The 143,823-nt window shown below is 44.9% G+C and overlaps 3 protein-coding genes and 1 pseudogene across 5 annotated transcripts; 2 read left to right on the top strand and 2 right to left on the bottom strand.

Moving 5' to 3' along the window:
- Positions 1 to 46,185: 46,185 nt before the first annotated feature.
- On the bottom strand, positions 46,186 to 103,161 carry CDS2 (CDP-diacylglycerol synthase 2). The gene is made up of 13 exons (XM_042931567.1): positions 102,914 to 103,161; positions 62,690 to 62,826; positions 60,717 to 60,813; positions 59,658 to 59,755; positions 58,507 to 58,646; positions 56,679 to 56,737; positions 55,943 to 56,025; positions 53,384 to 53,471; positions 52,795 to 52,863; positions 51,716 to 51,868; positions 49,844 to 49,963; positions 49,018 to 49,121; positions 46,186 to 48,758 (listed from the first exon to the last, which is right to left on the bottom strand). The coding sequence occupies exons 1-13, from the start codon at positions 102,968 to 102,970 to the stop codon at positions 48,626 to 48,628; spliced, it is 1,338 nt and encodes a 445-aa protein (XP_042787501.1). The 5' UTR covers positions 102,971 to 103,161; the 3' UTR covers positions 46,186 to 48,625.
- Positions 86,462 to 91,762, bottom strand: LOC122215786 (annotated as a pseudogene).
- Positions 103,162 to 112,989: 9,828 nt separating the features above from the next.
- On the top strand, positions 112,990 to 119,715 carry PCNA (proliferating cell nuclear antigen). The gene is made up of 6 exons (XM_042931563.1): positions 112,990 to 113,419; positions 114,255 to 114,352; positions 114,504 to 114,571; positions 115,637 to 115,831; positions 118,216 to 118,339; positions 118,439 to 119,715. The coding sequence occupies exons 1-6, from the start codon at positions 113,199 to 113,201 to the stop codon at positions 118,516 to 118,518; spliced, it is 786 nt and encodes a 261-aa protein (XP_042787497.1). The 5' UTR covers positions 112,990 to 113,198; the 3' UTR covers positions 118,519 to 119,715.
- A 511-nt stretch (positions 119,716 to 120,226) lies between these two features.
- Positions 120,227 to 131,305, top strand: TMEM230 (transmembrane protein 230). Of its 3 annotated transcripts, none has more exons than XM_042931564.1 (4): positions 120,227 to 120,375; positions 122,572 to 122,698; positions 124,270 to 124,392; positions 130,206 to 131,305. In XM_042931564.1, exons 2-4 carry the CDS (start codon positions 122,600 to 122,602, stop codon positions 130,344 to 130,346), a joined length of 363 nt encoding a protein of 120 aa, XP_042787498.1. In that variant the 5' UTR covers positions 120,227 to 120,375; positions 122,572 to 122,599; the 3' UTR covers positions 130,347 to 131,305. The 3 variants fall into 3 exon arrangements, with proteins under 3 accessions (XP_042787498.1, XP_042787499.1, XP_042787500.1); XM_042931565.1 differs by lacking the exon at positions 120,227 to 120,375 and adding an exon at positions 120,663 to 120,919; XM_042931566.1 differs by lacking the exon at positions 120,227 to 120,375 and adding an exon at positions 123,071 to 123,149 and having other exon boundaries at positions 122,606 to 122,698.
- The last annotated feature ends 12,518 nt before the right edge of the window (positions 131,306 to 143,823 follow it).

Raw genomic sequence — 143,823 nt, 5'->3', positions numbered from 1 at the left:
TGACCATGAGAGTTTCAGCTCTATCATGTGGGCTCTTCTGGTCTCTAGAGAGGGGAGTTTCTCCGACACCTTCATGAGGTGTCCACCTGGTATTTGCCAAGGCGTTACGGCTCCCACGATGCTACTGCAACTACTCAGCTATGAGTGAGGCCATCTCTTTGACTTCCCAGGAGTGGCACCACGGATCTCTGGTACTTCTCCGATGCCAGGAGCTACTGCAAATTTACAGACAGATGACAGGGAGGGCATGGCTTCCACTAGAGAGCTCCCAGGGGAAAAGCAGGCAGGTGGGACAGAAGCAAAAGCAAGGAAGAACACAGGACTTCAAAGCTCAAGCCAGGATCCTTTGGTCTGATCCCTTGGGTCATTTGAGGGTGACAGTCCCTTCTCTCCTGCCAGGGGCTGCCCAAAAAGCAACGGAGTAGCACAGGCAGCCTGACAGGAAGGGCTATGGACCATGTAGCAATGCCTTTTCCAAGTTCACACCCTCTGCTCTGTCCAGACCAGGCACAGATTCCCAGCCCCCGCTCATACACAGTTGTCCTTTTCTGACTTAATGTGCATTTTCCTGCATCTCGTATTCCCAGCTCCTTCCTCTCCTTTCTTTCTAGGTTTATTTATGTCATCCCATCACTTTGTGTTGTCACCTAGTCCCAGTTCCATGTTCTTTGCCAGCTTTTAGTGACTTTAAAAAAAATCTGGTTGCCATAACAACACTTGCAAATTCACGGGCTGGCTGCATTATTTAGCAGTTGGTATGTCCCACCTCGGACGACATCCTGGTAAAACAGAGGGTGTGGGCTTCTGTTTTATGTTAACATTGAGACTCAGGGAGGAGAACCAACACTCTCGCCACTGGCTGGCAGGCACATACACTAGCTCATTTGACTCTTCAACTACCCTGTTAGGTACAAACCAATATTAGTCCCATTTTATAGATAAGGAAACTAAGGGTCAGAGAGGTTGAGCAACTTGTCCCAGGTCATGCTGCTAGTGAGGGTCAGAAGTAGGACAGGAGCCCCAATCTGTTCAGCTCTAAGACACATGTTCTTAACCAGTAAATTAAGTCTTCTCTATAAATCACTTCAAAGACCTTGAAGTGATGACACAAACATGAGAGGTTGTGATACAGACCCCCCCAGGAGCCCCTGTTCCTAGCAGGTTCCTCCTGCCCTAAATGAGAATTCTGCTTCTGGTCCATGGCTGGTTAAGGCTGATGCTCCCCTGGTTCCCCTTCTTCCTGAGAACCTGGAGAGTTAACTAGAATGTCCTCCTGGGGTTCAAACACTGGTTGTCCAGCCCCCTGTAATCAGATCAGAATCTGACCCTGAGACTGGAGTTCAGGTGTAAGTGGTCCATTACAAAATAAGTTCCCTAATGAATCAGATGATTAATTAATTAAGGAGAACCCAGTAAGAAAATGAGGGAAGCAGTATATGAAAGGAGAAGAAACCAAGGAGGGGAGCGTTTCTGGTGGGGCCCCAGGCTCAGCCAGATCCCAAAGGGAGATCTGGAGCATACAGTACACCTTGGGCTTTGTCTACCTTGAGGAGCTGAGCTCTGTACTTCCACACTTGTCCTTGGTTATGAAGGGAGGAGTTGGGGGGAGGGACATGGAACTCCCAGGCCCCTCTAGCTCTTGTCCCCGCCCAAGATGATTTTCCGAATGGCACAGGTACCAGCATTCACAGCCATGGAAACTGGAACTACACAGGGAGAGCTGGGCAGAAGGACCTCAGGGGACCTGGGTGGTACAACGACAGGGTCGATGACACACACCAGCTCCCCTCCTAAAACCAAGAGCCAGTACTGTTCTACTCCAGAGCGACAGCCAGCTCCGCCCTCCTGATGCCATAGCCCCGTCTTCCAGGTGGTTCTGAGAATGTGCTGGTTGGATTTCCAGCCCTAGCATGAGCTTTGTCCAACCCCACTCAGTTAATTCTCTATCTTGCTGAATGTCCACGGTGCAAAAGTGAGGGAAAAGAGCAGCCTTTTGAAGGGAGGCACTTTTCTCTCCATTTACTGCTTTCGTTTCTCTGGCTTACCCACAGATTCTGTATACATCTGCCCCTCGTCTTTACCTTATGTTTCAGAACCAGACTGAATGGATGAATAGCCAGGGCTGTCAAAAGCGGCCTCCCAAATGGGACTACACGAGCCGTAGGTAGCTCTGGTGGGAACTGGACTCCTGTCGTTGGACCTTTTCAAGCTCAACTCAACAGTCTGCCATTGTGTCTTTGTTCCCTTTTATTCCCGGAACAGAGAAAGGAACTTTCATTTTCTCCAGGGAGTGAGGAGAGATGAAGGTGAGGTCATTCAGACAGAGTAAATGGAGACAGAAATGGGGCAGGACCTCTCACTGCTCCTCACCCCCCCACCGTATCTGCCAGTATTGGAGTTGCTTCCACACTACAAAATTGAAAAAGCATGGCTGTTAGCACTTAACAAGCCATTTCCTGCATTACCTAGGGCAGTCTGGGATCTCTCATTCATCCCTCAGCACACACGCACATGCACACACACACACACAGCTCTGGCTGGGTGCAGAGTGGACAAATGACCAAATGCTCCTGTCCTGATTGTACTCGGAAGCTAAATCCATGTGTGATGCATGAGTGGTCCATAGAACCCTCAGCCCTCTTGTTTTCTAAATAGGGAAATCGGGTCCAGAAAGGCACCCTGTCCTATGAAAAGTCACAGAACCTGTTGGGGACAGACCATGATCTAGAACCCAGGTCTCCTGGTCCCCAGTGCAAGATGTTCACACTGGGCCAACCCTACTCCTTTCCCTCCATGGGGGCTAGCTGTGGAGAGTCAAGAGCAGAGTCCAGCTGGGCCCAGCCTGCCATGGCTTACTTCAAGGTGAGAATATTTGTAGGGGAAGAGGCTCTTGAAAAGTGAGAAATGAGTCCTTTGGTCTTTCTTGTGGCAGAGAGAGCCCTTCCCAGGTAGGACTGCCAGATTCACAAATTAAAATACAAGGCATCCAGGTAAATTTGAATTTGAGATAAGAATGAATCGTGTTTTGGAAAAAGTATGTTCAAATATTGCAACTCTGTCTACTCCCAAGGTTCAGATGGGGTGGGGGGCAGGAACACCATAACTGCCACCGAGCCTTCCTTGTTTCCTGGGGTTGGGGGGTGGAGGGTGGGCAGCTCAGGCCCTCAGGGCTCTGACTACAGCAAATTCAATCGGTCCTGTTTTCTAGGTTCAGTTCTGGTCGGAAGTCAACAGAGACTAGGAGGCAACTAGAAAAGTTAGAAAATACAGATTCCGGGGGCGCCTGGGTGGCTCAGTTGGTTAAGCATCTGACTTCAGCTCAGGTCATGATCTCACAGTTTGCCAAGTTCAAGCCCTGCATCAGGCTCTCTGTTGTCAGAGTGGAGCCTGCTTCGGATCATCTGTCCCCCTCTCTCTGCTCCTGCCCCAAAAATAAATTTCTTAAAAAAAGAAAATACAGATTCCAAAACACTTACCCCAAACTACCTGTTTGATTTTCTGAATTCTTCTGAGAGTGAGAAATAGACGTATCATGCCACTCTAAGGGATGTCACTCTAAGAAAGATGCTGAACAGATGACCCTGAAATTAAGCAGAGGCTCTTCACATACTTCTTTTCCTTTAAACATATTTTTAAATGTTTATTTATTTTTAAGAGAGAGAGCACGAGCAGGGGAGGGGCAGAGAGAGAGGGAGACACAGAATCTGAAGCAGGCTCCAGGCTCTGATCTGTCAGCACAGAGCCTGACGTGGGACTCGAACTCGTGAACTGCAAGATTATGACCTGAGCCACAGTCAGATGCTTAACGGACTGAGTCATCCAGGCACCCCAACCTCACATATTTCTTGAATGAGTGAGTGAATAAATAAATGAATGAGCAAACAAGGGCCAGAGAAGGGTGTCAGGAAGGCCGACATCTGAGAGACAACACTCTAATCTTGAATTGACACCCCTTCTTCTCTCCCAACTCAGGCTTGAGCTATCTATCTTTCAGGGCTCAGTGGGCTCCCCTACTCCTCTAAGAGCAAGAAGCTCCTGGATATCAGGGGTCTGGCTCACTCATCCAAGACCCGCATGGCCTATCTCAATGGTAGGCACAAAGTATGAAGCCAATTAAAAGTTGAATGAATGAATGAATGAATGGCAGATCTGACCACAAGGACCTCACGAGTCCAAGACACTAGCAGGATTTGGAGTGCACAATGATAGGAATCCATTATCACCAATTCTGAATCCATTCATCTATTCAATATTAAATATCCTGAGCTTGTTGAGGTGTAAGCAGGAAATAGCTTCATTTATCCATTTTCCTTCAAAATTGCTCAGTCCCTACCCTTAGAAAACGTCCCAGGCTACTTGACCACTTTCAGCAATAAAACAGCCTCATTTTGATACTGACTCATTGCATAGCTATTGAAAGCCAAGTCCAGTCCATTCCAAGTCAAAACTCCAGTCTTGTGTACAATTCCAAGCACCAATTCTCCTTCTGGCTCATTTATAAACTGTGGCTCAAGACCCTGTAATGAGGAAGGGCGCTGTCAGCTGTCCTTCCCTTCCTCCACTTCCTTCCTCCAATGAAACAAAGCAGAAGAAGGGGGGATTAGAGAAAATGGACTTTGCTAGTGCTGTTTGTGGTTGTGCCTTGACTGTAAGGGTCTTCTGTATGTGGAAGGCTCTCAGCCTTGCTCCTGGTGGGGTACCCTGGGGAATCCTTTGCAAATATCTTTACACAAGCCTCCATGCCGTATCATTCGCTGATGTGGGCAATGACAATGTACTCTCTGAATAACCTGCATGCCTCCTCCTTTCTGATTCTTGCCCAACCAGTTCATCCCCAAATTTCTTCCTGCTGGAATCCCTTCACCTCTTGGGCAAGATCCCATCAAGTTTGCTTACACCTGGTGACAGTCTATCACCCATCCTTGCTTCTCTAAATGAAGTGTGCTATCTGCCTACTGATTCCTTCACTCCTAGCTCTGTCATCCATCAATGCCAATGAACATTTCACCTTTAGCATGACCTGGTAAGTCACGGACACCAAAATGTTTCACATAAATCCCCTAGTTCCAGGTTTGCCCACGAACTCTCACCTCTTTCCTTTCCCATAGCTACACCAAGGTGGATACAGGATTCTGTATCCCAGCAGACCACCAGCAAGGAAGAGGCCAGGTGGGAGAGGGTGAAACAACCATGGAAAGTAGAGAGAAGACACCACAGCAGCTCCCACTAGACTGGGCTCTCCTTTCCCCGTGACTCCCCCATAATAATTTCAAATAGAAAGTTTTCATAAACACTAGAGGTAGGAAGGGGTTGATGGCCACTGAATTTATTCTAATATTTTCTAGTAAGTCTAGCATAGGTATGTCTAGTGTCTTTGTAATGTAGGTAAATACATCTTGCATCGTTCATTCTAGTACCTCTCTTTGGGAAGTGAGGGTGACTTTCATCTACTATCCTCACCTTCAGGGATTCACCAAAATTCCATGACTTCAGGAAAAGTCCTTTTATTCATTCATTCATTCATTCATTCACTCATCCACCTGTTTATTAATTCAACACATTGTTAGAGTCCAGTATTGAGTGTGGCAGAGGGAGACTTGACATAGGAACCTAGATGGAAGATCTCAATGGGAGAGGGCATCTGGTTCCAAGACCACACCAGACCATCAGTAATCGTGGGCTTCAAAAGCAAAAATGAAACAACACAGTATAATCAGTGGCCACATTAATATACATGAAGTCTGATTCGGGGGACATACCAACCAGCCTTCCCTCTGAACTCACACACTGAGTATTGGGTTCCATTTGGAACACCACGTTTCCATGAAGGATGTTGACACACTAGACTTGGCTGCCAGAAGTAGCTGCACGGGATGGTGAAGGTCTGACGGCTGTACTCTAGGAAGAGGGGGTAGGTGAGCTCGCCCCCAAAAAAGGGAAGCCAAAGGGAGAAGTGAAAACAGTAGCTGCCTTCAATATTTGAGTAGTAACCAGGCATGAGGGGAGTAAGCTCAAAGAGTAGAACTACAAACAATGACAGAAGTTCTCCTGGAATACAGATTTGAGTTGCGTATATTAAACCACTTGCCAATATTCAGAATCACCTAATTATTTGCCCAGTCTGCCAGTGAAGGTATAAACCAAGATCTGATGGACCATCTGTCAGGGAGTTTCTCTCCTGCAATGGTCTTCAGACAGCATTTGTAGAACATGTTAAGATACGATTCCTGGACCCAGCTCCAAGCTTGAAACCAAAACCTCTAGAGGTGTCTGTTTCGACCAGCTCCACAGGAGATTCTGAAGGGCCAGCTGAGGACTGAGAACGAGTGCTCTGCGGGGTGGGGAGCCACATTATGGCCACCGCCAATGCCCAGCTTGGACAGTTTTAGGAAATACTCGATAAGTAAGTCAGAGTGTTCTAACTTAAAATGAGGGACTGGTGTGCCTGGCTGGTTCAGTTGATAGAGCTTGCACCTCTTGATTTCGTGGTTGTGAGTTCAAGCCTTGTGTTTGGCATGAAGCTTGCTTTAAGAAGAAATTTGTGGTGCCTGCGTGGCTCAGTTGGTTAAGCACACAACTTTTGATTTCAGCTCAGGTCATTATCTCACGGTTTGTGGGATCAAACCCCATGTCGGGCTCTGTGCTGACAGCACGGAACCTGCTTGGGATTCTCTCTCTCCCTCTCTCTCTGCCTCTACGCACCCCCCCCCCCAATAAATAAATAAACTTTTTTAAAACTGTTAGATTTCTTTTAAAAAATTAAATTAAAATAATAAAGGACTGAATACACCAATTATCTCCTAACCTTCCCCAAATCCTACCTGAAAAGTAACAAAAATGCTTCTTAAAAGGCATAAACCACACAAATAAAGACAGCGGGAAAGGAAATGACATACCACGTTTGGAAGCTGGGCAGCAGTAGGATGTGTGGTAACTGAATTAGTAGACTTGAGAAAGTAGAATCCACAGTCAATAGTGGGAAAATCCAAGATGTAATCCACTTTGCTCAGCAGAACCCGCAAAAGCTTCAGGCATTATCAGGGGCAGGGTTAAGGGCAATGCTGAACACAGAATGAGGTTGAGCATCTAGTCACAAAGCAAATAGACACCCAGATTCTCCTTGGTACCACCCAAAGACTAAAGGATTTTTTTCCCCAGGGAGAACAAAATGGAAACACCAGGCACGACAGAGGGCAGCAAGTACCATACTGAAAACAAAAACACTGGCAAACATATGTGTACATTCTAACTTTACACCCTTACCCTCTTTCTCCACTTATCCCCTGAATTCTGACAACCAGGGTCACATTCCGAGAACTGGGCAGAGAAGTTTTCTTCTCTGGAAATCGGCCTAGCCCAAAGAGGAAAGACCTAAAGATACTGACATGACGTTTCCCTAACAAAATGGCCCAGTCAGATCACGCTACGGTGAGACCCAAAGATCGACAAGCATCACCCACGAGCACAGACTTCTCATCATTCTCAACGACATGCACTTCAAGGTGAGAAGACAGCCAAACATCTGAGGAAAGCCATGGAGAGGGACAAAACCAACAATTAGAATATATATATTATATTATATGTTATGTATTATATTATACATAATATATTAAAATATATTCTTTTATGTATGCAATAGAAGTTAAATATATAATATTCTCTATATACATCTATAGCAACATAATATATAATGTCTATGGCAATTCCATTCCTCCTACACGTGTGCACTGGGAGGCATAAATAGAATATTCAAAGCAAAATTGTTTCTGATTTAAAAAGGGGAGGAGGCCAGATACAACCTAAACGTCCATTGGCAGGAGAATGGATCAATAAATTGTGGTTATAGTCATAAAGTGGAATACAATATGGCAAAGGTTTTCATTTTGTTGTTATATTTATATTTTGGAATCTACAGCAGGAAAATGATTGGAGCTCGGCTATACATGTCACTGGGCAGATCTCAAAATCAATAGTGACCGAAACAAGTAAGTCACAGAGGGACACATGTTTCACCATCTGCAAGACTCCCAATGAATTCCTCTGCCTGGAAGAAATGTAACTTTTCTTTTCTTCTTAATTTTTTTTTAATGTTTCATCTATTTTTGAGGGAGAGAGACAGAAAGAGCGAGCAAGCAAGCAGGAGAGGGGCAGAGAGAGAGGGAGACACGGCATCTGAAGCAGGCTCCAGGCTCTGAGCTGTCAACACAGAGCCCGACACGGGGCTTGAACCCGCAAACCGGCGAGATCATGACCTGAGCCGAAGTCGGACGCTCAACCGATGGAGCCACCCCGGTGCCCCAGAAGTGTAACTTTTCAAGTCTGACTCTGCACTTCATGTTGCCATCTGAGGTGGCTTTGGGAAATCTCTCACCACCGACTTCCAGGGCTTCAGCCCATTCGGCCACTAAAGGGAAGAGGTTAGAGAGGGAAGCTCTTAGGCTTAGCTTCTTAAATGAGTACCTGGAGACTGTACACGACAGGGTTCAGCTCTGTTCCCAAACACAAATCGGAGGTCTAATCCAGAATTCCACTCTTAGGGTGTTTATTTGTACCGAGTCTTTAATGACGTTAACAGGGCCCCACCCTGGCATGGCCTTTAGATACTGAAAAGCAGGGGACAATAATTCCCCCCACCTGTCCATCCATTGTACCTGTGGCCTGTGCCTGGCCCAGACGGCTGTACCTCCCACCCTCACTGCCCCGGACGGGGCTGTGATGCCACATAAGCACTGCCTCATCCCCACCCCTGCCAGCCCCCCAGGAACCCAGATGCACACATTGGGAGAAACATGGGGTGGGTGGTAGGGGTGAGGAGAGCGCATCCTGAATTGATGGAGGTGAAACCTGAAATGACCAAAAATCTTCAAATAACTACATTTGCCTGAAAGTGACTGGATGAAGTTTTATGTATTCAGATGGACAGTGCCGCAGTCTTGCTTTGGCCTTCTCCAGACACAGACCTGGGGGCCAAGATCTAAGTGTCAGTGGCTTAGGGAGGGGTGGTCTCAGAAAAATACTGGTAGGGGAGAGGGGAAGTGAGACAGCGAAGGGAAGGAGGCCCACAAAGAATGTGTGGCTGAGCAGATTACCGCTGTGGGCAACTGGGGCTCAGCCAGAGAGACATCCGGGGGCCCGCGTACAGCTTCTCTTGGAGTTCCTGCCCGCCGGCGATGGGAACGAGGAAGCTGGTGAAGTCCGCACTCAGGCCAGCCCCTTTGTTCTTCCAGCCCGCGCTGTGCAGCAGGACTGCCAGAGAACACCCCCAGGGGAAAGGTGCAGCAGGAAGCCGTGGGGTTAGCCTGCACGGGAACAGGGAATCCTGAGGCGGACGTGGGGGCCATCGACAGAGTCTGCTACAGAGGCTCGAGACGACGGAGTTCATTTTTAGAAAACAAAGGAAATGTCAATGTTGCCCTGTGGAGTTCCGTGGCCTTGAAATACGGTTTCGGGGCCCCATGAAAAATCAACAGACAATGCAGAGTCCCATAGATCTCCAGAGTGGTACATTTGTTACAGTTGATGAACCCGTCTGGACACGTCAGTGCCGCCCAAAGTGCATGGTCTGCATGAGGGTTGGCTCCTGCTGTTGTATATACTCTGTCTTTAGATAAACGTGTAATGATGTGTATCCACCACGACAGCATGGTTTCACTGCCCTGAAAATCCTCTGTGTTCTTTTTATTCGTCCCCCCCTTCCCTCCAACCCCTGGCAACTACGATCCTCTTGCCATCTCCATAATTTCACCTTTTCCAGGACGTCACGTAGTTGCAATCCTACAAAAGGTAGTCTTTTCACATTGGCTCCTTTCCCTCGGTAATACGCATTTAGTGTTCCCCTACGTCTTTTCGTGGCTTGATAACCCGTTTCAATAATATTCCGTTGTGTGCGTGGACCACAGCTGAGCCACTTACCTGCTACAGGACCCCTTGGTTGCTTCCACGTTTGGGCAATGAATCAATGAATAGAGCTGCTGTGAACGTCCACGTGCCGATTTTTGTATGGACTTAAGTTTTCAACTCCTTAATGCCAAGGAAGGAGCACGGTGGCTGGACTGTGTGGTTAGAGTGTGCTCAGTTTCGGAGGAGACAACCACGCTGTCTTCCAAAGCGGCCACACACACCATTTTACAAGCCCGCCAGCAAAGAAATGAGAGTTCCTGTCACTGCACACCTTTGCCAGCACGTCCTGTTGTCGGTGTTTTGGACTTGGGCCATTCTAATAGTTGTGAAGTTGTATCTCAATTAATTTCATGATAATTTTAAATGTAATCATTAATGTCATTTAAGATTTAAAAAGGTTTTTTTTTTTTTTTTTTTGAGAGAGAGAGAAAGAGAGACAGTGGGGAAAGGCAGAGAGAGGGGAGACAGATCTGAAGCGGGCTCTGTGCTGACGGCAGAAAGCTTGACGTGGGCTCGAACTCACGAACAGAGACATCACGACTGAGCTGAAGTCAGAAGCTTCAGTGACTTAGCCACCCAGGCGCCCCTGTAATTTAAGATTTTTAAAAATGTTTCCTGACATTAAATGTCTCCTCCATAAAGGGAGGAGAGAGTTGGCCTCTGTTCTTGAGCCTCTGCATCAGAATGAAATGTAAGAAAGGCACATTAAGCCTGAGGGAGGATGGGAAGGGGCAGGAAGGGTAGCCTCCTTGAAGAACAGCTGGTTCCACCTTCTGGCCTCATTCCTCCTCTTCCTCTCTTCTGTCTTCCCTCCTCCGACTGCCACTCAGAGGCTAACATTTATAGAACAGTTGCCATACATCAGACTCAACAGATGTGAAGTATCCCGATTATATTCTTATCCCGGAACATTCCAAAACAGTTGATAACAGCTTTAAATAGAAATTTAGTGTATTTTAAGTGGCTCCATAAGGAGACAGTGAAACCGATGCCATGGGGAGAAAGTGCCGGGTAGACAATTTATTTATTTTTTTTTTAAAAAAACTGTTTATTTATTTTTGAGAGAGAGAGACAGAGTGCAAGCGGGAGAGGGGCAGAGAGAGAGGGAGACACAGAACCCGAAGCAGGCTCCAGGCTCCGAGCTGTCAGCACAGAGCCCGATGCAGGGCTTGAACCCACGGACCACGAGATCGTGACCTGAGCCGAAGTCGGATGCTTAACTGACTGAGCCACCCAGCACCCCATTGGGTAGACAATTTAGCAACATGATTCCATTCCAGAGTCCTCTGCTTGTGGGTGACATAGAGTCATCAAAATTGTATAGGAAGTGTGCAGTGGTAACACAGACATTCGTGTGCTGCCGAGGACGTTTTCCTGATTTGTGATCCTAAAAGCCCAGAGAGTTCACTGACAGGCTGGTGGGGCTAATCCACCAGCTCCCCCAACTGCAGTTGGGTGTGAATATGTACAGTATCAGAAATGGGAGCAAGTTTGGATAAGTTTTCACCTTGGTAACCCTCTCAATTTTAAAAATAATGAGTGTGGGAAAGGACATATACATATGTCCTTATATATGGACATATATATGTGTATATATATATATATATATATATATACACACACACATACACATATATATGTATATGTATATGTCAGGAATATGTATATGTCAGGAACATATACAAGGGAGCGCTGGGTGGCTCAGTCGGTTAAGTGTCCGACTTCAGCTCAGGTCATGATCTCACAGTTCGTGGTTTCGAGCCCCGCGTCGGGCTCTGTGCTGATAGCTCGGAGCCTGGAGCCTGCTTTGGATTCTGTGTTTCCCTCTCTCTCTGTTCCCCCCCTGCTGGCACTCTGTCTGTCTCTCTCTCTCAAAAATAAATAAACATGAAAAAAAAGAACATATACAAGGATGTGCATATGTGAGTACACAAACAGACACATATACATACATACGGGGCTCCTTGACAATGACTTCATTAAAATGGGATCACCTTATGCATACTTTTCTCCATCTAGGTTTTTTCATTCAACAGTACCTTGGGAAGATACCTCCAGGCCATGCGTGTAACTCTGATCAGCTCCTTTTTTTTTTTTTTAATTTAATTTTTTATTTTTTAAATGTTATATCCAAATTAGTTAGCATATAGTGAAACAATGATTTCAGGAGTAGATGCCTTAATGCCCCTTACCCATTTAGCCTATCCCCCCTCCCACAACCCCTCCAGTAACCCTCAGTTTGTTCTCCATATTTATGAGTCTCTTCTGTTTTGTCCCCCTCCCTGTTTTTATATTATTTTTGTTTCCCTTCCCTTATGTTCATCTGTTTTGTCGCTTAAAGTCCTCATATGAGTGAAGTCATTTGATTTTTGTCTTTCTCTGACTAATTTTACTTAGCCTAATACCCTCCAGTTCCATCCACGTCGTTGCAAATGGCAAGATTTCCTTCTTTGTGATTGCCGAGTAACACTCCATTGTATATATACACCACATCTTCTTTATCCATTCATCCATCGATGGACATTTGGGCTCTTTCCACACTTTGGCTATTGTTGATAGTGCTGCTATAAACTTGGGGGTGCATGTGTCCCTTCGAAACAGCACACCTGTATCCTGTGGATAAATGCCTACTAGTGCAATCGCTGGGTCGTAGGGTAGTTCTATTTTGAGTTTTTCGAGGAACCTCCATGCTGTTTTCCAAAGTGGCTGCACCAGCTTGCATTCCCATGATCGGCTCCTTTTAATGACAGCACAATATTCATCAGTGAGACTCTGCCATATTCAAGCATGCCTCCATTTGTGAGCATTTTCTGTATCCCCAGTTTCTTCTGGCAATAACCAACAATGTTGTGATAAACACCTCTGTTTTGTATGGACTGGTGGTTTTAGTTCATGGAACAGACTTCTAGGAGAGTGTTACTGGGTGAAAGCAGATGTATTTCAGTGAAGTGCATAACTCTTCAGGGCATGACTCAATGAATTTTTAAAGGATAAATACTTTTTAATTGTAATAGATGTTGCCAGATGGCTGTTTATAATGCACATGTCCACAGCAATGAGTGAAAGTGCCTTTTGCCCTCACATCCCTGCCAGTAATGGGTTTTTTTCCTAGTCCGATGGATACAAAGTGATACTTTTTACCTTAATTTGTATTTCCCTGGCTGCTGGTGAGTTTGAGCATCTTGTCACACGCAAATTGACCATCTAAATTTGCTGCTCTGTGAATCATCTCTTTAAATCATTGTCCAAAGCATAAGAGACTGTTAAAAACTGAGAACAAACTGAGGGTTGATGGGGGGTGGGAGGGAGGGCAGGGTGGGTGATGGGTATTGAGGAGGGCACCTTTTGGGATGAGCACTGGGTGTTGTATGGAAACCAATTTGACAGTAAATTTCATATATTAAAAAATTAAAAAATAAAAAAAATAAAAAAATAAAAAATAAAAAAAAATAAATCATTGTCCATTCTTTTCTGGTGAGTGCTTGATCTTTTCCTCGTGAATTGTAAGACCTCTTTGAATTTTAATGAATATTAATATTAAATATCATTATTGACATTTTTCCCAATCTATCATTTATCCACTAACATTTTCTGTGGTTCCTCCTTTCCATATTAGTCTGTTAACAGCAATTAAGGCGGGGGAGAAGAGGGATGTGGATAAAGATCTGAGAAAGAAGAAGGGAAAGGGCAAGTAAAAAGAAGGAAAAAAGACTGCGTTTGAAATAAACTCTGTACATTTATATAAAATTATGTATATGTTTAAAGAAATTAAATACAGGGGCGCCTGGGTGGCTCAGTCGGTTGAGTGTCCGACTTCAGCTCAGGTCATGATTTCATGGTCTGTGAGTTCGAGCCCCCGTCGGGCTCTGTGCTGACAGCTCAGAGCCTGGAGCCTGCTTCCGATTCTGTGTCTCCCTCTCTCTGACCCTCCCCTGCTCATGCTCTGTCTCTCTCTGTCTCAAAAATAAATAAAAACATTTTTTTAAAAATTAAAAAAAAGAAATTAAATACAAAGGTAAAAAGACATGAGACTTTTTTTTTTTTTCATTTTAGAGAGAGAAAGAGAGAGAGCAAATGAGCATGAGTGGGGGAGAGGCAGGTGTGACCCAGGGATCCCTGACCCAGGGATCATGACCTGAGCCAAAATCAAGAGTTGGAAGCTCAATCAACTGAACCACCCACATGCCCCAGAGAGACTGCTTTACTTTTTAATTAAAATTTTTTATTTGAGATCATTGTGGATTCACATGCAGTTACAAAAAGTTCAATGTACCCTTTTATCCTGTTTACCCCAATGATAACATTTGGCAAAACTATAGTAAAATGTCACAAGCAGGGGAGCCTGGGTGGGTCAGTCGCCTAAGTGTCTGACTTCGGCTCAGGTCATGATCTCACGGTTTGTGGGTTTGAGCCCTGCATCAGGCTCTGTGCTGACAGCTCAGAGCCTGGAGCCTGCTTCAGATTCTGTGTCTCCCTCTCTCCCTACCCCTCCCCGACTCACACTCCGTTTCTCTCTCTCAACAATAAATATTTTTTTTAAATGTATCACAACCAAGACATTGACATTGATACAGTCAAGATACAGAACGTTCCCATCACCATAGGATGTTACCCTTTTATTTTATTTTAAAAAGAATTTTTTTTTTAATTTATTTTTGAGACAGAGAGAGACAGAGCATGAGCGGGGGAGGGGCAGAGAGAGAGGGAGACACAGAATCTGAAACAGGCTCCAGGCTCTGAGCTGTCAGCACGGAGCCCGACGCGGGGCTCGAACCCACAGACTGTGAGGTCATGACCTGAGCCGAAGTCGGACGCTCAACCGACGGAGCCACCCAGGCGCCCCGGATGTTACCCTTTTAGAGTCACACCTGCTCCCCTCCCATCCTTATCCCTTCCTCGGCCCCTGGCAACCTCTCCATTTCCATAATTTTGTCCTTCCAAGAATGCTACGTAAATGGAATTATACCGTATAGGAAGCGGGGTTTACTTTAGGATTGCGGCATTGTCTGGAGATTCCTCCAGATTGTTGCCTCTGCTGCCTGTCGACCCTTCTTAGAGCTCAGTAGCATTCCCCAACACGGATGCACCGTGGTTTAGTCAACCAGGGAAGGGCATCTGGGCTATTCCATTTTCAGAGTATTACAAGAACAGCTGCCAGGAACATTCATGAGCAGCTTCCTGTGTGAACACGTTTTCATTTCTCTGAGATAAATGTCCAGGAGTGCGATAGCTGGATGCTACAGTAATCGCATAGTTCTCGTAGTTTAAGAAACTACCACACTGTTTTCCAGGACGGCCATACCATTTTACATTCCCGGCAGCAGTGGAGGAACGATCTAATTTTCCTGAATTCTCAGCAGTATTTTGTGCCATCACAAATTATTTTAAGTATTCTGATAGGTGTATAGTGAAATCTCATTGTGGTTTAGGCATAATTTGGGAATAGGGATCCCAGGCTGTCGTTGACTCACGAATCTCCATCAACCCAGCCAGCCTCCCCGTTCTGCCCCGCATTCACAGGGTCCCCCACTCAGGCCAGAGACACACGGAGCTCTGTACATCATGGTGGCCAGGAATTGCAGGTGCCTGTCCTGACTCTCCCGGGGACTGGGGATGGGGAGGGGAGTGCTGTCACCTTTCAACACCTTCTTTCTCCTGCACACGTGGTGATGAGGTGGGTCACACTAGACTTAATTCCAGCCAATAAGAGCTCCTTCAAGATTAAATAAAATGGAAATCCCAAAGACACGTTACACACTTCCCTGCTTCTTAACATTTTATGGAAGACTCAGGATCGCTTTGTGTGCTCATCCATGCCACAAATATTTCTTTTATACAAAACTAAGGTCCTAGTGTGGAGCATAGTATAATGTAATGGTTAAGATTACACTGGAATGCCAAAAGGAAGCCAGTCTGCTTAGGTTGAAAGCCTCAATTCCAACCTTCCAGTATATTGCCTTGGACAAAGTACCTAACTTCTCAGTGTCTCCATTTCCCTGTGACTCACAGGATTGCCGCTGGCAGTAAGTTGGGACAATTCTTATGAATTTAGTGCAGTGCATGGCACGTAGTAAGACTCAATAAATGTTCACTGTTATGATGACCATTTAAGGCCACTTCCTCTATGCAAAGCATGGCTCTTGTAGATTTATTTAAATCATCTCTCAATTCTCAGAGTGACCTCATGGAGTAAAGGGCAAATTTTCATAGAAGATGGAACTCAATCTTGGGGAGACCCTTCTATGTGCTGGACATTGTGTTAGGTGACGCAAAGAGGGAAAATTAGACACTCTCTCAGCATTGACAAGTTTGTGGAAGAGACAGTAAGAGAACAAAGCAGCGATCATCCGAGTGATGGACGAGTGTGTTTCCAGAGAACCGGTTCCAAACTAAGATTAGCCTGCTTGCAGATTGAAAATCAACACTTGCGAGACAAGCGATGGTGGAAAGAGCAGGGTTGCTTTATTCAGGAGGCCGGAAACCTGGGGAGATGCTGGACTGATGTCTCAAAGACCACCTTCCTCATCCAAGGGAAGCTGGAAGGTTTCAAAGGGGAAGGCGCAGGGAAAGGGCAGGGAGCTATGTGCAGAAGAAGCAAGTGCCCGGGTCGTTAGTCATATGCGGACATGACCCTGAACAGACTTGCTGGCATCCGTGGCAGCTGTTTTCGCATGCAGTCAGGCCTTATCTTCTGGGAACATTTGGTCCTTCGCTCCTCAAGGTCAGTGGGCTGCAAATCGCAGTAAGTTAGTTCTGCTACAGATCAAGGGACTTAGGTTAGCAATCGAGGAGAGCATAAACGTGACGCCAGTTAACCCTCGAGACTGGGTGCACTGCTGTTGCAGGTGTGGCAGTGAAAGCATAGAGCACCAAGTCTTTCGTGGGGTCATGGAGCCATGTGTCAACCGATCTATCCCTTCCTCCTCCTGCGATGGCCCCTCGTGGCACGTCTCCGGTTTCCACAGACTTGTGTTCCTGTTTCCGGCCCTTCCGTCGCGTCTCATGTCTAGTCGTCTCTCCTGTGACAATATCACAGTGCCTTAATGACTCCGACTCTTTAATAAGTCTTGACAGGCAGTAGAGCAGGACCTCCCCACCACCTTGCCCTTCCTCTGTCGAGAGTGTCTTGACTATGCTTGGCTCTTGACTCTTCCACGCAAATTTTCAAATCAGCTTTTTGGGTTCCAGGATGACTTTATTGGAATTTTGCATGGAATTACGTGGTATCCATAGCTCCGCTCTGGGGAAATGGACACATGTGTGGCATTGCATCTTCCTAGTCATAAATATATGCAATTATTTAGATATTCCTGAACATCTTTCAGTAAAATGTCATCATTTTTCCCATAATAAATCTTGCCTTGACAAATGAAAAATCTGAGTCTACACGGAAATCCTCCTTATCTTAATTTCCAAAATGCTCGCATAGTTAGCACTGATTTTCATTAGTAAATTGGGTGCTGCTAAAAACTCTCTAGAAGAGCTCTTCAGTCTAAGTTCTCATTAGTGAGGAGCAAAGATGGGGAGGTAACATCGTGCCCAGGAAGTTTTTAATCAGTTAATTTTCTCATCCGCTTTGTTCAAGGGGAAAAGAAAATGCTCACTGCTTAGGCAGTGCTCCAGGACTTAAATAGGTTTTCAAAAGTTATATCCTTTCACTTTTCCAACAGACTCTTATACTCCATGTACTTGGCACCATGCTGGAAACTACCGGGACGCAGGCGGGAAATATATCGTACTTGGTCCCTGTCCCCCAAGAATTTACAATGTCCCGAGAGACAACTCACCCCTGAGTTGTTCTAAACTCACAGCCCAGAGCTGCTTCCAGTTTGTTCTTCCCATTTAGCCCAAGGCAAAGTGATGATGATGCCTGAAAATATGATTCTTCTTTATCCCCACCATATACATTGAAAAAACACTATTGCCATTTGCACCCCTTTTTCTTATTTTAGAGAGAAAGAGAAGGGGAGAGGGGCAAAGGGGGAGAGAAAGAGAGAGAATCTCAAACAGGCTCCAGGCTCAGTGCAGAGCCTGACAAGGGGCTCAATCTCACAACCCTGGGATCATGACCTGAGCCAAAATCAAGAGCCAGGGGCGCCTGGGTGGCTCAGTCGGTTAAGCGTCCGACTTCAGCTCAGGTCATGATCTCACGGTCCGTGGGTTCGAGCCCTGCGTCAGGCTCTGTGCTGACAGCTCAGAGCCTGGAGCCTGTTTCAGATTCTGTGTCTCCTTCTCTCTGTGACCCTCCCCCGTTCATGCTCTGTCTCTCTCTGTCTCAAAAATAAATAAAACGTTAAAAAAAAATTTTTAAAGAAAAAATCAAGAGCCAGACGCTCCACTGACTAAGCCACCCAGGCGTCCCTGCACCCTTTTTTAAACGGAGCTAATGGTTTCCCTTTTCAGTCCACCCCTCCTTCGTAGGGAAGTTGCTGAGGGCCTCCTCAATTCACTGATTGAATTTTTTTCTTAGCATGTGTGTTTCTTGTATGATGGCAGGTACTATTTCTATCATACACCTTTATCTCTAATTGGGGAACAAAAGATTTTGCTTGTTGTTAAAGGAACTTTATATTAGCATCTAAGGAGATATCTTTCAGAGGAGGAAGTTTAACAAAGGGGCAGAGAGAACTTGAAATCTAGTGGCCATCTACAGCCCTGAAGAGAGGAAGACTGAAGTTCTTCCATTTGCACTGATGAAATTATGAGCCCAGAGTATGGGGTAAAGGAGAAGAGGCACATGTCCCCCCACCTGCAACTTTGCAAAGGAAAAATAATTTGAGGGGCGCCTGGGTGGCTCACTGGTTAAGCATTCGACTTCAGCTCGGGTCATGATCTCGAAGTTCACAAATTCAAGCCCCGCATCGGGCTCTGTGCTGACAGCTCCGAGCTTGGATCAGATTCTATACCTCCTTCTGTCTCTGCCCCTTCCCTGCTCTCTCTCTCTCTCAAAAATAAATAAAACATTAAAAAAATAATTTGAAACTATGAGATATGATTAAAGCGACAAAAAGTGTATCACACACACATTTCGTAGGCAGGTAAGTTGTGACACATAAGTTATATTTCCATTCTGCAACAATACAGAAATTGTAAATCTTTCCTCAAGGTAAAAAAGAAAATGGAAGAGCCCTTTGGTATGACTCAGCCACCTACATCATTCAGATTATGCCATCTCTACATCCCGGCACCAGCTTACGTCTTCACGTTGACATGTGTGCAGCTCTCCATTGCCAGGCTCCCACATTTCGTATTTCCCTTCAGTCACTAAATATTTAAGGCATGTTTGGTCGTGGGTTCTTTCTAGCACTGCAATGTCCAATACAGTAGCCATTAGCCATATGTGACCATTTAAATTTTAATTAAACAGAATGTTTAAATGTTTATTTTTTCTTTATTTTGAGAGAGAGAGAGAGAGAGAGAGAGAGAGAGAGAGAGAGGATGAATGGGGGAAAGGCAGAGAGAATCCCAAGCAGGTTCCGTGCCATCAGCGTGGAGCCCAACGTGGGGCTCCATCTCACAAACCATGACATCATGACCTGAACCGAAATCAAGGGTCAGATACTTAATGAACTGAGTCACCCAGGCACCCCTCAATTAAACAAAATTTTAAATCCAGTTCCTCGGGGGGCGCCTGGATAGCTCAGTTTGTTAAGCATCTAACTCGTGCTGTGAGATAGGGCCCTGCATTAGGCTCTGAGCTGAGGGTAGAGCCTGTTTGGGATTCTCCCTCCTCTCTCTCTCTCTTTCTCTCTCTCTCTCTCTCTCTCTCTCTCTCTCTGCCCCTCCCCACTTGCACATGCATGCACACACTTTCTCTCTCTTTCTCAAAATAAATTAATTAATTTAAACAATTCCATTCCTCAGTCACCATAACTACATTTCAAGTGCTCAGTAGCTACATATGGCTAGTGGCTACTGTATCAGACAGCATAGACCTAGAACATTCCTTCATTATGGAAAGCTCTATAGTGTTGTTCTTAATAATTGGAAGAGTTTGAAAATCAGATTAAAACCAAACTCATTCTCTTTCCTCCCAGACTCCTCTCTTCTTTTCTCTCTCCCTCCTCTTCTACCACAGCCTATTCTTACATCTGGTTCAGAATTCCTGGAAGAGACTGGGCAGAAATCTCCAGGATTTGTGAATATTAATAAATTCCTGAACTTTCCAGCAATGACCCCAAAGTTGTTATACATCAGTAAAAATACAGGAACTGTAACAAAAAAAAATTTTTTTAAGAATGAACTAAACAGGAAATAAATACTTAATAAATATTTTAGAAATTTAGTAATAGGTCAGGAGCCTGGGTGGTTCAGTTGGTTGAGCGTCAGACTTCAGCTCAGGTCATGATCTCATGGTTCGTGGGTTCAAGCCCAGCATCGGGCTCTCTGCTGTCAGCACAGAGCCTGCTTCAAATCCTGTCTCCCTCTCTCTCGGCCCCTCCCCTGCAGGTGGTCCCTCTCAAAAATAAATAAAAAACATGAAAAAAAAGAAGTGTATTCATAGGCCAATTGTTTATTATAATGAATAGTTCTGATTAAAATATTTGTATTAGTAGTACTTTGAATTATACATAACTCAATTCACTTTAATTTTTTTAAATGTTGACTCAACATTTTGTGTAACGTAATTTGAAGGTAAGTCTGTTTCTTTTATTTTGTAATTTTTTTTTAAGTTTACTTATTTATTTTGAGAGAGTGAGCGAGAGCTGGGTAGGGGCAGAGAGAGAGACGGGAAGAGAGAGAATCCCAAGCAGGTTCCAGGCTCTGAGCTGTCAGTACACCGTCTGATGCAGGGCCCGAACCCATGAACCTTTAGATCATGACCTGAGCCGAAGTCAGACACTTAACTGACTGAGCCATCCAGACACCCCATAGGTCTGTTTCTTTTAACACTTGCTTTTGATATCTCTTGTAATTGAAAAATATTCCTCATAAGAAGTAAATGTAGTAAGGACATCATTGGGTATGCTCTCCTAAATTGTGATACTTCTTTTTCTCTCTTCCACCAACAATTATGCAAAGACTCTTGTTGACATGTAGACAGTAAATCACTATGTTCCCTGATGTTTTTGCAGACTAATCAGAGGGTGCCATATTCTTATATAATAACAAAGTATTTCATTTCAAAACCTACTGAAATACTTCATTTGGAAGATCTTAAACAGCCCAACCATTCTGTTCCCAAGTTTTTCCCCCAATTTTTTATTGTGGTAAAAAACACATAACATGAAATTTACCATGTTAACCGTTCTTAAGTATATTATTCAGGAGTATTAAGTTTATTCACATTGTTGTGAATGGATCTCCAGAATTTTTTATCTTGTAGATATGAAACTCTATACTCATTAACTCTTCTTTTCCCCTCTCCCCTACTCCTGGGAATGACCTTTCTACTTTCTGTCTCTGAATTTGACTACTCTAGATACCCCATGTAAGTAAAATCATGCAGTATTTGTCTTTTATGACTTGCATAAAGTCCTCAAGGTATATCCTTGTTGTAGCATGTGATAGGATTTATTTCCTTTAAAAAAAAAATTTTGTTACTGTTTATTTTTGAGAGAGAGACAGAGAGACAGAATGTGAGCGGGGAGGGACAGAGTGAGAGGGAGACACAGGATCCAAAGCAGGCTCCAGGCTCTGAGCTGTCAGAACAGAGCCCGATGTGAGTCTCGAACTCACAAACCATGAGATCATGACCTAAGCCAAAGTCAGACGCTTAACCAGCTGAATCATCCAGGTGTCCCAGGATTTCTTTCCTTCCTAAGACTGAATAATGTGTGTGTGTGTGTGTGTGTGTGTGTGTGTGTGTGTGTATCTCACATTTTGTTTATCCATTCAATTGTCATTGGATGTTTGGGTTGCTTCTGTCTCTTACTATTGTGAACAGTGCTGCTGTGAACATGAGTGTGCAAATATCTCTTCAAGATTCTGATTTCAATTATTCTAGATATATACACTCAGAAATGGGGTTGCTACCTCATATGATAGTTCTGTGTTTAATTTTCTGAGGTATCTCCAGACTGTTCTCCATAGCAGTGGGACTAGCTTACAATAGCATCCACTGTGCACTAGGGTTCTAATTTTTCCACATCCTCACCAACACTTACTACTTTCTAGTGTTGTTTTTCATAGTGGACATCTGAATGGGGGTGAGGTGATACTTCATTGTGGTTTTGATTCATGTTTCTCTGATGATTTGTGATATTGGCATCTTTTAATATGCCTGTTGACCATCTCTATATTATCTTTAGAGAAATATTTATTCTCAGTTGGCTGATTTGAATTTTTGTTGTTGAGTTGGAAGCGTTCTTTATATATTCTGAATATTAGCCCCTTATCAAGTATATGTTTTGCATATATTTCCTCTCATTCCATAGGCTGCCTTTTCAGTCTGTTGACTGTGTCCTTTGATGCACAAAAGTTTTTAAGGTTGATGTAGTCACATTTGTCTATTTTTGCTTCTGTTGTCTGTGTTTTTGGTGTCATAACCAAGAAATAATTGCCAATCTCATGAGCTTTTCATCTATGTTTTCTTCCAGGAGTTTTACAGTTTTCGGTCTTAAATTTAGATATTTAATCAATTTTGAGTTAATTTTTGTCTATGGTGTAAGCCAAAGTCCAACTTTATACTTTTACATGTGGATATCCAGTTTTCCCGACACCATTTGTTGCAAAGACTGTCTTTCCCCCATTGAGTGGTCCTGGCATCTTCGTTGAACATCATTTGACCATATACACAAAGGCTTATTTCTTGGCTTTCTATTCTATTCCATTCTTCTATTTGTGTTAATGCCGATACTACACTGTTTTGATTATTGTAGCTTTGTAATGTGTTTTGAAATCAAGAAGTGTGAGTCCTCCAACTTTGTTCCTTTTCAAAATTGTTTCGGCTATGCTGAGTTTCTTGAGATTCTATATGAATTTAGAATGTATTTTTCTATTTCTATGAGAAATGTCATTGGGATTTTGATAGGGAGTGCACTGAATTTGTAGGTTGCTTTGGGTAGAATTGATATCTTAACAATGTCAAGTCTTCTATACATGAATACAAGATCTTTTTCCACTTATTCATCTTCTTTAATTTTTTTCAATAAGTTTTATGGGGCACCTGGGTGGCTCAGTTAAGTGTCCAACTCTTGGTTTCAGCTCAGGTCATGATCTCATGGTTTGTGAGCTCGAGCCCCGTGTTGGACTCTGTACTCCAGTGCAGAGTCTGCCTGGGATTCTCTCTCTCCCTTTGTCTCTACCCCTCCCCTGCTCTCTCTCTGTCTAAAAAATAAATAAATTGTAAAAAATAAAAAATAATAATGTGTTGTAGTCTTCAGGATAGGAGGCTTTCACCTCCTTGGTTAAGTTTATTCCTAAGTATTTTCTTCTTTTTATTGCTATTGTAAATGAAATTATTTTCTCAATTTCCTTTTTGGGTTGGTCAATTGTTTTTCCCCCAATTTTAAAAAGTAAGGCAGGAAGTAGACGACCCACTTGTTTTTCTTTGATCAGTAAAATATAAACTTTCAAAATGTTCTCTCCATATATTTTATTCCAAAAAAATATTTGCTTTCTTTCTCAGTGCTGAACCATCATTTTCACCTTGGTGGTAGATGTTTTGTTTTGTTTTGTTTTGTTTTGTTTTTTTACTAACTTTGTTTATTATACAATTTTTATTACGAACATTTTCAAACATACGGAAAAATAGAAAAAAATAGTGTAATGACCTCCCATATGTGCATTACCTAAACTTAACCATTCTTAACATTTTGCCAGATTTGCTTCCTATTTTTTGCCAAAGCATTTATAATAAATTACAGACATGACATTTTACTTCATAACACTTTCATATTTCTATTTTCTAAAAATAAGGACTTTTCTTCCATAACCCTATACCACTCTACCTAACAAAATGAACAATAATTCTTTCATGTCACCTGGTACCCGATCCGTATTCAGATCTCTCCAATTGTTGCCATAACGTCTTTTGCAGCTGGTCCATCTGAGCCAAGATCCACACAAGGACCACACATTGCATTTGGTTAGTAGGTCTCTCAAGTCCCTCTTAATCCAAAGACAGCTGGACAGCACTAGGTTCAAGAATGTGTCTGGACAAGGCTGTTAGTCTGGAGAAGCAAAGGGGACACAGAAGGCTGTGTTCATGGCGGAGGGTATTGGGACCTATAATAATATTTCATATCATAAACTCCAAGAGTGATGAAGTGCCTCTGGCTCCAGTGCAAAATTATGGAAGTCTGGAGCCAAAGAGGCTTCCAGAAGGTCTGTTGGAATCCTTACTTGATCAGATTCTGTCATCTGACAATGTGTATCTCTGGGAGAAGATTTCGTGCACAATTTTACTTCTCTGTACGGCTCAGTTAATGTTTCTAATCTCTTTGCAGTGAATTCTGACGACACCAACTTCTTTCCCCATCCACGAGATAAGCGAGTCTTGCTGATTTACTCTTGTCCTTCTGCCAGTCTGACCCTCCACCATCACTTGTCAATGCTATTGATAGTTACTTGTCTTCCCAGAATAGGCTCCCAAATTTGAAACACTCGCCTTGTTTTAGAGGAAAACTGTGTAACTTTTAAATTAGATGCCCTTTAACAAACGTTTCCACCAGATAACCCATGAATCCTCGTGTGGTCAAATGATTTTTATGCCCATCCTCTTAGAAACTTCCTTATTCAGCAAGCTATGTCAGTGGAGCACTTCTGATTTCCACCTCTTTGCTGCAATACCTGGACTCTGAAACAATGGTGGATGTGTTTTTTATGGGATGTTCAAGACCCTCACACCAAAATCCTTTCTGATCCCTTCTTAAAACAAAGCAGACGATCCTTGCTGGCTACAGGTTTTTTGGGCTTTCCTTTTCATCAAACACTGGTTTTATTCAAAAACTCATTGCTGCTGAGGCTCTCTGTCTAGTCCATCTTTTCTTTCATGGCTCATTAAAAACATCTCTTGCATTTTATTACTGCCAGAACCTAACAAGCACTATATACCCTGGGACACGTTAGGAAGAGCTCTCTGTACTTGTACCAAACTGCACTGCCAACTTCCCACCTGAGCCCTTTGTTTTCACATTCTCCAAATCTCCAGACGCATTTTCTAGGTGTCCTCCATTGATTTTCTGACCAAGGACCGCACCGTAATTTTGCTACCATCTTGTTTTTGTTTATTCTTTCAATCGTTTTTATTCCAGGAGGATGAGACGTTTTACACAAGGGCATGGAGCCTGCCATCTTTACGCTCCTAGATGGGAAATATTAAAAGTGATAGAAAATATTAAAAGTGGCTTTCCATTTGTCAGGAAGTTTCACAATATTTTGTCGAGTTCTGAATCCCATTGCCCATGATTTCAAAAACAAAGCAATGAAAAAGTGGAGAGCTTTGGATTAGGACCCACCCTACTCCAGTGTTACTTCATCCTAATTACAACGACCCTATTTCCATGTAAGGCCATCTTCTGAGGTCTCAGGGGTTATGACTTCAACATATTTCGGGCGGGGGGGGCACAATCCAACCCACCACAGAGCTCTAAATAGATGTTAGAGGAATGACTACAGACCCTCCCAGCACTAACAGCCTATGTATCTAAAAATGAGATGAACAGGGGGCACCTGGGCGGCTCAGTCAGTTAAGCATCCAACTTCAGCTCTGGTCACGATCTCATGGTTCATGAGTTTGAGCCCCACATCGGGCTCCATGATGACAGTATGGAGCCTGCTTGGGATTCTCTCTCTCTCTCCCCTTCTTTCTCTCTGCCCCTCCCCCCCTCACGTGCACACATGCTCTCTCCCTCTCTCTCGAAATAAATAAACCAAAAAAAAATGAGATGAACAATGGGAAGTGCTGTCCAAGCAAGAAGCGCCAGTTGGGAGAGTGATGACCACGCTTTGTGATGGTTGGTGTGGACGATGCCAACCAGAGACATCATTCTGATCTCTGCCTCTGCCATCAGATCTGGCTTTATTTGGATCTAGCCAGATTGGGTTCTGGCTGCTGTTAAATCAAAATGTGTAATTGCACGTGCTAGCCATAAGGGTGCTCTATTCAGGGATATTTCCTCCCACCTGTAGAAATAATCGATGTTCCTAATAAGAGTCAAGTGACCCTGCATGGTCAGGGAGTATCTTCTGAATCATCAAAGAACAACTAAATTGTCTTCTGAAGAATGTTCCTGTTAAATGCATTTGAGTGCTTTCTTTGAAATTCAGTCTCAAGATAAGTCCCTTAAAAGCAGAGGTTGAGGGGCGCCTGGATGGCTCAGTTGGCTAAGAGTCTGCCTCTTGGTTTTGGTTCAAGTGTGATCTCACCCTCAGATCGAGCCCTGTGTGAAGTCTGCTTAGGATTCTCTCTCTCTCTCTCTCTCTCTCCTCTCCCTGGCCCCTCCCCTGCTCTCACGCATGCAGGCATTCTCTCTTTCAAAAAATAAAATAAAATAAAATAAAATAATAAAATAAAATAAAATAAAATAAAATAAAATAAAATAAAATAAAATAACAGAGGCTAAGACAGGATTCAGGTGCACGTGATTTATTGAGGGTGAATGGAGAAGAGGAGTAAGAGAAGAAGGAGGGGGCAGGGGAAGGAGCTGAGCAGGGATGTGGTCTCAGCTGGAGTCTAGCGTCAGCCTGGTCCACAGAGAGCTCTAGAGTGTGAATGCACCATGTGATCAGTCCCACCTTAAGGCAAGGGGACTGGCCTTTTGTACCCCTTATCAGTCGTCATTTGCTGTGGGCTGCCGGAGGGGGGGGGGGGGGTGCGTAACTTCTCCCAAGGGAATTCCCAGACAAGGAAAATTCTGTGCAGGAGGGGGCGACTGTGAGCCACTATCTGCCAACAGTCGCAGCAAACGAGAGATGGGTACACCGGCTGGTAAAGGCTGTCTGGCATTTCTGTACACTCGGTGATGTGTATATGGGCTACAGTCACTATTGTGGGGTGAACTGTGTTACCACCACCACCACCAAATTCATATGTTGAGGTCCTAGGTTCCAGTACCTCAGAATGGAATTGTATTTGGAGATAGGGTATTTGAAAAAAGTCAGCTTAAATGAGGTCTTTAGGTGGGCCTTAATCCAATACGACTGGTGTCGTTGTAAGAGGAGATTAGGACTAGACACTCACGGATGGAAGGCAATGTGAAGACACAGGGAGAGTCTGCAAGCCAAGGACAGAGGCCTCAGGATAATTATACTCTGGTGACACTTTGACCTTGGACTTCTGGCCTCCAGAACTGTGAAAACACAAATTTCTGTCAGTTAAGCCACCCAGTCTGTGGTACTTTGCGATGGCAAACGAATAGTCTTATATGGCAAAAACAGTCACTCATTTATCTTCGCCAGCTCCAAAGGCCAGGATGTTGGATTCGCTTGGAAATCTCCTCTCCCAATCCTGCTAGAAACCCCTACCATAGTGTTTCATTATCCCCAGTGCCCCGAGGCCACCAATAAAGACAACTTCATCTAACGGCTCTACCTCTGTGGAAACATACTTACATTCAGGCATCTCCTCCGTGTATTTTCCCACACCCGTAAAAGTGGGTTCTACAGCCAGCAAGCAGGCTTTGTTTTGCTAAAAAATTATAAACGTGAGAGTTCCCGCATTAGGGTGGTTTGAATAACAGTGGGAGAGAAAAGCTATTAGACCAGGCACGCTCTCTGTCTTCTGTTCTGTAATGGTGTCAGGGGATATTAAAACGTCCTTGATAGACAAAGGCTTTATAACAACACCATCTTACCCAAAGGCTTATGGGTGGCTGAATTATGATGGAGAAGTTACTCAAATAGCCATCAATCTCTGCTGTGTTGTCTGGGAGAAAACATTTAGTGCTCTGATTTTACCATCTTCTCCTAAAACTTTTTGGTAAGGATTGCTGCCGGCCTGGGTATATGTCACTATTTGGAAATAAAGCTACTTCCTAATTACCTTTTCCATAAGAGGACAATGGCTAAGGAAACTGAAATTCCCACAAAAGCAATTTTGGTTCCTTCCCTCTCCCTTCCCCACACCCTTAAAGCAAATAACAATGTTGGCTCCCCTGAGTTTCTTCAGTCTTTCTTTCCTCTGTCCGTTGACTGGTGGAAATACCGATGAAGAGGTGAAGTGGCAGGCTCGAGGAGGCAGGAAAGAGAGATGCATATCACGGACGAGATCCTTCAATTCTCACCCTACCCTAGAGCTGAGCTTCAGAGCTCTGTTAGGGCCAGTGGCTCAATGACTCTGGCATTCGGCCCCAGAAGCACCAGCCAGCCTTCCTGACCTCTTGGTGCTGTTCATGGGTCCTTGGACGAAGCTGTCTGAGGCAGCTGCCCCCTACTACCCAGATGTAACCTCCAGAGCCACTTAGAATCTTCTCCTGTAACTCGGTGGGGATGGGGGGTGGTGATTTTGCTCCCCAGGGGACATGTGACAATGTGTGTAGGCATTACTGGTTGTCACACTGTGGGGATCGGGGGGTTGCTATTAGTATCTAGTGTATAGAGGGCAGGGGTGCTGTTAAATATCCTATAATGCACAGGACATCCCCCCCTCCCCCACCATCCAACACGCACCTAAAAAACAATTATCTGGACCAAAATGTCAATAACGCTAAGTTTGAGAAACCCTGTTCTAACTATTTTTCATCAGAACCCCCACCCCCGCTCCAGCCTTTCATCCTGCCTTGACCTATGTCACCCATCTATGCATCTATCATTCAGCCTATAAACATTCACCATGAGCCTTGTCTCAGCCTGGAACTGTACCATTTGCTTTCAAACACACATGGAACAGGAATGATAAAGATTTAAACTGTAGATTGGCAGCTAATAAGGGCAATCATTCAGATGGTGATTTTACTTGAAGATATGGAGAAATGTGGCCTGTGATAGATGGGCTGGGCCAGTGGGATGGCTGCTCAGCGTGGTGTTGGCAGGGCTCCCTCGTGCACTAGAGTCAACTCATGGCCGATGACCTCACTCGCACATCTGCCGGGTGTCTGCCTGTTGGCAGGGACAATAACAGTCTGTTTATCATCCTGCAGTGGGCTCATTCACAGAGCAGTAGTAGGGTTCCCAAGAGCACCATGAAAGGGCAAGCTCCACTGTGCTAGCACATTCCAAGCCTCTGTTTGCAACACAGAGCAAGTCACATGGCCCTGCACCAATTTCCAGGAGTGAAAAATAAACTCCACCTCTTGATGGAAGAAACCAACAAGTCACATCTCCTAGGGGTGTGGATACAAGGAGAGGAAGACCTGGAGCTATTTTGCAATCAGTTTTGCAATGAGAGTGAATCCTTAATCTTTCTTTCTGGTTCCTCTCCATGGCCAGATACTGAATTCTTCCCCTTGGCTTTGGCTAATGACCATTTCTCATTTTCACTTTACTGAATCCTCACCCCAACCCCATGCGGGTTGGCCAGGCTGGTTCAGTTTTCTTTGTCGCTGTTTTTACTTTATACGTGCAAACCTTGAGTCCTTGCAAGACAGAGTTCTAGCCTAGGTCAAAAGCTAGTAAGTGACAGAAGTAGACCATAATAATGACCATCATGTGTTGACTGACCACCAGATGTCAGGCGATGGACTTTCTTAATCCTCACAATAACCCTTTCACGGATCCTATTTTACAGATGGGCAAAGTGAAGGTCAGAGAAGTTAAGTAATTTGCCCAAAGTCACACAGCACATAGGGTTGAAACTCTAACCTAGGACTTAAATCCAGATTTTTCTGCTGCCAAGTTGTATCTCCATGTAACAGGGTCGTTATAAAAACAGCCTGAGCCCTTGCTGAAGCAGCAGGTAACCTCACCTCTGTAGTAAAACAGGGCAATACTATAGTTAGCTGGGGTCATCTCTGTGCTAAAATCAATTTCCCCACCATCTAAGCTGATACACAGGACAATGAAGAGCTTATAACCACGGTCAACGATGTGGTCTGATGAGACTTCTACAGGATGTCGCTGTTTCTTCATGGTGACAGAGGCTCCATGGGTGAGGAGCCTGTGCTCACTCAGGTCTATTGACCTTTTTGTTTTTCTTTTAAGTTTATTTATTTATTTTGAGAGAGAGAGAGCGTGCACACGCATGGGGGAGAGGTAGAAAGAAAGAGGGAGAGAGAGAATCCCAAGCAGGCTCTGCAGTGTCAGCACAGAGCCTGATGCGGGCGGGGTTCAAATCCATGAACCACTGAAGTCAAGAGTTAGACGCTTAACGGACTGAGCCACCCAGACGCCCCTCAGGTCTACTGACGTTTAACCAGCACATCAGCCCAGGTAAACCGTTAGTATGAATGACAGCGCCACACCTGAGGTTGGAAGGCAACCGCGAGGTGTAGTTCTGCTCAAACTATCTGCATTAACAGGATCAAAGACAATATTCTTTTTCTTGATATATTTTTCTCCTTGCAAAAAGAATATGGTCAACATAAAACACTGTGAAAACACGCCAATAGTATCTTTCCCCAAATTCCAAACCACCCCTCCTTCCAATGTACCCATTATGAATACAGTCTTGTCTACTCTCCCTGTGGGTCTGTATATGTGATTTATGTGTGTAAGTAACTTACATGTACAATATAAGCATGTGTCTTGTGTATGGGGGTAATTTACAAATGTACCTATAATTTTTATTTGCCTGTGCAATTTATCAAAATGAGGAGTTCCTGTACATTCTGCCTTGTAGTTTGTAATCTGTTGTGGGCACTTACCCTTGTATGTCAATATTCTTTAGAACATGACTATAAGGGCTATGACATGTCATCACACGTTGATCATCTATCTAGCTGGATCCCGGGTTGAATGTCTAGAGGGACAGACTTATACCCAGTTGAGTTTTGGGATTTTGGGCCCCTTATCATTGAGGCAAAGAGGTCTGGGGTGACCAAATGGAGACGAGGATGAGAAAATAGGCAAAAGCCTCTCTCCATGCCTCCTTCTCCCAGAACCCCACACAGGGGCCCACAGTCCTTGAGCTCATTAGAAATGCCTGGGGGAAGCACAAGTGATAGAAGCACATTACATCTCTCAGGACTCTGTGAAGCATGATGTTGCGTGGGATTGTGGAAGGCATTATTTATTTTCAAATGCACCTTGCCTCCAGGAGGCAGCCCATTCAGTATTTCCAGTGTGTCCACGGTGCTAGTCTAGTTAAGGACTTGGAGGTTAACGTTTGTATGCTAGATATTCAAGAGAAATTATCGGCTCAAGCGTATGCTTGAGGCTGGTTGGCAATTTGAGGCTGTATGCCAATTTTAAAAATAATAATACCCAGAGTCCTCATCGTTCCTCTTTAGAGAGATTCCAGGAAGAAGGAACATTATTTTCTTGTACAATTTGTCTGTATCTCTGCTGGTTATTCATGTGACCAACAGAGACTATGTCTTAACCCTGAACGCTCTGTGAACAAACAGGACTTTCCATCTGTGGCTTTAAGCCTCCTTGGTGTACCTGGACCTCACTTTTTCTCATAGTGCCAGATGTAACGAGGAAAATATATTGTTTTAAACTGCTTGCAGTGTGAGCAACAGCCAACACTCAGAAGTAAGCAAAATGTGCAGGGCGAGACCTCCTCCTTTGTTTAGCCAAGACTCTCGATAGGTAGGGTTACTAGAGGAAGTAAAGATCCCTTGGGCATAGTTTGGGTGAGAGAGAGAAGGATAAAGAACAGTTAAATCGCTCTGCATAATAATTTGGGATGTGTCTGCTGGGGCCTGGAGAAAAGGGGTGAGATCGTAGAAGGGAAAGTGAGACCAAAGGGGTCCTAGCAATATGGTGGGAGGGAGGGACCCTAGTGGGAGGATGAGGCCAGTACTGCCATCAATCCCAGAGAAAGGGGGACCCATGGAGGCAGCAGGTGCATTGGGTCACTGAACAGAAGTCAGGGAGCAGCATCTTAGGTGGTTCCCCAGAAGCTGACCTGAGACAGGATTTGAGTGCAACCAGACAATTAGGGAGGTGATCCCTGAAATGCTGGTAAGGGGAGTAGGGTGAGAGATAAAGGGATGGCAGGAAGTGGCAACAAGCAGGACATCACTCTGGGCAGGTGGGGCTCAGTCTTGCCGGGCAGCTCTGGCAGACAGCACAGAACACACCTGAGTTAGCCCACCGCTGGGGCAAAGGGGCTGGATTGTTTATCTACCAACCCCTCCACATCACCCGCTGATAGGCCCCTCCCCGGGATGCTTACTCCCCAGAATTCCAGCCTCCTCAGTGCGGAGAGGGAAGCCTCGGGCAGGAAGGTACAGGGGCTCGCAGTGGAATGAGGTCTACATGTCCTCGAATGGTGAGTGCCAAGAGCTGGCCGGTCACTGGTGAGGTCTGCTGTCGGCAGCCAAGACTGGGACTCACCGGAAGGACTCATGAATTACCCTGCTACTACAGTTTGGTTGAAGGCTGGCCACATGAAGGTAGAAATGGCATAAATAAATAAAATTAAAAATCTAATATTCGGGAGCCCCAGGGTCATCCAGTTCAAACCCATTATTTTACAGGCAGCCATAGCCCAGAGGATTTCAGGGCATCTTTGTCTATACAGCCAGATAGAAGCAGGGGATTAGGAGGGGAAGGCCAAAACATTTAACCTTTCACACCCCTGGGAATCCAGGAAGGAAGTGATCCAAGTGGCCAGGTGAGATGGTTGCTGATAAATTCATAGAACAAACACTGCTAGGTTCCCAATGTTCACATCTAATCTGTATTGCAGGGAACTTACCATGGCCCAGCACTGTTCTAGAAGATTAGGACACAACAGGGAACAAAGGGGCAAAATTTTGGCCCTCGGGAATCTCACCCTTGAGACGGAGAGATAGACAATAAACAAATAAGTAAAATACGTAGTATGTTGGTGACAAGCATATGGGGAAAAAAAGTCATGAATGGGGAAGGAGGTTATCTGGGGTGTAGGTGTGTGTGCTGTTAGATGAGTGGCCTGATGAAAACCCACTAAGGAGGAGACATTCGTGTAAAGATCTGAAGGAGCTATGTGGACATCTGGGGTAAGGGCAATCCAAAACAGAGGGAACAGTAGGGGCGCCTGGGTGGCTCAGTCAGTTAAGTGACTGACTTCGGCTCAGGTCATGATCTCACGGTTCGTGAATTCGAGCCCCACATCAGGCTCTGTGCTGATAGCTAGGCCTGGAGCCTGCTTTGGATTCTATGTCTCCTTCTCTCTCTGTTCCTTCGCCACTCACTGTCTCTCAAAAATAAATAAACATTAAAAAAATTTTAAAAACAAAACAAAACAGAGGGAACAGCAAGTGCAAAGGCCCTGAGGTGGGCTGTGCTTTCCCAAGGGGCCAGTGTGGTTGGTACAGATCATAAGGGCTCTGGCTTTTACTGAGTGAGAAGAAAGTTCCTGTAGACTTCTGGGCAGAGGAGGGAGAGGATCTGAGTGGGCTGGATCACTCTGGAAGCTGTGTTGATACTAGAGTGAAGGAAGGGACAGAGAAAGAGAGACCAGTACCAGTTAGGAGGGTGGCTAATCTAGGTATGACATGACAGTGACCCACTCCAAGGTGATAGGAAGGGGCAAGAAGTGATTGGATGCAAAGTGCATCATTTTTAAGGGAAAGTATAAGTAAAATACACATTTGTGCCAGAAGTGACGTCCCAGATATCCATGCCATACAAACCTAAGAGGCCAAGAAGAAGGCCAGACATGGACACTGCCTGTGTGCGGTATGGGCTTAGAGAGGCGAAGGGTGGCATCCAGTGACTTGGCCAGCACCCCCCTCCTTCCTCCTTGTTCCTTTCCTTATGGCAAAGACCCTCTTTGAACTTTCCCTACTTTCCCCATGGAAGGTCTGTCCCATAAGGGGCCCAAAGCAGGAGTTCGGGCTGCAACTTTCCTATTTCATTATTTAAGGCAACTAACTCACTCTTGTCACCAGATATTGAATTGCAGGGGACTCTGAAGTCAGCATGGTCTTGTTACTGCCACACACCTCCTGAAACTGGTTAATATTGTGGACTTTGTGAGGCCCAAACTGGTAGGCTCCTGTGTTTCTTTCTGCCCTTTTTTGGAAAGTGGGGGTGAGTGGTTATTTGGTATGTGTTAACATTTGTTTGTTTAGAGAGCGAGCATGAAGCCGGGGAGGGGTGGGGAGAGAGAGAATCCCAACCAGGCTGCACACCCATGCAGGGCTCGATCTCACTACCATGAGCCAAAATCAAGAGTTGGACGCTTAACCAACTGAGCTACCCAGCCTTCCCTTGCTACTGTTTGGAAGTAAAAGCTGTTCTTAAAGACAGCTGATGTGACTTTCCACTTAACCCTTTTCAAGTTAAATGTCTTCAGAAGGGTCGGTGTGCGTTTGGACTGACGTAGGAAGAAACGTGGCAGCTCTCCGAACTAATTATGACTCGTCTTCACGTCCACACGGAACATCAATACTGTGCCTTCATCATGCCCAACAGTTGACTTAATGACACATCCTGGATATAAATCATTGTTTTCTAAACTCACTTTTCCCAGATAGTACTTCCATTAACGTTGACTCATATGGCAAATTTGTACAAATTAGAACAAATACATCCTCCAGGCAGGTTGCAGATTCCTTGTGTCCAGATGTATCCGTACTGGATACAACTCCTTACTGGATATTGGAGACTAGGTGAGTGTAGCTGTTGTGCATTTTGGCCCCCCCTCACCCAGCACCCTTGTGCAGCAGGGGTCTGCCCTACAGTATCCAGACTGAGCCCACGTGAGCGAGGCCTCCAAACGTCAAAGCCAGCTAATTACCTAGGTATTATATGCATGAATTCCTGGAAAAGATCTGCCATGACCAGCCCATACTTAATGCCAATTGCATGGGCTCCATGCAAGCTGGCTATTTTAAAGAACAAAATCGTTGGAGGAAGTATCAAACATGGGTGGAATATTTTGGGATGGAACTATCATGGAAATTATTTTGCTGTTGCTTATAATTTGTTGTGAGGTTCTCCAACTATGGAAGTGCCACAGGCGCCCATGGCATCCTTTGTGTTATGCTTGGGAAGACTGTCTGCCTGCCCTCCCGGCCAGGGCTTGAGGTCCAACAGCCAGCTTTTCCCTGAAAGCTGCAGCAGCCGAGGACATCAGTGCCCACCCATGTCCCGTTGGCCCTCACCGTCCCCAAGCGTGCAATGGCTCCCGATAGCAAGTGCTGGGGACTCATCGCCTGAGAGGTCCCTCTGGCTGCAGAAATGTTCTTGGTCCACTGCACCACGGGTACAGTCTGCTGGAGGATTTGATGTCCCCCGAAGCTCTCCTCGACTGGTGACAAAGCAGGTTGGAGGCCCTTCCTCACCTCTTGGGGGTGACAACTCTGAAGAATGTGCTTTTCATAGTGTCACAAGTTCCTGCAGGGGGACTGAGCCCCAGATGCCCCTGGCAGGAGCTTCTCATTAATACACATCTCTCGGTCTGTTCTCCACACCACCCTGCAGGCTCGTCCTGAACGTACTTCCAAACAACCTCCTTGTCTCGGGGTCTGCTCCTGGAGAAGCCCAGTTGCAAGCAGCTGTTTAAAGGACTAAGTATATTGATTCTTCCTTCAGCTCTTCTAATTCTTTCAGACTCCAGTGTAGACGGGGAGTAATTTTCACAGAGGAATTGAACGTACACAATGACAGTCAAATCAATCCCGCTCAGTGGGCAGAATAAGAACCGCTGTTATTTCTGCAAAGCTAAATATGCTGACGCCCGCAAAATGCCAGAAAGAGAGAGGCTGTCAAAACAAAGATAACAGATACGAACGCACCAAAGCAGTCAGCCCTGGCTAGCGCCATCGACAACCAGGTGAACGTGACTTCACCATGAGAAGTCCCAATTTGGAAAGTGTTTCAGGTGTTTCTCCTCGGAAACATCCTTCACAACCTTTACCCAGTTATGTTCCCACTCCCTCGGATCTCTCCCCATCTCCGTAACCACCTCTGTCCTATACTAAGTAGTGAGACTCTTACCAGGAAACAGTGGGACCCCGTCCACAATTACGGACAAGCCCATCCTTTCCCTGCTGCACTAACCTTGGTCGTAAACCAAGTGGTCATATATGTGCAGGTCTGTTTCCCTGCTCTTAATTCTTTCCCTTTATTCACCAGTTTCTACCTAGGCTGCTAGTTGGTTCGTCTTCATGCGTCGTCAGGTATTTATTCAGATATAAAAAATTTGCTACAGTTTATTTAGAAAAGGCAGGATGAATGCTTGATTTTGCCCCTTTGTTTATAAGTTTCATTTATTTTTAATTTTTTAAAAAATGTGTTTATTTATGGGGCACCTGGGTGGCTCAGTCAGTTAAGTGGCCAACTTGGCCTCAGATCATGATCTCAAAGGTTCATGAGTTCAAGCCCCGCATCGGGCTCTGTGCTGACAGCTCAGAGCCTGGAGCCTGCTTCAGATTCTGTGTCTCCCTCTCTCTCTGCCCCTCTCCCACTCACACTCTCTCTCAAACATAAATAAACATTTAAAAAATGTTTTTAAATGTTTTTATTTATTTTTCAGAGAGAGGCAGACAGAGAGGGAGATGCAGAACCCAAAGCAGGCTGCAGGCTCTGAGCAGTCAGCACAGAGCCCGAGGTGAGGCTCGAACTCATGAATCGTGAGATCATAATCTGTGCCGAACTCAGACGCTTAACCGACTGAGCCACCCAGGCACCACTGTTTATAAGTTTTAGAAATAGTTTTAATTTACCAGCATCCTTCAGTGGTGATCCATTGACTTTAAGTATCATCCAGAATTCATGTATTTAAACCTAATTGATACATTTCAGTCAATTGCAGTTATTAATCTCAACCGATGTTCAGAATGTCCTATCTTTGGGAGCCTCTTCTTGTTGAGTCATTTGGACGTGGCCCTATTGTTTTTTATAGCTTCCTTGCTCTCTAATACGTTTGCAGCAATAGGTAATGGGCAGGTAGGGAGCCCTTGGGCAGCTTAAAATCTCACAAGCCTGACTGGGGGCTATGGGGAGTTCAGTGTGAGCAGCCATTTACATACAACAGGTATGTTCGAGAGAGGGCGGCCCAGACCCAACACTAACTCCTCCACTCCCATAGGGTCGTCTCCAGGGTGATATGAAAAGGCCAAGCATACAGATCAGGAAGCAAGGGGGGGTGGGGAGGGAAACACTAAAATAACAATAAATAATATTTATGAAAACTTACTGTGTGCCAGAAGCTGGTCTAAGGTCTCTCCAAGTCCTAACTCATTTAACCCTCATAACGACACCGCGGGGTGGGCACTGTCGTTACCCCCATTTCACAGATAAGGAAACGGAAGCACAGAAAGGTTAAATAACTAGGTGGAAGCTACCAGGTCATATCAGGTCATGCCAGAAAATGATGGAGCCAGGAGACAAAGTCAGGGGCACTCTCCCAACCAAAATGGAAGAGAAGACCAGCACTCCTCCTTTGTGGATCGTTAAGGATTCTGTGGAGGGAGGGTGGGGGGTTGCAGCACACATGGGAATCTGCGCAGTCAGCATCCAATGAGAGTTTTCGACCTAACTGATCTTGGGATGGCCAAGGTAAGTGATCCAGCCGCTAACCTCAGTTCCCCCTGCCTCCCTCCCCAGCAGTGTCCCTCCTAGTCTGTGCACCAGCCTCAGTGTCCGGCCCTGCTCCCACCTTCCCTGGAGCATGGTGCTAGCTCCTTCCTTCCCCAGCATCCCCCAGAAATTCACTTCTCAGACCAAGGTGGGAATAGCACAAATAAGTTTCTGATGGGGGATTAGGAGGTGCTTTGCACATTTCCTCGAGAATCGCTATTTTGTAGAGGAGGAAGCTGAGTGGTTGAGTGTTTTGTTCAAGCCATGAAGCTAGCGACCTCTGGACCAGATTTCTGCTCAGTTCTATCTCTCACACCACAGCCCTGTGCCTCACTTGTGCCCCACGGCTGCCCTCTGCTGGGCTCATGAGAGCACCTCCCTGATGTGCTGTAACCACGTGTTACCTATGCTTCCAGAACACGGTGTCCAGAGTGATCCCACCTGAGGAGGACCTGGGGGGGGGGGGGGGGGGGGCGGGGAACAGGGATGATATTTCTCATTCTCAAAGCCACTGGCAACGCTCCTCAAATCGCATCAGTAGAAACTATATTATTTTGCTATGAAGAACGGTATTAGGATAATTGGTGACGTTTGAATAAGGTTACATACGAGTAAAGGGACATCACGTCTATAACTTTCAAGCAATTTGGAAAAGTGTGTGTGCGGAGAGAGAGAGAGAATACTTGGGAAAATGTTAGCATTTGGGGGATTTGGGGGAAGTATGTAGGGAATTCTTTACTATTCTTACTCTTCTGTTCGTCTGAAATTATTTCAAATAAACTGTACTTTCAGGAAGCCACCCACCACAGCTCCCCTGAGAGTAGTCTCTAGCTACTGATGGAGTCTGTAGGAGACTACAAATTTCTGAGCCACGGGGCTCCCTCCTCGGCCCTTCTTCATGACAATAAGCACAACCACCACGGTAGGTCCGGAGTACAGGGACCCTTGAGAGGAGGAAGAAGCTACCTCTTGGGCAGTAGCTACTAGGGGTCTTCACTTCCCACAGGACCCCATGTGCAGCCCTACTAAGGCACACGCGAATTTGTCACTGTAGGCAACGAGGGGAGACCCTCAAAAAGGATAAGCCTGTGTGTGTCCGGATACCGGTCAGCATAGTGAAGGGGCCAGAAGGCATTTCTCGTGAGGTAGAATGAAGGGCATAAGATGGGGTGCTTGGGAAGAGTAGAGCTGGATGACAAGGAAAGGAGCTACCTGGGGGCACATAGGGAACACTATGGATCTCTGTCCAGCAAAATAGAAGCAGACTCAGTCTGTGAGATGTGAGAAGACACTATGAGCTCTGAGTGGAGGTGCTGGGAGGCACAGGTCACTCTACACCGGGGCCATGGTGCAGAATGCCATCCAATGATTAATCCAGAAAGCTCACTTCAGGGCACCCTGGGGTGCCCACTGGGGACGCTCCCCCAAGAGGGTGCTGACCATCTACAGGGGGAGGGGGTGTCTGAGAGGGGATGTACTCACTGCAGAGAGTTCCAACCACTGCTTCTCAACCTTGGCCGTACATTGGAATCACCCGGGAATTTCTTTAAACCACCCATGCCTGAGTCCCACCCCCAGAAATTCTGATGTAATTGGTCCAAGGTGCTGCCTGGGCATTGAGTTTTTGTTTTTTGTTTTTTAAGTTCCGCAGGTGATTCTAATGTGCAGGCAAGCTTGAGAGTCACTGGCTTAGAAGGCACTACCTTCCAAGGCTCTTTGAATCTCAGAGAAATCAGGACCACATGAACAAGATCAGAGAGCCCATCTTTGCTGTAGGAATAACAGCTTCAATCACCTCAAAGAGAAATCAGAATGAACCCTGAACCTAGTCTCTGATGGATGTGCATCTGAGCCTGAAAATGCGCTTAGGTGTCTTGTTAAAGTTGAGAAGAGACATTAAGGGAAGGGCGGCATGGTTTTATTGCATTTGAGAGCAACCTGGGTTTGGGTTGATTTTGGAACTGGTACTGTCTTCTGGCAAATATGGGGAAGTAATGGCTTGTGGTTATGTCACCGTGAGGCCATCAGTCCATTCTCTGGGGCTTTCTACTCCAACTGCCAGTCCTCTGAACATCCAAATACGGAAGTCACTCTGGCTTTGTTTCCCTCTGCCACCTTCCCCCCGGAGACCAAAAAGGTAATGGCACCCTTCCTTCTCAAGGAAGGGGCACCCAAGCCTACAAAATTCTGGCCCCCTTCTCCAGAAGGAAGTTAGCAGCCACGGCTGCTGTGGCTGTCGGGTGGGAGTGGGACCACCTGAAGACAAACTCCATCCAGGCCTTTGTCCCATCCGAATAGCTGGATGGTCTGAGGCTCCCTGAGAAAGGAGACACTGTCTCATTGAAGGGATGAGGGGAGAGGCCCTAGGTGAAAAGCAGATCCCCAAGTCCAGAACAACGAACAGAGGGCTTAGCTTTGGACTTCAACTCTTCCCCATCAATGGTCTCATCCTGGCTCCTGGCACAGAATATTATCTACATCTTGGCCACCCCCCTGGACTGGACAACCCCACATGGGTGTTTCACAGGCACATCAGTCCTATTGTGTCCAAAACCAAACGCCTGATCTTCCCTCTCTGCTCCACCCCCCAACCCAAATCTGTTCTCCCTCAGCTTTCTTCAGCCCCCCAAAATGGCAACACCATCCTTCTGGTTGCCCAGGCCAACAGCGTCATAGCCACCCTTCACTCCTCTCTTCTCTCCCATGCCACATAGAATCCTTCAGTCCCACGACACCACCCACACTGAGCCACCATCTCCTGCCTGGACTGCCACTGGGTCCCCCTCTCTGGTCGACCTCCTTCCAACCCCTCTGAAATCTGTTCTCAGCACAGCAGCTGAATGACTTTGAAAACATCCGATCAAGTTACTCCTTGGCTCCAAGCCCTCCAACAACTTCTCATCTCTCACAGAGTAAAAGCCCATGGCCTTGGCCTCCATAATTACCCCCTATCTCTGGGACCTCATTTCCCACCACCGCCCCCTCCCCATTCACCCTGCTCCACCCCCACTGCAGTTCCTCGAGGACGTGTTGCTGTGCACCTGCCCAAACACATCCCCCACACCCTTCAGTGCATCCTGTTGCCCAAACATCCCTTTGGTAGCAAGGTCTTCCCGAGGGCCCTATTTAAAGCTGTAATCTCTCCCCACCAGCCCTCCCCTCTCCTGGCTATGTTTTCTCCAACTAACATACTACCTTTTCCAGGTGTCTGCCACCCACTCCTAAAATGAACTCCACAAGGACAGGGACTTTGTTGGCTCTGTGGCTGCATCCCCAGTGTCCGGACAGGCCAACCACAGAGCAGATATCCCATGAGTGTGTGCTGAATGCGTGGAGATCATCAAGACCAGGGCACAGGGGCTCTGAGGTCGAAGGACACCAGGTACAGACAACTGCAGGGGGTGTCGTGGGGGATGGGCCCTGATACCACTGACTGGGGACCTCCTCAGAGCAAGCAGAAGGACCTCATGGGCCTGGACAAGAGCCTTCAGCACATGGATTGGGGACCGGGGGCCCCACCATTTCTCCAGCACCACATGAGCCTTGGCTCCCAGTACAACAGGGGGGCAGGCAGCCAGGGAAAACAACCAACGCTGGGCTTCTCAATAACCTTGGAAACCCACAGCTTGCAGTGAGATTTTGTTGGATTAAGAAAAGTAAGTAAATACGGGCTATTTTGCACCTTGACTATTGGGCAGCAGTTCCTACCAGAAGATCCCCACTGAGGGTCCCTGTGGGCAAGAAAGGCAGAGGCCCCTTGCAAAATGCAAACACTGATGGTCCCTCCTGCGGGGCCAAGGTGCTAGCCTGGGGGTGGGGGGCGCTGGCCCACATGCTCCCAGGGCTGCAGACTCGGGGTGTCCTCCACCCTCCCACCAGGCCCACAGTCTTGCTGAGACAGCAGAATCTTAGGGTGGGACGGTAAGTAGGGGTTAGGCAGGCAGGGGGAGCCGGGGGGAGGAGGAAGAGAAATCTGGCAGAGGATACAGCATGGAGGCAAGGAAGTGAGTGCCTGGGACAAAGCGGGGACGTGCATGGAGCACGGTTATGAGAGAGCAGGGCCCAGGTGTGGGGTCAGAGGGCATGGCCTTAGGAACACACCAACAAGCCTCAACTTGGACCTAAGGCCACAGGAAAGCACCCACCTGAGAAAGCTTGTCCCTGCCGGAGTGGGCTGGTAGAGCCTGACTGGTGGAGGTGGCCAGACCGCAGGAAGCTGGCTGGCAGGCAGGGTGGAGGTAGGATGGGCAGCTGTGGTTACTGAAAACAGAACACTAGTTACCGGCTGGGGAACAGAACACTGGACTGGGGCAGGTGTGGGAAAGGGGCCAGGGTCTGGGTTTGGTCGTGCGAAGTCCACATGAAGGGGCCTCACAGCCCATGTGGGCTAGCGATGTGGACTTGGGAATCGTGGAGATGAGTGTGGTAATGGGAGCCGTGGGAGTGGGGGAGAATACCCAGGACGGAGTTCAGTTGGAGGGGAAGAGGGCCTGGGACAGAATGCCACCATCTGAGGGACGGGCAGAAGAAGGTACTCAGAAAAGTGGCTGAGGAGGGGCGCCTGGGTGGCTCGGTTGGTTAGGCGACTGACTCTTGGTTTCGGCTCAGTCATAACCCCCACAGTTCATGGGATCATGCCCCGCGTTGGGCTCTGCGCCGACAAGCCCGTTTGGGATTCTCTCTCACCTTCTCTTTTTGCCTCTCCCCTGTTCACTGTTTCTCTCTCGAAATAAACAAACATTAAAAAAAAAAAAAAAAAAAAAAAGGTGGCGTGGAGGAGAAGCTGAGGAAGCCCGAGGAAAGCCAGGAGAGCAGGTTGTGAAGGCCAAGGGCAGAGTGTCTCTAGAAGCAGGCAGTTGTTGGCAGCATCCTGGGAAGGGACGCTGGTTCCACACAACCAGCTCCCCCCCCAGCTCGAGCCAAGTGCGTCCGCCCCTGCTGCACCCCTAGTCTTCAACAGGCACTCCTCCCCCAACAGAAACCACAAGTGACACAGAATTTAATAGATGTTTATTTGTGTAACAGGAACACTCAGGTATATAAATAAGGTAAATACTTCCCAATGGACAATATATCATGTTGTGGAACCGTGCTGGAAAAGAATCTACGTGTATTGTTCAACAGGGATCAGACAGCACGCGGAGAAAGGTCAGCGGTGGCTAACACACATGGACTGTGAACCACTAAGTTGGGTAAAGGGCACGGCGACAGCACATGGGCTCACACCTATTGGAGGAGGCCCTAGGACTGTCAGGTGGGCTCCACACACGCCCAAGAGCTGCTCCAAGGTCACCCGTGTTTGAGGTCAAGAAAACCGAATGTCAATACCCTGTATATCCATGCAAGAATACCAAATCTCACCCACACAAGAGGAGAGGCAGAGAAAGTGACCCTGAGGGGGCAGGGTATATATGGGCTAACCTCTGCGTGGCTCAGACACAGGCAGTGATAGGCAACATGTGACTGCCTGGCACTCCCCAAGGGAGGCCACTTCTGTTTGGGGGAAATTTACCCTGAAACAGATCCTCAGAATAGACAGAATTGAGGAGGAGGCCCATAGCTGTGCCCAACTCACCCAACGGCACAGGGCTCCCAGGGCTTCAACAGAGGGGACTCTTTCCTCTACCACTTTGATCTCCCCCTCCTCTCCTGGAAAGTATAAACATCAATAAAAATTAAAATTTGGTATCAGCATCAGCTCCAGAAGGTAGTCCACAATCCATGAGCTTTGCCTCTCCCCGGATGGGCTTCTGAGCCCTGTTCCTGACCCCTGCACCCACAAAACACACAGCCGGCCTCTGTCAGTCTGCCCTCAGCTGCAGGACTCCTGGCCTCTCCTTGGCTCCTGTGGTCTCTCGGCTGTCCTCTGGCTGGACAACAGCAGCTGTGTCCTGTCCCTCACCTGTTCTCTTGGCTCCAAGTCCTCTAGTTTTATTGGCCCTGATGTCTGCTCAGCTCTTCCCCTTTCTAACCAGTCCCCAGGCACCCAGCTAGTGTGACTTAAGGCAGGAACACGGTGCTCTGTGTATGGAGGATTTAAACGAAACAGCACACGAAGGGCGTCTTTTAAGAACAGGTATGCACGTTCTGCCCGCTAGGACTCCCTTCCTATTCTGGCGTTTCTAGGCACAAAGGCGGCAAGCCCAGTACATGAACCTAATGGAGATGTGAAATAGACGTGTTCCAGGAGCCAAGGACAAAGACAGTGATGCGGACGATATCAGATACAATTTCTCCCGGAACAGAATCACCAGGGGACTAAGCCCAGCTAATCCGTCTGAGCGCTACATATAGGTAAAGCCCCCAGGAGGCTGTAAGGAGCTAGGCCCTGCCTAATGCCTGGAGACCGACACAGAGGCATCTTCAGCCTAATGTCCAGAGGGCCCTTCTCCCCAGTTTAGACCCCACTTCTCTACAGAAAAAAGCAGCCTGGGTCCATCCAATGCAACAATGAGGGAGGAAGTGCCAGGTCTGGCAAACACAGGTCCGGGAGGGCGTGAGAGCAAGCCAGGATCAGCAGCTGTCACAGCAGCTGCTTACTAAACACTTCCACAACCTTGTTCTCCTGATTCCTGTCATAATCACTCCTTCTTTGGGTAACTGAAGGGGAGAGGCCATTATTTAAATACAACGGGCCTTTGAGTCTGGTCTCCATTCCCCACCAACACCCAGGAAACAGACAAAGGTCAATTGGTAGTCCTGTTACCGTCATTCCCTTGGCTCGAGAATTTCACAGATCCTTGATCCTTCAGGCCTTCACAGATCCTTCACAGATCCTTCAGGGCCCAGAAGAGACCTTTCACTCACCACCACTTGGTCCAAACTGCAGCACCCTCTGTAGATTAGGCCATCAGGCCCTCCCTCAACAAGGGAAACCTAGTCAGGCAGTGGGAGTGGCAAATCTCTTCAAAAACTGGAAACTGGTCAACTGGAGATCGATCGAGGGAAAGGGAAGTTTGTTTTCACCAAGACAAGGACAGAATAATGAGACTGCCCAAGAATTAGCCCCTCTCTGCAGGGAGTGGGAGGTCTGTTCTGGCTGCTGTCATAGCCCCTGCTGCAGACAAGCACAGTGAGTGGGTCCACGCTTATTTTCTTGTGATGTGTCTAGACAGCCACCTGGACATCCTCCTCTAGCCTTTCCTCCCCACCCTGACTTTGGAGGAACAGGAACCCTGGGACCAGGTGAAACCAAACCCCTCCCCACTCCACCCTCACTCAGCACATCATCACAATGCGCAAGCAAGGCGGGCACAGACTGCTACTCCGAAACACTGACAGTGCCTAAGATATGATGAGCACAGGAAGAGGTTCCAGCAAGGACGGATCACATCTGGCAGAGAAACAAAATTCTACTTGCCTAGAAACTGACCTAAGGCAGGCTCCTTATGGAGCAAGGCCATTGTTAATTTTCCAAGCAGTGCTGCTCTTTGCCCTGAGCCATTCACATCCTCCCCTGCCCACCGCCATCAACATCCAGGGTGCTTCTGAGCCTGCTGGGACCTCATGGACACACTGAAGATCTGAATTCAAGGATCCATTCGGATCAGCCTCTGGCCAACTCAGCAACTCGCTTAGACTCAAATCACAGGGTCTGTTTAATCGCCTTTAAAATATATCATACAGGAAGATTCCAAAAATATGAATCAAGTTACAGGAGAAGAAGCCCAGTGGGGAAAAATAAATACCATAAGAGTGACTTCAAAGTCCACCTGGGCAAAGTTAAATGTTACATTTCACCCCTTCTACAAGTAAAAGAGACACTAATTTCAAACATACACTGTAGAATTAGAAACCCAGAAAACACTATGGAAAACACTAAGAGTAATATGTTTTAAATATGATTACACAATAGCTACTAATATGCTCAGAACATGAAACAGGCAAATAATAATAAACATAAACAGGACCCAGGCTGCCGTGGACTTTCCCCGTGCTGAGGGCAGTTAGGGGTGGCAGTTAGGTGCGCCCGCTCGTAAAGGGGAAAGACCCAGGTGTCCCATGAGCGGTCACAAGTAGGGCTCACAGGGAGGCGGCTCAGGCCCGGCCCTCTGCAGATGCGCCCTGCTCTCCTTGACAGCGTGTCCGCCAGCTCCCCAGGGAAGCTCCAACTTGGTGCACAGGCTGACCTCCTCGGCTTGAGGAACGAATATTCCAGAATTCTTGGAATTTCAGGCACACCTACACCACTTTCACAAAAGCAAGTGGAACTAGGGCTGATTCCTGTCCTGGCAAGCTGGAGTGAGGTCTGCCTCTGCCCCACGACCCTGGGGAAGCGCTCCACGTGCTCTTGCCCTCAGCGTCCTCACAGGCAAGGCGCTCAGGACTCTTGCCCGAGGTCCCTCAGGAGGCTGCTGTGAGAACCTATAAGATTCAGAGCAGAAAACAAAAACCTTGGGGCACCTGGGCGGTTCAGTCGGTTGAGCATCTGACTTTGGCTCAGGTTGTGATCTCATGGTTTGTGAGTTTGAGCCCTGCATCAGGCTCTGTGCTGACACCTCGGAGCCTGGAGCCTGCTTTCGATTCTGTCTCCCTCTCTCTCTCTGCCCCTCCCCTGCTCATGCTCTGTTTCTCTCTCTTTCTCTCTCTCAAAAATAAATAAACATTAAGAAAGAAAGAAAGAAAGAAAGAAAGAAAGAAAGAAAGAAAGAAAGAAGAAAAGAAAAGAAAAGAAAAGAAAAGAAAAATCTTGACATCAGGACTACATGATATTTATGAAGCAAAACAAGTAGGAAACACATCCACACACAGAAGTAAGAAACTGAAGTCACAAGGGAGAGCATACAGTTTCAGCCACATTTTATTTCTCACACAAAAAATGGATCTGAAGCAAGTTATACCATTCATTAAGAATGCACAGGTATATGTTAAAATAGTCTTTTGAATCTCGTCTGTACAGTGAAATATCTTCAATAAATGGGAGGAAGAAAAACAATGTGCATATATATAGATATAGATAAATACACACGAGGTGGTGTCGCTTTCCCAGCTACTAGGCTAGGAAGCTCCTCTTACTTGACCTGAAAGCACGTGGGGAAATCAGAAGATAAAACCCGAGCTGACCCTCTGGGCTTCTTGCTGAGAGCTCTCATGAGCACCCAGCTTCAGCTTCCTGGGATGCCAGGACCCTCCCCACTTGGTGACCACTTCCACAAAGGAATGTGCCAGTCACCTCGATCCCAAAGATGGCCTTATTCAGGAGTTGCTAGGCCCCAGCCACCAAGCACCCCGCCATATGCCCACAATAAGGCAACAGAGACTACCCCTTCTGTCTCTGGTCTCAGGAACCAAGTTCATTCTTCAATGTGAAAACTGGACTTGTTACTAATTACCTCCACTAAGATTTGTGGGTGAGATACTGACTCATCTCAAGGACCAGCATTTAGAAATGGCCTGAAAGCTGTTGCTTTTTGGGTGCCCAGGACATCACTCGATACCCATAAGTAGCCTCTGGTGACAAGAACTTGCTCAGCCAGAAATCACAGAATACTGGACTTAGGAGAGAGCTCCGAAAACGAGGCCCCGGAGAGTGCTATGTCCTGCCCAGGGTCACAGAGCCACAACAGAAACCCCAAGCAAAAACACATTTTGTTTTTAAGGGGGCCTTGGACCTTTAAAAGAAAAGCCATGTGCTGAAACAGAAGTACACGCTCAGAAGAAAAAGTCACGTAGTGACTGAGAGCTGCAATGTTGAGGGAGGCCTGCCCTGTGCTGCACATGGCAGCCATCTGGGCGGACTGTGAGCTTTCAGGGAAGCAGGAGGGCTGATTTAAACAGAAACAGAATGAACCGGCCGCAGACCAAGGTGCTGAAGCGGGTCTCTGCACTGCATTTGGCAATGAGAACAGCCGTGGCACAGAATAAGCAAACACATTTGGGCACCAAGTTCTCTCTCCCATTCTCCCCTGCTTGCTGTCCTAACAAAGAACTTGTCTTCCCAAAGTCAACATCACTCCTATAATCAGGCAGGGGAAAAAAAAATAAATCACAGTTTAAAAGGAAAAAGATCCCTCAACGAAATACACACTACATTTAAACTGGTCACATTATATTAAAAAAAAAAAAAAAAAAAAAAAAGTGCACTGAATCTTCAGAAGAGTCAAACCTCTAATCGGATTAGGTTTCCAGAGCTGTAAGCAGGATTCTGTGGTTTCAGTGGAGAAGTCATGGTACAATTGAAATCACCGCAAGGGATAAGTGATTTTTAAACCACACACACACACAGATACACATTTGCCTTAAGAGTAGTATATACACAACACAGCAGCTACGTGGGTGGTCGGTCAGGCTAAGGGTGCGTGAACAGGAAGCCCCCCTGCTCCCTAACAGGAAAGCCCCCAGAAAGGATTCAGCAGCAACAAGTCTACAGCCCAAACGTGAACAGCATCGTCCCTGAACAGACACAGCTAGTCGGAGCCACCAGAGCCTACAGCCTGTGGGAGAGGGCTCAGTTACAGTACATTCTACTGCGTACACTTGAGATATTACAGTGTATTTTTTCAGACTATTATAAATAATTTCTCGTGCTTTCTGGAAAAAAAAAAATCAAACGAAGCCTTCTTTCATTCAGTCTGTGATGAAGTAAGGTGAATCCTTCTCGTAAAGCACAGCTCAGGCTCCCCAGGGCTTTGTGGGCAGGATGCTCCTCTGATTAATAAGCTTGTGTCCCTCCAGCCTACAGAAGGCAACCGTCCCATCACTCCAGCGCAGGTGTTTTCAAGACGCCCATGTGAAAGCTCCTGGGTAGCAAAGGCATCCAAGCTGTGCACCTCTTCCCTGCTGGGGGGGCAGCTACAAGGCAGGCAGGGGGTCCTCTGAACCGGTCAGACACAGACGAACGTCTCCACTCTCTGATGGAGCACCGAAACAGAAGCTCTGGCTTGGGAGCTAGAAGTACCCAGTAGACCCACCCCAGGTGGGCACAACACTGCCTTCCAGGTTAAAACTTTTGTATAAAAGACCCAAATGGTCTTACCCTTGTGACTTCTTTCCAACTCAAAGCTATGGTTTACCCACAACCCAAATCATAAGCACATAGACTGTATATATACAGATTGTTTTTAAATCCCACAAATAAAAAACACTCTACAAAAAAACAAAAAAAAACCAAAAACAAAACACCAGTGAGTTGAAGCCTTGTCATAGTCTGAGACACACCAGTGGGGCTTGCCTTGGGGCCCTGCCCCTCGCTCTGCTCACTCTTGCTCTCTCGGCCCTGGGGCCCCTACTCATCCTCCGTGCCGGCTGTCAGCATCCCCTTGTCAGCCAGGTGAGATCTGAGGGTGTTGAAGATGTGCAGTTGTTGATCTGGACGCAAGGTCAGGAACTGCTGAATGAGCTTGCTTGGGTTCGGGCCCCTGGAGGAGAACGTGAGGAAACAGCTCTGAGTGGGGGGACTCAGCAGCTTCTAGGGCCTGATTATACAAATAGCTGCTGTTCCCTGTGGATTCTCTACTCATGGAGGGCAGGGGGCCTCAAAGAATCCATAAGAGCAGCAATTGAAAACTGCATTCATATTTGGGATGCTTTTCACTTCAACTGAGGTGTAGCTAAAATCCCAGATGTTCACCACACTCAAAAATCCAACAACTGGCTTCAGATGGAAAGGCATCGTACCTGATAAAACTGGCAATGTACACGTTGACAAAGGTGGCCATCAGATACTGGCAGTCAAAGCGATCCATGATGCCGCCATGGCCGGGAATGGTATTGGCAAAGTCCTGTTAGAGGCAGGGGAAGGACTGGTAAGCATGGGCTAGGCCAAGATCAAACCCTGCCCTGTGGTCCCACCTCAGTGTCCAGCTACTATCCTGAGTAGCTGAGGGCAACAGAAAGTAAGAAGTATGGACCCAAATGCTGAGGGTATGATACCAACAATCTTACTATAAAATGTTTCTTTTGAAGAAAGATACAAGGTATATTAACAAATAAACTGAAAATCCAACTACAGTTGACTCTTGAACAACAGGGGTCTGAACTACAAGGGTCCACTTACACATCATTTTCTTCAGTAAATATAGTACAGGAATATAAATGTATTCTCTCTTCCTTATGATTTTCTTAATCACATTTTCTTTTCTCTGGCTTGCTTTATTGTACGAATACAGTATATAATACATATAACATACAAAACAGGTGTGAATCAACCAATAATTCTTCTGGTCAACAGTTACATGTGAGTTTTCTAGTACATGGGAGGATGTGGTAGGGGGGAATGTCAGTGCCTCTAACCCCTGCATTATTCAAGGGTCAAAACTATACTGAATTTTCTTGGAAAGCAATGTATTTTTATTTAACCTACCTAAATCTCATGCACGAGTGAAGGAAAGCACACATTAACAGTCAGGGTTTATAGCCTGGTATTTTGAAGGGGCGGTGGTTGATGGGGTGGGACAGGAGACTGGGCTGGGAGACAGAAGAATAGGGAAGATGATTTTCCTACTTTGATTTTAAAGGCTCGTTTGAATCCACTTGCAAAGAATCCTCCAAAGGGGCCGATGAGCGAGGCAAAAGTGGACAGGGCGATGCTGTGGATCTGGAAGGGGTACATCCAGACTGTTGTCTGAGAAGAACAAGGGAAAATCAGTCAAGATGCCTTGTTGACATAAATAACTCTTTATCAAATGAACTATATTTTCCCTCCAAAATCAAAATGAGTAAGAAAAGTGGATTTTGTGTTTGTAAATCTCGAATATTTGACTTAATGGAGGACATTAAGTATCATACATTCAGTCTGTTGCAATATGTTTTGGCTGACATATGCGGAGAAAGTCCGGCCTTACACAAATTAGGTAGTTGAAAAAAAGGAAGAGTAGGGGCGCCTGGGTGGCTCAGTTGGTTGAGCGTCCAACTTTGGCTCAGGTCATGATCTCACAGTTTGTGAGTTTGAACCCCATGTCAGGCTCTGTGCTGACAGCTCAGAGCCTGGAGCCTGCTTCGGATTCTGTCTCCCTCTCTCTCTGCCCTCCCCCACTCACTCTCTCTCTCTCTCTCCCTCTCTCTCTCTCAAAAATAAAGACATTAAATTTTTTTTTAAATAAGAAAAAAAAAGGAAAAAAGGAAGAGTATTTAAGCACTGTCTTTCAGATGCTTATGGGTATTCTCCTCTGATACTGCACCAAAACTTGACAAATGGTAGTTTCTTAAAAATTTGTCGAATTTGAGATCCAGGAATGAAATTTTTGTACTCTTAGCATTAGAATCCATTGGTCTGTCTTGAACTTTGAATGGACCTTTTACCCACACGTGACTGCTGTAATACCATGCACTGACTATTTAGGAAATAATAGTTCACTAAGTTATGTAAATCTTCCAAATGTGGACACATTTTGCTATATATAATGTCAAAACATCATTATGTTAAAGTCATCATATGTTAAAATCACTATAAAAATCTTACAAAGAATCACCACAACTCTCATCAGCAAAGCTATGAAGTGTTAAGAGCTCTGGTGGAAACCCTATTACACTTTCCAAAATACTAATTTTCACTTGGCAGGTGAATTTTATCGTTGGTAACAATCACCGTTAGGTGTTTTCCTTCGAGTGACAGACTCACTTTCGTCATCTTCAAGGAAAATGTTTGTCAAATACACAGGTCTCAAAAACCATAGCTTGTCGGACTTTTCAAGTAAAAATGATGTCCCTATAAAACAGCAGCTAGTTGAGCTCATATCTCAAACAGGCGCACGCGTGCTTTCCTTTAGGTAAACGCTGTACTTCAGTACTTACCAGAAATCTTTTATGCATCCTTTTCATACACAAGAGTATTAGAAAGATATGTATTCAAGGGTCAGGATTTAATAAAATGAATAGTTTTACTGTTTCATCAAAGACACTCTTCGGAGGAACTCTCTTATTCTCACTGCGTGTGTGTGGCACGAAGAATCCAATGACTCGGTCCAGTTCGGGGCCAGAGCCCCCACTCATACTAATGCACCAGGCGAGTTTACCCATCACTGCTTGTGTACCCTACCATTCACAGCAAATTTCAACAACGTAAACAGGCAAATAATGTCATTATATTGTTATGGAAATAATCGTGACTTCACGGGCCCCCTGAAAGGATCTCAGGGTCCCCCAAGGATCCACAGAGCACAGTTTGAGAACCACTGGTCTAAATGAATAGAAGTCAGATGAAGTGTCTCCTTCTGCTTTCAGCCTGAACTGACCTGAACAATTCTCTGTCCTGGGGCTTGCAGCGTTGTGGAGGGAGGAAGCTAGGTTGTTGTTGTTGCTGTTGTTGTTGTTGTTGTTTTGAGGGAGTGGTCACTATCTAACCAGGGATAGCTTGCCCCATGTGAATGGCACGTACCAAGCCAATGACCGACCGGATCACCTCAGGAATGTTGTACTCCTGCAGACGGAAGAGGTCCGAGGGCTCACAGTCCACAGTGAAGCTGTTGGTGTCATTGTTGTACTCCACGGGGCAGACAAAGCATCTGTACCCGGACATCACATAGGACAGCTGAGGATGAAGAGCAGAGACGGGCAGAGGAGACCAGTCCCAGTCATCCTGCCTGGGTGGCAGACACGGGGCCTGGCTGTGTCCCTCACAGCGCCTAGCCTGCTCGCTGCAAGCTGTGCACTAAATCAGAGGTTCATATTTCCCCACGTGAGTATTTTGCCAGAATCTGGGAAAAAATTTTAAAAGAGGTTCACGGCCTGCTGAGGCTTCACACATACTTACCCCAACATCCAGGCCAAAATCCAGGACAGACCTGAAGGAATCTGGGCAAAGAACTACAAGAAGATTCCCCCCATTCAGGGAAGCTACGGTCCCTTTTTCTCAGCATCTCTTAATTTAATTCAAACGGGAGGCAGGTTGGCAGGGAGCGATATAGTGAGAGACAGCCAGTCCAGAGGAAAAAGGAAGAAGAATAATGAAGTAAGGGAATCAGTACTGGAGGATGGCTGGACACCTCTGAAGAAAGGAGAGAGGCTGGCCTGATGGTCAGAAGCAGGGAATGCTCCAGAAAGGGTGGGAAGATCAACCACCCACAGGCAGGGCACAAATGGGAGAGAACCTTGGCCAGAGTGGCATGGCTCGCCTCACCTCCTACTCTTAGCCGCCAATCACTTGATCTTGAAATATCAAGTGACAAGAACGCTACCTGCTGAGTGTCACCGTGCCTTGACATGGGGGGAGTACAGGTTCACACGGCCCTGCTCAACTGCCGAGACCCTGTTTGGAATCTGGCAGATAAAGGACAGCTGGCTCTGCCCGGGCCACTTACGGAGCATGCCAGGCTCATGCCCCTTGCAGGGCAAGGTTACCATTCAGTGGGACAGGGTCCTTGGCCTCGGGAGACAAGCTCTCTAGCCCTGGACAAGCTTTGAAGGTGGGCTGAGGTCTCTGTGCCCTCTCCCACCCAGCGGGAAACCACCACCTACCAGAAGGCCAAACACCACTGTAGCAAAGAAGCCCCCAATGAAGCCTTCCCAGGTCTTCTTCGGGGACAGCTACGGACAGAGAGCAAATCTTAACAAAGGTCATTTTGATAACTGGCTTTGGAACAATGATTACTTGTTTAAAACCTCCCTACTGTTAAAACAAACAAACAAAAAATAAACAAAAAAACCTTCATTCTGTTAACCACCTCCCTTTCTAAAAATAACCCCAAGCTTGGTTTCCTTGTTCCCAGCCTGATATCCCTCAGTTTCCTTTCTGTCCCAATTAGTCACTCAAATAATTTAATTATATTATAAAATAGTATACTAATTAAATAACAACACTCAAATTCAGATCAGAGCCCCCAAAGTGTGCCTGTATAGTCTATACAATTATCTTCTCTAGGAACTTGTTCTTCCTTTCTGAATAGTTGTCAAATGTCTTAGTCTGGCTTTTCTCTTGAGACTAAACTATTGCAAGACTTTCTCCAAGATGACACGAAGAAATACACGCTAGTGAGATTTCTTCTGTGCCAAGCTGATCCTCACCGTTGCCTCACAGTGGTGTTTCATGTTAGGGTGACCCACTTACCTTAATGAGTGGGGTCCGACCAAAGAAGAAGCCAAACATGTAGGCCATAATGTCATTACAGATGACGCAAGAGATGGGGACAATGAACCTAGGGAATAAACCAAAGTAGAAATCAACCTCCTAAGATGACAATACCTCAGATGTCTATAAAACACTGCCATTCATCACTTCTGGCACCAAAATAACCCCTAAGTACTTGTTCTCCACTAACTAATAAGCTAAAAGAAATTAAACAGCAGATAAGCCATACCTAGTACCTGGCACACAGCAGACATTCAAGTGTTTACTGAACGACTCCCGAGTAAACGGAGGTGGTGTTCTCTAAAATGCCATTTGTTCTTTTTATCCTTACAAAGTAATATAGGCACACAATACTACAAATTTAAACTGTAAAGAAAAGAAAGTTTTCCTTGTTTCTCCCATCCCTATCTCCATTCCCCAAAATAACTGCTTTTAATGACTTCTTACTTCTCTTCTTCTAGAGGTCATCTCCATAATTCTATGCAATATGTTTCATAATTTACCTATTTTTTTTTTTTAACTATTTATGACCAGCTCTGATGAGGCCTACATTTCCTAGTGCTCGGCTGAGTGCACAACCACACCCCATATAGCTGGCTACCTTCTCGACAGCCGCCCCCCCTCCCACCAGCCCCACCATGAAACAGGAGGCTGTTCCCACACTTGTAACATCTTTCTGCCCTCCTCACTCTCCACTCTCTGGCCAGCACTTTTTTAAAATTTCCCCTATTTAAATTTCTGAATTTCACATACAGAAATCTCTGACTTCCTGGCCCCTAAACTACAGGCAGTATTTTCTGACTTCCTGTTTGTTAAGGGAGCATCTGTATCCTCTCAACACCACGCGATATTATTTACTTCGTCGAGGCTTCTAGCACATATTCTCTGCTCAACATATTTTCTACATCTACAATTAAATCTTGTAGTTTGAGTGTGAAAACCAACAACCAGAGATTTTAATATAATTCACTGTAGAACCGAGTGGCACGTTTGGCCCTAAAGATAAGGACTTATCGTGAGCCATTCCTCGAAATTACCTGAAACTCTGAAATGGAAAGATTGTGTGTCTCCCCAGGCCATTGCTATCATTGTTTTAAACGTAATAATGCCTAAGGCTGCCAATTATCTGAGCTAGTCTCTGGTCTAAGCATTTACATATATTTACTAACTTGGAGGTGGGTACTATTATACCCTCATTCTGAGATCTGGAAACAGACACAGTCTGGGATCTTAACCACAACTCCTCAACACTTCTAATATAAACTAGGATATGCCTTACCTTTTCACTAAGATCATCCAGTTTCCTTAGCCAGCCTGCAGACTTCTATAAATGCTGATAGATTTCCTGCTGAAACCACTGCATTTCTGGAATAATGTCTACTAAGTAACAACTATATCATTCTTTTGACACATTGCCAGATTCTATGTGCTAATAGTTTATTTATAACGGCTTATCTGTAATCATTAAAGAAATCAGCTTAACATTCTTTCTACCTCCCCATGCTTATTAGCTTTAGTATGAAGGGTTAGATAAAACTCTGAGATTATCATTGGTTGTTTTTTTTTTCCTTCCAGGTGTGGATTCTTAGGCAATCAAAAGTTCTTCTATAGTTATTGATCTTTTCAGGTTTTCTTCTTCATGACTTTTGGTAGCTTCCATTTTGCCAAATCATGCAAGTTTCCTTTTGTTTTCAAACCTGTTGCTATACAATTGCATTATCTTTTATTCTTTAAATATCCATGTATAGGGGCACCTGGGTGGCTCAGTTGGTTGAGTGTCTAACTCTTGATTTTGGCTCAGGAAATGATCTCATGATTTGTGGGTTCAAGCCTGGCGTTGGGCTCTGTACTGACAGTGTGGAACCTGCTTGGGATTCTCTCTCTCTCCCTCTCTCTTTCTCTCTCTCTGCCCCTCCCCTACTCACGTGCACTCCGTCTCAAAATAAATAAACTTTAAAAAAGAAAACTTTTAAAAATTAATTAATTAATTTAAAATATCCATATGCTAACAAGCACATGTCTAATGTCTACAACATTAGTTTTAGGGGAACCTGAGTGGTTCCGTCGGTTGAGTGTCTGACTTCAGCTCAGGTCATGATCTCACAGCTCATGAATTTGAGCCCCGCATTGGGCTCTGTGCTGGCAGCTTGGAGCCTAGAGCCTGCTTCAGATTCTGTCTCCATCTCTCTCTGCTCTCCCCTGCTTGCACTTGCTCTCTCTCTCTCTCAAATGTAAATAAACATTAAAAAAAATTTTTTTTTAAATAGAACATTAGTTCTCAAAACATAGATCCTGACCAACAGTATCAGCATCACCTGGGAGTGTATTAGAAATCAAATTCTTAGTACTGAATCTACTGAAGTAGAAACTCAGAAGTGAGGCCCAGTGATCTGTGCTGTACCCAGCCCAGCAGGGGATTCTGATGCAGTTCAAGGTGAGAACCCCTGGCTTAGACTGTAAGCGGGGGTTCTCAGCCTACCTGTACATGAGAAAACCCACAGAATAAAAGGGAAAACCTCCCTCACTGACATCACTCACCAGATCATTCCTTCAAACAGGTTGTGGATAACAAGGTGTGACTGGGTTACAACAATCAGTAATGTTACATGTGTCCAGCCAAACTGCAAAAGAAGATATAGATTACATTTTACCTGTATGTTTACCTTGAAAGGAACTTCAAATAACTGCCAGTAACAAATAGAAAACTGCCAGCAACAATAACAGAAACACGTAGAAAAAATGTCTGCTTCTGTACCCGTCTTATTGGAAGTAAAAAGATACAGAACAGGCATTTGGGAGTAACTTTGTCCCCCAGCTACAATCCCCACCAAAAGTAGAAACCACAGGGCCCACTTAGTGAGCAAGTCTTTCTACGCTCCAAAAGCCTGGGTATGTCTCATTTTCTCAATAAGTGTTTACTAGGTGCTTGGGACATTCAGTGAGGGGATGTTTTCAAGTTGAGGGAGCGATGTAGCTGGTAGGATATTCGTGAGCATTGCCTGAAGCTTCACCCTGAGCCTTACTTGGAGGCCACCTTCAGGTCCTGGTGGAGAGGTTGCTTGGGGTGTATTAAGTAACAGTGATTGGGTCTAGGTAGAAGCAGAGCCACCTAACTTAAATGGGGACACTCCTTCGTGCTCTAGGTTCTAGATGCAAACACAACAGCCTGCATTCCAGACTGTTGATTTGTCACAGAAAGCATAAAAGGCCTGCCGAGTTTCTGCAGAACTTCCCTTAAGCCAAGAATTCTGACACACATATACATTTTCCTTACCATGTAGAACTGCAGTCGATAATGCTTCTTGACCAGACTCAGTACAAACATGCAGAATCCTAGTTTGAGGAGCAGGAAGAGAAGAAGGGGCAAAATGAATCACACTCTGCATTATCTTTGTCCTAGTCATTTCCTTTAGACGCATGAAGTGGTCCTCTGGCCAATCCCCTGGCAGCGGTTAACCCGGGTACAACTCCAAAGCCAAGGGGGATAATCCTAGTCATTCCAATGACAGCAGGGATAATGGACTCCCTCAAGACAGTCAGAGGAAGGCAATATTTTTAAATCTTGCAGACTACACTCAATTTAGAACACTGTTCACCAGATAGGAATGTTTTGATCCTAGAGCAAGGGTCAACAAACAAAGGTCAAGCCAGCTGCTTGTTTTTACAAATCAAATTTTTTTGGAACACAGTCATGCCCATTTGTTTACATGTCGTCTGGGCTTCTCCTTTCATGCTCAAGGCCAGAACAGAGGAGGTGCAATGAAGACCCTTTGGCCTCCAAAGCCTAAAATATTATCTGGACCTTTAAGAAAAGGTTTGCTGAAGGGAGCCTGGGTGGCTCAGTCGGTTAAGCGTCTGATTTCGGCTCAGGTCATGATCTCACAGCTTGTGGGTTCGAGCCCCTCGTTGGGCTCGGTGCTGACAGCTTGGAGCCTGGAACCTGTTTCAGATTCTGTGTCTCCCTCTCTCTCTCTCTGCCCCTCCCCCACTCACGCTCGCTCGCTCTCTCTCTCTCAAAAATAAATAAATATTAAAACAAATTTTTTTTTTAAAAAAGAGAAAAAATTTGCTGACTCCTCCTGTCCAAAGTTATAGGTCTGGCTAAGGGAGACCCACCTGGTGTGGAGTCAAGGCCACCCCTGCATCTCTCACACTGACCCAAATGGTGGCAAAACAGTCTGCAGCTGCCCTCCCCCTCCTCCTTCAGGAAGGAAAGAGACTTTTACCCACGAGAGTGCTGGGCCCCTCAAACACAGCCCTGCCCAGAAGAAAGCATGTGGCTATTCTAGACCCCTGACCTGGCTCTGTGAGGGGTCACTCTCAGGGTCTGAGGCATGCTCTCTGACTGTGCTCAATCCCAGCAGACCTCTTGGCAGTGGATTTTCTATTTTACAGCCAGGTGTCATTCACAGAGACAAGTATTGCTATAAGCTGATCAAAAATAGATCAGACGGAAATTTAGGTCAGAACAAATTTCTCATGTGCCTCAAACTGGCTTTGAGGGCAACTATGAAAAAACAGGAGCATGAACACTTAACACTCAGATAAGACTGAGGTTAGATGGACACAGTGTTTGACTGTTTGTCAACTTCTAATGTATCTGACTAAACCCTCACAGTACCCCTGCTGTTTTAGCTCCAGATTATGAAAGGGATTCAAAGATTAAGCTCCCAGCTCCTATGAAGTCACAGAGTCTTTTTAAACCCAGGTCGGTAAAATTTCCACTACACTGCAATGTCCCCCATGCAGCCACGCCCCTAGCGATAGCCGCTTGTTTTTATACCCAACTTCCTGGACAGTTTTTGTTTTGATCACACCGCAGAATCTCTGCCAACAAGAGAGTCAGGACAGGACCGTGTTATGCTGTCCTCTGACGGAGGCTGGGACACAAGGTCAGATGGCACAGACTGAAGTCCCCACAACTACACAAGGCCCTCGGTCCCATTTCTTAGGCAAGAGCTGCTACAGGGCCCTCAGCTCTGCTGCCCTGAACAGAGTTAACACCATCGAAACTGCGTGAACCAAGAAATTCCCCAACCTCTCCTCCACGGACATACAAACACAAGACAAACACAAGAACCGGTAAACCACTGAATGCCTACCTATTAGATAGAGAGTAAAGGAAATGAACCGGTGGTATTTACTGAGAATCCGCAAAGGCTCCTCTCTCTGGACCAGAGTGAAGAAGTAATCCGTCACGGTTTCACCATAGAAGAAATAATTTACACACAGTAGAAAGTACCTGTAAAGGAAGACAGGTCACTGCTGTGAGGGGCACATGTGTCCGCTCCTTTACAGTGAGGCCGTGAAAAAGTTCCCAGGATCAGAGCGGCAGTCCACCTGCCCCTCGAGACCCTGGTGGCAGCTTGCAGAGGGACAAGCAGACCAGGGTTCCCTGTTTACTGGTGACCCTGTAGGTGAGAAGTTTATCTGGGAATTTGTGGCAGCTTTCACTCCCTCTCCATGTATCACAAATTGGGGGCTCAGTTTTTGCTCCTTTTGTCCAGTTTCCACGCCTAATGTAAGAACACTCAAACCATAACACGACCTTCCAGAGTGTGCCTCAGCCTGCCTCCCCATCCTATTTCCACTCTTCCAGGAACCCTGTGCACCTATCACAATGGTTGACTCTGGCTTTGCCACCGTCTGCTTTGTTCCTGTCTTTCCCAGCCTGGAATATCCTCTTTGCTTACCCATTTTTTTCACTTGTTGCTCAAATACCATTTTCTTCATAAAACCTTTATATAACCTAACATGTATCTGTTTCCCCCACATTTATTTCCATAGTATATAGTATTTCATCATTTCACTAAGCAATTAATTACGCTCTGTCTCAGAACCTTCCTCTGGCCCCTGGTTGGGCTCTGAGCCTGCTTGGGATTCTCTCTCCTTCTCTCTCTGCCCCTCCCCCACTCGTGTGCACATGTGTGTAAGCTCTATCTCAGAATAAATAAAGATTTAAAAAAATATATGCTAGTCTAGAAGTGGGGGGGGTCACTGTGCAAAGTCTGACGGATCCAAATACCAAGGCCAACGTGTTCATGGATACAGCCAGTGCGGAAGTTTCCAGATCCCAGGTAACTATTATAAACACTCCTCATAGGCCAACCACATAAAATACCTGGGTCTCAAAGGTACTGTGTGAGCTGGTGGCCATCCCTCCCCGCCCACCCAACCACCATGCCTGTAAATACCCACTACAAAACACTTTTCATCCAAATCTGTGGGGCCCCTGTGGGGCTAGACGGCTTACCAGCTGAGGGTTCTAAACCAGGGCAGGTCATAGGAGTGGTAGACGTTGTAGCCAATAGTGATAATCTCATGGAAACACTTAATCTGAACACACATCACCTGCAAGACACAAAAGAATCCAAATACTTGCTGATTCCCCAGTTCTTACCATCTTTGGAAACAGAAACCCACACACAGGTCATGGGCCTTCAAGAAAAACTATCATATTTAAGAATGTCAGTCCTACAGGGCGCCTGGGTGGCTCAGTCAGTTAAGCGTGCGACTTTGGCTCAGGTCATGATCTCGCGGTCTGTGAGTTCAAGCCCTGCATCAGGCTCTGTGCTGACAGCTCAGAGCCTGGAGCCTGCTTCGGATTCTGTGTCTCCCTCCCTCTCTGCCTGTCCCCCACTCATGCTCTCTCTGTCAAAAATAAATAAACATTAAAAAAATTTTTTTTAAAAAGAATGTCAGTCCTACAGGGACTCCGCTCTCCTCCTCACTCTCACTCACACCGCAGGACTTGGCAATATAGTCCTTTATGTCACACAGAGTAGATGCAATAGAAACAAACCCCTGAAGCTTCAATTAACTTTTTATTGTTGCACCTCCCTGGATTCAATCCCTTCCCTTTGACTTTGAATAGGAATACCTGAAAAGCCCCAACTGCTTTGCTCAGCAGTCAGCTGCTAGTCATCTGACCCTGTCCATGACAGTGGGAAGACTGCAAGAGCAGTGCTGTGGACTGGGATTTTTAAATGAAAGTCCTAAGCCCCAGAGTGAGGCCCTAGGAAAACCAGAAACAAACCCGAGAGTCACAGAGAGTCACAGCTGGGGTCACAGTTTCATCAAATGGCTGAAATAATATCATCAAATTTTTAAGTGAAGGGAGATCTTTAACCACATACTACTGGCCTATCCCACTGCCCCTCTGGTTGGCTCCTGACAGGGGAGAAGTCACAGATACTGGAAGGCAGATGTGGTCTGAGGAGCCAGGCCCGCTGCTGATTCCCAGAACCAACCACAAACCCCATACTCAAGATTAAATTAGACAAAATTAAAACAGCATGCAAATGGCACTTACAATGATCATTAAAACCATTGGTCCCAAGTAAATGATGATGAAGAAAAATGCAATCATGGCCAAAGTCAGGATGCCTCTCACCCACCAGTTCTTCCATCTAAGTTAGAGAAGACAGAAAGGAGAAAACATGTTAGGAGCCCAGAAAGAAGCAAAGCACAAACCCAAGGGGGAGGGCTCTTTCTGGCAGGAGAGGTCAATCCCTTCTAGGAACACCTCCTTCACCTTGACAGAGGTACTAGCCACAGGCTGGCAGAAGCAGGGCCAATAGAGCCATCACCTCACTGCCACCAGACTCAGCAGGTGCTCACGGCCTACAGAAAAATACACCCAGCTTCTATCTTAACGAAGGAATCAGGCAAAAATCCTGAGGGAAATGTGGTGCCTACTTCTGTATCTACTTGGATGGCTTCTATCCAAAGAAAAAACTCCATATTTATCCTGCAGCACAATCCTACATCACTCTGCCCCTGCATCATTATGGTGATAACAATATTAACCAGTGATTAATAGCTATCACAAATATGCATCTGGCACACTTATAAGGATTTTGCATATATTAATTCATTTAACACTCAACACTACTAGCCTTTACAGTGGAAGAATTGGACAAATCATATAGTTGTGATGTGGTTAAACGGATATCTGAATCCTGGGAGTGTAGCTCTAGAACCCATGCCCTTGACCACAACAGAACCTTTCAAAGAGAGACGTGCATGGGACACACACATAGAAACACTTTTAGATAATGTCTTGGGGTCTTAGTTTGTGTTTTTAGTCTACACACATAGCTGGTGTTGGAGGACCAGAGTCTCAAGGGACCAACACTTTAACCCTGGATTCACTCAAGTTGAGATTTCTTAATTCTTCCAGAAGAATCTCAGGAATGTCCACAATGGATGTGTGGGAGAGGGAAAACTAAACTTTGACCATGAAACTTGGGTTCCTCTGTGGAAAGCAGTCTGCCCATCAGTCACAAAGCCCTACACATGCTACGTCAGCAATCTTGCCCACCACCACCCCTTTGTTTTTTGGGGTTTTTTCCATCTTATTTTATATTTTATTTTTTATTTTTTACAGTTTACATTCAAATTAGTTAGCATATAGTGCAACAATTTCAGGAGTAGATTCCTTAGTGCCCCTTACCCATTTAGACCATCCCCCCCCACAACCCCTCCAGCAACCCTCAGTTTGTTCTCCATATTTATGAGTTTCTTCTGTTTTGTCCCCCTCCCTGTTTTTATATTATTTTTGTTTCCCTTCCCTTTTGTTCATCTGTTTTGTCTCTTAAAGTCCTCATATAAGTGAAGTCATATGATTTTTGTCTTTCTCTAATTTTACTTAGCCTAATACCCTCCAGTTCCATCCACGTCGTGGCAAATGGCAAGATTTCATTCTTTTTGATTGCCGAGTAACACTCCATGGTATATATATACCACATCTTCTTTATCCATTCATCCATCGATGGACATTTGGGCTCTTTCCATACTTTGGCTATTGTTGATAGTGCTGCTATAAACATGGGGGTTCATGTGTCCCTTCGAAACAGCACAGCTGTATCCCTTGGATAATGCCTAGCAGTGCAATTGCTGGGTCGTAGGGTAGTTCTATTTTTAGCTTTTTGAGGACCCTCCATACTGTTTTCCAGAGTGGCTGCACCAGATTGCATTCCCACCACCACCACCCCTTTGTCCACACTTTCCTCCTCCTTGGGCTACTGCACCTCCCAGCCCAACCTGCAGCACCCTTCAAGGGCCAGATGTAGTTGCTGTTAAGCCCTAGATTACACTCAGTGGAGCCCTGAGCAGAAGCAGGGAGACTGTGGCCAATGCAAGTGAACAGGCCCACCCTGCACATTTTAACATTAGTGGGTTCGTGCCACAGGACTGCAGGCTGTCTGACGGCTCCGGGTATTCCACGGCACTTGGACCCGATGCGAAGCCCCCATGGGCATCTGCAACATTAAGCCAGGTTACCTTGAAGACAAGTTGGAAAGGGCCCTGTTGAGGACCTCTGGGGTATCGTCTGCAGAGGTGGATAAAGGAACAGCTTCCACTCGGCTCTCAGTGTCCGATGCAGTCTCTCCATCTACCTTTACTTCTGACTCCGATTCCTACATGGCAGAAAAACAGATGAAAGGTTAGAAAAAGAAAAAAAATGCCTAGTAGCACGCCGAGAAGTACATGCATATCATAGGAGATCTGTGGGAAAAGACCCCCAACAGGGCTCAGGGACATAGCACAGTCAGGTGACAGAACAGATGGGACTCACAGCGATCCCAACACTGTTCCGGCATGTGCTGAGGTGGCCGTCTCTGCTGGAAGTAAGGCATGCGTCTGCACCACGGGGTGGGGGATGAGTGACAGCCACAACCTGCTCAATTTCCCTTGCCTTACTGGGGGCAGGGGAGGGAACAGTCCAGAACAGGGAGAAAGGGGTTCTTTTGCATCCACAGAAGGCAAACGGGAGTCAGGCCTGAATTTCATCAGGACCTCATTCCTGACCCTGCCCTTAATGCCAGGCTCATTACCTATAAGGGCTCGGCTGCTGGCACCCAGGAAAACATATCCACCTCTGAAAACCCCTCTCCCCCAACACCTGAATCATGCAGGGAACAGTCCCTGCTCTGCCACAACATGCCGTGAACTCTCAGAGCCACCAGAGTGGCCCCAGAACCAGGCTCTCTCAGAGAAAGGCTGGATGCGCAGGCTGTTGCTCCCCGCTGGACTCCCCAAAGTCCACAATGTTACTTCCAGACTTCACAAGAGCACCCCAAGAGGCGGCCAGCCCCAACGAGTGTAGAGGCCGCACAGTATTGCTCACCAGGACGGGCATGTTGCTGTCTTTTCCCTGTCACCCGGTCCTGGGCATCAGCAGACCCTGCGATGTCACTCACAGAGTTGCCATCCAGGCTCCGGCCAAGTCAGGCAGTCACCCTGCTCGTCAGCCCCTGTGAGGGGACCAGAGCCATGCCAGCAATAGGCTCTCTATCCGAAGTACCAAGGAGCAGGCTGCTCTGAATCCTAGGGACCCTACTGCTACTCAGAGCATTTCTCTCTTACAGAAATTTAGAATCATTGCCGTGAGGAGAGGCGGAAGAGAAATCAAATCACTTAGAATTAGACAGAGTCTAACAACACTGCTCCGTATTTGCAGGGCCCTCAACAGTTGTAAGAATGTTTCCCATACCTGCGAACCTCAGAGTTCTGGAAGGAAGGGAAAGGAGACAGGAAGATCCCTACTTACAAATGAAGAAACAGGAGCTCTGAGAAGTCCAATGGCTGGCCCCAAATCCCCTATTAATCCTGGTCTTCTGACTTCTAGGTGTTCATCCCACTAGACTTCCTTTTATTTAAGTATCTTGGAATCCATTTTTTTCCTGACACCCGACACTTTATGGGTGAGGAGCCTTGGTTTGGGGATGGGGGGAACTGGGATGGACAAGAATCACCCATCTCAGGGGATTTTCCTGGACAAAAAATTTTTAACTTAAAAAAAAAAAAAAAAGACAGCTGACTTTGGTAAAGGACGTAGAGATGGTCTCCTCAGTAGGATGTGAGGGACAGAGCCACAGCTTCTGACGACAGGGTCACTGTTCCTTACTCTGCCACAGCTGAGCCTGGTGGCACTCAGTAAGTCACACTGGTGCCTCTGTACTTCAGTGTCCTCACCTTATAAAAGGGGGCCAGGAAAGGTCCTCCTTGTGAGGGTTCCCTAAAGAGATCCAGACAAACTCCACCCAGGGCTATGTCCTATTCCACCATCTGAGGTTCCGAAACAGGGCAGTGCCTCCGGGATTACCCCTCTCCAGTTAGACTGAAGACCGAGGCATTCAGAAAAGCTTCCCATTCTTTATGTTAACATTAACACCCACGTCCCAGCAGCAACCATCAATGATACGAAGTAACATCTAGATCTGACCCCCAAGCCCAGGAGCTTCAGCACGTGACCACCTGGGCTCTACAAAGGCCTCCCACAGATGCTCACCAGGAGCATCCAGAAGCCATGGGGACTGAGCTGGAGCCCAGCATGGGAAAGGGCATGTATCCAGGCACAAGCACATGTGCGAACACACATGCCCCAGCACAAGGCTATTTTTAACTTATCCATCCTGTTGTCAAGGAGATTCACAAAGGCTGCTGGTCTCCCCAGGCGAGGAAGGGCAGGAAGGAGCTTAGGCAGAGCCTCTGCAGGGGAGGGTAGAGAGACTTGGGTGCCGAGTCTCTCTGGACCTTCCAGGCCCTTTTATGAGCATCAGCCCAGCACTGTGTACTGCAATATAGCCCTGACTCCCCTCCTTCCTTGCTACAAGGGGTGAGGTGCAGAGAGATACCCTGAGATGGGAAGCAGAACAGGAGATAGCTGTTAACTGTCAGGACAAGAAGGGCAAATCCTGTCCAAGGGGCAAGGGCACAACCCAGAAAGACACGGACAGAGAGGGAGCAAGAGAGCCGGCTCTGTGGGCTCCTGAACCCTAGTCCCCATCCCCCCCACTCCCTGAGGTATAGATGTCACAAGAGAGCAGGCCAAGGGAACAGAAGCTTAAGACAACTTGGAAGTTACAGTGTTCTGGCTCCTCCCCACCCCATGGGCAAAAGCCTTTTGCTTGAACCGCTAAGACCACCTCTTTGGCTGCTTATACCTCTAAGTCAAAGAAGCCCAGTGCTGGTGGTGGCTCCCATAGTGGACAGGGAGGCCGAGGAGGCAGGAACCTGGAGCTCGAGTTCTTGCCCAGGAGAAAAGTGGCACATGTTGGACCAAGAGTCAGAGGTGCTGAGAGGTACACTGCCTTGCTCCTCCAGGGGATGGCAAGATAGGCAGATGGAGAGGAAGACTTTCTGCAGGAGGAGGCGGCAGCCAGTCAGGGAGAAGGGGCCCAGGACCTAGCTGCGATGCTCATTACACTCCTCAGATCTCTGGTATTCCAGTGGAGAGAGGATCCCTTATCCTGAACAACTTAGAATGATCAAATGTCATACCGATGAAAGTCATGAAAACTATAAAGGGACTGAAGAGCAACACCACCCCCACCCCGCCCCACAGTATCCTGACCATGGCTTACAGGACAGGAGCACAAGAACCTTAAACACCTAACTCAGGCGACCTGGGTACCCTGGCCGAGGAGGGTAGAGAGGAAAGCACAAGAGCCATCAGGCCGTGCTGGGGCCTGTGTGTGACCAATTACGTGAGCTCAGCACCAGCCTGCCTTGTTTCCTCTTTCGCACCCTCCACTCATCCAATTAGGCGGCCCCTCAACTCAAAAATGATCCACTTCCCAAAGCTACCGTGTTAGGGGGTGGCCTGGCACACGGAGGCAGCAGTACATACTAGTGCTCTCTGAAGTGGGATGTGTGCGACACAATCCACTGAAGCGTGAGAAGAAATATTAGGACTTCCTTCTATCTCCTTTGTATTTTTCTTTCTTGTGCATGCTTTATGATGGACCCAGCAGCACACATATGTAACTCAGTAAGTCCGTGCAAGCTGGCACACGTGGCTAAAACCTCACACACTGTCAGACAAAAGTGTCTCAGCGGCCACAGGCTCGTTTCCCACTGTGCTGAGCAGTGCCTGGATCATAGCAGGCACCCAAAGATTTGTTGACCCAATGAGCTAATGAAGTCTACTTGACCCACCACAGGCCAAGGCATCCGGACTGCACTGAGAGTGTGCAAGAACCCCCCTGCCTCCCAATGGCCCTCACAGCAGGACCAGACTTGCCCAGTCCCATTCTGGCCTTCTCCCTGCAAGGAAGGCAGCAGGGGGAGACCGCTTTGTTGCTTCAGACTGTCTCAGCCTAGCTCCCAGGCGGCCTCTCCTTCCTTTTCAACCCAAGGGCCCAGAACAAAGGCTAAGTGGAGGATAGCCTATCTCTCCAATTTGATCTCAATCAACAGCCATCCTCCACAGTCCCTTAGCCATTCCCCAAGGGGCCTTTGATGCTGAGGTAAACAGGAAGCAAAAGAATGTTTCAAAAGGAAAGAAAAAAGCTCCCTCCTAGGCCCTTCTGATTCACTTAGACCCTGAAGGGAAAGCAGAAAGTCTGTCTAATGACGGACAGAGGTAATGTCCTGGGTACCAAGGGCTCAGCTAAGACCTGTTGACATTTTTGGAGAAACAGACGCTCAAAAGGCTTCCCTACCAGCCTTCCAGCACCCACAACTGCTCAAAAGCAACCCCAGCCCTGACCTAAGGCTCAAAACAGCACAGCACAGAACCTTCTTTCAACAAAGGACAAGGCAGTGAGGGAGGGCCTATGGGGAGCTGTGGGGTGGGAGGTGAAGCTCCTTGGGGCGGAGGCCTGGTGTTTCCTGGCCTGGGGAAGGACCAGCACTCAAAACACTCATTCTCATTGTTATTCTCTAAGTAGACAACCCTACCTCTTCCCACTCCCTCCTAATTCCCAGTATTTCCTGAAGGCCTGCCTTGGGCTTACAAAAGCTTACTAGGCAGTGTCCTTTTGAGGCTCCTTTTTGGTGGTCAGTTAGTGTCAGTGCCCACCCTCTGACGTTGCTATTCCTCAAGACTCCACAGTGACACCCACAAGTGGTGATGGTCAGAGCTTGACCAAAAAAAAAAAAGTGTGGCTGTGGCCAAGCTAAACAGGAGCCCTTGGCATTGTATCGACCAGGCTCCAGGCAGAGGGTAGTAACCCCACCTCATACCCCATTTCTTTACCAGATGCCAACTCGGGTTTGTACCTTGCTAAAGAAAATATATTAATATTCTGTTCACATTTGCCCATGAGGAGCAAAAAACTAAGGAAAGAAAATAAGTGGTACCATCCACTAGGCCCTTTCTCCTCTCTTTCATTTTCAGAGAAATTTCATTAAAAGGTAGTGCTCAGTGCACTGGCTGGTTATGCTTCCAACAACCCTGCCCTTTCCACTGGCAATGCATTCAGATTCATAAGTTTCATTTACTAGGTGACTCCAAACTCACACAAACTATGTTTTGCACTACTTTAGATGCAAATCGCAAACCTTGCCCTAGAAGAAAGTCATCAGGCTGAGCCTAACTTTTCTGCTAAATATTGGGCTTGCCATCGTTTTCAACCCTGTGGCAGCTGCCAGGGCAATCCACTCCCCCACTTACAGACCCATCCCCGGGGAAAGAAACTATCAGAGACAGGTTATCCTTAATATCAGAGACCTAAGTGTCCCTCTCACTGAGAAAGCCAAGTAGCTGTGGGGGGGTGGGGGTGGGGGGGTGGGGGGTGGGGAGGTGTTAGGAAAAGCAAATATTTCTAGCTTTTTCTAATGTTAATCCTATTTGACAAGTTCAATTGTTTGAACAAAAGATCAAGAAAGAGAAGTCCTACTCTGCAAGTTCACGATCATCCCCAATATGGCTATCCCCTGTCCTCCAAAAGCCTATCAATAATATGATCTACAGGGGCGCCTGGGTGGCTCAGTCGGTTGGGCGGCCGACTTCGGCTCAGGTCATGATCTCGCGGTCCGTGAGTTCGAGCCCCGCATCAGGCTCTGTGCTGACAGCTCAGAGCCTGGAGCCTGTTTCAGATTCTGTGTCTCCCTCTCGCTGACCCTCCCCTGTTCATGCTCTGTCTCTGTCTCAAAAATAAATAAAACGTTAAAAAAATTAAAAATAATAATAATAATAATATGATCTACAGAAAATGCATTCAGCTACTCCAGATGGACTGCTTCACCTAAACTACCTCTACAGGTGACTGCACCCCAGACCAAAGACCTCAGAGAAAGGACATGGAACAACGTGTACGTGAGAGACTCAGCTTTTTAAAACCTGACTCTGGCTATGAACCATTTCACCTCCAGACAACACTTCTTACAAGGAGCTCCAGGGACCTTTGCAGAGAACACATCCCTTGAAGGACAGTCGTTCCCAGGACAGCTGCACACACGCCCAAGTATGCAACATCCCTTTTGCTACGGCCTCCTCTGAGACCTCACACCACTGACCTCTCTCCCTCCCTCTTGAGTCCTCTCCTCCCCCTCATCACAGGCCCTTACTTACAACCAGGTGAGCAGGCTCAACAATAAAAAGCTTTTGACAGCTCATCCACCCAATGCACTCTTTCCTAGTTCACAAATGAACCTTTGGCAAGAGCTGCGGACACCCCATCCCCCTCTCTGACCGCATGATTCTTCAACCATGGCAAGCCACCTGTCTTGCCTGCCCAGCCACTCTGCTGAAGCGCTCTCCCCTCACCAATGACCTAATCACTAAACCCTGCACTCTCTGTCCTCTGCCCAGTCCCTCCCTTCCATCAGCGAATGCAAGAGACACACCCCTTCTTTGCTTCCAGCACATCCTTCCTGTTTCTCAGCTGCCTCTCTAGCCAGGCCTCCTTTAGGCAGTCTTCTCCTTGGCAGCTTCCTCTTCCTGGCTCTTAATTTGGGGGTTCTGCCAGGTTTCTTCTGAGGCTCTCGTTCTTGTACTACCCACTCTCCATGAGTAGCCTCGTTCACTCTGATGCCTCCAACTGCCTCTCCTTGGGCTTCACATTCATTCATCCAAATGTACTAGATGTCTCCCCTTGGATGTCCCCACCACACCTAAAATCCTCCACGTGTCCAAAGCCAAACTACTTCCTTTCTCCTGAATTCTCAAGTGAGAAATGCGACCTTCATCCTTCATGGCTCCCCCCTCAGCCCCTAAAACTATCTATCACCCAGTCTGTTAATGCCAGCTCCAAAAAGGCTTTCTGCTGCATCTACTTCCTGTTGAAAGGAACAGCTTTGAATCCAAATGACAGCCCTGCCTTAGTTTAAAGCTAGGTTCTCTTTTCTGCTTATTATGGATCTTTGATAAGAAATACAATTGCTGAGAAGTCTGTTTTGCTTGCTGTTTGCTATGAGCATTGTGAGACCTTTCCTGATTGTAACCCGCTGCAGAATGGGCTGTAAAACTTCCTAAATGTAGTCTGATATGTAATGGAATGAGTGATTGTATACAAACTAACTGGCATTTCTCGCTTCTGTAAACCTGCCTGCTTAGCACATTCCTCACCTACCCCCTTCCCCCTTTCTTCCTCCTGCCACAAGTAAAAAACCTCCCCTGTGCTATTTGTCTCTGTCTATAAAAACGCTATACCAACCCTATTCGTGGCCTCTTGTGTCACCGGCGACGAGTGCGCAGAGGACCAGGTTCGAACTTGCAATAAACGACCCTTGCCGCTTGGCTTTGACTTACGACTCTGGTGGTCTTTTGTGGGAGGTTTTGGAACTTCAGGCATTACACTGTCGCCTCTGGCACTCCCTTAATTCAAGCCAGTACCATCTCTGCTGAGTACCTGCAGCAGCTCAACTGGCCACCTCACCCTCAGTCTTTAGTCCACTCCCACCTCCCCTCTACTCTTTACGCTGCACCAAGAAAATCTGATCATGTCGCTCCCTATTGTGAACTCCCTCTGGAGCACCGGTATAAATGGAGCAATTGCCACTTCTGGTAATCTAAAGGATAGACTGAACTATGGAACAGATCTACACTTTTTTGAGATGGTTGTACCAGCCACTTTGAGATCCGGGTCTTATCCACCCTTCCAGCCTCATTCCTTGCGGCTATTCCTTGTACAGTCAGCTGTACTTTGTCACCTTTAGGTCTTTTGTTCATTCTGCTCCTACCCAGAGCAGTCTACAAATCACTTCTATGGACACCTATTTCTCTTCTTTTTGGTCAATTATAACTTAGCCTTTGAATCTCGGTTAAGAGATCCCTTTCTCTCCAAACCTTCCCTAACTGCCTATGTGCCCCAGTGGCCCCCTGTCATTTCTCAAGAGCACACCATACAGCGTGGTCTCCTGTGGACTTCCTCAACACAGTATCCCAATATCTGGCATGGGGCCCGCAACAGAGAAGACAGTAAGCAGGTCTTACCACATCTGTATAAGGTGTCAGAGAGGATCTGGGGTTTACTGAATTGGCAAATAGCTGGGTGACTCAGCAACTCATTTCCTGTGCTCTTAACAAGCACTACATGAAGTATCACTGGGTTGTAGCCCCACTGTCCATCTTCTCTTCTTTCCTAAGACATTGTAACAGAGGCCCTGATTTTTAGCTGGGCTTAGAACCAGGACTACATTTTCCAATTCTGGCCAATGAGTCATTAGCAGTTGTGTGCACTTCTACTATTCTTCCTTCATGCTGGCTAGAATACAGACAGGCTAGGGGCGCCTGCGTGGCTCAGTCGGTCAAACGTCCCACTTCAGCTCAGGTCATGATCTTGCACTGCTGGGTTCGAGCTCCTCATCAGGCTCTGTGCTGACAGCTCGGAGCCTGAAGCCTGCTTCAGATTCTGTGTCTCCCTCTCTCTGTGCCACTCCCTTATTCACGATCTGTCTCTCTCTCTCAAAAAAAAAGTTTTTGTGTTTTTTTTTTTAATTTTTTTTAACATTTATTTATTTTTGAGACAGAGAGAGACAGAGCATGAACGGGGGAGAGTCAGAGAGAGAGGGAGACACAGAATCTGAAACAGGCTCCAGGCTCTGAGCGGTCAGCACAGAGCCCAATGCAGGGCTCGAACTCACGGACCACGAGATCATGACCTGAGCCGAAGTCGGACGCTTAACCGACCGAGCCACCCAGGCGCCCCCCCAAAAAAAAAAAAAGTTTTTTTAATTAAATTAAATTAAAAAAAAAAAAGGTCACCGCTGAACTGCAAGTGACGTTGAGATATCCAGTACCTCAGCAGAGAAAAGCAACACGGCCTCAATTTCTAACACATGAAGTAAATAGCTTCTATGCTGCCAAATTGGATGGACTTTCCAGTATTAATCTTGCTGTACCTCTTGGCAATATTAAATATTAGATCTAGTTGACCATTTCCTCCTTGAAACATTTCTCTCTTAGCTTCCACGATCATTACCTTCTGGGTTCTCATTCCATCTGACTGGCTGCTCTTTCTCAGTCTCTGTGCTATTTTCCCTCCACATGACCTCTAAATGTTGGACCAATTCTGGTCCAATTCTAGACCCATTACATTCTCTCCCTAAATATTACCACCCAACCCCTTAGCTTTAATTACTAATTCCATGCCAAACATTCTGACATTTATATTGCCAACCTCAACCCCTCTCCCACTGCCAGACCCAACTATTGTTTCCAAATACTTCATGGCATTTCCACCAAAAAGTTCTCATAAGCATCTCAAACGTAACTAGCTGAACAGAACTACAGATGTTGTCCTCAAAACTGTTGATCCTGAGGCCTCACCTTGCTGACAAGTTGATGACACCACAATCTGTATCCTGCATAAGCCAGAAACTTGGGAGTCATGCTTAATTTCTCTCTCCTCAGCCTCCCCTAGTACTGGACACAGCAGTTGGCTCCCTCTGAAAATCCATTCCAGTCCTCCTCGATGGCACACAGTAGCCTGTACAAGCTAATTATTTTAATTGCACCCCCCCCTTTTCACAGTGACAGGTTCCTGAAGAGGCATTTTTACCCCCAGCCTAAGCCATGGCTATTTTATTAGAGTGGGCACTTGGCCTCAGATGGTACAGTCGAATTATAGCTCCAGAATCTGGTAAGAAGACCATGGAGAGCCACTTGAGCTTTCTTTCCCTCCCTAGCCTCAGGAAAAAGGAAATCAGGTGCTACCAGCACTGGCTTGCATCTCCGTGAGAGCCTTGGGATAACCATACACCTGAAAGGCACAGAGAAGCGAGGACAGAGAATGATTTAAGCTAATGAATTTCATGATTATTTGCAACTGAAAGACAATGAACCCAAATCCTGCTGACTCCACAGCCAAAACAGATCTCAAATCTATCCTTCATATCTCAGCAGTCACTCAGAGCCAGGGATCTTTCTAAGATGCCTATCAGTTTGCGAAAACTAATGAAAGGAAACCTTGTTCACAAGGAAGTCAGGAGGCCAGGAGAAGCTCTCATGCGCTACCACTCCTGGTCAAGGGCAGACCCAATAAAGAAGAGACTACTTTGCAAGTCAGCAAGTCAAATCACTACTACTTTACTACCTCAGCAGGAGGAAAAAAGGTTCTCTTCCTCCCCGGCAACAGCCCAGCCAATGAGAAAAAGTCCCAACTCAGTCAATGAAAAGCCACCATATTTTGAATCCCCAGTTTACTCCAATGGCCTTTTTGTTTGTAACAGCCTTCCAACCTTCCCTCCATCTCCTCTATAAGAGACCATTCCTCTGGTTTGTTCTGTGGACTTGTCTGTGGTTTTGCCAGTAGCTTGCTTATGTCTGACTGCATGTCTCTGTTATTCCCAAGTAAACCCATTTCTACTGGTAAAATGACTTTTATTTTTAATGTTAACATTACTTGGTGGTAAGAAGTGGGATCCAGAAAAGATCCCCCAAAACTCCAAGGCTGGTGGGTAGAAGATGCCGGTACCCACAGAGCCAAAGGGGCTCGCTGCTCTCTTGCTGACTCTGGAGTGTGAAGGTAAGTTTTTCCTAGATTTCAAGCTCCACTTTGTGTCCAAGCTCTCCAGGCTTTATTTGAGATCAGTTTTAAGGCCTGTTTCTTATGAGAATACTCTTTTGGCCTTCAGTCTGACTCCTTTTCAGAGTCAGACTTCTTGTTGGAACTGTGCTGGCCTCTGGTCTGATTCCTTCTGGAACAAAGCTGTTCCTGTTGAAACTGTGCTTTTAGGAATTTTTTTCTGTGCTCTAGAGAAAAACCTCTAAGAAATGGGATTCCAGTCATCAAAATGCTTTGAGGGTGCCCCCTTTCTGGGACCCCAGTGAGTTTCATATTTAAAAACTATGGTCCCTGCATATGCACATTTATAACCAAATGGACTGACTTAATGGGAAGTAATTTAGGGCACCAATGGCCACTATGAGGAACTTCCAATCTCCCCAAACTCGTTTTTCTTGAATTAAACTAGAAAACTGTGGCTCCCTGGCACAAAAACAGACACTCAGATCAATGGAACAGAATAGAGAACCCAGAAATGGACCCACAAACATATGGCCAACTAATCTTTGACAAAGCAGGAAAGAATATCCAATGGAATAAAGACAGTCTCTTCAGCAAGTGGTGCTGGGAAAACTGGACAGCAACATGCAGAAAAATGAACCTGGACCACTTTCTTATACACAAAAATAAACCCCAAATGGATGAAAGACCTAAAAGTAAGACAAGAAGCTATCAAAATCCTCGAGGAGAAAGCAGGCAAAAACCTCTTTGATCTTGGCCACAGCAACTTCTTACTCAACACGTCTCTGGAGACAAGGGAAAGAAAAGCAAAAGTGAACTCATCAAGATAAAAAGCTTCTGCACAGCAAAGGAAACAATCAGCAAAACTAAAAGGCCACCGACAGAATGGGAAAAGATCTTTGCAAACGACCTATCAGATAAAGGGTTAGTATCCAAAATCTATAAAGAACTTATCAGACTCAACATGCAAAAAACAAATAATCCAGTGAAGAAATGGGCAAAAGACATGAATAGACACTTCTCCAAGGAAGACATCCAGATGGCCAACCGGAACATGAAAAAATGCTCAACATCACTCATCATCAGGGAAATACAAATCAAAACAACGAGATACCAACTCACACCTGTCAAAATGCTAACATTAACAACTCAGGCAACAACAGATGTTGGCAAGGATGTGGAGAAAGAGGATCTCTTTTGCACTGCTGGTGGGAATGCAAACTGATACAACCACTCTGGAAAACAATATGAAGGTTCCTCAAAAAAACTGAAAATATAACTACCCTACGACCCAGCCATTGCACTACTAGTTATTTATCCAAGAGATACAAGTGTGCTGTTTCGAAGGGGCACATGAACCCCCATGTTTATAGCAGCACTATCAACAATAACCAAAGTATGGAAAGAGCCCAAATGTCCATTGATGGATGAATGGATAAAGAAGATGTGGTGTGTGTGTGTGTGTGTGTGTGTGTATACACATACATATATACACACACACACACACATACATATACACACAATGGAGTATTACTCGGCAATCAAAAAGAATGAAATCTTGCCATTTGCAACTACGTGGATGGAACTAGAGGGCATTATGCTAAGCGAAATTAGTCAGAGAAAGACAAATATCATATGACTTCACTCATATGAGGACTTTAAGAGACAAAACAGATGAACATAAGGGAAGGGAAGCAAAAGTAATATAAAAACAGGGAGGGGGACAAAACAGAAGAAACTCTTAAATATGGAGAACAGAGGGTTACTGGAGGGGTTGTGGGACGGGGGGTGGGCTAAATGGGTAAGGGACATTAAGGAATCTACTCTTGAAATCACTGTTGCACTATATGCTAACTTGGATGTAAATTAAAAAAATAAAATAAAATTTAAAAATCTTTTAAAAAAGATATTCAGATATTAAAAAAAGAAGAAAACGGTGGCTCCTTAGAGACAGAACTCAATGGGATGCTTATTTTATTTTATTTTATTTTATTTTATTTTTATTTTTAAGTAGGCTTCATACCCAGCACAGAGCCTAACATGGGGCTTGAACTCATGACTCTGAGGTCAAGACTGGAGCTGAGATCAAGAGTGGGATGCTTAATCGACTGAGCTACCCAGGCACCCTGGGATGCCTATTTTAATTGGCATCCCCCAAGCATTTTCAAGATTCTTGAGATCTCCAAACATTTTCAAGATTCTAAGTTTGCCTTTCTGCAAAAACACTATTTCTAAATTAACTGAGGCAACCAAATCATCTAAAGAAGTCAAAATGATTTCTGAGGCTTCTTTTTCTAACTAAATGGACCAACTTAAAAGTAATTTAGAACTTCAATGGCCATCATCTTTCAATCTCCCTAAGCTTACTTTCTCAAAACTGAATTGGATAGCCATGGCTCTAAAATTGTCAAAACTGAATAGGCTTTTGGGATTTTGAAGCTTCCAAACATTACCAGGAGTCCCAAATTGCTGCTCTGCAAAATACAATTTCTAGACTAGTGGAAGAAAGCAAAGGGGGTGGAGGGGAAGGGCTTCTGTGGCTTCCTTTTTCCCTTCCTGTCTTTTGTGTCTCAGGATGTGTCTTATGTTCAGTCCCTACCTTCTCTATATCACCCCCCTCCCATACTAACCCTTTTACTGAACTTCCCTTTTCCTCTGAACTTCTCCCCACTCTCTCCTTTCCTGAACCTAATAAAACCTGCTTCTTTAAAGTTAGGTCTTCTTGCTTTGGATTCTGTGTTTTCCCCTTGCTGCCCTTCCCATGCTTATACTCTGTCTCTGTCTCTCTCTCTCTCAAAAATAAATAAACATTAAAAAAATTAAAATTTAGAAAACAGGGCACCTGGGTGGCTCAGTTGGTTGAGTGCCTGACTTTGGCTCAGGTCATGATCTTACCCTTGGTGAGTTCAAGCCCCACATGGGGCTCTGTGCTAACAGCTCAGAGCCTGGAGCCTCCTTAGAATTCTGTGTCTTCCCCTCTCTCTGCCCCTCTCTCACTCACACTCTGTCTCTCAAAAATAAACAAACATTAAAAAAGATTAAAATTTAAAGTTAAGTCTTCTGAAGATCTGAATAAACCCCAGATTTCTTATGCTGCCTGGACCAAGGCCAAACTGCAAGCCAGAGTTAGAGTTTCCTAAAGTGACTCAGGACCCATGTTTGCTAGAGAATTTAACATAGTTACTCCAACTTACCACCCTGCTTTCTCAGATTTGTATCAGTCAGGCCATGTGCTTGTTGGTGAGAACCAGGCCTAATGTGGGATGAAACTAACCCCATGAGAACATCCTAAAGGATTTAGAGAAATAAACCCCTAACTTTTGGCAAGATGCTAGAACAGTCACTGGAAATCTTCACTGGGAAATTACAGTAGCTTTTTCCAAGCCTGCTGATTGAGGAACAAAACTCAGGCTTGCACACAAAAGCCTGATGAACCTATTCATGACCATTATAATCAGCTTGTCTATAAAGAAGATTCTGGTCTTCCTTTAGAGGCTGAATCCACCTGTGTAGTTTAACTCTGTTTACTGAGATCTTTTAGTTAAAGGACCAGCATGAAATGGGAAATTGTGTCCACTCCAGAATTAGCTAGCTTGGCAAACCAGCTCTCTCACACGCTAGAGGAGTCACCTCAAAGAATAACCACTAGGGGCGCCTGGGTGGCTCAGTCGGTTAAGCGTCCGACTTCAGCTCAGGTCACGATCTCGCAGTCTGTGAGTTCGAGCCCCGCGTCGGGCTCTGGGCTGATGGCTCAGAGCCTGGAGCCTGCTTCCAATTCTGTGTCTCCCTCTCTCTCTGCCCCTCCCCCATTCATGCTCTGTCTCTCTCTGTCTCAAAAATAAATAAACGTTAAAAAAATTTAAAAAAAAATAACCACTAATTTTATCAATTTTCTTTTTTTTAATGTTTTTATTTCTTTTTGAGACAGAGAGAGACAGAGCATGAGCAGGGGAGGGGCAGAGAGAGAGAGGGAGACAGAGAATCTGAAGCAGGCTCCAGGCTCTGAGCTGTCAGCACAGAGCCAGACGCGGGGCTCAAACTCACAAAGTGTGAGATCATGACCTGAGCTGAAGCTGGATGTTTAACCGACTGAGCCACCCAGGCGCCCCGTCTCAATTTTCTACTCTGGCAAATGAAGGGCCTAACAGACCAAAACCCCCTGGCTTTCTGCTATCACTGCAAAGGGCCAGGGCACTGGAAAAAAGATCGTTACAAATGTAAGCATTTCAGAAGCCTTCAGCCCTCTAGCCAGCTTTTCCAATGTCTTCTTAATTCCCAGTGACGGGGCTCTGAGGACCTACAGGGGCTCCTCCCAGTCCTCCCTCTTTCCCCCCCCCCCCCCCAGTTCTCCCTCTTAATCAGCTTGGAAAAACCACTCTCCAGACTAAGAATGAATCTCTTTGTCTTAGTGACCCCAGAGCTGCATTCTCGGGGCTCAACAGCACTGCTATAAAGTAGGTCCTGTCTCACAGCATGAAAACAGTTCAAATAGTGGGGGTCTCTCATAAACCTCAACAGGTCCCTGTCTCTGCACCTGTTCCCGTTTAGGCCCTTTGAGATTCCCATCCTTTTTTCCTTAATTTCTCTACCCCATTCATTTACTAGGCCAAGATTTCTTAGGAAAGTATCATGCCAGAATTTCTCCCAAAAGAAAAATAATTCTAGAATCAAAATCACCACGAGGCATCTATGTGGCTCAGTAGGTTAAGGAACTGACTCTTGATTTCAACTCAGGTCATGATCTCATGGTCTGTGGGACTGAGCCCCACATTGGGGTCTGCACTGATAGCATGGAGCCTGCCTGGGTGTCTGTCTGTCTGTCTGTCTGTCTCTCTCTCTCTCTCTCTCTCCGCCTCTCACCCTCTCATACTCTCTCTCTTTAAAAATAAATAAACTTAAAAACAAATTGCCAACCAGGTGAATTAAATGACCCTTCAACATCTTTTATTTGCTCCATCCCTAATGTCACTATAAAGGAGTCTGGGAACGCTGAGCACTTATCCCTATTGGATCAGTAGGGATAGATTCCTTTATGGGCAGATTCCTCAACTGATACTGGCAAAATTCACAGTGCACCTCCCATCAATATTCAAACAGATCCCTCGACACCTCTCCCCAAAAGTATATTAAAAAGAGAAACCCTTTAAGGCATCAAGCCCATAATACGGCACCATGGACTCAGGGCCTTATTATCCCCTGCACTAGTCCCTGTGATACCCCAATTTTATCTGTGAGAAGACCCAGTAGCCAAGAATGGAGGTTAGTCCAGGACCTCAGAGCAATAAATAACAACATTATCCCTCGGTGCCCTGTTGTTCCTAACCCCCACACACTGACATCTGTTTACACTGAAAGCAAATTCTTTACTATAACTGTTCTATACAGTGCATTTTTAGTCTCCAGTTGATAAGGACAGCCAGTATCTTCTTGTTTTCATTTGGGAAGAACAGTACTATACCTGGACAGTAATGCTCCAGGGTTATACAGATAATCCTTCTTAACTTTTTACAAACCTTAAAAACTGATTTGGAAGATATAAAGTTTTCTGCAAGCTCTGGTTGGTTACAACATGTACATGACTTGCTTCTCTGCTCCCTTTCTCAAACCTCTTCACAGGAGACAGCATTCACCTGTTCAAACTTTTGGCCTTAGGGGCACCTGGCTGGCTCAGTCGGTGGAGCATGTGGCTCTTGATCTCGGGGTTGTGTTCAAGCCCCACACTAGGTGTAGCAATTACTTAAAAATAATAATATCTTTTAAAAAATACAAAAAAAAAAACCACTTTGGCCTTAAAGAGACATAAAGTCTCTCTTTTTTTTTTTTTTTTTCGGTTTGCTCAAACTCCAGTTCCATTCCAAAACTACATTTTGCATTCAGATGAAACTCCTCATGACTGCTTAACACTGACAGATTTACCTTTTGATTTCCGTGAAATTTACAGGAAACTCCTCTAACCGATGCAAATTTTTCATGGCTCGCTGATAGTTCTTACTTATAGGGTGAAAATGGTAAATCCTGTGCTGGGAATGCTAGTGCGACTCCTTCTGAAGCCACTGAAACAGCGCCTTCACCTTTAGCTACTTTAGCCCAAAGGGCAGAGTTATAAACCCTTACTTGAGCTTATGCCTTAGCCCAAGGTAAAACAGTAAATGTTTATATTGATAGTTGCTATGCCTTTGGGGTAACTCGTGACTTTGGAATGTTACGGAAATAACTAGGTGTCCCTACCTGCAATGGGGACAAAATCAAGTATGGTTCCTATGTCCAATATTTATCAGATGCCATACTTCTGCTGATTGCTCTGGCTACTGTTAAGATTACCGTGCATTCCAGATTCACTCCCTGAAGGCCAAATTAAACACCTTGCTGGTATTTCCACCAAAAACACTGTTCTCAAGGAAACTAATGGCCTAACCTCTGTCATGTTCCAAAAGGATGTTCTCCCAAACGATAATTTGGGAAAAGTGACCGGAGATACCCAACAATTAGCCCCAGAGAGGGAAAAACAATATTGGAAATCTAATAATTGTTGGCTCAATACAAAGAGAACCCTGGTTTGGACAAAATAATCATCCATCCCTACCAGCAATTCTCAAATTCCTACTACTTACCACTGTACATGCCTTAAACCATTAGTCTACTGACAAAATGATCTCATTCAAGAGCCAGTATGTTTTGATAATATTGATAAATATGTTCGGGTCATGGTTTGTATGTTTTTCACTGGGCACACAAACTAATCACAGTGATTTCCTGTACTTCTTCTGGAGCCCCAAGGAAGAAGGCATGACTCTGTCCATGGGACTTCCATCTGCTGGGAAATCTTGCAATCATGTGAAGCCTCAAAACAAAAGTAATGTGAAAGACAGCAACCAAGGCTTGGTGACATCTGAGACCCCAGATTAAATTAGACCTGAAGCTAGAATTCCCTTGGTCTTTAAGTTTACATGAGCCAATGGATTCCTTTTTCCATTTTAATCAAATTTGAGCAGCTTCCTGCATTTATAACTAAAACCATCTTAGTTTTCTTCCCCTCCGATCACACCTTTTCTGTTCTTCCTCCCCACACTTCCTAAATGCGGGTTGTATTTCTACACCATATCCTTAATGATCACTCCACTGCCATCAGCCTCTCTTCTATGGACTCATCCTCCATAACACTAGTTGTGTCCCCTCCCCCAAGCTACAGCACTACACTTCAGCCTTCATGTCTGACCAGCACCCCAAACTCAATAGGTCCAAACTTATCACCTCCTTTCCAACCCACACAAGCTCTTCTGTCTTCCTTCAATACCCTAATCAACCTGAGATGTACTCCATGGGAAGCACATCCTCATCACTGTCTCCAACCCCCTGGTGAAAACTACAGACCCCAAATGGTGTCACTTACACCAAGTTCCCATACCAGAGCTTAATACCTAATCTAATTGCAGTTTCAACCTCCCCCAGAAATGTAGTCTTAACTGTGCAGTCAGGAAGTTCTGGTCAGTGGCAGTAAGTATGCCACATGGCCCTCTTCATCCCCCAAATGAAGAAAAGTAATCTGCATGAGAAGACCTTCAGCTTCTCCCCACTTGCCTGGAACAATCCTTTTCTTTAGCTAGTAACTTTCTCCCCCGCACCCCTTCCCAAAAAAAACCTTCCATTCTATACAACTCCTCAGAGCTCCCCTCTATTTGCTAGATGGGATGCTGCCTGATTCATGAATCATTTAAGAAAAGCCAATTCAGTCTTTAAAATTCACTTAGTTGAACTGTTGTTGTGTAACAACCCCCACCCACCCTTCACCTCATCAGTTCTCAAACCGTGTGACCTTCTCACTTACAGGGTCTTCCCTTATTCCCATTCCCACTGCTAGTACCCTTGCTGAAGTCTGCACGTCAACCTCTCTCTACTATGCTGGTCTCTCAATTGCTTTCTCCACCAATTCCTCCTTTCTCTAATTTATTCTGCACACACTCCCAGATTAATATTCATGAAGCACAGTTCTGATCACACCCCGCCTCCACTCATCTTTGCCTAGTGAATTAAAGACCAACTGCCTCCCTTTCCGGGGCCTCCACACTGCACACACCACATGCTCCCACCAAACACAACTAACTACACTTTGGCCCTGATTACATCCCACTCTTCCTTCTTTCCCTCGCTCCTTGCCTTTTCTCCTCCCTGCTCAGCCCTTAAATCCCATCTTAGAAGCCACCGAGACTCCAGGAAGGTCTTCCCTGATTCTCATCTGTAGTAGGAATAAAAAAATGCTCCCTCCCTCAATATAAATTGACTTCCTAGGAACCTGTGGATATTACCTTACGTTGCAGAAGAGTAAATATTCCCTCATATGGCAAACGGCGTGACTGAATTAAGGATCTTGAAAGGAGGTGTATTCTGGCCCCTAAATGCAGTCACTTGTACCCTTTTAAGAGGGGGGGCAGAGAAAAATCTGAGAGAGGAGGGGCAATGTGGCCAAAAGCCAAGGAACGCCAATAGTCACCAGAAGCAGGGCAGAGGCAAGGCACAGGATCCCCCCCAGATCTGAAAGGGGTGCAGGCCGGCCAACACTTTCATTTCAGCCTGCTGGCCTCCAGAAGTGAGAGAATAAACTTCTGTTGTTTCAGATCACCCAGTTCGTGGTAATTTGTTAGAAGAGCCCCAGGAAATAAACAGCCCATCCTTCCCACCAGCTTTATCTCCTACAAATAAAGTTCCCACAGGATGTTACTTACACCTCTCTCACACCATTTGTTGCCCAAGTGTATTTATGTCAAGAGGGAACTTTCCATAATCTGATTTGATTTCGAACTCCTCAAAAATCAGGACTGCACTATTCATCTTTATCTTGAATGCTCCTTGCCTTGAATTTGGTAAAAGCTACATAAGTGTTTTTTTAAAAACTCACTGAATTTTAATCAAATTCATCAATCTTTATCTACAAAGCCTAGAATCATGGCAGTCCAGCATTTCTTTGGGGAAGACCACCCTAGAGCTACAGCGCTACAAATCCAACTGGTGACTAAAAGGGTTGCATTTTCACCCTTCCCAAAGGTTAAAATGACTGGAAGGCCCCAGGGGACGCCCATAAAACCCAGGGTGGCAATGAGCTATATTTCCAGACAGTCATAATGTTGCCAGGAATAATGAATAAGTGGGCAGAGTAAAACCTTTTAGGGTCCTGAATGGTTCAGACCTGCCCTACAAAAGGTAGGTCTGTGCACATTTCCCTTGAACAATGGGAAATGCTCCAGGAAGAGTAAGAACACATTTGTCCTTTGAGCTGATCGGACTAATTAGTGGAAGGGCCCTTCCAACACTAACACTTCAAAATGCTACCCTCCTATTAAAAAAACACCCACTTTGTTCTTCATAACACTACTACCACCTGAAATTATTACACATTTGTCTGCCTCCGCTGGAGCACAAACTCCAGGTAGAAGGGACTTTGGGGGGCGCCTGGGGGGCTCAATCGGTTAAGCCTCCGACTTCAGCTCAGGTCACGATCTCATGGTTCATGGGTTCGAGCCTTTCATAGGGCTCTCTGCTCTCAGCACAGAGCCTGCTTCAAATCCTGTCTCCCTCTCTCTCTACCCTTCCCCCATTCACTCTCCCCCCCAAAAAACAAAAGTTAAAATAAACATAAAAAAAAAAAAAAAAAAAAAAAAGAAGGGACATTGGTTATTCACTGCTACATCCCCATGGCCTACAACACTGTCTGATATATCTGAGGTCCCCAGCACAGGTTTCTTCAGAAAGGGAGGAAGAGTGGGAAGATGACAAGTTAAGGAACAATTAAACAGTTCTCCGTTTCTGACTCTGTAGGTTAAAACAGCAAGCATAACTTCTCACATAACCAGCCGCTCTGCACGAAATGGTCCCGTCTCACTGTGTTCCCCCAGATTTGCACATTCCCTAAGTAGAAGGAATGGGAAATTTTTAAGAATGTCCTAAGGATGAGGCATCAAACATCCAAGAGAATAAAGGTGGTAGGAGAATGAGAAAATAATCTCCAGCAGCTACTGACTGCTTTCCTGTCCAGCAATCTTGCAAAAGGGAAATACCGGCTTCCTGCAGCTCGGGCTTCTAGAAGCTAAGCCCCTGTCCAACTGGTTGTTGCCCCAGACAGATGCAACAACCAAGAAAATCACTCACCATCTTTGCAACAGGTACAGCTGTGACGGCCACTCCAGTCTCTGCACTGTGGACAGGCTGGCTCTTGTGCCCACCCAATTCTGTCTCAGCTGACAGTTGAGGTTTGATGAAAAAACTCTAACACCTCAGTAATCTGGCATTAAGGAGAAATCTGCGAATCCACAGTGAAACTTCTCAATAACCAAAATGTACCTACTTCATCAACAAAAAATGGCTTTTTATGTTCAGGATTGTAAATCTTCTACCCAAAGATTATTATGCACTTCTGCAACGAGGACACTTATTTAACAGGGCATCATTCTAGGTTTCCTTCGTTAAAAAAAAAAAAAAAAAAAAAATTCAGCTGAGTAAATTTTAAAGCTCTCATTGGCTTTTTTGAATGATTCTTGAATAGGGCGGCATCCCTCTAGAAGACAGAAAGGAGCTCTGACTAGCTGTACAAAATGAAAGACTTTTATAGGCAGAAGGGAGTAGGAATAAGGAAGTCCCGCTAGGCCCAAGCAGATTGGTTACTGTGAGATCGTTTTCCTTTAGGGGACAACAGGGGTCTATAAGGCAGATTACCTAACCGGTGCTATCAGATGAGTTCTGACTGGTTTAAGATTCCATTTCTGCCAGAGCCAAAACTAAGTTTCAGTTTGGTGATGTAATGCTTAGCAAAAGTGACTCCATTTTTGGGCCAGCTATGTTGTTTTCAACACCTGAAATCTCTACTGTTCTTTTGGCTGGGCAGGACTCAGGGGCTAGTGAATAAAGATGCCGCCTGCCCCAATAGTACAGACCCTGTGCTTCGTGCTTAAGTTTGAATCCCAGAGTATCCTCCCTCATTATCAGGCCACTGGCTAGCTGCAGACCTGTCTTGAGAGAGTTTCCAAGCTGCCTCTCTCCCAGAGAACTCTATCAAGGATGGAGAACTCAGATGGCCCAGGTTCTTAGAACTAGGCCTGACCTGAGAATGGACACAGGGCGTGAGTAATTCACAGCTCAAGAGGGTCCTCAGGCTCAGTGCCCAATCAAGGACTTCCAGGCACGCGCTGTTAGACACCAGCCCCTGCTGCTCTCAGAGCATTTACTCCAAGAGGTCGTGGCTGGGAGCAATAATCTCTCAATCAGAAAGGCTTGAGAATGACAGGACCACATGACACTTAGGCCCTGCAGGTAGGCTTCCTGCAGCCTGAGGGAGACATGGGGTGAGAAGAATTATCTATCTGTAGGCTTCTACACAGAGAGAAGGAAATGCAGGTCAGCACAGTGCTTTGTGGCAGGTGACAGGGAGGAGCTGTCTACACCTAGTCCAATTCATCTGTCATACCTGCATGCTATCTATACACCAGCAGAGTTTCATTCTATTAGGGGGAGGCAGAGGATGAAAGCCATGACAGCCTCCAAACCACACAACCTCCAAAACAGTGAGCAAATGTATACCATTCATATTCACAAAAACATTTGCGGTACTTAAGAATACTGGAATTCACTAAGGCTACATTAATAATGAATATCAATCCTGTAAACACAAGTAAGAGGGAGTGATAAACTAGACAAAAACAAAAAGGCTGCAACCGACTTTCCAAAGAAACAAGTCTATCTCAAGAAGAGATCTCAGAGGCATGGGGAAAGGGGGAACCAGTATATGCTGTGTGATCTTAGAAGAAATAACGTCACCTTCTGGGCCTCAGCTTTTTCACCTATAAGAAAGAAACAATTCTTGTCTCAGGGGTATTGAGGAGATAAAATAAGGTAGGTGTTTTTCAGACTGTGGATTGAAACTTACTGGGTCTTAAAATCAGTTCAGTGGATCACAACTAGCAAAAAATAAAATCAAATATGGCGCCAGAAGTCAAGCTACTCCTAAAAGGGGTACACGTCATGTTAACATAATGTGGCACTTCAGTATTAGAAATAAATCCTGACATGCCAATATTTTCTTTTTGCTCTACAACAACTCTAGTCACTACGCTCAACAAATTCTTCCTGCATCCAGAGCCCTGGTTCTCACTGCCTGGCCAGTTGCTAATCTTCACAGCTGACTTAACACCACTCCACCTTCTGACAACCATATGTGCTAGGGACAGCTAAGTCTGACAGCAACCAAGGAGCTTATGACCAAGTCGGCAGGAGAGCTGTGCCTTTACTGAATCTCATGGGACCTGCACAAATCTAAGACAAGGAGTCCAACTCCAGAGACTTTCTTTGCTGATGAGACAGCACCTACCCAGAATTTGAACAATCTCCATAGGAGACTGGAGAAGGAAGGAAGATGAAGAAATGGGGTGCAGGAATAGAGAGGGTGCCACAGAGGAGCTGGGGCTGAGGTGGGCATCAGGGGATGAGGGCTCTATGCCACGCGTGCTTCACATTGCTCGAGCCTCCTTGCAGCCTGCAGGGCCTGTGCTGAGATGCCCCTGCTTCCAGCATGCAGGCCCCAAGGAACTCTGGGGCCACTGCCCCCACTTCCTCTCTCCAAGACTGTTGCAGAGTGAGGCAAGTACTCTCCCACCCCCATGGGGCCCTGTTGGCCAACGCTGAGACACTCACAGGTCTTCCTGTGTTAGGGCCAATTTGGCCAAACGACGGAAGAAAATGACTGGGGAGACCAGGAAGCCAGGAAGGCAGAATGGCAAAACAAAGTGCATGGAACTCAGATTCAGCCTCCCTGGGTTCAAATTCTCACTGAATTTCAGGCCTTTTAGCTCATCCCTGTAAAATCGGAGTCAATACTTTTTTTTTTTTTTTTTTTTTTTTTATTTTGAGAGGGAGAGAGAGTACGTGTGTGTGAGCAGGGGAGGGGCAGAGAGAGTGGGAGAGAGAGAGTCCCAAGCAGGCTCCATGCTGTCAGTACAGAGCCGGACGCAGGGCTTGATTCCACGAACTGTGAGATCATGACCTGAGCTGAAATCAAGAATCAGACACTTAACCAACTGAGCCACCCAGGCATCCTGCAACCAATACTTATAATCCAGGAAGCCTGCCTTTAGATATACATACAAGTGGCCAGCTGGTGGCTGCATGATCAGTCAGGCCGTATAATAACATCACAACCCTACTGAACAGCGCCCCCTGGCCCTCAAATACCTGCCAGGTGATCACTGCACCGTGTCTATGAAAAACAAATCATCATTGTAAAAAAAAAAAATCCTTTAGGAACAATATCACTTTGGCTCTTTCAGCTCCCTTAACTATTAAAAAAAAAAAAAAAAACTCTTATAATACGGCCATGCCAACAGAAAAAAATCAGGAGAGACAATTTGCCAAATACAAATAACCTGTATACTTATTTAACCTCACTAATAATCAATGACATAAAAAAGAAAATGGCCATAGAAGCCATCTTCTCACATCAGGGTGAATAAATAGATAAAGAGAATATTCACTGTGAACGAGGCTTGGAGAAAACCAGTACACTCACATAGGGCTCACACAAATATAGATTAGTACCACCTTTCTGAAAGGCAATTTGGAAAGACGTATTAAGAGCCTTTAAATGATTCACATCTCCTCTGATCTAGCCATTCCTTGATGAGAAATATATCCAAAATGAGTATCTGGAGAAATGTATCATTTACATGAGGATGTGCATCACACCATTATAAGAAGAAACAATTTATATGATCTACTTAACAAAAATAGGGAAAAACACCAAGCAGCCATAGAAAAAAGATTAGCAGGACGTGATAAAAATGTTAGCAGCAGCTACATTCTGGGTAGTAAAATTAAAGGTAATTTAAATTTTTTAATACTTTCTCATCACCTCCACATTTTCCACCAAACAAGTATTGCTTCCGTAATTTAAAAAAAGTACTAAATGGATACATCTAAGCCTCTCAATTCCTCTGTGCTGACATCTCTACTGGCTTCCCCCTAAACTCTCTGGTCTGGCCCTCAAGGCCTTCCCATTGGGACCCCTGACTCATTCTTGGTGCATCTTTCCAGACACATTCCTGCTCCTCCAGCTCAAATGTCACCACCCCACAAGACTTTCCTCCACCCCCGCCCAGGCAGTGCTGAACACTTCAGAATGATGAGCGAGCCCTAGAATCCCACACAGATGATCATAGGAGGCAACATAAGATTCTTCAAAAGTAACCAAAACAACCAGCCCCTGAGGTCAGCTTCCACAACACATCACCTATACTGAACTCATCAAAGCTAAGAGAGATCTGTGATGAATGAAGATGGACATCCCAGGCCAAATTTCCCTGGAAAAAAGGGGAGCCCTGAAAAATCTCAAACCATCCTGGTTTCCCATCCCCTTTTTGGTCCCCTGGACACTAAAAGTCTTTGTTTTCAACTTCAAATAGTGGCTCATTCTCGTACTTTGGACATTTTTTTTTAAATCTTATTAATACAGTATTTATTTGTCTTTCTTCTGTCAAACCCTGAGCCAACCACTTTCCACAGGCTGCCTGGGGAGGTATAGGAAAAGGAACATACAGGGCAGATGAGACTCAGGAGAAAGATCTATGGGAGGTGGAGACGGCTACTTCACATGGCAAAGGAGGTGAGAAAGGCCACTGTCAGGAAAAAGAGCCCCATGGCCTCCAAGAAGGCAAAGCCCAGGACGACACAGAAGAGCTGTTGCTTCAGAGAAGGGTTCCTGACATAACCAACGATGGAAGTACCAAACACTGTCCCAATTCCAGCCCCAGAGCCAGCCACCCCTCCTGCGGCAGCCCCAGCCCCAATGAACTTGGCTACTGTGTGGACGTCCCTTGAAATGGCACTGGTTTGGAAGATGTGGCTGGGAATAAGTAAGGCATGGGACTGCCAAAGCTGATAAGGCTCTCAACTTACAGTGGTTTTAACACCGCTGCTCAACAGCTGAGAAGTGCTCCTGACAAAGAAGGGGTGGAGACAAACTCTGCCCAGGTGTACATTTTCAGGGGACGAGGGGCTGTGGCAGGAGAGCTGTGCCCAGTGCAGAGAAGACAGAGAGCTCCTATTTTAGATACTTTAAGACCAATGAGAAATGTAAGAGTTGTGTTAGAATGCCAAACCCAACACTCCAGATAATTCTTCCTGAGATCCAGGAAACAGGATGTCTAATCATTTCTCCTAGGACTCAAGCAAGACCCTCAAGCAGAACGATGAGATGCCACCTGTCTGATAAAAAGCCTCTAGGAAAGGCGAATATCTCTGGAAGAAATGGCCCTTTGTCAGAAGTGCTCAAAATAGCTACTCTGCCATGGCGTGTTTTCAGCAGACCACTATGTGAAAACTGAAAATTCTCTGTACAGAGAACTCTATGGAACAGACAGAAGATAGAAATGGCAACTGTTCTGGAAAACTGAGAGTCTGGCTGACATCCCTGTAAGAAAACAAAGCCCATGTGGCTCTTGTTCGCCCAACACTATAGGAGATGACAGACATCAGTCTCAACACAGCACAGAGCAGATTGTAGTGGGAGATTCTATTTAAACTAGCCAGTGAAGAAGGTCCTTGGGCTTCTACAACTACCCTCATACTCAGAGTAGGATGGGACACTATACACCTACAGTGGAAGGGAACAGAAAAGATTCATGATTTATGCCTTCGGAGGTAAGCCCCTGGAAAAAAACTGGCTAGAGGCAATCAGAATGCAGGCTGGCTGGTCAGTCCCCCTGAGCCTGCTTACACATGCGACATAATGGGACCCTTTCTCAACTGATTATTTTTCCACCAATGACCTCTTATTTAGAAGACTATTATTATTTTGAAGACTGAACTTATTAGTAACTGATTCATTTCTCCAAAGAAAACTGCCATGTCGCACTAAGACCCTAACCATGGCATGCTTGTTAGGCCATTCAGGTAGCAAGACAGCCCTGCCAGGATTTCCAGCAATTGACTGTTCCAACATCTAGGGAACATACATTTCCGCTGCAATGGTGGAAAGAGGCTACATGTGCGATAATCATTTTTATCTGAAACCATCTTGTTAAAGCAGCACCACCGCTGGCTATCTTGAACAGGTACAATTTCATAAGAATTAAGATCATCATTTTAGGGGCACCTGGCTGGCTCAGTCGGTAGAGCATGCAACTCTTGATCTGGGGTCGTGAGGTCAAGCCTCACGTTGAGGAGAGAGATAACTTAAAAAAAGAACAAGAAGATTGTCATTTTAGGTAACATTTACTGCTCTGCCCTAGAGAGAGATCACAAGATATAAATTAGAGGAGGGATATGAAACTGAGAGCCTGTTTTTTTTCCTCTACCTTTAGAAAAAATGTTGCTGGACATAGTTGGGAACTACTGGGATGCAGGGAGTTTTCTGGATATTACTCTTGTTTGCCAGACATTTATGGACCACTCACCAATAAATACCCAAGGCCTGTGCCTGGACGGTTCTCCCACTAAGCAGCAGGCAGCTCCTTGTGCTTGATCCCCTGGCCCTTCTTTCCCATTCCCACACCTGTGAAACAGCCCCTCTTTTCTCCTTGTCTGGCTGTCAGTGACTTGGCTGTCTACCACCACCAGAGGAGACCCTGAGCCACCAAAACTGGACTTTTCTACTCTCTACCTTCGTCCTCCCACAGCTTTGCTTCTTCACTGCTATGCCAATTTTTCATAGGCATCTTCAGGCCCATGGAAGTGCTCACAGTTCTCCGTTTGTCCCAACATCCATTCTCCTTTCCTTCCATTGTAATAGGAACCCCAAGGTTTAGTCAAGCACACAACCACCAAGAGGGGGCGTTTCCCAGTTTCCCTTGCAGCCAGACAAGGACATGTGAGAGTTCTGGCCAATGGGATAGATGCAGAAATAGTGCATTTCCTAGAAAGAGTCCTTACAGGAAAGGACTCTCTCCTTCCCTTCTTCCTCTTGGAATATGAATGTGATGGCTGGAATTCCAGCAGCCATCCTGTACCAGGGGTGGAAGTCACCCGACTCATGATGGTAAACAGCAAGATGAGAAGAAACCTGAATCCTTGACACTGTGAAGCTGCTGGAATGCCCACCTCCAGACTTCTGTTGTGTGAGGAAGAAGTGTATCTATACTTCTGTCTTGTTTAAGCCACTATCATTTTTGGTTTTCAGTCACGTGTAGCTTAACAGGGCAGCAACTACTTTTTGGTACAGAAGCCAGAGACTTTGTGGTAATGCTTAAAGAAATAGGTTATAAACACACACAGTATTGGTTATTTCATAAGATGATAGAAGCTAATAAATATTATAAAAGTTTAACAAAATCCATTAAATGGGCCACGTATAAAGCTTTTATATTTGTATACATGTATACAAGTTTGCAGTTCAGAAAAATTTAGGCCCCATCACCTTCTGAGATACCATCTTCCATGAAAGGATTTTTGGACCATTGTGGGAAACAATGGTGGCAAGGTAAAACCTTGTCTACTACTCATTCTACTTGATCTACTTGAAAAGCTGTGTTTCTTTTTTCTCAAAAACTTGTTCTTTCAGGATCTGGTAGCACACCTCTCTCCTGACTCTTCCTTGGTCCCCTGCCCAGTCTCATCTCCTCCACCAGCCAACTCCAGTCAAACACAGGCCCTTCCTAGGGTCGCTCGTCAGCTCTTGCCCTTCTTAATGTCAAGAGCAGAAGCCCGGAATTCACAGGTGTCATCAGTCAAGAGCAACCATTTTTATCCTTCACCCCCAACACAGAACAACAAAGGGTTGCAACAGCCTGCTTCTAATGTAAGATCAACTCAGTCTCTCAAAACTGAAAACTTCCTGTTGGTAAAAGCAGACAGAGCACATGCCTTTTGACCTCAATATCCCACTGCAATGAATGTCATTAAGCACAGTAAGGAATAAAACCATGGCCTTTTAGGCAGAAATAGTAGGGGACTGGGACCATCCATGGATGTGAGATTTTAACAAATTTCTGGATAACAAAGTAAACTGAAGAACAAAGATGGAGGAAATGAAACAAAGTGTAGACAAGAGTATACACTTCAGGAAGGCTGCAGAGAAAGTAGAAGCCCTCTGCCCTCCACCACCCTGGAGGGTTCTGGGTTGAGATCTGACATATGGGATGGTGGATGGCATTTAGGAGGTCCCACTCCCTAACCGCTCAACCTAAAATGAAGTCTATCGCGCAACAGGCCCCATCTAAGCACAACAGAGTCTCAGACAAATTCCCAGTCTGGAGAGAGGTGAGCCAAGACATTGCTATGTGTCCTCCTCATCCTCTCCTTGTCCAAATGGGAAAACTTATTTGGATTATCCTGCCTCCTTCCTCCTGTCCCAGCTGTCCTTGAAGAAGAGAGGGATGGAAGATAACCTTTAGTTCGTAGTCACCAGACCCAGTGAGACCATTGGACATCAAATGGTGACACGGAACTCTGGGCTGCGTAGAAGGACTAGCAACTGGATGGGCTTGGTGCCGCCTGTCTTGGGAGGAAGTGAGGTGTTCTGCAGGCCGGAAGAAGAGACTGTATCAAGTAAGCACACCCTGCGAACCCTCCCCAGTTCGTGTTTGCCTGGGAACATAGGCACAGATTGTTAATATGCAAACTTCAAACAATGCACATGATCTTCAACATGAGGTTTTCAGTCAATGTTTATGTAAGAAACAAATGTATATTTATGTCTCAAAAATCCATTTGGCATTTAAAAAAATATTTTTAATGTTTATTTATTCTTGAGAGAGAGCGCGCGCACAAGCGGGAGAGGGGCAGAGAGAGAGAGAGAGAGGGAGACACAGAATCCAAAGGAGGCTCCAGGCTCTGAACTGTCAGCACAGAGCCGAACGTGGGGCTCAAACCCATGAACTGCAAGATCATGACCTGAGCTGAAGTAGGAAACAAAACAATGCATGGGGAAATGTTCAAGTTACATTCCAAATAACACTGGGAGGAGGTCAGAATCATTAGATAAATTTCAAGTCATTAGTCAAAATTCAAAAGGAATGTACAGTCTCCAGAATTACTGGAATTTTGAGAGTCGCACTGGCAACATATGCTTTATGAATATATAAGAGGTTTTCCTTTAGAAAAAAAAAATGACATGATGTCTTACAGCATCATACAAAGAAATTTTTAATGTAACAACCAGGAATGTAATGTAGCTACATTCTGTAGTTTTTTCATCCTAAAGCACGGTCCACAAGAAGATGAAAGCTGGCCAGTTTAGGAAGCTCCGCTACAACACCAGGCAAAGGTGAGTGGGTTGCCCAGTTTGACCATCCACCTAATAATGGATCCCGTCATTAGGGTGACCATATAACGTATCCTCCAAACTGGGACACTGGAGGGCAAAGGAGAATGTCACCCACCTCACCTACATCCACTAGCAAAGACTGCTTCAATCCTTCTCTTCCTTGGTGAGTAATAATGCAGTTCATTAAACCCGCAGTTCTTGATTTTTTTTTGCTTTTTTTTTTTTAATTCTCAAGACCTCTTTACACTCTTAATTACTGAGGACCTCAATAGTTCTCTATGTAGGTTATATGCATCAATATTTGCCATTATTGGAAATTAAAACAGAAATCCCTAAAATACAAGAATACACCAATGTGGCGGTTCCTAAAAATATTAAACACAGAATTACAATATGATCCGGCAATTCCACTTTGCAGTCTCTGCCCAAAATAACTGAAAGCAGAGATCCCAACAGATATTTGTACACCCATGTTTATGGCAGCATTATTCCCAATTTGGGTGGTTTGCAGGCTGGGGCTACTACCAAGAACACTGCTTTCGATATTCTAGAACTTATCTTTTAGTGAACATTATATACAGATTTCTATCAGGTAATCACCTAGGATCTATCCTAGGTCGTAAGATTTGTGTATAAAATAGGCATTAGTAAATATCTGCCAAACAGTTTCCCAGAGTAATTGTACCAGTTTATACTATCCCAAACAGTATATGAACTCCACGTACGTGCCGTCCCTTAGTATTATCAGTCTTCTTAATCCCAGCCATGCTGGTGGGTGTGCAGTGGAAATCTCATTGTGGCTAATGATGTTGGGCACATTTTCATATATTTATTGACCGTCTAAAGAGCCTTTTTAAAACTGAGTTGTCTTTTTTACATGTTCGTTTTGTAGAAATTATTTATATAGATTCTGGATATGAGTCTTGTGTCAAGTATCTTTTTTATAAATATCTTCTCATCTGTAGACTTCCTTTTCATTTAGTTTAATAAACAGAAGTTCTTAATTTTAAGGTAGCTCTATTTATAGATTGTTTCTTTTATAGTTAGTGTTTTCATTAGGGACTTTTAAATATCACTATACCATTATCATACCTATAAAAATTCATAATTCCTTTATATTAAATCTCCAATATTCATATTTACACAAAATTTTCAATTCTTTTCTTTTCATAGCAGTTTCATTAAATCAGGATCCAATTAAGGCATTAACATGCCTTAAGTCTTTTAATCTGTAGGTTTTATCGTATCTATTGCTCACACACACACACCCTTTTTTTAAGTGGGTCAAGATGTCTCTTGCCATGTATTTTTTAAAGTAACCAGGTCATTTGTCCAGTGGTGTTTTTCAACGTGTTCTCCTGTCCTTTGAATTTCCTGTCAACTAGCACTTAGAACTAAAGTCTTGATCAGGCTCAGGTATGATTTTTGGACAAGATTCCTCCATCAGTAGTACTGTGTACTTCCATCAGGAGATCCACAATGTCTGGCTGTCTCTGTCATGGTAGCAGCATTGATGGTTATGGTCTCATTCTATCAATTCAATGGGGAGTTGAATATATTAATATTCTATAACTCCTTTTCCATTTATTTATCCAATAAAAAGAAACTTTTTTTTTTTAATGCTTATTTATTTTTGAGAGAGAGAGCACGTGCCAACAGGGAAGGGGCACAGAGAGAGGAAGACAGAATCTGAAGCAGGCTCCAGGCTCTGAGCTGTCAGCACAGAGCCTGACACAGGGCTTCAACTCACAAAGCAATGAGATCATGACCTGAGCCAAGTCGGAGGCTTAACTGAGCCACCGGGGGGGGGGGGGGGGGGGGGGGGGGGGGGCCTGTAAAGAGAAACTTCTAACCAACTATTTGGTTACTCTAAGGTACAGTTCCTATGGGAAAAGCATGATAATGCCTCAAACCCCATTCTAAGCCCCATTATCCAGATGAGAAAACTGAGTCAAATTATTGGGGGAGCCAAGTTATAAACCAAGCAGTCCAACTAGGAGTCAGTGCTTATAATCACTAGGCTATAATGCCTCTTCTAAGATCAAGAAACAAATAAATACTCCGTATGTCTCTGTGGGAGAGGAGAGACCACAAAGATAGACACTCTCATGAAGTTAGGGTGCTACAAATTTACTGCAGGAAGGAAACATTGTGTCAAAAGCTTAGACAACGTACATCCCTTTTTGAATCAGCAGTTCTAAACATAGAACTTATCTAAGTGCAGAAAGGGTTTTATGCAAGTGCAGAAAGGGTTTTTTGTGTTGTTTTGTTTTAACAAGGGTACTTCCTGCAGCATGCTTACAATAGCAAAAACACTTAAAACAACTTAAGAGGCTGATTGGTTGGATAAGTTAAGGTACAGCCACACAGTGAAATGACACATAGCCAAAGAAAGGACACTGGTTCATTGTTTAAAAACTTGTACAATGTTTACGGCATATTCTTAAGTAAAACGGAGTTATAAAACAGTAGTATATATAATACAGGAAGGTGCAATATGTATAAAAAGAAAGGCTATACACCAAAACACCAACAGTGGTTGGTTATCTCTGAATGGCAGGCTGAAGGTGATTTCTTTTCTTTTTGGTGCTTCTACAATGAATATCTTTTTATTTCCATCTGTTTCTTTCATAATGAGAAAAAGTTTGATATATTGTTTACAAAGAACTTAATGAACCTTAACGATGTGGGAAAATGCTTCTGACAGCATAAAAAGGGAAGCTATCAGATCATACATGGTAACTACAATTACAGCCATGTGTAGCAACATGCATTTGAACAATGGTTGTTTCTCTGCATTACAGGATTACAGATGGATTTTGTTCTCCTATGTATACATTTCTGTGATTTCTACAATAAATATATGCCTGGTAAAGTATTGAGATGGAGAAGATCCAAAATGGATTTTGAGAAAATAAGATTTAAATAGGTAGAGTGTAGAGAAAGAGCACAATTCAGGGGTTGGAGACAGCAAGAGCCAAGACTGATACCATAGGGTCACCAAGCAAGAGGAGGGACCAGTTAAGAGAGAAGGCTATGAAGGACCAAGTTTAAGAGATCTGAAAAAGGGGCCAGAATTCTTTTTTCCCCTGTAATTTACAGGATGGTTTCAGAGCTGTCAGAGGACAGAAAGGACAGATGGACTAGAACCGACCATGCAAATTCTGAAAGAACGGAGCTCAATTAGAAGGGTTCACAATAGTGCTGAATTATGTGAAATGCACAAGAGCAACAGGTAAGGAATCTGGGTAACACGTGGGTAGAACCTGTGACCTAGATGCGGTGAGGGAGCAGAGACACAGGGACCAATGGATTTTAAGCTGGAGCAACTCAGAGATAGGATTCTACTTGCACAGGAGACAGAAAGAGGGTCAATGTCTAGAACAAGACAAGTCAGATTTGAGATAGTCACTGATTAAGGGATATGCACTGGGGAATGTCCTCTAAGCCCCTGGAACCACCAGGACTAGCAGGACACAGATTGTGGGGAGGAGGCTCTGAGAATCACCCACTGAGGAATCTGGGGTCAATGACAGAGATCCTCTCAACATCAGAGACCCAGGAGCAGAGAGCATTGTCAGGAAATCCTAGACTCAAGGGCTCTTTCAAAAACACAGCGGAGGGGCGCCTGGGTGGCGCAGTCGGTTAAGCGTCCGACTTCAGCCAGGTCACGATCTCGCGGTCCGTGAGTTCGAGCCCCGCGTCAGGCTCTGGGCTGATGGCTCGGAGCCTGGAGCCTGTTTCCGATTCTGTGTCTCCCTCTCTCTCTGCCCCTCCCCCGTTCATGCTCTGTCTCTCTCTGTCCCAAAAAAAAAAAAAAAACGTTGAAAAAAAAAATTTAAAAAAAAACAAACACAGCGGAGTCTCCAGAGAAGCCCCAGGCTGGCCCTGTGGTGACCCTAATACAAAGGACATCCGACTTTGGAAAGACCGATCAGGTCCCGCACCAACAGCAGGCATTCAGGAGCCCCACAACCTGGCTCGAGAGGCTGCCTCTGCGGAGAACTGGGTAGGAGCGAAGCTGCAAGTCACAGTGTACCCTTTGCACCTTTTGAATTCTGAACCATGCACTGTCCAGTCAAAATGACACAATAAGGTCTTGAAAAGGTCACTCAACTGAATGGGCCCTATGCCATCCCCACTGCTGGGGCAAACAGCAGAAGAACAAAGATCAGGGACCCGCAGGGCGAGCTGCCTAGTGGAACCAGCCTACCATCACTGGCACTGCCCCACCACGTGACAAGGCCTGGAAGGCAAGAACTCTGCCCAATGTCGGGAACAAATTCGTATTTTTCCAAAAAGACCCTGGCAAAAATACCAGTCAAGAGTCAGGGTCTCTATGTCTCTTTCACAAACCAGAGGCAGTACAGCACATGAAAGGCCATGCTTTCTCACACCCAGCAGCCTCCAGCAGCAGTCAGGAAAGTCAGGGAGGCTGTCAGAGCACAGGGAACAAGAAGCTGTGTGCAGGAAGTTACTCTGCAAGTCTGCAAACAAGTTCAACATACTCCACCTGTGTGGATCCGAGAACGGATGGAAGGGCGCACAAATCAGAAACACAGTAGTCCCCTAGTCTGCAGTTTTGCCTTCCCAGGTCCCAGTTACCGGCAGTCAACCAGGGTCTGGAAGCAGGCGATCCTCCTGAGGTATCGTCAAAAGGTCAACAGTAGCCAACTGCCAAGTCACAGTGCCTACATCGTTCACCTCACTGCGCCTCATCACGTTGACGTTTTATCATCTCACATTGTCACAAGAAGGGCAAGTACAGAAGAGTATTTTGAGAGAAAGAACACACGTAACTTTTATTATAGTACATGGCTATAATTATTCTATTTTAACACTGTTGTTAATCTCTTACTGCACCTAATGTACAAATTAAGCTTTAGCATAGATACGTACGTATAGTAAAAAACACAGTATATACAGGGTTCGGTGAGATCTGCAGTTGTGGGCATCCACTAGGGTCCTGAAACACGTCCCCTGCAGATAGGGGGTAGGGGGCTACTGTACTGATGCTCACATTCTTTCCAACAGTTTAAAGGAGGATCATTTGCATCCTTTTGCAACTGTGAAATTAGTTACAAGATTCATTTGGGGGCAAAGTTAGATTTCTCCAAATATTTGGAGCCCGAACCGGTATAAAATCCTGAACATTTTCTTCACGAACACAGACACCAGCCATCCTCCCTCGGAGACAACAAAGACTGAACACAGCAGACCCTGGATTCAGGGGATGTTCTAAGGAGAAGGTATGTTGAATACTGAGTGACTGATTACTGCTGGAACAGACAGTTCCAATACTATGAGTCATCATCCGGAAAGCAGGCTCATAGACAGCTCAGAGGGAGAAGCCCGCACCACGCCGGGAGCTCCTTCCAAGGATACCCAAATGGCTCCCCCAAAGGATGGGCTTCAAAAATCTAGAAATCACGGGGCGCCTGGGTGGCTCAGTCGGTTAAGCGGCCAACTTCGGCTCAAGTCATGATCTCGCGGTCTGTGAGTTCAAGCCCCGCGTCGGGCTCTGTGCTGACAGCTCAGAGCCTGGAGCCTGTTTCAGATTCTGTGTCTCCCTCTCTCTGACCTTCCCCTGTTCATGCTCTGTCTCTCTCTGTCTCAAAAATAAATAAACGTTAAAAAAAAAAATTAAAAAAAAAGAAATCTAGAAATCACCAGTCATCCAGTAACGGGGAAAACTAGGCCTAATCAACTTTTTCTGCCAATTTTTTTCCCTCAGAATCTCCACATTTGAGAATTTTCATACATATATATACATATACACACACACATTGAAAAATGTTGCCATTTTTCTGATTTTTATAGCCACATAAGAAAAACAGGTGATATCTGGGCATGTTTTATATCAAAGCCAATCTGTATTGGAGCTTTTAAAGTCTGTAAATTAAGTCTATACCTGTAAAGGCAGCATATGCAACATGAGAAAAAAACAGAAATTAGAAAACCTTCATACTAGGACCCATTCTGCCTCTAACGAGCAGTGTGCTCTTCAGCAAGTAAACCCCCTGGGATGTGGTATCCTCTTGTATAAAATAATGACCCCTGAGATCCTTCTAGTTCTAACACCCAATGAGAATAATTTAAACTTTTTAAAAGATATAAATTCTTCTAATGAAATATCACAAATGTGTGCAAACACAAAACATTTCAAACAAAATTAGCTATTTTTTTAAAATGTTTATTTATTTTTGAGAGAGAGACAGAGCGTGAGTGGGGGAGGAGCAGAGAGAGAGATAGAGTGTGAGTGGGGGAGGAGCAGTGAGAGAACCCAAAGCAGGGTCCAGGATCTGAGCTGTCAGCACAGAGCCCGACTTGGGGCTCGAACCCACCAATGGTGAGATCATGACCTGAGCCGAAGTCGGACGCTTAACCGACTGAGCCACCCGGGCGCCCCCAAAATTAGCTTTTTAAACAAAAAAAGATTTTAAGTAAATTTCTACACCAAGAGTAGGGCTCAAACTTAACAACTCTGAGATCAAGAGTCACACGCTCTACCTACTGAGCCAGCTAAGTGCCTCAAAATTAGCTTTTTAAAAAAAATTAATATTGAGTAGTCATAAAATGGGAGGTAATTGAGCTTTTAAAATTACAGTTTGATCAACATAAATAAGAAACTTAAAATGGCAGGTTATATGACAAATCTTGCACCTTCTCTCCCTGTTTAAGAACCATAGTCGAGGGGCACCTTGGTAGCTTAGTCAGTTAAGTGTCTGACTTCGGCTCAGGTCGTGATCTCACGGCTTGTGAGTTCGAGCCCCGCACTGGGCTTTGTGCTGACAGCTCAGAGCCTGGAACCTGCTTAGGTTCTGTGTCTCCTTCCCTCTCTGCCCCTCCCCCACTTGTGCTCTGTCTCTGTCTCTCAGAAATGAACGTAAAAAAAAAACCAAAAAAAGAAGAACCATAGTTAAAGTTTACTGATTTTTCAATACCAAAGTATTTCTCAATGTTAAAAAAAAGAAAGTTGAAATACAGCATTTCTCCTACATCTGTAGTTTTATAGCTCTTAAAATAAGATATTATTTCAGTAGTTCACTCTTAAAAATCAGAAAAACAGGGGAGCCTGCATGCCAGCTAAGCATCTATCTGACTCTTGATTTTGTTCAGGTCATGATCTCACGGTTTGTAGGATCGAGCCCAGTATCAGGAACTGTGCTGACAACGCAGAGCCTGCTTGGGATTCTCTCTCTCTCCCTCTCTCTGACCCTCCTTCCTTCACCCCCACCCCCACTCAAGGGCGCTTGCGTGCTCTCTCTCTCAAAATAAATAAACATTTTTTTAAAAATCAATAAAACATTTTTAATTACTAACCACTGTCCTAAAACATATTATAGTTAGTGCAGTAAAGGGAAGATAATTGCATATAGCGATGCTGCTTCTACAGCCTGTGTTTCTGAGCACTGAAAAATTCAGCAAGAAAATGAAGTCAAAAGATAGGTCAAGGAAGGCCAAGCCCTGTCTGTAACACTTTCCTTAAAAAGTGATGAATAGGGAAAGACTACTCCAAAAACTCATAACTTGATGGTTTAATTATCTTACAAGAGTGGAAGGTGAAGATTATTTTTTCTATAAAACTGTATTTTAGCCAAAGACAACATTAGCTAACCCATTATCACAATGTGACAATTCCTGCCCCACCCTACATAACATGCATATTCATTTAATCCACAGGAATATCCTATGAAGCACATACTAATTTTATCACCCCCATTTTAGGAATGGACAAACTGAGGTGTTCATACAAGTGCCTTGCTCAGAGTTACCCTGCTGTGCTCAAAGTGGCACAGCCCCTTTCCAAATGATGTCACTATTTCCTCCCCATTCTGGTTTCATCCATCAAAGGAAGCTTTGAAACAAGTAAAGCTCTAATTTAAGTAGCACGCTAGCACCTAAATACAGCAGCCTTCACTCTAACCTTCAAAACAAAGTCTCCTGAAATGTCAACCCAAACATAAATTGTAAGATGCCAATCTTTTGGCCCACGTTTCACCCTTTTCTTTTCTAACCTCCATTGGAAAAACGTGGTTGGGCGGAAAGAGGATCATTCCCAAAGCTTAAATTCCAAGTTTCTTAAATTTGGCAACAATACTGTGCTTTTGGGACTTTAAAATTATAAGCACGGCTCCCAGAGGAAAACATTTCCTTTATTAGCAATTGGCTTTGAAAATTCCATTCTAGGATGCTAAATATAACAAAATACCTTCTGACTTCTAATAAACACATTCTCCAGATTATTTTGAAACTAATGATTGCTTATTTACAAAACAATTTTGCCACAACCGTTAAGCAACTGGAACATTTTAAAGAGCCTTTTAAATTTGTTCCAGTTCTTTTAATGAATTGACCTGGTATTATTTTCTGGATTCTTCTACCATGAAATAAGAAAGTCCTCATTTCACAATTCAATTTTTTTTAAAGAGATATACTTGTTTTATTACTTCTAATTTTGTTTTAACACAAGAATGTCAGCAAAGCCAGAGTCACGGAAATAGGTGTTTCAAACTCTGAAATAGAGTAAATATTATTAAAGACTCTACTATATGCATTCATCAAAGGCAAAGAAAACATTTCACGGTTGTTAAACTGTACCTTTATTATTAAAAATACCATACGTGATAGTTCAGAAATACTGAGCGACTGGGTGAGGAGCTGAGTGCCCTGTTCTGGGCTAATGGACTACATCAATCAGCTTTTAACTGAATGCAGTAGCCTCTGTGATTTAGGAACAAGCACTTAGTGGAGCTCACCACCCCAGGCATTGTCATTGTATAAGTGGCTTAAGTGCAGCTGTGAAAATTTAAGGTATCTTAAGCTGGACAGCTCCTCCTGTCCTCCCTACCTAAAAACACGGAAGGAGAAAGTAATTAAGACTCAACCGGCACTTTTTCTCTGGGAGGTGGACCCAAGGAGTTGGGTGGGGAGGCTAAAAACTTTCACCTCATAATCCCAAGGGTCATGGGTAGGCGGTTTTGTTTTCACCAGTAAGTATGTTTATTACAAATAGCTTTTCAAAAATTATAACCCACTGGCTATCATGCCTTCTTTTTATCTCCCTCTCTTCTCACCTTTTAGGCCACAAAGTCCCATTAACATGAGGTCTGATCTCTCACCCTTAAACAGGGCTACACACCTACAAACATTTGAATATTCACCAACTAGCAGGGTAGCACAGAGTTCTTTTAGGCCCAACCAGAACATTTAATGGGAAGGTAAAGAGACTTCAAAGTACCGTTTCTCTGCAAGTGACTCCTAAACTTCTGATAAAGCCCTAAATTTTCTCCAAAATCTGCCCTTGGACGATCCACTGTCAAGAACAAAAAACTTGTTTAACACCCTATTATCTTTCACCCAAAACACTGCTCCTAGTGTAACTGCTCTGTTAACACTGTCACCAAATCTTGTGTTTTCTTCCTTCCTGGCGTCTCCCTAATGCCCCTTTCCTCCAGTTACCAGGCAAGCAACATACATAAGTGGGTGCTGTAGGCATGGTGTAGGGCAACAGGGATTGGTGGGAACTGCTGTTTCTCAGCTCCAGCCCCACGTTAATCAGGTGGGAATATGACGGCAGACCCTCCAACTCTCCACATAGGCCCGAAGTTCAGAAAGTTGGGAGAAACCTTCTGGTTTTTAAAATAGCACGTCAACCAAAGCAAACATGTGCAGGTCACACACTGGCAACCTCCACGTTAACCAGTGTCTTCGATTCCGGCCCAGGCTCCCTCGGTCCATTCTACACATCACTGCCAGATGAATTTACCAAATACACTGCTCCTGAAGCTCGAAATACTACCGCTAAGTCCCAATCCTTAGGCTGTCATTCCACCTCCACAGAACAAACCACTCTCCACCTTCCTCAGCTCCCCTACACAAATCTTGCACTTCAGTCGGAGGGGTCTACTCCCCTCATCCCTCACCCCCCAACCAGCTGCATCCCCACCAAGATGGCCTCTTTTTTTACCTTCCTGCTCTAACCCATCAATGCCCACTCTCGAAGGAAGGAAGATATACGGGGAGTATACCTTCCATCACCTGCTGAAGACGAGTCAAGAGACTTCTCTGCTTAATTGAAAGCCACGGGATTCAACTTTCAAGAAAGGATTTTAAATCTCCTAAGAAGCAAAGCCCATGGCCTTGTCTTGATAGCCGCCTCCCTGCCCAAATAACATTTTAAAGGAGAGGAGAGAGCCTCAGACTCCTGCCAAAGAAGGCTTTACGGGGTCTTGACGTCTCCACACCAGGAAGGCCTCGGGGAGGTGAGAGACTGGAGGGGAACCCCAACCAACCCTGCGAGGCAGGTGGCCGCGCGCAACCTCCCGCGCGCTCCCTCCTGCGGCCGGAGATGCCACCCCCCAACCAGATCCCGGGGCCCGGACATTCCGCCCCCTGATGCGCGCTCCGCCGGGGCCCCTACCCAAAGACCCTGGGCGCTACCCAGGCCCGGGGCCGCCGTGGGCCACGACAAAGGGTCAGAGAGCCAGACGACCCCCAGCGCGCCCCCCCGCCCCGCGAACCTGCGGGGGACGCCGCTGCCCATCGCGCCCACTCCGACGCCGCCGCTACCTTGTCCTCTGGCGGTGCGTCCGGTTCGCGGACCGCTCTCTGCCTCAGCTCGGTCATGCTTGGAGACCCCGGCGCGACGCCGCAGCAGGCGAGCAGCGCAGCCGCCGGAGCGGGCAGCTCAGTGCGGGCGCGCGCGGACTCCGCTGGGCCGGCCCCGCCCCGCCTGAGCCGCTTGCAGGACCCACCACAGCCCTGCCGCCCGCCGTGGAACTCTGCCCCGCCCAGTGCTGCCGCCGCCCTTTCACCCAGGCGAAGCACGGTCAGCCTGCTCCACCACCCGCCCGCTAGCTCCTCTCGAGAGGGCGGCCCTGGAGCGAGCGCGCACGCGCACCGCCGCCATCACGGCCCCAGAGACCCACCAATGGCGTGAATCCGCCAGGGAGGCGGGGCGGTAGGGGCGGGGCCGAGAGGACCGGAGAGGAGCGGAGAGGCGTGCATTGGACTATCAACGTGAGGAAGCGGGAAAAGGCGTGTGTTTCCGAAGGAGACTAGCCAATGGCAGCTCGGGCCTGACCTTGGTCGACTGGCGCTGGCGCCCAGGATCCTAGAGGTAAAACTGGTAGCCGGTGGCTAGGGGTGGGAGCCTCGAGGTTCTTGTGTGGGTGGTGTTTTGCTGATCTTAGTTTCGCGTCCTCTGTAACCGGGGCGCGTCCCTCACACGTATAAGCAGATACTTGTTAGGCCCTGAGTGGAAAGGCCTGCGGAGCCCACCTGTGTAGGAGAGACTCACGTGATAAGGAAGTGAAACCCAAACTTAAGTCGGCTTTGCCTCTCCAAGCTGTCTCTAGTACTTATTGAGTGTTAATTATGCTAGGCACTGAACTAAGTAATCGCCTTATCTATCTCAATCTGCTTGGAAGTGGATATGATTTTCGTTTTACAGAGTTCTTACACGGCGTTTCAAACTTCTGTCTTCTGGACTGTTGAAAGACCTTTTCTTGGACGGGAATGCTGCCTTCTTCGTTCACAGTGCATCCCCGAAGTACCTGACACATCCTTGGTACTTGAATGGATTTAAAAGTTCTAGAGAAAAATGATTTAACCAAGGTCTCAACAGCTAGAAAGTGCCCACTAGGAATTAGAACATAGATCTATTTGTTACCAAAGTCCACGATAACCATTGTACATACTGCCTGCCTTCCTAAATTCATTCATACCTGTGTGGTTCAAACATTTCTTTCAGCGGTTCCTATTTTCTGCTTTGTAAGTGATGTAAAACAAGTATGAAATGGGATGCCTTCCCATAAATATACTGTAATTTAGCGAGAGAAACTTGCACACGTAGGAGTTGCAACTTCGTATTAGCAATTTTGACCTTAGTTTTGGATGAAGTAGCCAAAATTCTGAGAAAGGCGTTGTTTCCTTGATTTGTATAAGTATATTCCCAAGCTCTTGTTAACAGTGCTTGAGAGTGACAGTAAAATAGGTATGGAGGAATACTGAATCCGGGTGTGTTTTGTTTTGTTTTTTAATATTTATTTTTGAGAGACAGCGTGAGCAGGGGAGAGGCAGAGAGAGACACAGAATCCGAAGCAGGCTCCAGGCTCTGAGCTGTCAGCACAGGGCCCAACTCGGGGCTCGAGCTCACCAACCACGAGATCATGACCTGAGCTAAAGTTGGTCGCTTAACCGACTGAGCCACCCAGGCGCTCCTAGGTGTGCTTTGTTTTCTACCAACAGTGTTGCACAAATACTTGGTGGGTTTTTTTTTTTTGGGGGGGGGGGAAGGGGAGAAACAGACCACTCCTTTTAAGCCATACTTTATAGAAAGCTTTGCTTGGGGCGCCTGGGTGTCTCAGTCGGTTAAGCCTCCGACTTCAGCTCAGGTCATGATCTCATGGTCCGTGGGTTCGAGCCCCGCGTCAGGCTCTGAGAGCCTGGAGCCTGCTTCGGATTCTGTGTCTCCCTCTCTCTCCGCCCCTCCCCTGCTCATACTCTTGTCTCTCTGTCTCAAAAAAATAATAATAAATAAATAAATAAAAACATTAAAAAAAATTTGCTTTTGTATTTTGTCTTTTATTACTTATAAAAGTAAATAACATACTAATGGTAATTTTAAAACTCTTTTAATCTGTTGAGGACTGTGTGACCACCATTTTGACCAATGTCAGCGGTTACTTCTTCATCTAAACACCAGACACGTATTCAGTAAATTAACCAAGGTTTATTATCTAAAGGATGTAGAAGGATGTCAACACAGAGAGCCAACAAGGTCATCCTCTGAGACAGCAGGTGTTTGTATCCAGATCATTACTGTTAGGGTACTTACATAATTGAAAGGTCACAACTGAGAAGTAAGCATCACAGCAGTCCTTCCAGCTCAGCTGTTGCCTTTCAAACCCAGCCTAATATAAAGGAGGCTGGAGAGCTGTGCATACAAATCAGAGTTTCAGAATGGACAGTATGATTACTAGGGTAGATAAGCCCCTACAATTTGGCCTGAACAAACTTCTCAGCCATTGCTCTCAGCCCTGCCGGGCTAACTGATCTTAGACCAAGTACATTAATGAAATCAGTGCTGTAGAGAGCAGGGAACAGGTACTCAGACCTCTGAAAGTCATACTAATAGGCCTTTAGGCAAGCTTTAGGGTCTAGCTCTCTCTTAACTGTAGAAAGAAATTTTTAGGGGCGCCTGGGTGGCTCAGTCGGTTGAGCGGCCGACTTCGGCTCAGGTCATGATCTCACGATCTGTGAGTTCGAGCCCCGCGTCGGGCTCTGTGCTGACAGCTCAGAGCCTGGGGCCTGTTTCAGATTCTGTGTCTCCCTCTCTCTGACCCTCCCCTGTTCATGCTCTGTCTCTGTCTCAAAAATAAATAAACGTTAAAAAAAAAAATTTTTTTTTTAAATTTAATAAAAAAAAAAAGAAAGAAATTTTTAAAAATCTCCCCTTATCTCCAGCCTGAAGAAAGATTTTGTTCCTTTACATTACCTTACACCTCCTCCTCTATTCCTGATTTTTCTTTTCTAATCCTCATAATAGCTCTTTCCCTAGGGTCATTTCTTCTGGGCTTGTAGCATATCTTGTTTACAGTGACTTTTTCATTGCATTCCTTCATTAGTTCCATTATTTTTAGATGTTACTTAGATTAGTTGAGGTCACTAACAAGAGATTCTTAAACCGCCCCCCCCCCCCGAATATTCAGGCTGACTGTGAACTCAGTGTAAGTGGACAGCTATTGCTATAATTATTATTCTACGATAAAAACACCTCCCCCCTTTCTGATATTTGAAAACTACATTGGTACAAGCAAGATAATTCTTCAGTTACCTGAAGAATTTTCTTCTATTACATCGGAAGAATTAATAATTCTTTAAACAGTAACGTCTTTTAAAAATTGTCAATAAACAAATACAGGCTTTATCTGCTTTTTATCTTGCCCTCCATATCGCCTTTCTAGTTCTTAGCCTGACCAGTGTTTTCAGGGAAACCTTACTCAGTATAATGAGGCAACATGCAAAATGGAATTACGAGTGCACTCTGCAGAATTGTCAAACTTCTTAAAGCTTCAAAAATGCAAATCCTGCCCTCCCACAAACTTAGTCAATCATTAGTCCATTTAAACTATAATGTCAGTTTCCTCTCGGCAAATTGTAGGTCTGATTTTTTTCAAACCAACAGTCTACATGGAGGAGCTTTAAGCTTTAAGCAAATATTCATCTATTGATCACACATGGTGAGAGACAGTACTACTCAGGCCTCATTATTTATTAGAATTACCTGGAGAGCTTCTAAAAGATACGAATGGAGGGCCCACCCTGGACCAACTAAATAAGAATCTCTGAGATGGAGCCTAGAGGAAATAGGCTTTTTGGTTGTTGTTAAGCTCCCTAGGTGTTTCTAATGGGCAGCTAGAATCGAGAATCACTCACACATGATACCACCTTGTAAAGAAATTTGCCAGAAATTATATAAAATAGTTTACAGCATTTTTCTCTCCCAACATTCATTAACATTTTCTGATCAACAATACATATCTGATGAAGAATGCAGAAAAATAAAATGGAAAATGCAGAGACATATAATGGAAAACATTACAATCATTTATGGTATCACCAGCCACACATAATTGTTGTTATTATTTACATTATTGCATTTTCATTCTATTTTCTGTGCACTTATACCTCGATATAACAATTTTAGAAAATTGGAATACTACTATTTATACCATTTCATAATCTGACTTTTCTCTTTATCATTATATGCCCTTTGAGAATGGTATTTCAAAGACCGTTTAGTATTCTTACAGATTTACCATAACAGCATTTTGTTACTTAACGGTATTTTGTTAGACCTCAAGGTTATTTCCACTTTCAGAGGAATTTTTTTTTTTTTTTTATAATTTGTTTTTAATGTTTGTTTATTTTTGAGCGTGAGTGAGCAGGGGACGGGCAGAGAGAGAGGGAGACAGAATCGGAAGCAGGCTCCCCATAGCGCAAAGCCAGATGTGGGGCTCAAACTCATCAATGTGATATCATGACCTGAGCCCACATCTGATGTTCAACCTACTGAGCCACCCAGGCACCCCTCAGAGGAATTTTTAATAATTCTACAAGAAATAAACATGCTTCATCTTGGTAAGTACCCCCATTACTTCTTCAGGAAAAAATCCTGGAGTTTGAATTTGTGTGTCAAAGAATAAATAAAATTTGAAGGCTTTCTGTACAAATTACCTAATTCCTACGAGAAAAAGTAAACCATTTATACTCCTATTTTCAACGCATGAAAGTGCCCACTTCCTTGATTTCTTCCTATCAACAAATATTAACACAATTTTCATTAATTGGTAGGTTATAATTCTGTCTCCCTTTAATTAACTTTCCTTTGTTTATTAATGTGGGTAACCATTTTTTCCATACACTTACTAAGACTGAGCCTTGGACACTGGAAACTACCTACTTCGGCTTTTGTTTTGATAAAGTCACCTTTTCTCTTGAAAAGTGAAAAGTTTGAATTAGGTTCTCTGCGTGGAAACCAACACAGTGCTCTCACGCATACTGAAGTTTTAAAACTTATGTTTTAAAAAAACATTTTTAAAAATTAAAAAAAAACACATTAAAAACATTAAAAAATTTTTTTAAAAAGGGGGGCACCTGGGGGGCTCAGTTGGTTAAGCATCTGACTTCGGCTCAGGTCATGATCTCATGATCCATGAGTTCGAGCCCCGCATCGGGCTCTGTGCTGACAGCTCGGAGCCTGGGGCCTGCTTCAGATTTTGTGTCTCCCTCTCTCTCTCTGCCCCTCTCCCACTCATGCTCTGTCTCTCAAAAATAAATAAACATTAAAAAAATTGTTTTTAAATTTATGTAGCCATTTCTTATGTTTTATGAGGTTTTTCCTTTTATATCTAGAAACCCATAGCAGGATCTCATAATCACCAGAAGACTTCTACACATCTTTTTGGGTTTACATTTATTTGAATTTTTTTTTTTTTTTTTTTTTTTAGATTTTATTTTTAAGTAATCTCTACACCCAATGTGGGGCTCAAACTTTACAACCCTGAGGTCAGGAGTCACAGGCTGTACCAACTCACCAGACAGGCACCTCCATTCATTTGAATTTTAATTCTTTAATCTATTTATTTTGGAATCTATTTTGGTGAAGAGTTATTAGGAAGAGTCTATAGCTTTATTATTTCCTAGACATTTAATGAGTTTGATAATCAATACATTGTTTCTCTCGCTGATTGGAATAGCATCTTTACCAGATGTTGAAGTGATCCTCTAAAAACAAATTAGATCTTGTCAGTGACCTTCTGATAATTTTCCCTTGCACTTGCAAAGTCTCCAAGCTCTCATTTCTGCTTCCCTTTGCAGCTTCATCTTGTACCACACTCCCCTTTTCTCAATGTGTTCTAGACATATCAATCTTTGAGTTCTATTATATGTCAATTATATCTCAATAAAACTGGGGGAAATTGCCCATAAAAAAAAATCTTTGAATTCTAAAACAAACTACTATGTGAACATCTTCTAAGTGTGCTGTCCTTTTCAACATACTATTCTTTCAGCCTAGAATGCTTTTTTTTTTAATGTTTATTTTTTGAGAGACAGAGAGAGAGAGTGTGTGTGAGTGGGGGAAGGGCAGAGAGAGAGGGAGACACAGAATCTGAAGCAAGCTCCAGGTTCTGAGCTGTCAGCACAGAGCCCAACGGGGGCCTCAAACCCACAAACCCCAAGATTATGACCTGAGCTGAAGTCGCTTAGCCACCCAGGCGCCCCAGCCGAATATACTCTTTCTTCCACTCTCCAAACAGCTAGATTTTGTGTAAAATTCTACTACCTTGGAGGGCCTTCTCTGACCACAGATCGTAGTCATTCATATGTCTTCATTTCATCTGATCACCTGCACTGTGGGTGCGACAGGGGTGGAATTTAATTGCCATTTAAAATGCCTTCAAATCCATTACACTTAGATCTGGCATTAAACCAAATGTTACTATGTAAGCAAAAGGCAAAGAAACAGAGTAGCCGAGTTCCTGGAGGGAACACATTCCCCATTTTGCAAAGAATTCCCCATTTTGCAAACAGAATAAGAAAGGAAAATACAAATGAATGAAACTATTACGTTTTGATATTAAAATATATGCAAAAGAATAGTTGATCATACATAAAGTAAGAAGGTGCCAGTATCAAAATTTACAAATGCGAAACCATCAAAAAAATGAAAAGGCAACCTACTGAATGGGAGAAAATACTTGCAAATCATGTAACAGATAAAGGACTATCTTACACAATAGCAAAAAACAATCCAATTTAAAAACTGGGCAGAAAATCTGAATAGACATTTTCCCAAAGAAGACATACAGATGGCCAACAGGCATATGAAAAGATGCTCAACATCATTAACCATCAGGGAAATGCAAATCAAAACTACAATGAGATATCATCTCACACCTATTATCAAAAAGAGAAAAAATAACAAGTATTGGCAAGGATATGAATAAAAGGAACCCTTCCACATTGTTGGAGAGAATGTAAATTGGTGCAGCCACAATGGAAAACAGTATGGACGTTCCTCAAAATGTTAAAAACAGAATTGCCAGGGGTACCTGGGTGGCTTAGTCGGTTAAGTGTCTGACTTTGGCATAGGTCATAATCTCATGGCTCGTAGGTTCAAGCTCCATTGTCAGCTCAGAGCCTGGAGCCTGCTTCAGATTCTGTCTCCCTCTCTTCCTGCCCCTCCCCTGCTCGCACTATGTCTCTGTCTCTCTGTGTCTCTCTCTCAAAATATAAATATTAAAAAATAATAAAAAAATATAAATAGAACTACCATATAATCTAGCAAGTCCACTTCTGGATATTAATCCAAAGAAAATGAAAATATTAACTTGAAAAGATGGAGACAACCTAAGTATTCATTGATGAATTTATATAGAAATTATGATACATATATATGTGTATTTACACAATGGAATATTATTCACCCATAGAAAAGAATGGAATCTTGCTGTTTGCAACAGTATGGTTGGATCTTGAGGGCTTTTATACTAAGTGAATAAGTCAGACAGAGAAAGACAAATACCATATGATCTCTGCATGGAACCTAAAACAAAAACAAAACCAAGCTCACAAATAGAGAACAGATTGGTGGTTGCTAGAGGTCGGGGGTGGGGGTGGGAGAAATGGGTGAACTGTTTCCTTATTTGTTTTACTTTAAATAAATTGACTTAAACATTTTTATGGGGTGCCTGAGTGGCTCAGTTGGTTAAGCATCTGACTTTGGCTCAGGTCATGATCTTGTGGTTCTTGAGTTTGAGCCCCACATCAAGCTCTCCACTATCAGCACAGAGCCTGCCTGGAATCCTCTGTCACCCTCTCTCTCTGCCCCTCTCCCACGCATGCTCACCTATGTGCGTGTTCTCTCAAAAATAAAGAAACATTAAAATATATATATATTGGGGCACCTGGGTGGCTCAGTCGGTTGAGCACTGACTTTGGCTCAGGTCATGATCTCACAGCTGGTGAGTTCCAGCCCCGCGTCCAGCTCTGTGCTGACAGCTCGGAGCCTGAGGCCTGCTTCAGATTCTGTGTCTTCCTCTCTCGGCCCCTAACCCACTTGCATTCTGTCTCTGTCTCTCTCAAAAATAAACATTGAAAAAAAATTTTAAATATATATATATATTAAAAACTTTAAAAATTTTTTTCTTTAATTTACAAACGGGTGGCAGAGACTTGGAAGAGATTCCAGAGACCAGAGAGTAGCACTCTTGAGAATGCTGCATCATCAACACCTGTGATAACAGAGTATGCTAGCATATGGAAAAACAGCAGTATTAGCAACTGTGAGAAACTAAATGTGGAGAAATATTAAGAATGTCTTAATTTATTTTGTATTTTTATGTATGCACAGAGTAATATACAACACAAATATTTTAAATAAACCAAAATTTCTTTCAACAATTGCAAAATAGAAATTCTAAATGATAAAGTATTGTGTGACCAGTTAACATTTTATATTTTTTTCTTGTGCTACACAAAATAATGGTGCATTATACTTCGAGGTATCTTACTTTCCATGAAATAGATTCATCCAATAGAATTGCCAGAGGGAGAGAATAGTGTAGGGAAAGGCAATATGTGAAGCCCTAAGAGTTGAGAATATTCTAGATATGATGCAATACATAAATCTTCTGATTCAGGACACAAAACTCCCTGGACAGCATAAATAAAACTAAATCCACATCAAGATATGTAGTAGAAAAACATTCTACAGACCAAGATAGCAAACACAACTAAAGAGAAATGCTATAAGCAAAGCAAAAGAAACATGACAAAATGGGGGAGAATATATGAAATGGGGAAATGATTAATATATAAAGTGCTCCCTATAATCAATAGGAAAAAGAACTTATTTTTTAAAATATTTATTTATTTTTGAAAGAGAGAGAGAAAACAAGCAGGGGAGGGAGAGGCAGAATCTGCAACAGCTCCGGGCCCAGGCTCTGAGCGCTCAGCACGGGAGCCCAGGTGAGGCTCAAACCCACAAACTCTGACATTAGGACCTGAGCTAAAGTCAGACGCTTAACCCACTGAGCCACCCAGGTGCCTCAGGAAAAAGAGTTTAATAGAAAAGATATAAACATACAATGGTCAAGAAATATATATGAAAGATGTCCAATCTATAACAAATTTTTAATTTAGAAATTGGAATTTTCACAAAAATGAGCATAGACTTTAAAACAAGATTGCTAATATCCACTGTTAGGAAAATATGGAGAAAAGAGCATGCTCACAGTCTTGGTTGGAAGGTAAACTGCAGTCTTTCAGTGGTCAATTTAGTAACATTTATCAAAACTTTAATGTGTATGCTACTTCAAGGAGTCGATCTCATAAAAATCAGCTAAATGCTCAAAGGTGTTTGTAATTACAAGAAATTGGTAAATTAGGTTACATGCATAGGATATTATGCCATCTTTTAAAGAAATGCTGATATAAATATGTTCGTGGCATAAAATTAAATATATCTTACCAAGTACATTGCAGAAGTTTCCTGTATAAATCCACTTTTGTTTTTTAAAAATGTGTATTTGTATAGAAAAAAAAAAGCCTAGAAAAGTTGTATACAGTAAATGACACGAGCTTGGTGTGCGTGTGTACGGGGCGGGGGAGCGAGATGATTTTGTAGTCATAACTGTATACCTCTTTACTGACTTTTAGGAGCATATCACCTCGATAATAGCAAAAATAAAATGCACATTTAAAACAACTGTAATTCCTCAGGCTGCAAGGCGCCCTTTACTCCTGGTAGGCTGGATTTGTGTCTTGCTTTCACTTTCGCGGCTAAATTCTTTCTACTCCTGAAGCGGGAGGTTGAGGAGGCAACATAAAACTAACTCAAAGCCCACCCCACCCCCGAATTGGGCCTGGCCTTCACAGAGGCCTACACTAGCCAAGCGTCCGGGTTTCCAGAACAGGGGAAAAACGCAAGTGGTTCTAGAGGAGGTGGAGGCTCCGCGCTCCTGCCCCGACCCCGCACCCAATCCTCCAATGGGTGTTCGGGGAGGGCGGGCTACCTGCAGACTTGGGGCACTATTGGCCCTGGAGTCTCTCCGCCCGGGCAGTGGGCGGAGCAGCGTGGTGACGTGTCCATACGGGCGCCGAGGCGGAGAGCGCGCGCTCGCAGACGCGGCTGTATTAAACGGTTGCTGGCGCAGCAGGCTGGTTGTTATCTTCCTGGGTCTCGGGCTTGTGCGTCTGCAGGCTCGCTCTTACCCTGTGACGCCCAAGCAGGCTACAACTTTCTCCTTATTTTCGCCTGTAGCCGCGTCGTTGCGACTCTGCCACCATGTTCGAGGCGCGCCTGGTCCAGGGCTCCATCCTGAAGAAGGTGCTGGAGGCACTTAAGGATCTCATCAACGAGGCCTGCTGGGACATAAGCTCGAGCGGCGTAAACCTGCAGAGCATGGACTCCTCCCATGTCTCCCTGGTGCAGCTCACCCTGCGTTCCGAGGGCTTCGACACATACCGCTGCGACCGCAACTTGGCCATGGGTGTGAACCTCACCAGGTGAGCCCTGGGGTTGCCGAGAGCCGGGCTCTGGTGCACCCCCATCTCCTGCTCTTGGCGGGAGCGCCTGCGTGAGCCGGGCCTTCATTGGCCCACATGGACCATCTGCGCCATCTCATTGGCCTGCGACACCGAGGGGCGGGATCTAGCAGAGCGCGCGGTTCGGAAAGCCCGCGCTGGCAGCAGCGCGAACCGGCTCTTTCCGCGCCAAAGTCACAAAGCGGGTGGTGGCGGGAAAATGACGGCTTCTCTGCGGTGGCAGGAAGAGACTTGCACAGTTCTTTGGCCATTTGGTCCTGGCGGCCTTGGATGAGAAATCTATGGCTTGATTGACTTAGAGCGTGCCCTAGTTCTGTCACTCTACCTAGGGACAATTGGTTGGTTCCGGTCTTTTATTCTTACAAAGTTTCAGTGAGCACCCCAAGTTTCTGGACTTAAAATTTCTCCAGGGCAGTGGCTTGCAACTTTTTGGTCGTTACCTGTCTAGTACATAACCATGTTTAAATCTTAAGGCTTAGGAGAAATACCCGGACTACATGCAGTGTGTTTTAATGGGTATCTTAGATTTTTAATGATCGTAACGACCCAATAATTTGCTTCACCTACCAAAAGGATTTGCAGTTCATAAAATACTGCTCTTTTGTTTATGTCCAGAATTGAAATTGCTACTGCTAGGGTGTGTGCTTGTTAAAGTATAAATACTGCCAAATTGCACTCCAAAATGGCTGGACGGCCTAATGGGTATAAATGGCAACTCCTTGTTTTAATTGCGTCAGAAATTAACGATCTTGAGAACGTGGTGTCAGTTTTAAATCCTGTGTCTTCTGTGCTCTAGCATGTCCAAAATACTAAAATGTGCTGGCAATGAAGACATCATTACACTAAGGGCGGAAGATAATGCAGACACCCTGGCACTTGTATTCGAAGCTCCAAGTAAGTCATACTCTTCTACAAAGTTAGAGGAAATTTAAATGCAGTGTTAAGTATTTCTCAAAGTTGTGAGAAATTTAAGGTAATGTTTGTAAAACTTTACATCACTGCTATAAACTTACATGCTTTTCTTCAATCTGCTTTCTTTTGGTAGACCAAGAAAAGGTCTCAGACTATGAAATGAAGTTAATGGATTTAGATGTTGAACAACTTGGAATTCCAGTGAGTATGAAATTTCCTGAGTGTACTGTACACAAGTCATGATAGTTATATTTGTTAATACAATTTAAAGCCCAGTTCCCAACAACTATATGTCTGCTGATACATGTTCCAAAGTGGGGTTTTTAGTACTTAGTCATTTGTAATTTCATTAAACTACAGTACTCTAAAATGGATCATTTCATTCCCGCTAAATGAATATTTGCATTAACCTCCATGCTTTTTTTTTTTTTTTAAGTTTATTTAATTTGAGAGAGAGAAAATGGGGGTGCGGGACAGAGAGGGAGGGAAAGAACCCCATGAGCCAAAGTTGGACACTTAACCAGCTGAGCCACCCAGGCACCTGTCCCCCTTTTTTTTTTAAAGACTTTTTTTTTTAATATTTTATTTATTTTTTGAGAGAGAAAGCAGGGGAGGGGCGGGGTTGGGTAGAGGAACTGAAGTGGGCTCTGTGCTGACTGGCTGACCGCAGTGAGCTTGATGTGGGGCTCAAGCTCAGGAACCACAAGATTATGACCTGAGCTGAAGTCAGACGGTTACCAACTGGGTGATCCAGGTGCCCCTGCACCACCCCCCTTTTTTAAAGAGTATACTTTAGGGCTATACTAACAAATTCATTAAGGTTAGGTTTATCAAAATCAAAAGAGAGAAGAGATGTTGGGATGTTGAAAATGCTTAATATTTTTTGTCTTGTTTTGGAAAGTAGTTGGGCCTGCTTACAACATCCATCATTGTTTATATGTCATGGGCTAATGCCCTCTTGATTTAGCCTTGGAGGGTGATTAGGGGAGGCTCTTTTCCCTGGATAGCGCATTTATTATTACAGGTCTAAACTCTAATTTTAGTTTTCTTATGATTATTCTTACTATATACTTGTTTTATATCTGCATTTATTTTTTTGAGTGTTAGAGTGTGTTAAGAAATCACACAATGAGTGATATTTCAAAGTAATCAGGAAATCTTAAATTCTGAATTCTTGTCTACATGCTGAGTCTTCAGAAAGTGAGGATGCCAAATCTTTAATTTCCAGCAACTGACCTTTAAGTTTGTTTGTTTGTTTTTTAATAGGAACAAGAGTATAGCTGTGTAGTAAAGATGCCTTCTGGTGAATTTGCACGTATATGCCGAGATCTCAGTCATATTGGAGATGCTGTTGTAATTTCCTGTGCAAAAGATGGAGTGAAGTTTTCTGCAAGTGGAGAACTAGGAAATGGAAATATTAAGTTGTCACAAACAAGTAATGTCGATAAAGAGGAGGAAGCTGTAAGTTTTTAAGTAAACAAAATACTTTGAAGAGAATTATAACCCTGCTTAACATTAGTCGGTTTGGGCTGCTATAGCAAATACATTGACAATGGCTTATAAACAACTGAAATTGATTTCTCACAGTTCTGGAGGCTGGGAAACTGGCAGATTCAGTGTCTGGTGAGGACCTGCTTCTTGGTTCACGGAAGGGTCAGAGGAGCTGGCCTCTTTTATATAAGGGTACTAGCACAAAGCACCTCCCAAAGGCCCCACCTCCAAGTTCCAACACATTGGTGATTTGGTTTTAACATGAATGAGTGGGGGTGGGGGGCACACAAACATTCAGTCTATAGCAAGGTAATTGTAAATCAACAGAAGTATCTACTTGGAGGTAAAAATCTACCTTTTAGGAGCTCTTTATGTGATCTTTATATTAACTTTCTGCATGGAAGGCCCAATAGGGGGCCTAGAGAACTCCCCCCATTTAGCAATAACACTCTAATTACTAAATATCCTTAAATTAAGGTTTTCCTATAAATTGGGTGCTTTTTTAAGATCCTTAGAGTATTTATAAACTAATATTTTGTAATTTACTAAAAAAAAACTTGCTAGTCTTTGAACCAAAGCATCAGTTAACTCTGTAAATGAAAGGACCATCGAAGGTTCTAGAAATCTCCATAGGATTATTAGGATTAAATATGGTAACGTATTCAAAGTGGTTAACACAGTGTCTGACAATGTAAGTTTATAGTAAATATTAGATACTATTTTCTAGTCCCTTGCATGAGTAGTCAACCTTCAGTTTAAATGAAGGTAAAACTCAAGTTTAAATGAAGACTTAAAACTATTACTAACAAAAGTCCAGGGGCTAATTCTGAATTAATAACTCCCCTGCCAATCTGGATTTTTTTTTTTTGTTTTAATCTCAAACATTAGTTCTTCTATAAATATGTTTTATATCTGAAGCATAAACATTTTATGACATTCTTTGATATTAAGGAATTTTTCAGTGTTTCCTATTTCCTTGATTATTTCAGGGTTTTTGTGTGTGTGTGTGTGTGTTTTATGTTTATTTGAGAGTGCAAGCATGCCAGAGAGTGTGTGGTGTGGGGGAAGGGCGGGGGGGGGGGGGGTGGGGAAAAATCCCAAGCAGGATCCATCCATGTTCAGTACATCAGCTCTATCTCTTGAACTGTGAGATCAAGCTGAAATCAGGAGTCGACCACTTAACCAATTGAGCCATCCAGGTGCCCCTAGAAGTTTGTTTGAATCAAGATTTTAATAGGCTGTACACATTATAGTTTGGTTGATGGGCCCACAAATTTATTTTAATCTATTGGTTCTCCATTCAGTCTCTGTGCAGCCCCCCATTACAATTTGTTGAAGCAAGTCCTTTGTCATTGAGTTTTCCCAAACTCTGGATTTTGCCCATTGTATCCCTTATGTCAATTAATATGCTCCTCTAACCTGTATTTCCTATAAACTGGTAGTTCCAGCTCTAGAGGCTTGATATTCAGTGTTTGGGAGTAAGAATACTTTATAGATGGTGGTGTGCCTCCCTCTAGTAGGCATGAGGTGTCTAGATACATTGTTTTAGCAACCATAATAATTGTTTAGAATCCTTGTCATTAGGGTTGTAATGTATTAACACATTCCATTCTTCATTTATTAGAAATATTCCCATGAAGAGCAGCTTTCTCTTAACACATAATTGGATTAGCTGAGGTACATACAGTTAATACGAGAAAGGCAGACTAAATACTTGATTCTTTTGCTTTATTTATCAGTCTTCAAAATTAGTTTCATACCACTCTCCAAAGTAACCAATAAAAGTTTTGGTTTTGGGGGCACCTGGGTGGCTCAGTCGGTTGAGCATCCGACTTTGGCTTAGGTCATGATCTTGTGGGTTGTGAGTTCAAGCCCCGAGTCGGGCTCTGTGCTGACAGCTTAGAGCCTGGAGCCTGCTTCTGATTCTGTCTCCCTCTCTCTCTGCCCCTCCCCTGCTCATTCTCACTCTCTCTCCCTCTCCCTCTCTCTCTCTCTCTCTCTCAAAAATAAATAAACATTAAAAAAAAAAAGTTTTGGGGGTGCCTGGGTGGCTCAGTTGGTTGGGCATCTGACTTCGGCTCAGGTTATGATCTCGCGGTCTGCAGGTTCGAGCCCTGCATCGGGCTCTGTGCTGACAGCTCAGAGCCTGGAGCCTGTTTCAGATTCTGTGTCTCCCTCTTTTTCTGACCCTCCCCTGTTCATGCTTTCTCTCTGTCTCAAAAATAAATAAACGTTAAAAAAAAAATTTTTTTTTTAAAGTTTTGGTTTTGGTTTGTTTTTAAATGTATATTCTAAACATGCGTGCAATTTTTCTTGATGTTTTTCAATAGGATTAATCTTTTGTTTTCTCTTAGGTTACCATAGAGATGAATGAGCCTGTTCAGCTAACTTTTGCACTGAGATACCTGAACTTCTTTACAAAAGCCACTCCACTCTCTCCTACAGTAACACTCAGTATGTCTGCAGATGTACCCCTTGGTAAGATAAGTTTTTTTATAGGTAAAACAAGGTACCTTGTTTTGTAGGTAGTATATGTAGTCCTTCCCAATAATTAACTATGTTCCTGTCTTCTTTCAGTTGTAGAGTATAAAATTGCAGATATGGGACATTTAAAGTACTATTTGGCTCCCAAGATCGAGGATGAAGAAGGATCTTAGGCATTCTTAAAATCCAAGAAAATAAAATTAAGCTCTTCGAGAACTGCTTCTGAGATGCCAGCATGTACTTAAGTCTCTTCTGTCACCAAATCTGTACCTCTCAGTACATATGTAGATATTTTATGTAAATAACCTATTTTTTCCTCCATTCTTTACAATTTGTTTAAAGAATAAAGTCCAAAGTCAAATCTGGTCTTGTTAACCTAGAAATATCTCTGCCTTAACCTAGAAATACCCATGATTTTCATAACAAAAGGGTTTTGACTATAAATGCAGTTTTAATTTTTTCAATTTAAATAAACGTTATTTGAATTTCAAACATCACAAGACAGTGCCTTCATTTGGACCATGACTGTTGCAGGTATCCTAGGGAATTCACTTCAAGCTACTGTTTTCTAGAAATGTGTTTATTTTTTCAGTCCAGGGGAGCCTGATAAATAATACATTGATACAGCAATAAAAGTATTCCAAGTACAGTAGCTGACAAGATATTTGGGGGGAGAGGATTTATTTGCCAAAATTACTTTGGTATTCTTCTACCTTTAACTCAAGAAATGAACAGAAGTATAGACCAAATCCTATATATTTAGTTATTTTGCCAATTTTGTTAGCAAAACTAACACTTTAAGAAGCTTTATGAACCCAAAGCCATGTGTGCTTTAGAAGACTAGCAGTGCTATAGGGCAGTGTTTCTTTAGCCTATGGAGCCTTTTGAAAGAATCTTGAAAGATTTAGTAGATACGAGTTAAGGCCCAAGGAGTGTGTTTGTGCAAAAATAATTTTTCTAGTGTAAGTAGCCTTTTTGGGGACTTAATCCCAGCACTTGTGAAACAGACTGTTGAAATGTACCTACTAATGGTGCCACAAGGCCACAAACTGGCTTTCTACATATTGAGAATTGTTTCACTAAAGTCCTTTTTCCCGGTGTATTTTGGGCTTGGCGGTTTAAATGACTGATTTCTTTGGTGTAATACCTGGAAGAACTCACAATCCAGTAGGTTACTGTTCATTACCTTCTGTGTGCCTGCGGGGTGGGGAAGAAGACGGAAAAGGGGCCTGATGGGAGTTGGGAGTGATGTGACTAACTTATCTAGAATGTGGTGATGATTCCAAGCCTATGCACTTGTCAAACTCCTCCAATTGTACTTTATTGTATGTAAATTATACTTTAATAAATCTGACCTTTGAAAAGCTTCATGTGCTGCAAAATGTCCCTTGTCGGCGGGCTTCTTACCTGGGCAAGACCTGATAGGCGAGGAGAGGGAAACTGAAGCACAAGAATGTGGGGGCACTCGAGTAGTGTTGGGGTATTGACTAGCAAGACCGCTGCGCGCCCTGAAGGAAGGCCCGCAGTCCTGGGCAGTGGATAGGAGACCAAACAGTTCCGGTTATCCGGTGCCTCACCGGCTCGGCTTTCGTCTCCCGGGGGGCGCCACCACCACCGCCCGAGGGATCACGGAAAGAAACACGTAGCCTGCTTACCCGGGTCTGACTGTGACCCAGGCGGCCGGTCACCCTAGGCACCCGCACAACCCTGTGGAGGTGGCCAGCAGCAAGCCCAGGCCGCAGCGACTGCCGCCAACCCACAGGGAGGTACTTGCCGCCGGAGAGTTCCGCCTGCAGCACACCCCCACTAGCGTAGAGCTAACGCGGGACGTTCCCGAGCTTGGGATGGGAAGGCGTCGCTCTCGGTGACGCAACTTCCGGCGCGCCGCTTCTCGACGCGCCACTTCCGCCGCCGAGCTGGACGGGAGGGGCGGGTGGCTGTTGGGTGAGGCGTGCCATGAGGCCTCGGGCGCCTCCGCTGCCAACCGTGAGCGAGCTGTCGGCGCGCGGGCGGCCTGGCGCGACGCTCCGGTAAGGCGTGCGTGCGGCGGGACGGGAGCAGAAAGCGCCCCCGCTCAGGCGCTCGGTGGGACCGAGACTGCGCTCCCCGCCGAAACCTAGCTTCGCGCCCTGGGTGTGCAGCGTTCGCCCGCCGCGGCCACGGCTGGCCTCTTTCCAGAAACCGGTTTTGTGTGTTCACCGTCTAAATTCGCGTCGGCTTGTAGTTCTCTTCCCGCCTAGGTCTGGAGACGGGCAGGAAGGTAGTGTCTGTGGATGTGCGTAGTGCCAGGCACTGCGCAAAGGGCTTTGCTGGTGCTTTTCAAGTCTCGCAGCCTTCGGATGCTGACGGAGGTTGGGGGTCTCGGTGCAGCCCGTTAAAAAGAGCCTGTTGGGAACTTGGACTGGTACTTTGAAAGCCTCGGGTTACGTTTTTCCTTCCTCTTACCCTTTGCATCAGTCAGCATTCGTGTCCCTCTTCCTCGCTTCCTGCTCTCTTTTATGTTTCGATGCAGGTGTATGAATAGGTATTGGCAGAGTACGTAAACTTTTTTCAAGAAGACAGTACAAATCAGAGGTGATTAAATGCCCTCAATCCCCACCCCCAAACCCGTAGTTTGGACTTTAAATTTCATAGAATTAAGTTTAGGTTATCGTGTAATCGGGATCGCAACACTTGAAACCTTGTGAGCTCATTTTAGAAAAGCATATAAATTAGCATACTTGATTCAGTACTTGATTTCTGCACTGGTATGTAATTGTTAAAAAGTGACATTTGCAGTTAGCGCAACCAATTCCATCATAATGCTGGTCGTTTTAGGTTGACTGTGGACCTCTTAAAACAGATCATCAATATTTGGGATTAAGTATATAGAAAGCACTTAGAGTAGTACTTGGCACCTAACCAACACTGGGTAATTATTAATTGATATTATTATAATGATGATGGTTATTTGCAAAGTGTCATACCAGAGGAATGCAAAGTCTTTATGGTTTCTGGGGGTTTTTTTGTTGTTGTTGCCCTTATTGTGAAATACTTCGCTTTCTGTTTTTACAGATACATTTCCCCTTTAGAAATAGCTTCACAGTCAAAATAGATTTACTTGTTTTATTCATATAAATTTGATTTTATGGAGGAAAAGCACACAAATTAGAGACGTTTTCCAATTAAAGTGTCATTGTTTTTAATCTTATCTGCTATCTCTTAAACTAGTGACAAAATAGTCATGATTTCATTACTGAAGTTGGTTTTGAATATTTTGGAAAAAACAAGTTTTTGTTTGTTTAAGGGAGCTAGAGAAGTAATTTGGGAAATGAAATCACTACTTTTAGTGCTAGGGGTGGGGCAGAAGGACAGGCAAATCAGAAGGCACTGGTACAGTGCTGATAACCAGCACCCATAGTGCTGATAGCCACATTTACAAGAAGCTCTACAGATCTTTGCATTAAAAGAATAATATCCAGGGCTCCTGGGTGGCCCATTGGGTTAAACGTGGACTTCAGCTCAGGTCATGATCTCATGGTTTGTAAGTTCAGCCCCAAAGTCGGTTCTGTGCGGACAATGCGGAGCCTGCTTGGGAGTCTCTCCCCCTCCCCCTCCCCCTCCCCCTCCCCCTCCCCCTCCCCCTCCCCCTCCCCCTCTCTGCCCCTCCCTCACTTGTACATGCACTGTCTCCCCCTTCTCAATATAAATAAACTTAAAAAAAAAAAAAAAAAGAATGATACCCATCAGGGGGAATCAGCAAAATGCTAATGTGAGTGTATTCCATATTCCACATTCCACCCTCTCTCCCTTCCTGGCAAATAGGAGTATCCCTAGAATATATGCTCCTCTTGCTTTTTCCTGGGAAAAAGGGACAGGGCCAGGCAGTACAATAGCAGAATGACTGAAAATGTGGACTTTGGTGTCAGATTTAGATTTAAGTCACCACTCTTCCACCTACTCTCTGTGAATTTGGAAAAATTAGGAGTCAGGGGGACATTGGTGACAAGGTAAACATGAGGTCTGCTTCTTGGTAAATGTCTTGGCTCTCATTCCACCAGGACAAACCAAAGTAGATGCATAATGAGAATGTTTTCACTTTGTCAAAGGAATATCAGATTTTAAGTGCAGTGGAGCAGAAATTGCCAGTTGCTTTGTGTGACATCACAGCCCCAAACGCCAGTATATCCAGTATACGTAACACAGTGTTGTCATTTGCAGACAATAACAGTTTTCTTTGTTTTCAGACTGTAGCTGTGTCGGCGTGGGCGTGTTATGATGCCGTCTCGTACCAACCTGGCTACTGGAATCCCCAGTAGTAAAGTGAAATACTCAAGGCTCTCCAGCACAGACGATGGTTACATTGACCTTCAGGTAAATGCAGAAGGGAGCTGATCAGACCAGCTGGCTCTGTTTCTGTTGAGTTAGCAGGAAGGCCTTGCAGGTGGAGGTTTTGCTAAGCCCCTGGGGATTAGAAGGAGCAGCAAGAAAGAAACTAAGCCCTGAGATCCTTTCAGCCATAGTTTGCAGAAGGAAGGACCTTGGTAGAGCAGTTTCAAACCAATATAAATATTGTTCATTTCTAAGAATTTTTAGTTGTGACACATGACACCAGAGGCCAGTAGTTGCAAATTTTATCTAGTGTATCTGGAAAATACTCAGATTATGTTTTGTTAAGTAGAATTTTTCTAAGGACTGTGTCATTGGTTCATTTACACTTTAGTCAAAGCCAGTTCATCTTTTAAGGGAGAAACTAACTGCTAAAGCCAGCAGATTGTGGGAATCTTCCTTCTTTCCTGATGTCATGAGATCCAATTTATTAAAGGTATTTTTTGTGGCAAACAGTAAGTAAAACAGAATATTTATTAAGTTTGTATCCTACCCTGATCGTTGTTTATAAAATACTTAATGGTGTAACATCTTCTTTTGTCCACTTCCCCTCAGAATACCTTAGGTGGGACCAGGGCCAAGGAGGAAGTAGCAGGAACCCATCCCTTTAAATATAAAAAAAATCAATTATTCTTGGCATTCTTTGGACCCACACTTGAAGGAGAGAGATTTTGTTTTGTTTTGTTTTGTTTTGTTTTAAAGTATACATCTGGGGGGGCGCCTGGGTGGCGCAGTCGGTTAAGCGTCCGACTTCAGCCAGGTCACGATCTCGCGGTCCGTGAGTTCGAGCCCCGCGTCAGGCTCTGGGCTGATGGCTCGGAGCCTGGAGCCTGTTTCCGATTCTGTGTCTCCCTCTCTCTCTGCCCCTCCCCCACTCATGCTCTGTCTCTCTCTGTCCCAAAAATAAATAAAAAACGTTGAAAAAAAAAAAAAATTTAAAGTATACATCTGGGAAGCTTCCAGCCAGTTAGGTCAGATGAAGCACACCTTAGAAAGCTTGTCTCTGATCTTAACTTTGAATCAAACTTATTAAATACAAGTCAGGTTACTTCATGGGGCAGGCAAGTAATGCTTGAGAAAAAACTATTTTTTAAACCTTTTGACTATATGCTGACTTAACTTTGAATGCGAGACATTACTTTTTTTTTTTTACTTCTCCACAGCATGATGTTCACTCTCGAATCCCTGTAGATTAGTACAGCCTTCCATGTGCCAGGCACCTAATAAACCTATGTCTAATCAGTGAATGACCATGAAGTGTCTTTTGTTTTTGTAAGAAAATATTTTCTTATGGTACAGTGAATGGTATGTGGAATGAGATTAGAAGTGGAAAGAGTAACGTTTTGCCGGGATTCCTTTGAGTGACTGTTAGAGCGATAAGTAGAGCTTCACCTCCTGCTTGTCCCTTTCCTTTCTGTCCCAGAGCTGTACTGAGTAGTAGGACTTCCTTCAAGGCACACAAAGCATCCAGATGGGTTCTTATTATCTTCCCTGTTTTAAAGTGTCTGAGTCCTGGTGTTTTCATAATGCTCTGCCTTTTTTTGTTTCTCTTCCAGTTTAAGAAGAGCCCTCCTAAGATCCCATATAAGGCCATTGCACTTGCTACGGTGCTGTTTTTGATTGGCGCTTTTCTCATTATCATAGGCTCCCTCCTGTTGGCAGGCTATATCAGCAAAGGGGTAAGCAGAAGCATTTGTGGGAATGTGCCGTGAAATCTTTAAAGTGTGAGCCTGGGCTCTGTTTTATATTCATATCTAGTACAGCAGATTCCAGCAGTAAGAAGAAAACTATTTTCTTCTAGATTTTGTTCTCTGACCACAAAACACGTATATCTTTGTTTTGAGCAACAACAAGCTTGTCCCACGGTTTCTATGAGGTGGGTGGGAGCAGGTAGGCAAATTTTCCCTCTGAGATGTTGGGCAGTTTTCCGACTGTCATAATTTGGAACAGCAAAGCCAAGCCTGGCATCGAAGACTCCTGATGGATAAAGGCTGTAACTGGAGTAGAATGTGTTATTATAATTTTGCAGTGCCAGGGTTTGGGGAGAAGCAGTGAGGCTTGTATAGGTCTGGGGCCACTGACCAAGCCAGGACTTGTGACTCGTGAGTCTTATCCTTCTTACACTGGGTTTGGTTGGAGTTCCTGTTACGATTCAGTATTTTATCTTCAAAACCTAAAGTGATATTTGGTGTTTCTTTCTCTCAGGCTACATACAAACACTAATACAGAGTGTCCAGGTTGTTCTGAAGTAATGGTGATCATAAGTTATGTCTACTTTTTTTTTAAGAATTTATTTATTTACTTTGAGAGAGTGTGTGTGTGAGTAGGGGAGGGGCAGAGAGCGAGGGAGAGAGAGAGAATTCCAAGCAGGCTCTGCACTGTCAATACAGAGCCTGTATTGACAGAGCCCAATGCAGGGCTTGAACTCACAAACCCCTGATCTGAGCTGAAACCAAGAGCCAGGTGCTCCAGATTATGTCTGTTCATCATTTTTTTTTTATTTTTATTTTTTTATTTTTTTATTTTTAACGTTTCTTTATTTTAGAGACAGAGCATGAATTGGGGAGGGGCAGAGAGAGAGGGAGACACAGAATCGGAAGCAGGCTCCAGGCTCTGAGCCATCAGCCCAGAGCCCGATGCGGGGCTCGAACTCACGGACCGCGAGATCGTGACCTGAGCTGAAGTCGGACGCTTAACCGACTGAGCCACCCAGGCGCCCCTATGTCTGTTCTTCAACACGCACCAGGCCAGGGGATGATGGTCCTATTACTCTGCAGAGGGAACACAGCCAAGAGCTGAAACCGTGGGCATTAGAGAAATGAGTAATAGCATGTTGCAATAAAGTGGCTGCATGTGGCTTTTTTTTTTTTTGGGGGGGAGACAGAGCAAGGGGGAGGGGCAGAAGGAGACAGAATCTTAAGCAGGCTCCACACTCATACTCAGCACAGAGCCCGATTCAGGGCTTGATCCCATGATCCTGGGATCATGACCTGAGCCCCTGCATGTGGCTTTTAAAAAATGTATCGAGTGCCTGGGCGGCTCAGTTGGTTAAGCAGCTGACTCTTGATTTCACCTCAGGTCATGGTCTCATGATTTGTGAGATCAAGCCCCAGTCAGGCTCTACAATGAGCATGGAGCCTGCTTAAGATATTTCTCTCTCTCTCTCCCTCTCTCCCTCTCTCCCTCTCTCCCTCTCTCCCTCTCTCCCTCTCTCCCTCTCTCTCTCTCCTTCTCTGTCGCTCTCTCTCTGTCTCTCTCCCTCCTCTCCCTCTCTCCCTCCTTCTCTCTCCCTCTCCCCCCGCCTCTGCCCTTCTCCCTTCCTTGTGCGTGCTCTCTCTCTCTAAAAGTAAAGAAAAATAAATGTATCTGATCTGCTTTTGGTTCTTAATCTGTTTAAAATTATTAAATGGCCGCCAGATGCTTACTTGCTGCAATCTGCGTTTGAACACTTCACTTCAAGACTGTGCCTTCGGTTAACTTTCATTGCAACATGCAGTATCAGTTTAATTATAAAATTTGAGGTTGGAGGTGAGATCCACATGCAGCAAATATCATTTTACCTTGGATAATTTGTTTGCCTTGTGTGGTTTTTCAAAAGACTGCTTTATAAGTAAGGGTAAAAATGGGTTTGGTTTCTTTTTCAAGTTTGTTCATTTATTTCGAGAGAGGGAGAAAGTGGGGAAGGAGCGGATAGAGAGGAAAAGAGAGAGAATCCCAAGCAGGCTCCACACTGTCTGCACAGAGCCCAACCTGGGGCTCGATCTTGTGAATCATGAGATCATGACCTAAGCTGAAATCAAGAGTTGAAGTCTTAACTGACTGAGCCAACCAGGCACCCCACATTTTGCTGGTATTCCTGAGTGTGCATCTTCAGTATACATCTGTAACAGTTTTTACATAAATTCAAGGGCGCTATCTTATTATCTTTGACCTTGTTCTTCTTCATATTTTTGTTAGCTTTTGGGGTTTGTGTAGATTCGTGTTTAGTTTTGTTTTGAGGAAGACTATTTTGTAAGGAGGTGCTGTGTATTTACTATGGCAGATTGGTTCTGAAACTTCAGTGTTAGTCAGAATCAACTGGCAGACTTGTTAACACATGGATTCCTTGGTTCCACTCCCAGAGATTCCAGTTCTGTAGGTAGGTTGTCAGAATCTGCATTTCTAACAAGTTCCCAGTGTTGCTGGTATTGCGTCGACCTCATTTTGAGAACCATTGCATTGCATTAGGAAGCACATAATGGTTATCCTGATTTTTAGTTGCTATTAAGATAAATTGGTGTGTTTGAATGTCTTCAGCCTAATTCATTTATTATAAACTTCTCTATCACCCTTTGTACTAATGAATCCAGTTTGGTCATTTTCTGCATTTATCAGGTGAAATTCTGCTATAAAGAACTTTTCTTTTTTTTTTTTTTTTTTTTTTTTTTTTTAAATTTTTTTTTCAACGTTTTTTATTTATTTTTGGGACAGAGAGAGACAGAGCATGAACGGGGGAGGGGCAGAGAGAGAGGGAGACACAGAATCGGAAACAGGCTCCAGGCTCCGAGCCATCAGCCCAGAGCCCGACGCGGGGCTCGAACTCACGGACCGCGAGATCGTGACCTGGCTGAAGTCGGACGCTTAACCGACTGCGCCACCCAGGCGCCCCTATAAAGAACTTTTCAAATCTATCTGATTACCCCAGAATATAATATGTGTAGTGAAGGTAGGAAGAATGTTTATTCCTCTTCCACAACTTTTATAAAAACATACCTTGCAACTTCAACAGGTGATCAAATGGTTAGAATCATTATAAACTCATGTTTTTTACATATTTGTCTCAGTCCTAGTCCATATTCTTTTTAATATCTAAACTGTCCCGTATTTGGCCAGTAGGACCTCTGTGTGTTACTCTTGTGTCTTTTAAACCTGACCCACGTAGTCTTTGATAGCTTTTTTGCTTTCTGGCACAGCAGGTTATCCTAGGCCCATCTGTACATTGCCTGTCCCCCAACTAATAAACAACCAATTCTCTGAGGAGCCCTGGTTTCTTTATAGGAGGTAGATTTAGAGAGGTCACAAATTGGTCATTAATGGTATTCATGCTTTGGTTTTCATAGTTTCTGGGCCTTTTCAGTGACAGAATTAGGAAATAGATTTTTAAAAAAAATTTTTCAATGTTTATTTATTTATTCTTTTTAATTATTATTATTTTTTTTAACATTCGTTTATTTTTGAGACAGAGCATGAACAGGGAGGGTCAGAGAAAGAGGGAGACACAGAATCTGAAACAGGCTCCAGGCTCTGAGCGGTCAGCACAGAGCCCAATGTGGGGCTTGAACCCACGAACCATGAGGTCATGACCTGAGCCGAAGTTGGACGCTTAACCGACTGAGCCACCCAGGCGCCCCAATGTTTATTTTTGAGAGAGAGGCAGAATGCGAATGGGGCAGGGGCAGAGAGAGAGGGAGACACAGAATCTGAGGCAGGCTCCATACTCTGAGCTATCAGCACTGAGCCCAGTGTGGCTCAAACTCTCGAACTCGGGTCATGACCTGAGCTGAAATCGGATGCTTAATCGACTGAGCCACCCAGACACCGTGATACCTTTTTTTTTCATGTTTATTTGTATTTGAGAGAGAGAGAGAGAGCGAGCCTGAGTACACATGGGAGAGGGGCAGAAGAGAGGGAGACTGAGGATCCCAAGCAGGCTCCACGCTGACAGCAGAGCCCGGCATAGGGCTTGAACTCAGGAACTGCAAGTTCCTGAGCCAAAGTCAGACACTTGACTGACTGAGCCACCCAGGCGCCCCAGGAAATAGATATCTTTTAGACAACAATTTCAAGTGCAAATTTAAGATTAGAGTTGAACTCAATTTCTTTGATTTTTATATGTATGCCTGTCCTGATGATCGCGATATCTTGCCTTCCTTACCTTAGTGTATGTTACACATATAATAGCTTTAAAATAAGTGTGAATGTTAATGCTAAGTATAAAAAGGCTGAATGCGCTGTAAGTTTTCTTTGTAATTCTTTTAATCCTTAGGATATGTCCTTTTAGGGTTGTACAGTCAAAATCCTGCAAAAGATAAAAGAAGCAGGAAAAACAAGAAAACAAAAGTAGCACCAAGTATGTCAATTGTGAGAGTTGTAGACTTTATTGTTGTTGATGTTCACATAGTCCCATCTTTGGCCTGAGAGAGCCCCTTCAAGTTCTCTTTTCTTGTTTTGTTTTGTTTTTTTCCTTCCTGGGTTTTAAGCTTGTTGAGTCATTGTGTGCAGCTGAGGCTGCTTGCCTTACATGTATTACCTCCTTTCGTTTTTCTGTAGCCATAGGAGGCAGATACTCCTGTTGCTGTTTTTGAATGAAGCAACCAAAATTATACTGAGTAGCTAACCTGTCAGTGTACATTGTGTAAGTAGCCCTGTTTAAATGAGATTTTTAGATTGGGTTTAAATCTTTAGATGAGGGAAAGCCTACAAATAATGGGAAAAATCACAAAAGAAAAAGAGGATAGGTTTAACTGTATAAACGTTTAAAACTATACATAAAGACAAGACAGAGCAGTTTTATAAAGGTGGATTCATTCAATACACTTATACGTTGGGTGCAGCTGGGAATACAGGGATGAACAAAGTCCTTGCCTTCAGGGAACTCCCCAAATATTTGAAGCCCTGCTGATAAAGAGACTAAACGTCATTCCTTCCTCTTTGACCTGGGAATTGTGCTCATGGGAATATACACTAAAGAAATAATCTGAAAAATGCAGATGAAGTTTATTGTGGTATTCTGTGCAGTCGGCCGTGTGTGTGTGTGTGTGTGTGTGTGTGTGTGTGTGTGTGTGAGAGAGAGAGAGAGAGAGAGAGAGAGAGAGAGAGAGGTGTGGTTGAGTAAAATTGTGGTGTATCCATTACAGTGGAATGATAGACACCATTAGTTGACATATAATGTATCAGCTTCAGGTGTACAACATGATTCAATATGTGTATAGATTGGGAGATAATCATCACCACACATAGTTACAGGTTTTTTTTTGTGATAAGAACTTTTAAGATCTGTGTCAGCAACTTTCTGACATAAAACACAGTATTGTTAATTGTGGTCACATGCTGTACATTGCATCTCCAGAACTTACTTATTTTGTAACTGGAAGTTTGTACCTTCTGACTGTTTTCACCGTTTTGCATATCTCCCAGTGAAGAGCTTTTCATAATATTTTGGCAATTGCTTGTTAAAATAGGGCACAGGGTATGGTGTGTTTACAACTGAAAACTAGAATGGAGAAACTAGAAATAAGTTCTTTCTTTATAATATTTAGTGCTTTGCAGTTTTTCTACATTTTATAATAAGGAGGAAAAGAGATGTAAACCTGTTCCCTTTGGTATAATTGCGTATTCTACCCAAAGGAAATACCCTGAAGAGTAAAATACTGATATGTGGATTGAACCCATGGCTTTATTTAAAATTTACGATTTGTGTGGTGCTAATGTGTTTGCCTCCTTCTGCCACCAGGGGGCAGACCGGGCCGTTCCCGTCCTGATCATTGGCATCCTGGTGTTCCTGCCAGGATTTTACCACCTGCGCATCGCCTACTATGCATCCAAAGGCTACCGGGGTTACTCCTACGATGACATTCCAGATTTTGATGACTAGCACCTGCCCTCAACCCTGAGGAGAAGAGTCACAGATGGGACTGAGACCAGCTTTAAGATACAGAGCAGAAACTGTGGTTAAGGGCTAAAGAATTCTGCAAGTTGCAGACGTTCAACAAAAGAATGGCCAGATTTTATGGGTCCATCCTCAGGATGTCAACTGAGCTTACAGTTACCAATTAACTAATTAGAGCATGCTCTGTTTTTCGTCTCCTGGCCCTAGCAAAAGCTGACAAGTTTTTCCACACGAATATGTGTCTTGGAAGGGTAGCAGTGTTCGTGGTGTGGGAAAGCAGGAGGTTATTCTGTAGTGGGAAGTGTTACTGCTACCATCCTTTTTAGCTTTCAGCATTTCTTTTACATAGTCTTCATTGTCGGTTTGTTCTGGTGGCAAATGGAAGAATTCAGTGTCTCAGACTTCCTGTTACTAGTAATTTATTTTGAAAACATTGAAGTATCTTATCCCTACACTCATCTCTAACTTTGTGTTCTAGTGGAAGATCTTGGCAAAATCAGGTGTCAGCGTGGGTGCAGTTTTACTTGGTTTCTTATGAGCAGCAGCCAGGACTTTTTAAAATCTCAGATCAAGTTTCCAAAAGGTAGACACTTGCTCTGTTCATCCATCCTTAGCTCTGATTTGGCCTACCAGTAAGCTGGCCAGCATATAATTTGGGTCATTCTGTTCTTTGTAGATCAAGGTGTTCTGTATACCATGCCTTTAAGGACTGAACTTTTGGCTGTTTCCTAAGGAAGAGGTACAGATAAGTGGTTATCATTTAGAGATTATAAGCCTGTTGTTAGCACCTTATATTATGATGTCATTCTGCTGAAGATCCCAAGACTCGACCTGGATCCCTAGAGGACTATAGACTGCCTTAGTTTGATTCTGTTTCCTAGCTTGCAAAAAGTGACATAATCAAAAGAAATTAAAATGCCAATATCTAAATCCTAGACTTAAAACGTGTTACTTTTAAGTGTGTTTCAGAAAACATTTAAAAAAGAATTGTTTTTAATGTATATTTCCTGAGAGAGAGACAGTGCAAGCAGGGGAGGGGCAGAGAGAAAGGGAGACCCAGAATCCAAAGCAGGCTCCAGGCTCTAGGCTCTGAGCTGTCAGCACAGAGCCTGACACAGGGCTCAGACCCACAAGCCTTGAGATCATGACCTGAGCTGAAGTCTGACACCCAACTGACTGAGCCACCCAGGCACCCCTTACTTCAGAAAACAGTTTAATGATTGTATGTCCCCCTTTTTTCTTTCTTTCTTTCTTTCTTTCTTTCTTTCTTTCTTTCTTTCTTTCTTTCTTTCTTTCTTTCTTCTTTCCACGTGTAAAATTTAGTGATTCATCACTTATGTATAACAACCAGCACTCATCCCAGCAAGTGCCCTCCTTAATGGCCATCACCCATTTAGCCCATCCCCCCAACTACCTCCCCTCCAGCAACCCTCAGTTTGTTCTCTGTATTTAAGAGTCTCTTATGGTTTGCCTCCCTGTCTGTTTTTATCTTATTTTCCCCTTCCCTTCCCCCATGTTCATCTGTTTTTTTTTCTTAAATCCTACATGAGTGAAATCATCTGATATTTGCCTTTCTCTGACTGACTGATTTTGCTTAGCATAATACCCTTTAGTTCAGTGATTATATATTTTTGATCCCAGTACCCAGGGTCATCTTCATTTTTAGATAACTGGCATTGTGGGTCGGACTGCTTCTCAGTTGTCCTTTTACCATAAGCTTATGGACGTGGGTGACTAGCAGCCTGGAAGTGCCATCAACTGAGATTTGGAGGGCTGTGGGTGGAACAAGTCTATTGGGGAAGATGAATTCAGTTTGGGATGTGTTCAATTTTACATGTGTACTCTCCATCCACATGGAACTGTTGAATAGGCAATTGCAAAGCATGGATCTGGAGTTCAGGAGGGAGACTAGGCCAGAGACAGAAAGTGGGTAGTCACTGTTGGAACAGTATCTAAAAGCTGGGTGATACTATCCACAGAGCAAAGTGCACATGGGGAAGAAGAAAAAAAAAAAAAAACCTAGGGCACAGAAAACGGACAAAGCAGGGGGTGGCCTGAAGCAGCCTCCAAAGTTAGATGCATTTGGTAATAGGAGAGGAGGCTGGGGAGCCCACTACTCTAATTGAAGTTCCTGGGCCTTGACACTGGAGACTTTGAGATCTATTACACTTTATCCTCGGAACTGTTTGCAAAGCAAAGCTCAGACCAGAAGGTTTTGGGCAGACCAAATTATTTGGTCCTTTTAATAAGGGTAATGATGCTGCTAGTAAGGGGAAAACACTCAAAATGGAACAGAAGGGTATAAAAAGAGAACTAAGCATTTTGTGGTAGAAGGTAAATATTGTTCCCCAGAATATTGTTCCCCAGTCTCTAAGGTTGTCTAATACACCTTTCCAGAAGTGTTCTAAGCACATGAACATACATATCCTTTTTTAAAACTCAAGTTCCCATTGTATAGGTCTATAATTTCCTCCCCGCCCCCCCCCCCCCTTACTTTGTTTGGCAGATATTTCCATATCCATGGAGATCAGCCATGCTCTTTTAAAAAATCTACACTAGGGGAGCCTGGGTGGCTCATTCAGTTCATGTCCGACTTTGGCTCAGGTCATGATCTTTGGCTCAGGTCAGGTTCATGAGATCGAGCCCTAAGTCAGGCTCTGTGCTTACAGCATGGAGCCTGTTGAGGATTCTCTCCCCTCGCTTGCGCTCCCTCGTTTGCGTGCTCACTCTCTCAAAAAAGAAAACATCAGGGCGCCTGGGTGGCTCAGTCAGTTGAGCGACCGACTTTGGCTTAGGTCATGATCTCACAGCTCGTGAGTTCAAGCCCCACGTCGGGCTCTGTGCCGACAGTTCCGAGCCTGGAGCCTGCTTCAGATTCTGTGTCTCCCTCTCTCTCTGCTCCTCCCCCACTCATGCTGTCTGTCTCGGAAATAAATAAACATAAAAAAAAAAAATCTCATAAAAAAGAAAACATCTAAACCTTCATAATAATGGTGAATGTTTCTTGAACACTTTGCCAGATGTTGTGCCAAGCACTTTTATTACATACCCTGTTTCATTTTAATCCTTGGAAAAAACACTTGCATTGGATAATGTTCTTAGCTAATAGGTTGGACATTTGGTACTCATGAAGGCAAAGTCTGAATTCCCCTTACCAAGTATGAAAGCCAGATAGATGCCTTCAAGGCCTGGACAAGTAAAGAAGTGGGGTATGGGGGGTGGGCAGAGCTATAGACAGCAGCAGTGGGGACCAAGGTCAATTGTACACTTTACCTAAAAGCAGCCTTCCTCTCCCCGCTTACAGTGCTGGCCAAACCATGTGCTCTAGCTTTATGAGGATTTTCTTATCTGCAACAACTGTTAGGCCTCTCTCTTTAGTCACTTCCAATGCTAAAAATCCTCCCCGATTGGATCAGCTGTTCTAATGCAGGTTCAGACCCATTGCCTCTGGATGAGCTTCACCTGGGCATGTGGCAGATGCATATTGACTGCTTGCTTTCTGCCAGGGTTTGTTAGATGCTGGAGGCAGCGGAGCAGAGGTTGCAAACTAGTGGCCGCAGGTGTTGGCCTGCATTTTGTTTTCAAAAATGGGAAGGTTCACACGATCTTGCTTTGGGGCTCTTCTTGAAAAATCAACAGATTGTTCTTCCTTATGAGAGGCCCCAACCAACTGCAGCAAGGTAGTAAAGCAGCTTCATCTGAGCAGCGTTCTCCAGTTCACCAAAGTCCCCACCGTTGCTTGGTTACCTTTATACCCAACCTGCTAATTTTCTTCACTAAAGGCTGAGAGTGTCTTAAGGACCCACAAAGTCCAGCCCAGTGTTTGTGGGCACTTTGGTTTATTAAATGGAGAACCACGGGGCGCCTGGGTGGCTCAGTCAGTTAAGCGTTTGACTTCAGCTTAGGTCATGATCTTACACTCTGTGAGTTCGAGCCCCGCGTCGGGCTCTGTGCTGACAGCTCAGAGCCTGGAGCCCACTTTGGATTCTGTGACTTCTCCCTCTGCCCTTCTGCCTCTCGCGCTCTGTCTCTCTCTCAAAAGTAAATAAACATTAAAAAAACATTAAAGAAATAAATGGAGAACCAACGTTGAGAGTGCATTTGCACGTCAGGATGCAATGTGCCGCTCCTCTGAGGTGTGGACAGTTGGGCTGGTACCGTTTGACTCAGACGTTCCCAAATGACCCTCCCATCGGCTGCCTGGCAGGCCAGCTGCTCTTCAGAAAGATTGGGTGGCGCCTGGTGAGCCGAGTCTCCGCCTGGCACCCTCTGCTCAGGCCATTGAACCCAGTTCCCAGGCATCCCGTAAATTCCCTCCAGGGTCCTGCCGTGTCCCCTGCCAGCTGGCACAGAAGAGCCTGCTGTTCCTGGTGCGATGAGGGAAGCTGGTAGGGGGACAATAACAGTTTTGACTTTCTGCCGACCTTCCAAGTGCCCTAAACTAAACTCACCTGGGTTGTCTTGTGTCCTCTAAACTCCTATCTTGAGGCCTCTCTCCTAGATAGAGTCCCACAGGCTGCTGGCCTCACATTATGGTTTAATGCCAAGGGTAGGAGGGGTAGACCGAATCCTGTTAGCTGGGAGCTATTGGACAAATTACATCTGGAGCTTCAGTTTCCTTATCTAGTGGGGGATAAACCAAGTCCTGTCTCCTAGGGTAGTTGTGAAGATTAGGTTAATGTGGGAGGGGGCTTCAACCATAGCCTGGCACATAGTAAGCACTCAGTAAATGGAGGCTGCGGTCTGAGAAGGTGAAGACAGTCACCCCTTCCGCTTCAGGGAGCCGTGCCTGGGGTGAGGCTCGGGAGGGGAGAAAGCCCATCCGTATCCCTGGGGCCAACCTGAAGAATCTTCTGTTCCATGGCCGAACTGCCCTGGCATTGGGCAGAGCTGGCGTGGTGGTCGGCCCCAGCTGAGGCAAGGCTCCCCTGACGGAACCGGAGGTGTGACGAGGTCTCCGGACCCTGGCCCCTCTCCAGCATGCAGCTGGGAGGCTGTGTGCTCTAGTCCCGTGGAGCGAGAGGGGAAGGGAAAGGACCAAAGCACCGCAGTGCGGCCAACGGAGGCCCTGCCCGGGAAGGCCCTGCAGAGAGGGCCCTGGAGACCAGAGGGGATGCAGCTGTAGTGCTATCGGACCGTGTCACCCTGGAGCTTGGCCTTCCCTCGCCTTTCTTCCCGTGGTCCCTAGTTTCACCTCCCTCTCCACTGTCCCTCCTCAGTCTTGCCCCTTGCTATTCAAAGTGTGGCCTGTGGACCAGGAGTTAGATATGCAGAAGCTTGGGCCTGCCCCAGCCCTGCCAAATCCAAACCTGCATTTAAACAAGACGTTCAGGGGGTGCACTGCGTGTCAGTACCTGAGAAGCAATGATTTGGTGCCCTGTGCCTCCTAATCTGTTTCCTCCCTTTGGGGCTAGACCTCCCCTTAGCAGCACCAATGGCTGAGGGTGGGGGGGGCACCCAGAATTTGTAGCTCCTCCTCCTTGATCCACCATTACTCTCCAGCTGAAACAGTAACTCCCAGTGTCTTGAGGAAGGTTCCTAGAAATGGCCTGGACACGACACAAGAAGGTTTTGTGAAGATCCTTTGTGTGAGCAGTGAGAAATCAAAATGGAAGTCCCGCAGATGGGGAAGGGCCATGGCAGGAGGGGAAGCACACTCTAGTGTTCCGGAGGTAGTGTAATTTAGGACCCAGTGAGAGGCAGGATCTGTTTTCTGGCAGTTTCAATGGAAGCCAGGCCTGGTGGCTTAGTTTACCCTGAACACTGGAGGTGCTGGCTTTCCTCCCTGGCTGGGTGGGTCTCCAGTGCCTCCATTCTTTCATCCCTCTCACTAACTGGAGAAGAGCCAACTAGAAAATGCTCCAGTCCTGGCTCAAATGCTCATCTTTTGAGAGGGTTTTCCCTGGGATTAGTATCCACAGAGTTTGCGCTTAGACCAGCACCCTTGGGACCAGTGTCCCCCCCCCCCCCAACTGAAAAGGTGACAACGGTGGGATCACCAACACCGCTAGCAGGGTTTGTGGCCTGGCAGAATTGGGAAGGTGACTGGCACCGGGCAAGAGTTGTAACCATGAGGAGCTGGGGCTGAGTCACGTCTCTGGATATAACTGCAGGCTCCTGTCCCCTGAGCCGTGATGTGAGCCTTTTAAGACTTAAGAACATATTGACAGGGTACTTGCTGAGAGTTCCAAGTTTCCCCTTCTTGGGCATGTCAGAATAATGCCAAGTATTTCCCCATTTAATGGCGGAGGGCAGCCACAGTGACACCAAAAGAGCACGGAATGATGCTGGCCCAAGATCAAGGACTCCTGCTCATTCTGAACACTGACTCAAGATGGTCTTCCTTTGTATTGCTCTCCCGGTGTTTACGCCCTGCCTCCAGCAAGGGGCCGGGGAGTCTCTCTCCACCAGTCTTATCTCATCGATTGGCCCTAAAAGAAGTTAACTTCTCAAAGCACAGAGATCGGGGTCTTGCAATGTAGAAGAACAAGGCAGGTACAAAGTCTCTAGAGTCGCATAGGTTTGGGGCAGAGCAGATTACATTTACTTTCCAAGGCCCAGGTCACCAAAACTTGAAACCTGAGAGTACATTGGGAGCAAAATATCTCCTTATTAAAACAAGTCAACTTGGAAACATTAACCAAAAAAGTAGACCACAAAGCTTAGAAGGCAGCTCTGTTTTCAGTCCCAGCCTTAATCTAATCTTATTTTATCTCCAGACTTTGTTTTAAATCTGTCTGTTAATTCACCTTGAATTCTACTTTTTTTAAAAGTTTATTTTGAGAGAGAGATAGAGGCGGGGTGGGGGGGGCGGGGAGGTGGCGGGCAGAGAGAGAGAGGGAGAAAGAGAGAATCCTGTGCAGGTTCAGCACTGTCAGCGCAGAGCCCAATGCGAGACTCGAACTCATGAACTGCAAGATCATGACCTGAGCTGAAATCAAGAGTCAGATGCTTGGGGCGCCTGGGTGGCTCAGTTGGTTAAGCCTCCGACTTTGGCTTAGGTCATGATCTCACAGCTCGTGAGTTCAAGCCCCACGTCGGGCTCTGTGCCGACAGTTCCGAGCCTGGAGCCTGCTTCAGATTCTGTGTCTCCCTCTCTCTGTGCCCGTAACCCACTCGCATTCTGTCTCTGTCTCTCTCAAAAATAAACATTAAAAAAAAAAAAATTAAAAAAAAAAAAAAAGAGTCAGATGCTTAATCAACTGAGCCACCCAGGCACCCCCTGAATACTTTTAAGTTGATTCATGGAATGTTTTTTGGGCACCTACTGTAGACATTTGCCAGGCATCAAAAAAGAATCGTGGACTTCCTCCAGAAGTTTGCAACTTACTTAGGGAGAAGACATCCATACCTGAACTAGCTAACCAAATGTAGTAAGTAATATTAATACATGCTAATTTAGAAAAGTGTTGCTCTGCTAAGTGGATTAGAAAGGAAAGGAGGTTCAGCAGGCTCTGAAGGGCCTGGTGGAGACAGGACTTGAGCTAGACCCCGGGCAGGTGGGAAGGAATTTGGGCTGAACCCCAACTGGCAATGGGTGTGCTGTGTCCAGGCAGGGCACTGGGAGAGTGGGGATTAGGTTGCCTAGATTAAGTGGGACTAGGTTGTGACCAGCTAAGGAATGAGAAGCTATGAGAGTTTTCTTTTTAAATTTTGTTTTCTTTTTCTCAAAACGATCAGCGCACATATCTTACGAAGTTAAATAGTTACACCAGGCTCGTTATGAAACTCAGCAGTTCTTAGCAACCCCTTCTGCCTCGTCCTCCAAGGGACAAACCACCCTCCTTCTGTTCTTCCGCCTGAATCTCTTTGTATTGACTTTGAGAGTTCCACAAAAAGTGTTTATATTACCCCTTCACAATTTTTCAGTACTAGGCCTAATCAATTGACCTTATCTGGTAGAAAATGGAGATTTTGCTCTGTTCCCTCCTTGTCTCTCATCATACTCACATCCTTGCAGTCGTCCCTTTCCTCCGCATAATGGCGTGACTCAGATCGGATCAACATTAAATGTTGACGTGACTAAGAATATATAAACCCTATTTGCAGCTTAGCCGGGACACGTATTATGACTTACTTCTCCCCTCTGGCACAACCTTTAGTTTTCCCTGGAGTTAACAATCCTGTTGTTTATTTACTTTCTACGTAACTGTCACTAATCCAAGCCATTCGATCCCACCATTTCCATGTGCATCCCCTGGAATTCTCTCCGTGTCATCTTGAACTCTCTCTGGAGCCTGCTGCCCTGTTCTCTGCCTGCTTATTGTCCCCCAGAGGTGAGGATGTGACTGCAGTGCCTTCAGCTTCCCATGTGACTTCTGTGGAGATGTCTGGTGCCCCTCCGATTCTTGGTTCTTCCTTTTGTTACTGTTTTTCTCCCTGGATGCCTGTAGGATGGCATTCAGTGTTCTGACATTTCACAATGACATGTCTTGTTGATGGCCTGATTTTCTCCAGCACAGGCACTCTGGAAGCTCAAATGTTTTAGTGTTAGGGGATTTTCTGAAATCAATTTCTTTGATAAGCTCCTTCACTCAAAGGCCTCTGTTTTCTGTTTCTGGGATTGTTTCTTTAGCCGTTGGTCCTTACCTTTTCTCTCCTATTTTTCACATTTTTGCCTTTTTTCCATAGTTTGTCTTTTTGATGTCCTTTATGGAAGGTTTACTTAGCTCTGTCTTCCAACTCTTCTGTCATACCTTCTGGTTTTTTGCTATCGTGGTTTTAATGTCCAAAGACTCTCTTCAGTGTTCTGGGTGTTCTTTTTATGGCAACAAAATTTTATTTTGTGGCCATAATATCTTTTCTTATCTTAATATATTATCAACATAAACATTCTGGACACCTGAATCAGGTGAATGAATCAGGGCACCTGGCTGACTTAGTCAGTAGAGCACGCGACTCTTGACCTTGGGGTTGTGAGTTCAGGCCCCACGTTGGGTATAGATCTTATTTAAGATAAAAAAAAAAAAAAAAGACATAAAGATTCACTTATCAGCATGGCAGTCAGAATGGTCCTTTGAAAATATGTCCTATCATGTCATTCCTCTCAAAATACCTCGGTGGCTCTGCATCTGACTCACAGAAAAATCCTGTGTCCCTGTAGTGGCTGATGTGGTCCGACAAGATCTCTCCTCCCCCTGGCCTCCCTGTCATGGGCTGTTCCACCTCCTGCTCACTCTGTTCCAGCCATACCAGCCTCCTCAGTGTTCCCACCTTGGCACCTTGGCCTTACCTATTCCTTCTGCCCAGAATCCCTCACTCCTTCAAGGTTTTGCCCAGATTGCATCTTCTCGGTAAGGCATGCCTTGGCCTCCATGATAATACTGCAACCTGCCCACACTCGCATCCCACCCCTGCCTACAGCATCAGCACTCCCGGTCTCCCTTCTCCTGCCCGACTCTATGCTACCCATAGCAATTGTCACTTTCTAGCTCACTGTTTAATTTTACTTATCGTGTGTGTTCTTCATTGCTTTCTGTCCTGTTCCACTCCCTCACCCCACGCCACTGAGAAGGGCAAACACCTCTGTTTTGTTCACTGATGTTCTCAGCACCTCTGAACCATGCTTGGCACAAGGGGCACTGGTAGTCTTTGTTGAGTGAAAAGATTTGTTGAATGAATGAATGAATGTCTTTGAGGATATTCATGGTTTGTTTTTGGAGTTTCCTTCTCCCTGCATGCCTTTCTTTTCTCTAGGTTGCTTTTTCTATTTCTTCACTTCAGTCTCTATCTCTCAGGTGATCCATGACTGTCAGCTCATGTTACAGAGTCAGGATACAAAACCTAGTGCAGCTTCTGTGCCTGGGGAAGGGCCTTGTTGACTATGGGATCTTCTGTAGGGACCATTCATTGGGGAATACTCGTGGTCAGTAACTTTCGATCTTTCCTTGAGGCTGGTCTTTCCCAGACAGGCTGGCCACCAGTGCCTGAGAACAAAGTTGGCAACAAGAGTTGGGAGTCTCGACATTCGGTCTGTAGACTTTTACTTACTTAACTCCCTGTTCTCAGTATGCTGCTCTCACCTCACCTGTAAATGGTATCTCCCAGCCTCTCGGTCAAAAACCCTGATTTCACAAACCCTCTGCAAAGAGCAAGCTTCCAGATTTCTGCAAGGGTATTGGAGTGATCTTTGCCCTGTTTCTTAGAGTTGGGGAGGAGAGGTCGGGTTTAACTCATTTTATTTTTCACTTTTTATTGAAGTATAGCATACATAAAAGTACACAAATCAAAAGCTTGTTGTATTTTCATAAACACATAAAGTCTAATTTTTAACTAGACGTTTTAGCCAATCCATTCATGTATGCTTGACCTCAACTCCACTTTTAGAGGCACTTGGCATCATCAACTCCCTGAGTTTGGTGGGGGGGGGGGGGGTCCTATTATAAACTCATGCTGCTTCTCTGCCTTTTCACTTTCTCTTCTGCAATCAGGATTCCTCATTCTCTAGCAAATGGGACAAAGGTCAGAGTGGGTCAGTCTGAACAGACTACTTGTCCCTGAGAAGCTGAACCGCTCTCCTAGGACTGCCCGGGGTCCTAAGGTCTGTGTTGGCCCTGGGTGAAAGGAATCTAGCTGTCGGTGTCCCAGCAAAGCTACACGCGAACGTTTTTTCTCTTTGCTCTCTGTGCCACAGATGAGAGGGAAAGTGAGCGATGATTTCAGTAACTGAGCCCTGATTTTCTTCCTCTTGCCTCCCCCTGTTCTTGTATGTGGGCCCATTTTCTTATCCCCCCCCTTCCTGCTCTCCTGCACGGATCCGTACCACGGGCTCTTTGCTCGTACCATGTTTCCTTCTTCCCCCAAACCCTTGCAGGGCCTGGATTCTGCTGTGTTCCCACCACCCACGCGCAGAGAAGCTTGTGTCATCAACATTATACTTGCTGCTTGGACCTCCAATCACCAGTGGCCTCTCTGTCATTCAACCCAGTTGCTAGGCCTTTGCTCACGCTTCTGCTGGCCTAGCCAAGTTAAAAGACATGGGCACCACTTCACTCATTAACTTATTTACCACAACTGCTCAATAAATATATGTTATGCCACTCTCAAAACAGGACTAGCTTCCTTCCTTTTCAATCTCTACCCTGGAAAGGACTCTTGTTTCTTTTCTTTAAGGGAAATTGAACTAGAACTCATTGTGTTTGGGGCACCTAGGTAGCTCGGTTGAGCGTCTGGCTCTTGCTTTCGGCTCAGGTCATGATCTCACGGTTCAGGAGTTCAAGCCCTACGTTGGACTCTGTGCTGACAGTGCAAAGCCTGCTTGGAATTCTCTCTCTCCCTCTCTCTCTCTCTCTCTCTCTCTGCCCCTCCACTGTTCACACTCTCTCCCTCTCTCTCTCTCTCTCTCCTTCAAAATAAATAAAAACTTAAAAAACAAATTTGTTTTAATGTTTGTTTATTTTTGAAGGAGAAAGAGCGAGCGAGCACGAGTGGGGGGAAGGGAAGAGAGAGAAGGAGGCACAGAATCTGAAGCAGGCTCCACACTCTGAGCTGTCAGCACAGAGCCTGACATGGGGCTTGAACCCACCAACGGTGAGATCATGATCTGAGGCGAAGTCAGACACTTAACTGACTGAGCCACCCAGGCGCCCCAATAAATAAAAACTTAAAAAAAAAAAAAAGAATTCATTGTGTTTGAAGTTTTGTTTTGTTTTGTTTTTTTAAAAACGTCCTGTTGCTCTTTGAGATCCTTAGAAAGCCTTGAAGAGCCAGATCTGGCAAAGATCAGGTCCTGAGGCCCAAAACCCTGATTGACAGTCTGCAATGAGGGTAGAAGGCAGCAGGTCAAAGGTGTGGTTGTCTGTGGTCCAGGAAGGAGACAGATGCGTGTTGAAATATCTCTGGACGTGGCCAAGACTGTGAGAGTGTCTCTGGTCATCTGGGATCCACCTGGGGTTTCCCTGCTACCTGGTCATTTTCCAGGCTTTGAAAAATCATAATTTATTTCAATATGGAACTGTATTAAAATTACCCACTCACCTCCAAAGCTAGTATACTCTTTCAGGAAAAAAAAAGTATAATATAAAAATATGTAGATTCTTTTTAAACCCTTTTCATTGTGAAATATAATACATATACAGAAAAGTGCACAAAACATAAATGTATAGCTTAAATAATTGTAAAGTGAAAACTCAAGGAAGCACCTGTCAAGTCAAGAAGCACCACAAGGGCGTCCCGGGCAGATGGGGCAGGGCTGACAAGAAGGTAAGAGGCGACAAAGCAGATGTGGCCTGAGAGCTGCCGGCTCCTTATTGCCAAGATATTCTAACGGGAGGGGCCTTGGAGAGAGCGCAGGCAGGTGAGATCTTGGAGAGCCCTCTGTGCCATGGGGAAGAGGCTAGCCTCCCGTCCCCTACCCCAGCTGCGCGTCCAGCCCTTCTCTTCACTCTCAGCTCATCCTCTAAATCTGGCAAATAACCCAGAGAAAGTATGACTTTCCTTTGAGGCTAGAAGATTAGAACAGAAAATCCCGGTCTTTGATCAGCCCATGAAACTCCTGACACTGGATAAAAACAGACTCTTGTGGGTAAAGATGAAAAGAGTCACATGAAAAGATTCAGGAACACAAAAGAAAATGGAGCAGGAAATTAGAGGAGCGTTGCTTCCAGTAACGGGAAATGTGTCCCAAAAGGAGATTCATGTTTGTGGTGAGATTGGAGAGGACATTGGAGGGGCCACCTGGAGCCTGGGAATTCTGCTTTCAGATGAATACTGCTTTCTACTCAGGAGTAGATACTCAGAGAAGAGAATGTTAGGTACAGTTTTTTTCTTTCTTAATTTTATTTACTTAGTAATTATTTTTTAAGGTTTATTTATTTTGAGAGAGAGAGAGAGGGAGAGTACACACAAGCAGGGGAGGGGCAGAGAGAGAGAGAGAGAGAGAGAGAGAGAGAGAGAGAGAAAGAGAGAGAGAGAGAGAAAGAGAATCCCAAGCAGGCTCTGCGATGTCAGTGCCAAGCCCAGCATGGGGCTCGACCTCACGAACTGCGAGATCATGACCTGAGCCTAAATCAAGAGTCAGACGTTCAGCACACTGAGCCACCCAGGCACCTCATAAATTTATTTTAGTAATCTCTATACCCAACATGGGGATTGAATTTATGACCCCGAGATCAAGAGTTGCATGCTCCTCCAACTGAGCCAGCCAGGTGCCCCGAGAATGTTAAGCACAACTTGATGTGAGAGTTTAAAAATGAAAATGAAATGTACTTTTAGAATAAAATATAAATTCCTAAAATTGACTCAGTAAGAAATGGAAAACCCAAATAGACCCACTAACTCTAAGGGATAGGAAAGGGGTCGCCAAAGGTCTTATTCATCCAAATTTTGGACCCAGATGGACAATAGCATGGAAATTTTCTAGCAAATCTTCAAGAGAGGCTATCAATAATTGTTACATTCTAGAATCTTAAGCATAAGAAAATTTTATAAGCCTAGTATAACCCCTTATCAAATCTTGTCTAAA

The sequence above is a fragment of the Panthera leo genome, chromosome A3 (genome assembly GCF_018350215.1).
Source record: "Panthera leo isolate Ple1 chromosome A3, P.leo_Ple1_pat1.1, whole genome shotgun sequence".
Lineage (NCBI taxonomy): Eukaryota > Metazoa > Chordata > Mammalia > Carnivora > Felidae > Panthera > Panthera leo.
Note: the sequence above shows the minus strand (reverse complement) of the source record. Positions and strands in the feature narration are given on the sequence as shown.

Bases quoted from the DNA above. Each gene is read 5' to 3' on its own strand.
- TMEM230 (XM_042931564.1), top strand. From the start codon at position 122,600: ATGATGCCGTCTCGTACCAACCTGGCTACTGGAATCCCCAGTAGTAAA. The intron at 122,699-124,269 runs GTAAATGCAGAA...TTTCTCTTCCAG, and splicing joins ATGGTTACATTGACCTTCAG to TTTAAGAAGAGCCCTCCTAA. The intron at 124,393-130,205 runs GTAAGCAGAAGC...TTCTGCCACCAG, and splicing joins CAGGCTATATCAGCAAAGGG to GGGGCAGACCGGGCCGTTCC.
- PCNA (XM_042931563.1), top strand. From the start codon at position 113,199: ATGTTCGAGGCGCGCCTGGTCCAGGGCTCCATCCTGAAGAAGGTGCTG. The intron at 113,420-114,254 runs GTGAGCCCTGGG...TCTGTGCTCTAG, and splicing joins ATGGGTGTGAACCTCACCAG to CATGTCCAAAATACTAAAAT. The intron at 118,340-118,438 runs GTAAGATAAGTT...GTCTTCTTTCAG, and splicing joins GTCTGCAGATGTACCCCTTG to TTGTAGAGTATAAAATTGCA.
- CDS2 (XM_042931567.1), bottom strand. From the start codon at position 102,970: ATGACCGAGCTGAGGCAGAGAGCGGTCCGCGAACCGGACGCACCGCCA. The intron at 60,814-62,689 runs GTAACCTGGCTT...TCTCTAACTTAG, and splicing joins CTTTCCAACTTGTCTTCAAG to ATGGAAGAACTGGTGGGTGA. The intron at 49,122-49,843 runs GTAGGAAAATCA...TGCCTCTAACAG, and splicing joins AACGAGCCTTTAAAATCAAA to GACTTTGCCAATACCATTCC.